Raw genomic sequence first — 127,994 nt, 5'->3', positions numbered from 1 at the left:
GTTTCAATATGTAGTGTAAATCAAAATCTAAATTTTCAAAGTGATAAACAATCATAATCATGAGTAAAAAAGCAAATTTTGTGACTGTTTCAAATTTTCTGAAAACCTGTAAGAGTTATCTCCCTTTATTTACTGGTCAGCAGGGATACATTTTAGGTCCAAGTTCATTTTTGTTGTATTTTTTAAGTTGTAGATCATACTGTTACTAGTGACATAAAACTAATTTAAGGTCATTTTTTGGGAAACTTTTTTCTTCTGTGAAATAAAATTTATTTACCGGTAAAACAATGTAATGTCATCATTCAGGGGAGGTAAGTCGTGTCAAATTAGGCTCTGTGGAGATTGGAGAACTTTATATGACGGCACCCGTATCAGTTAGATCTTGCTCTAATTAGTCGCCACTTTAACGATTAAAAAGCACATTTATTCCAACTAACATGTTACAAATTATAGAATATTTGACAATGTTTTCTCAGATTTCACCTGTTGTAGCATTGAATGAAATGTTAAATGTAAGATAAACATTTCCGAAATATGGTTGTGTATAATTTGTAACATGTTGGAACAAATGTGCTTTATCGCTTAAAGTGAAGTGGAGTGCCGTTCGTTACGTGACCAAATTGCCAACCCTAGTAATATATAGATTATTTTTTAAGATATTACTATATTAAAGTCCTCAACCAGACTCAGACAAATAATTTACAGTATCAAAAAATCTGTCAGATTATTTTTTTAAGTGCCCATACGGGGCAAGCATAGTCCAAATGAGACCGAACTAAGCATTTATATAGCGGAATAAATGATTTGATGTCTAAAAACTGAAAAGTTCTTCTCAAAAGTCCAAACATGGAATTGGCTTTTTTTACTTTCTCTGATATATGGGTGTCGAAGCTTAACGTGGAATCTACAACTACTCCTATATCTTTTTCTTGGTCTATATGTTGCAGTGTTTTTCCATTGAGCTGGTATTGTATAATTTCCTCACGTTGGTTTCTTGTTCTCTGTTTGTGTATCCTCATGTGTTTGCATTTATCTGGGTGCATTTTTAGAAGCCACGTTTCACTCCATTTCGACATTGTATCTAAATCACTTTGCAGATCTAAAGCATCATCTTTGCCACGGATAGCCTTGAATATTTTAGTATCATCCGCAAATAAGTATACGTCTGACTGCACTATATCTGGAAGATCATTAACAAATATCACAAATAATAAGGGTCCAAGAACCGATCCTTGTGGAATTCCTGATGTTACACTTGACCATTCGGAATTTTTGCCATTCACTGTTACCATTTGATGTCTTCCTTTCAAAAAAGATGAAATCCAAGTTTTCATCTGCTGGTTGAAATTATATGAGTTTAATTTATTCAGTAAACGGTTGTGCGGAACTGTATCAAAAGCTTTCTGATAATCCATGTATATACAATCGACTACGTCACCTTTATCTAAAGCAGTTGTCCATTTATCCAAAACTTCTAAAAGTTGTAATGTTGTTGATCTACCTGATAAGAAACCGTATTGTTTGTTGGAGAAGTACTTGTTTTTCCTCATAAATGTTACTATATGATCCCTTATTAGAGTTTCTAGTGTTTTACAAACAACTGACGTGAGACTTACAGGCCTATAGTTTCCCGGTTCACACTTATCTCCTTTTTTGAAAATGGCACACACTCGAGCCCTTTTCCAATCATCCGGGAGAGTTCCTGTTGAAATTAAGTCTGCAAATGTCCTTGATTTAACCAGATCTACATAGCCCTTGCATGATATCGTTGATATTTATTCCAAAATGGTTACAAATATATTTTCTTTTTTTTTTGTTTGGATGTGTCTGTGTTGTGGTGGGGTACATTAAGCAGGTAAGCGATACAGGCCCACTAGATCACAGGGACTTGTAACAAGACTTGGGGTGTGTGTCTGCTGTAGGTACATAGTACTTACAGCAGACACCCCCATCTCATTTTACAAGCCCCCGTGCACTAGATCTGCATGGGCTTCTAGTTTCTCTATATGAAGATGATCCAGTTTATTTGTTTCAAAATCCAATTGAGAAAACCAATGTACAGTCAGATCTGTAATGATTACATGTACAAATGAGGTGAGTTTGTACTATGATTTTTGAAGTATTGCAAAATCTATTATATTGCCAAAAGCTTTTACAATAATCCATATATAAGTGAAGTTGATCTTCAATTCAGTCTTTTTTGTCATCTTAGCATATAACAGAGTTATCTGCCCTAGTGCGTTAAAAATGTGGCATCATTTTTAACTCATCAAAAGTTAGTCAGAGAAGATCTTTCAACCACAATGTAATTACATATGATAGGAGAACTTGCCACCAACTTATAATCAATGTAATTAGCCAGAGAAGATCTTTCAACCACAATGTAATTACATATGATAGGAGAACTTACCACCACATAATAACCAATGTATTTAGTCAGAGAAGATCAACCACAATGTAATTACATATGATAGGAGAACTTACCACCACATTATAATCAATGTAATTAACCAGAGAAGATCAACCACAATGTAATTACATATGATAGGAGAACATACCACCACATTATAATTAATGTATTTAGTCAGAGAAGATCAACCTCAATGTAATTACATACGATAGGAGAACTTACCACCACATTATAATCAATGTAATTAACCAGAGAAGATCAACCACAATGTAATTACATACGATAGGAGAACTTACCACCACATTATAATTAATGTATTTAGTCAGAGAAGATCAACCTCAATGTAATTACATACGATAGGAGAACTTACCACCACATTATAATTAATGTATTTAGTCAGAGAAGATCAACCACAATGTAATTACATATGATAGGAGAACTTACCACCACATTATAATTAATGTATTTAGTCAGAGAAGATCAACCTCAATGTAATTACATACGATAGGAGAACATACCACCACATTATAATTAATGTATTTAGTCAGAGAAGATCAACCTCAATGTAATTACATATGATAGGAGAACTTACCACCACATTATAATTAATGTATTTAGTCAGAGAAGATCAACCTCAATGTAATTACATACGATAGGAGAACTTACCACCACATTATAATTAATGTATTTAGTCAGAGAAGATCAACCTCAATGTCATTACATATGATAGGAGAACTTACCACCACATTATCATCAATGTAAGTATGATTTTCAAAAGTATAGTGGTTAATGCAAGAGCTAAGAATGATCCTACTGGCTCTTATAGACTAAAACATCACATTAACAAACGTATATAAAAACAAATCTTTGAACTAAAATAATGATATCGCCAAAAGCTGTACCACTGGGCTTAGCACAAATAAGAATTTAAAGTTATATTTCATGTAATTTTCACTCTACCCATCGTCAGTTACCTACGTTACAATCAGCCTATGAACGGATCGTAGTGAAGTTTCTGGGTTTCCGAGGGTGCACTCTACCAGACCGTTGTAGATACAGTGAACGTACTTCTTTAGCTGAACTTTTATTTAGCTATTTTCGTGCTGTTTTTGAAGAGCTAATTCATGTACAGCACTACATGTAAAATGTATTTCCGGTATTACATCACAAAAAAGTTTTAATTTATATTTATGCTAATACATTGTACAACATAGTTTGCAGTTTTTCGCATTTACGCTAAAGTTTAACGTCCTGCCAGGTTTGTTGGTGCAGGAAAGCCGGAGTACCCAGAGAAAAACCACCGACCAGCGGTCAGTACCTGGCAACTGCCCCACATGGGATTCGAACTCGCGACTCAGAGGTGGAGGGCATGTGGTAATATGTCGGTACATCTTAACCACTCGGCCACCGCGGCCCCTACACAGTCATGGGACATACGTAACTTGCCGTCGTTTATTTCATGAGGTATTCAATGTTACATTTTCATAAATTCAGAAGAATTATTATGTACAAATAAGAACAAAGAAAACTTGACATCGAAACCCCACATTTACAAACAAGGATCTTTTCTCTGCTTTTCAAACATCAACTATCAAAATCCAAGATGGCGGCCTGTCAGCCATCTTGTTGACTGATCGGTCCCAAAATGCAATATGCATAGGCCTAGCTAGCCGATTTGAATAGCCCACATCTGACGATGCGTGCGTCGTGTGTCCGTAAACAATTTACATTTTCGACTTCTTCTCCAAAACTACTTTTAAAAGCAAATTCAATGAAATTTTTAAGGCATAAGGCCAATCAAAATTGTGAATTATATGGTCCCCATTTTTGTTAACGCAAAGCTTTATTCAGAACGTGTGTCGATGGGTACCAGAACAGAAGAAACGACCTGTTAAGAGCAACGAGGTATGTACTTTCTATCTATGAAGAGTATTTGATTCTACCACATCTGTGAGTGGAGAAGAAGATTTTGAAATTTTAGTCAATTTTACCCCTTTTGGCCCATCTCACACACTGGGACCTGGCACGAAAAATTTGAACCAATAGTATACATATATATATTATAGTATCATTGATACTGTAATATATATATATGTATACTGTTAGTTTAAAAAAAAATCGTGCCAGGTCCCTGTGATCCCACAGCTTCTCATCATTCAGTCCTTCCTTAATAATACAAAATAATATTATATACAAACATCACATGATGACGAAAAATACGGGAAAAAAGAAATGTATAATGAAGTATTTTTAGGATAGAGAGTGAGAAAGAGAGAGGGAGGGAGAGAGATAGAGCGCTGTGAAAAGAGATGTATAGAGAAAGAATGTGAGATTATAATTTTTAGCACGAATTATGTCTAGTTTAGTTTACATAAAATCAAAATATATCACTAGACCTTATAAATCTATGTACATAGTTGAAAATAATTATATTTTGGTCTACAGAAAATTTAGGACTTCCAAATAAGAGTACTTGTAAACTATGAAATAAAACAAGACTTTGAGTTTCAAATTATTTACACTCAAAGATGATTGTCCTCTGTATCATCTTCATTATGGTTTCACCTCCGTGCATGCCCCCGTGCACTTAACTTGTACATTGTATATTGCGAGAACTTTCGTTGTCATGTCGGCGACTCTTGTTTGTTCTTATGCAGCTATGGTTTAAGGGACATACTCGAGATGTCTATGTCTAATAGATCTTTGATGTAAAGGTGTTCTACAACAATTGTACTGTTGTAGTATATGTGACCTAATTGAATATAATTTTAAAGTAAAGAAAAATGCATTTGCAGGAACACATGTATGTCATAAGTTTTTGAAATATGGAATCTATATGGGGTATAAGAGTAATAAAGTTTGGATGGGAAAATAGACTTGTTTTGATAATTATACCTGCGACCTTGAATGATAAGTCAATGTCGATGAAAAGCATAACTTTGGTAGACATATCTCTCCATGCTATGTCTATGTAGCCTATGAAACCTTGTACATTTTTGGCGGGAAAACGACAAAATCGCCATTTTCAAACAGCCGTATCTCTGCCATTTTGGATCAGATGACTTTTCATTATATAAGGGGTTTAGTGGCCAAAGCTGACTGGGCGTAATGCGCTACTACTGAGTTACCTGAATCCAATACTTCAGTGGTGACTATCACTGACGTTATACTGCCCCTTATAATTGTAAGAAATCTTTGTATTATTATGTAATACACGTATTCTTATTCGTCATATCATTGTTACATAATAGCCCTCCCAATTTTTGGTTTTTATTTTTGATATTGTAGAAGTTGTATCAATTTGTTTCATGTCTTGGCACAAAAGGAAAGCAGAAACAAAAAAAAACAAAAACAAAAAAAACAATAAACAAATACTGATTTACTACTTTCACTTTTACAAGCATTATATGCGAAGACTATATTTATTTGCATGGTAAAGATGTGCGAAAATTATTGATAACAAACCAAGGACGTATATGAGACTTCTCACTTATAAATCCTTGTAACAAACATATCAAGGTAATATTGATTTAAAAAACTTTGATATGGAGCTAGGCCACCCTGCTTAAGGACTGCAGCACTTACAGTACTTTGATTTCTTTCAAATATGCATTTTTAGAACATTTCAGTCGGCAAAAATGGCTGGGCAAAAAAAAACCATGTTTGCCCCTGGAGATACTCGTTATAACGAGATAACAATATAATCTAATTAAAATTAGACTTGTAATTCCGCTCCCACTACGAAACTCTACGTTAAGCTTACAAGTATTGAAGCGTAACTTAGAGTATCGTAGTGGGAGCGGAATTATAAGTCTAATTTTAATCAGATTGAACGAGATAACTAAGTCGTTATAACGAGATACTAAGTCGTTATATCGAAATAAGTAAGTCGTTCAAACGAGATACTAAGTCGTTATAACGAGATAGTTAAGTCGTTATAAGGAGATAACTAAGTCGTTATAATGAGATAATAAGTTCTCAATCAGCCACCATATATAAGAGGTTAAATGAAATAAATGTTAAATGAAACAGAATCTCAATACACTTATAAACATTTGTCTTGAAATAAAGGCGGGAAATCACCTTCCACGTGGGTTTGTTATTGTTCTTAAAATAGCACGAAAAAAATCAATGTGTTACGCGCCATACGTCACTTCCTTATAAAACATGGCGACTTGAGGATCACAGACCTGCTTCCGTGTTGTGACTTTTACACGTTTGGTGTTGCAGTCCTCCCCAGATTCGTCTGGCTCGGGGATTATTTTTGTTGTTGATAGACACTGCGTGAATTTGTCGAAATGGCAGCAGTCAACAATGTGCCGCGTGACATTCAAGGTAAGGATGACACGCCTACTTTCAGTGAGGGGATCCCCATCGGACCCACTTCCGTACTGTTTACATAGGCCTACCGCCATCGTCCTATACCGGGCAAAAACATAGCTCTTTTAAATATAAGATGGTTTCATATCTATCTGATTGGGTTTATATCTTCAAACATTCTTTACTGGTGTGATTTTAAGAATACTTTCAGTTCATGATGTGAGTGGAGTGTTAAACACTGATACATTGTATTCACTCAAGCATGGATGACATATTGTCATTAATATCTCATTGTTATTAGAACCGTATGTATACACTCATGTAGCATTACACAAATCAAATATGAAATGAAGTGCATTAGCTGGGCAGATCTAGCTATAAAGTACTACTGTAATATGAATCATGCACGGTATGGGAAGAGCAAAGCTTACTTGTTTATTTTATTTTCTATTTCATGTAGAAGACATAATTTAGAAATAAAAGGACGTACTTTAAACAATAGAAGTATATGATATAATTATTGCCTAGCATAATTTCAAAGAAATGAACTCAAAGATTCTGATTCCTCTGTGTCAATGCAAGGCCTGGAACCTGCGTATGCGAATCCTATGATTTTGCGCCATTTGTTGATGTGATGTGATTAATTCCTTTTGCTCATCTTCGCATGGATTTCTCTCGTTATATATTTGCATTAGTTAAAAATATATTTACTGGGGAGAGCAGTACTGGAGCAATGCACAACCGGAACAAGTTTAACCGGAAGTTCGAAAAAATTTTAGCCATCCATGCATAGAGGTCATTGATCTCAAAAATGTTCTTTAGCTTATGTACATATTACTGGAACAGAGCTTCGATTTTCGACTCTTTTAAAACAAATACCGCCAATGATGTGGGTTTTTTTTTTTGTTTTTTTACTGTTTTTTTTATTTAATTTATCACAAATAAATTTTCAATTTCAGACAGCATACGTTGAGATTCTTGGAAAGAGGGTCAAACTATTTATTAAACGTATGGTCAAACAAGAGGTGAAATCAGAAAAATGGGAACAAAGAGTATTGGTAAGTATATATATATCTGTGCTGTATAAAATTCCATGTGAAGAACCTTGTACACTATTTAAACATATTTATTACTACATATTACACCATCCTCGGAGACCAACAGTTGTTGATTGCATGTACACAATGCTGCACTTGTGATATTCTATGTTTGCATAATGCAGAGTTATCTGCCCTTGCGGATAGGTGTTGATTGTGACGTCATGTGTGTTAGCGAGCGTACAAAATAATGACATCACAATGGATATCTACATGCCAGGGAGATGACTCTGTAATATTCAAAGACAGAATTTTACATCTCCGTATAGTGCCATCAAGTGTGGGTCTCCTACAGCGATATTCTGAGAAATTTTCTAATTTATCTTTATTTAAAAATGGCCATGAAAGCTTAATAACCGCTACCTCGCCCTCCATCAGTTTATCTATAAATTGAAAGTTGGTCAATTGTTTTCCTTCAAGAACTCTGGATTTCAACCATCACAAGCCTAACACAATCTTAGCTAACATACTGGTATCTGTTGATAAGGGTTTCTCATCATTTACTTATATTAATTATAGTGTTAATGAGGTTCAAACGTACCAAGTAGTATTTGATTGGTATCAAGAAGATAGAGATGTTCAAGGTAATGTAATTTGATAACATTTGTTATCAGGAAATTTTTTAGTAGAATGTGATATAGTCCAACATTACCAGGAAGCTCCTACTTATTGGCTAATTGATAAAAGATGTATATCAGATAATCAAATCATTGTGACATCTTTTTATATTTATCTAGAATAGATAAATTTACTTTCATATCATTCCATAGGGCCACAGTGGCTGAGTGGTTAAGATATGTCATATGTCGTTTGACATATTACCACAAGTCCTCTATCTCTTGGTCGCGAGTTTGAATTCTATATGGGGCAGTTACCAGGTATACTGACCGCTGGTCAGGGGTTTTTCTTGGGATACTGTGGCTTTCATCTACCTACAAACTTGGCATATCCTTTCATGACCCCTACTGTTTATAGGAGTTGTTAAACTAAGAAAAATCAACAACAAAAAAATCATATTATCCCATCATTAATAGTTTAAATGATTCAATATAATGACATTTTCATAACTTAAATATACGTTATTTTATCGGAAAAGTATGACATTACATGACATTACATGACAAGCAGTACATATGACAGATAACTCTGTGGAATGCAAATAAAGACTACACATTTATTTTAATCTTGTGGGGTCATATAGTGGCCAAGTGGTTAAAATGTCCTGACCACAAACTCTCCACATCTGGTTCCCAAGTTCAAATTCCATGTGGGGCAGTTGCTTGCAGGTACTTTCATGTACTTTCTTCAAATATATTTTACGAAACATGCCTATACAAATCTGACGAATATTTGTTATCTCCCCAAGCATGGAACTTATTCATATTAAGTCAGTTTGAAAATGGTTTGAACTGATTTTGAGCATTTAGCCTTTAATCATACTAAAAATTCTGTGCTATACTATAAAGCGTTATATACTTACCAATGTAGTAATTACACAATTATCATAATCAAAGTGTTGAAATAGATATAATTAGCCTTAAGAACTTAATTCCAGTCCTGCCTACTTAACTCCATCAATATGATAGTAAATAGAATATGTATTCACTTAGGTCATTTTTTTATGTGAAGAGATCTTTCAATGAAACCAGAAAAATGTTTTAGATGATGCACTTCTCAAACAATTTGCTGATTCATGATGGTGAAGCAGAGAGTATATATAGATTTACTCTTGATGACATATGTGTACCTGGTATTTATCAGTAGAAGGCAGTGACGTACCGTAGTTATAGCGTGACACTAACAAATTACAGATAATGGACTATTTTAATGACATGGTTTACAAATGGAGAGAACAGAACATACAATATATAGTAACAGGAAGTAAGGGTTAAGTTTACTTGAGATTTGTAAAGATTAAAATGCACGGTGTACACACAGATAAAATGAATGACCTTGTTTCTTCTTGTAATAGATTTATTTCTAGATAGATACGTGTGGTCACTGAGTATATATAAATACATAAAGTCACCAGGGGATAGTCTGTCATGGTTATACTATCCTGATAAAACCCAATTATTTTTTTTAGCATTTCAAAGATTATATCATGATCTTTGTTCCTGTGATTATTGATTTAAATCAAAAGCTAATTATATGATAGAGATTTGTGAAAGGTAGAAGAGATGGATCGTTCTTTTGTACATGTATTCTACATGTACAAGGGATACTGTCTTAATAAGCACTCCACCTCTTATATTTAATTGCAATTTAATTCATTGAACCATGGAAATTCATAATGAACCCTCCTAGCCTGTGAATTAGAAGAGTTTCGAATGTGTCTTTGATGGGGGTGAATGAGTTAAAATTCACGTAAGTGATCAGTTTGACAGGAACATCTAGATGATATCTTTGTATAACGAACAAAACCAAATAGACTTAACCTGTCTGTCTTTTAAGGTCACCTGAGACGAAGTCTCAAGTGACCTATTCTAATCCCCTTTTGTCCGTCGCCGTGCGTCGCTGTTGTGTGTTTGTAAACAATTTACATTTTCGACTTCTCAAAAACCGCTGAAGCGATTTCAATGAAATTTTGCACAAACCTTCTAAGGCATAAGGTCAATAAAAATTGTGAATTATATGACCCCCACCCCAAGGGGGCTGTGGGAGGGGCAAAAAGGGGTAAAATTGATTAAAATTTCAAAAATCTTCTTCTCCACTCACAGATGTGGTAGAATCAAATACTCTTCATAGATAGAAAATACATACCTCGGTGCTCTCAAGGCCCTCTACAGAAATTGTGAATTATATGACCCTAGGGTCTCAGGTTTCCCCCTGAGGAGGGGGTTAAGTTTACTTTAGTTTCTATAGTGAAAACACATTTTTGAGCATTATTTGGTCATTTATAATAAAAAAATAGTCAAATGTTGTCTGAACTATCCCTATGAGATGGCCATTGAATCCTATTAACAAATTTTCCATGACTGACCCCCAGGGGCCTTAGGGGTGGGGTCAAAAGGGGTCTATGCTAAAATTTCAAAAATCTTCTTCTGAAATTCTGGAACTGGTAGAATCAAATACTCTTCATAGATGGAAAGGTCTTAAGGTCCTTTACAAAAATTGTGAATTATATGACCCTGGGATCTCAGATTTTTCCCTGGGGAGAGGTTTAAATTTACTATAGTTTCTATACGAAAACAAATTTATGAACATTATTTGCTTAGTTTTCATAGGAAATTAGTCAAACTGGGTTAGAATTGGTAGCCTGAGAAAGCATTTTAACATCATATCCATATTGGTCCTGACCGACCCTTAGGGACATAAGGGGCAGGGCCAAAATGGGTCAAAATGGCTAAAATTTCAAAAATCTTCTTCTGAATTCACAGGTTTGATGGAATCAAATAATCTTCATAGATTAAAAAGTGAAATTTATAAAATTACTGACAATGACTGACTTCTAGTTTGGTTTTGCTGTTTAACATTGGCAAAGCAAATTGGAATTTTAAAGTGAACAGTCGGGCAAGGATGGCTAAAGTTGGTAAAAATGGCGTGAATGTACCCAGTATAATTTCTTATGAAATGGAAAAATAAAATCTCTCGTCAAAATCTGTCTGCGTGCCAAGAAATTAATTTAAAGTATGGGAATTCTAAAACATCCTCCCGGCTCACTATGTCCGTGGTTACATTTCCACACAGCCTCGCTTTCAACGCTTTCAACTTTTCTTTACTTTAATGGTCAGAACTGGGAAACTAAGCAGAACTTGACTGTCGTATTAATATTTGAGAACTTTTGGAAGGCCAATGAACGCATTTAGACTGGTTTTCTTTGCCCGACTATTCACTTTAAGCATAAGGTTTGGTAACATAATACAATACCTATCAAAATGAAAAACAAAAAATAAAAATTCTAATACATTGTACGAAGGTTCAACTTTAAAGTTTATTTTAATTCGTAAACACTTTTTACAGATTTGAACCAACTTTGCAATGCTCTTTCTGTATCAGCACTCAGGTGACCGTCAAGGCCTCTTGGGCCTCTTGTTGTGTCATAAAGATAATGTAGTTTTAAAATACTTCTAGCAAACTGATCAGCCTTTTAGAAGACTGTTTAATTTGACCAGTGCATTGCACATTGTTTATATATACCAACGCAGCTTAAATACTATTTATCTCTTCTCTAGCAGATCTAGACTAAACATCAATTTAATTCGGTTAATTGATAGACATTCGCCCTAGTCTGTACTGGCTTTAAAACATTACATTTTATATATATAAGCAGCTGTTTTAAAAGTATTTTTATGCTCCACCATGAAAGATATTTCTCGGGATCACACATTTTATAAAAACCTTAGGCTAATGAATAATTACTACACATTTTGTGACTCTGGTAGAATATTTTCATCCTTCCTCTCTATGCTACATAAGAATGAGTCTGACTGCAATATACAAGGGGATATATAGTGCCAGTATCCATCCTGTCCCATTATGGAAACAGAGAATTGCACCTTTAAACTTTGTATGGTTTGTGCCATTTTTTGCCCTCAAATCCATCAGATTTTCAAATTTGTTTTCTAGTGATTAAAGTGGTGAATTTCAAATATCAAGTATATCTTTGATACAAGTGGTATGATGGTTGTGTATCATTGCAACTGCAGTTGCTGTGGTAACCATGCTAAACATGCATAAATTATGAATTTTTTTTAGAAGTTTTGTCCTTTTTCATTTTAGCCCTGTAGGTAGGGCATTAGAATTGTACCTGCTGCCCCTATTACATGATCGTAAAAGGCGACTAAATTTAGGATATTATATTTTCTCATCTTCCTAACTGACTTTATCCTTCCTAATGCCTATCTTGGCACCACCTTACTTTTGGCCTTGAGTTGAGCGTTCGCACCTGTGAGGATCATTTAAGAACAGGCTGTCCTTACATGAGCCTAGCTGTTAATAAGACGTTAAAATAATCAGTCAAACAAACAAATTTTTCTCATTTGTGCGTAGTTTTTCATATAGAAATCTTGAACAAACTTGATATCTATCCTTATTATAAAAATGTATTTGAAGTGCCTACAAATCCTCAGTTAGTTTGTTTAAGATTGTGTTCTATTGATATTGAGACAAAAAAAAAAAAAAAAATAGAAAAAACGACAAATATTACATATTCACTTAATTTACACATATTTCAGATGGTTAGCATGGCAACTAAAGCTGCAAAATTAGAAATCTTCCATTACAGTTCAATAAGGGATGTTCTAAATATTTGAAATGCAATGCAATAACTTCAAAATTTTGTTCACATGATTTAAAAAAAATTGATGGACTTAGAGGCAAAAAATGGAACAAACCTGATACCTAGTCCTTAGCTTTCTAGTTTTGTACATAAAGGAAGGCTGCTAAGTAAAGTTTAAATCATAAACAATGTTTTATTTACATGTCATATACATTGATATTAAAGTTTATATCAATATTCTGAGGCTTTCTATTAACCCGGTGATATATAAAAATGTATTAGAGACTTGTTGAGATAACTGACTGTTTGAAATAGGATTTCAGTTCTTGGTGTTTGAGATAGGTTTTCAGTTCTTGTCACTTGTACTGAAAGGAAAATCTAGGCTCAAAAACTTCCTGAATAGCATAGTACAACTTCCTCATTTAAAAGCATGCCATGTTGATATTTACTTTTTCGCTAAATAAAAAATTCAAATTCCTTTCGATATAAAAATTGTTTCTGAATTTTGAATATGGCATCGCAGAATTCTTTTATCAAAACAGAAACTGTGAGTGTTCATTGACCTAGAATCTATAATTCACTAAAAGCAATCACTCAAAACATACTGTATTATAATAACACTCAATAATAAAATAATCAACATGTAATTCATAGTAAAAAAATGGCCTAGAAAACATTTCATTGCTTTAGGAAATTCTACCGTGATATTGACATTAGGCCTAGGGCACTGATAAATTAGGCCTGTAGCATGCTGGGATGAAGGGAAGTTTTGTTCAAATGAATGACTGTGACCTTCATTCAAGGTCAGAGGGGTCAAAAAAGGCCAAAATTTGTAAATGTCATCTTGTAAATAAGTAAGAGCCCTCTAGAGACCAGATAGATATTGGGGCTGCAGCATGCTGGGATGAAAACCAGCTACAAATTTGTTCATATGATTGGCCTTGACCTTCATTCAAGGTCACAGATATCAAACAGGTTACAATATTTTAAGACTTACTGCATACTTAATCTTTAGTACATGTTGTATTAATAGTCAGGTCACCGTTCAGGTCCATTAGGCCTTTTGTTTTTCTTTTATACGGTGGATGAAAGTGGACTACTAGCTAGCTGCTCTCAAATTTGGTAAGATGGTTTATAGATATATGTAGTGTAACTTTTGGGGCTAACCGAATTCAAAACGGTTGCTTACGCAGTGGCCATCTTTGATTTTAACAATGCCAAAAAATGAAAGTTTTGTACATAACTGATACATTTTCCATATTGATGCCATGATGGGAAGTTTCTTGCAGTAGAACTTAATTGATACTCTGATGGGTCAGTCATTTAAAGTGGGCCGAGTTTCCTGACTTGTTATTTTGTAACTGTGTGCTGGTTAATTTATATATTATATGAAAAAGATCAGTTTTAATTTATTCTTTACTTTTTTGTGTTACTTAATTTTGAATTTATTAGGGGATATATAACATATAAACTTTCTTCCCTGTTAGCTTTTAATCCTATGTAGTCACAATTAGGACTTTACTTGTATACTTCATATGTCAGCTGGCTAAGTAAATAGGTATATTTTATTTACATGAACAGGAAGGGAATACTTATGTTACAACTAAGGACTGATTTCCTTAAATTCCAACACTTGCATAGGTTTGTAGTGAATATGACACTTTTTTTATTTCCTTATTGTGTGGAAATACCAACAATTGATATGATTTAGCAGAAAGATATAACTTCAAAGACATAAACTAAGATAATAAAAGTGAAGTCAAATGTAACCTGCAGAATATAGTTTTATGATAAATATAGATTAAGCATTATACATTCAATTGTAAAAAGTTGTATATGGCCATGACCGTAGTTACGACAGTTATGACTGCCTTCTTTTACTAAAACATTGTTTTCTGCTGTTTTATTTAAATAACTGCAATAACTTCAAACAGATTTCTTCAAACATTCCAACAAAGCTTATTGACTTAAGAAATATTTCAAAGTTTATCTAACTTTTGTTGGGCTTTTTATTATGGAGTTACGGTTCTTTATATTTACCAGTTTGTCAAACTAAAATGAATGATCAGTCATGTATGTGATTACCTCAAAATGTATGTGATAACTTGGAAAATATTTTGTTTATGGGAACCTAAAAAATGTCAGGCAAAACATGCATTTGCTTGATGCTGTTTGATGGTGATAGGATAAATATGTAAAACAAATCTTAGAAATATAAACTGTATCGTTTTTCTTTAGATTTGTATTAATCATCTTACATATTGATATTTCTGAATCGAACATTAGTTATTTACTGTGATTAATTGTTGTGATACCTAAAGGCTTGAGTTTCAAGTGTCATTTCCTATTAACAGCTTATGGTAATTTACTCATTCACCCCTGAAATTTTCTAATGAACTGGTCTAGTCTTTAATTTAGTAGAGTCTAAATGTGTCTTATGGTTGCATGAGTTAAAAGCTTGTGAAGTTTTTATGTTGTTGAGAAATCTGGAATTCCTAGAATACTATATACATGTACAATAGTTAGATTCTTAGCAGGCTGTATGCAAATATGTTGGCTTTTATTATCCCCCGCCCAACGAAGTTGGCGGGGGATATACAAATGGGTTCCGTCCGTCCGTCTGTCCATCCGTACGAATGGTTTCAGGAGCATAACTCTAAATTCAGTAGAGATATTTCCACAAAACGTCATACGCACATTGGTCTTATGGTCCAGTAGTGCCTTTTGCTATTTTTAGGTTTTCAATTTTTGTGCTTTTTTCTGTAACCATAGAAACATTGCTGAAAATATCATATTTTTGTAGCAGGTTCATTTCCGGAGCATAACTCTAAAACTAGCAGAGATGTTTCCATGAAACTTAATAGACACATTGTTCTTATGGTCTAGTAGTGCCTTTTGCTATTTTAGACACATTGTTCTTAGGTTATTGCGTTCTTATGTAGTAGTGCCTTTTGCTATTTTTAGGTTTTTTAATTTTTTGCACTTTTTCGTAACCATGGAAACATTGCTGAAAATATCATATTTTTGTACCAGGTTCGTTTCCGCAGCATAACTGGAAAACTAGTTGAGATATATGCACGGAACTCCATAGGCACATTAGTCTTATGGTCTAGTAGTGCCTTTTGCTATTTTAAGGTTTTCACTTTTTGTACTTTTTTCTGTAACCATGGAAAACATTGCTGAAAATGGCAGATTTTTGTAGCAGGTTCATTTCCAGAGTATAACTCTAAAACCAGCAGAGATATTTCCACGAAACTTCATAGACACATTGTTCTTATGGTCTAGTAGTGCCTTTTGCTATTTTTATGTTTTCACTTTTTGTGCTTTTTTCTGTAACCATAGAAACATTGCTGAAAATATCATATTTTTGTAGCAGGTTCATTTCCGGAGTATAACTCTAAAACCAGCAGAGATATTTCCACGAAACTTCATAGACACATTCTTTTTATGGTCTAGTAGTACCTTTTGCTATTTTTAGGTTTTCATTTTTTGCACTTTTTCCGTTACCATGGAAACATTGCTGAAAATATCATGGTAAATGGTAAATGTTACTTTGCAAAACTGCCGACAATATCATGGTAAATGGTAAATGTTACTTTGCAAAACTCCACCCATCTTTGTGTATATAGTCTAATATAAATGTCAAGGCTGTTTACCTGATTCAACAATTGCAGCCCCGCTCTACTTGAATTATACTCCATCTTTCTTTAGCTCAACTTCCTTTTTCTGGTTTTTTTCATACACATAAGTCTCCACAATAAAAATTACTTCAGCTTTGATATCTCCATTGGCGGGGATCTGAATGACTATGTCCTTGTCAGTAACTTAATTGTGAGTCAGCTAGAGTGAGTATCAAGGGTTAAGTCAAATAATGTCCAACACTGATAGGGTTTACGCTGGGTGTTCTTTTAATGCATATAGGTCCTAATTTCAGATATAATGGGATCCCTCTGTATAATCTAAATGCATTATCAAAAATTGGATGCTTTTCATTTTCTGTGCAAAACCATGTGCTCTAGATCAGGTCCATATCAGAAAATGATTATATAATCTGGCAGATCACGTTTAGTTCCTTTATGTATTTGTTGTTCTTTATGACTGTTTCCTCCTTGATTTTGTTATATAGATAAAGGGGCCGCGGTGGCCGAGTGGTTAAGATGTACCGACATATAACCACATGCCCTCCACCTCTGGGTCGCGAGTTCGAATCCTATGTGGGGCAGTTGTCAGGTAATGACCGCTGGTCGGTGGTTTTTCTCCGGGTACTCCGGCTTTCCTCCACCAACAAACCTGACACGTCCTTAAATGACCCTGGCTGTTAATAGGACGTTAAACTAATCAAACCAAAATATATAAATAAACAGTCATGAATGATATGGCAATTTAGGCCTATTTGACAAATGAATAGTGGTAGTTTTAAAATTGTAGATTGTAAAAAAGTATTCCCAGTTTTTCACTTTCTTCCTTATTGAAAGAATTAAGTTTTATTAAATTTTACAGTCAATATGCAGTTTGTTTACAAAACAACCACAAAAAAACGATTGCATTAACTTCATGTTAATGTGTAAGAAAATGTATGTCCCAAGGATAGCACCCTGAGGGATCCCTTGTTTAGGTAATATGATGTCACGATCAATATGTAGTACATGTTATTGTGTATTGATTTGTTTCTGAGAGTGAAAACATTAGGTCAATATTCAAAAGATTAAAAAAATTGAATCCAAAGGAAGTAAATGGACTGTATTAAACCATTTTCGCGTATACAATATTTTACATCTTCGTCAAAATTTGTGACCAATGGTTCTTCAATCTTTTAACAATTTTGCATTCAAATAACAACATTTTAAACAATTTTGTGTGAAACATTTTCATTTGCATTCACGCTTTTTATTGAAATTACGTGGAAATATGTATACATGAAAAGAAAGTGGTTTTAAGTAGTGAACACTTATAGATTTTAGCTGTAGCCAATGAAGTTTAAAGGACCATATAAACGACTAATATGGATAGTAGAATCTGCAGTGAGTGGATATATATACTGTCTGATGTTGATGGCAGTATAATTGACCCCATATTAACCTTTACGTTGACCTTTACATACAAATACTAGTCTACATACACTATTTCACTCTATTCATTGTGATAGATACATATGTAGTATATATTGTCTTCTGACATCAGAGGTACTGTTTTAGCCTCGGGCCAGGTGTACAGATGAATCAGAACGACTGGACCCATGGACCCATTGGTAGTAATTACCTGTTGTTTATGAGCGTGGTCAGATTAAACTCTGCATGTTCGGTTATATTTAGAGTGAAGACCGAAAACTCGTCTGGAAGATTATATTCAGCGTGTTAGATTAAACTCAGCATGTTCGGTTATATTCAGAGTGAAGACCGAAAACTCAGCATGCCCGATTATATTCAGCGTGTCAGATTAAACTCAGCATGTTCGGTTATATTTAGAGTGAAGACCGAAAACTCGGTCTGGAAGATTATATTCAGCGTGTTAGATTAAACTCAGCATGTTCGGTTATATTCAGAGTGAAGACCGAAAACTCAGCATGTCCGATTATATTCAGCGTGTCAGATTAAACTCAGCATGTTCGGATATATTCAGAGTGAAAACCGAAAACTCAACGTGTCCGATTATATTCAGCGTGTCAGAGTAAACTCAGCATGTTCGGTTATATTCAGAGTGAAGACACGAAAACTCAGCATGTCCGATTAAATTCAGCGTGTCATATTAAACTCACCTTGTTCGGTTATATTCAGAGTGAAGACCGAAAACTCAGCATGTCCGATTAAATTCAGCGTGTCATATTAAACTCAGCATGTTCGGTTATATTCAGAGTGAAGACCGAAAACTCAGCGTGTCCGATTATATTCAGCGTGCTCTTTTAAATTCAGAGTTTAGTGTCAATCAAACTTGCGCAGAGCGGGGACCCCGGGTCAGTCCTACCTAGCCACGGGGGGCATCACACCTCGTGTGCTACTGCGTAGTTGAGCTGTCAATCACCGGCCCGGTACGTTATACAGGCACTGTTCCTCAGTAAAGATAGCGTGAGGTCGAAGAATGTTTAACAACCGGGTCCTCAAATGTATACGTACGAGATATAGCCGCTAAACAATTGATGATTCTTTAATTTAATTTTATACTGAATGTATAATTTTCAGCAACGGGATCTAATAGTCAGTCTAATATTATAGAGACGGCCAAATGAAGAGACCGAGTCCGAGTCAAATATTGAAGGACCACGTGTAGATTCTATTACTAGATCTCGACGAGACGAACATGACAAATAATTCAATGGACTCATAATTCCCTTATCCCGCGCCTTAACGTTTCACTATTAATTTGAATTTTTACACCATTTTCGAAAAACATCACGAATTATCCACGTTCAGTCTTAAATATATTTGACCGTCCGAATTATGACGACCTTATCTAAACTTACCTGTCTAAAACTAAAAGCCAGGTCTAAATAAAAATGTCCGTGGTCAATAACTAATTTGTTATGACTTACGTATACAAAACCGGTCTTGTGTACGTACATGTATAGTGTATCGTCTCTAATTTAGCTTACGACCGCTACATAGCTATACCAATATTTTACCAGGAATTCATGTTTGAAAAAGTAACTTTATCGGCTTCTCAATATGAGTTTCATACCCATTGTCTAATGAAGATTGCCTTTATACGCAAGCCTCATCCACAGACGACACTCTGGTCATCGGAAGCAAGGACGAATAAATCCTTGTCAGAAGATACTTCTGTGGACAGTTATATAGAATATTGTCCAGAAGCCGTCAGCAGGATTTGTATTTGACGTTCTTCATATACGGAATTTTGTTTTCATTGCTTCACATTGTCATAGAGCAATCTGTGTCATAGAGCCGGCTGTCCCAGATCATAGCCACGGGCGTTTACCTGTAGACTTTTGTCAAAAGATATGTGTGCAGTCAGTTTTAGTACATTGGTTTTCGATAGGAGATCAAACTTTAGAACGGTTATTGTAATACGCATTATCCAGATTATCGAGGCTGTAATATTTTGTAGAATTGTTTCGATTTCTTTTATTTCTGGTATGGACTATAATGAAAAAGGTGCATATATTTATTGGTGCATTTGTGTGTGTTTTTATGTGATTATCTTTACTTATTTAAATTATCTTGTTTAAATTGTTATACATTATCATGATAATAAGAAATCAAACATTTTAGTGATCAACAACAATATTTATCGTAAAGATATTTTTAATCATCCATCATGTCATGCTTAATATTCCAGGTTAAATAATTTCACTTCTTATTTGAACGACGATCAATCAATCACGGTAGGTATTTCCCGGCGCTAACGAGAGGTATGACCCCATTGTCTTGGTCACACGGCGATCTACCATGTACTGGGATTTGTTCACAGGTTGTAATTTTCACAATTTATATTTTCGTAAGTTACACAACTAACTACGGAAAATGGAGTATGCAGATTCATTTCATTATATGTATCGTCCTGTATTGAAATATTTTAAAAGGAAACGTATGAACATATCAATTATGTTTAAAGGATTTGTGCAGGCAAAAATGATAATTTTATTTTTTGAAAATGGCTTTGTGGGCACGTGTAGAAACCACTCCGTGCCGCGCGCGACCGGAATAACCTGTAAGCCGTCGATATCGAGGTCCAAAATTCTGACCGACCGATTATGCATATTTTCTAGCTCTAAACCGTGTGACGTCATAATAGTCCGTGGTATATAAAAATTATACAAAAAACCGTAGAGTTTTAATTTACGCATTTACATCGACGAGTAAAGAATCATCTATTACAAAGAATGAACATCTCTAGTCTACAAAGCTCGGATACGGTAATAAATATTCGTTTCGCCTTAACGTGATTTATTTATTTTAAGCAAAGATGTAATGTACAAGCCGGTATAAACTGAAAACTTATCAATCCTTGCTGTAAACCAAGACATGTGTACAATATGAATTGAAATTACAAGATGGTCGATTGCTCACTCCCGTGGATATTTTTACTGTCTTATGTAATTTGGTTACACACTGTGGACCCCCTCATGAGCCGGGGTTGACCGCCGCAGGCAGAGATTACAACGCAGCATGACATCGGCTTCTAAGTTGATTCTACATCTTTAGTCTCTTTAGACACTAATTAATGAACAACTTCGGCAAAATATGAACAAGTCATGTACTGTGTGAAAGATGAATTATATACGTATCTGACTTGCAAAAACGCACAAACAGATAGATCATATTAGTTAACAAATTCCAAAAATCGCTACACTGACTTAGGCAAGCCAAGGAGAGTCAACCACATTGTCCTTATGACGTCACAGGTCAGGATCACCGAATCAGGTGAATGCCTTTGGAGGTCAGACGTATTTTCGAGAAAGCATCGCTATGAAATAAGGACTTTCAAAATTTTATCAAATGATGCATGTATATCAAACCAATTAGCAAAGGCGAAATATGTATAGTACATAACCTCTGGATATTTCTGAAAAAGAAAACAAATAAATGTTTATCCTTTTTACTAAAACACGTAACATGTATCGGAAGATTTCAAACATATCTGCAGATTTACAAAAATTATATAATAATACATAATTTATTACCAAACATACAATTAATATCATGTATCCTTATTTGTGTATGCATAAATGTATATAGATTCACATCTCATTTTTTTCTTTGTATCTCAAATTTGCGGAATAAAAGAGCATAAATTCTTGATAATGTTATTTAATTCTATTGGTGTCAAAAGTGTATCCTCTTCAATAGTTATGCATTATGATGTTATCTTGATATTTTCTTCGATCTTCTTTGGTCATACGATATCTGAAACGCGAACTTTACGTAACTTAAGTAACACACATCAAAAACGTAATACAGTTTAAGGATAACTGCCCACAGAAGCATGTACATTTTGGCAAGTTCTACAGGTGGATATGATCTGGGCAGCTGTCGCTATGACAACACACTGTGTCAAGCGGTTCCAGATTTCAAGATTTTAATATTCACTCATGACAATTATGTACATATGTGACAAGAGGTCAAAAGAAACAAAAATAATAAATAACAATATTAAAAAAATAAAGCGGTACTCTATTCAATTATGTAACAAAAAACGAGCTTATTTCACTGGTTATTATAATAACACAGACTATCGGTAACAATATTTGATGTCCATCTATTCTACTATTTTGTATCTTATCTGTAAAAATACATATATACTGTAACTGTATATAGAGATGCGTGCGCAAAAGAAATCACTACGTATTGACTTCATTGTAAAATTGATATGTATAATTCATTGCACTGTAAACTTCAGTCAATGAGAATAAAAATGTAATTGTCATTGGGTATATTGTAAACATCACAGAAGTATCAATTGGATTTTTTCGGCACGTCCATGGCGACATAATCGTCCGGAATATTGCGTTAATTTTATTCATAGAAGAACATTCCGTCCCTCAAAATGGAGTTCCGGATGAGGAATATAAAACAACTTACACGCCAGACATCGTAGTCCATACCAGAATAACATATCGAATCATTTCTACAAGATATTTAACAAAATTGCATCGGCAAACATATGTGCGAAAATTCATTCTATAATATGAACATGTACCTATTATGTACGGTGTTCTATTATTACTTACCAAAAAACAACGTCTTACCGATATAACACTCATCATCAAAATTTTAATTGTATTGCTAAATGAACCAAAACCTGTATCTAAATTGAAAGCATAAATGTTTATCTGTACAGTCGTACAACCTCGATAATCTGGATAATGCGTATTACAATAACCGTTCTAAAGTTTGATCCTATCGAAAACCAATGTACTAAAACTGACTGCACATGTACATTTTGACAAAAGTCTACAGGTAAACGCCCTCGGCTAAGATCTGGGACAGCCGTCGCTATGAAAATGTGAAGCAGTAGAGGGTATATTTGCACGTGGCGAAATAAAATCCGTCCGTACTGTTGCATAATTTTTATTAATGAAAACAAAATTCCGTATATGAAGAACGCCAGATACAGATCCTGCTGACGGCTTCTGGACAATATTCTATATAACTGTCCACAGAACTATCTTCCGACAAGGATTTATTCGTCCTTGCGATTCCGATGACCAGTTAGCCGACCGGACACAGGTAAATCTGTCTATCACAGCGGGAGGCTGAAGAGTGTCGTCTGTGGATGAGGCTTGCATACATTTAGCTTTAAAATAAAGGCCATCTTTATTAGACAATGAGTATGAAACTCATATTGAGAAACCGATAAAGTTCCTTTTTCAAACATGAATTCCTGGTAAAATATTGGTATAGCTATATAGCTGTCCTTAGCTAAATTAGAGACCAAACACTATACGCACTCAAGACCGGGTTTATGAATACGTAAGTCATAACAAATTAGTTATTGACCACGGACAATTTTATTTAGACCTGGCTTTAGTTGTAGACAGGTAAGTTTAGATAAGGTCGTCATTATTCGGACGGTCAAATATATTTTAAGATTGAACATGGATAATCAGTGATGTTTTTTCGAAAATGGTGTCAAAATTCAAATTAGTAGAGAAACTTTAAGGCGCGGGATAAAGGAATTATGAGTCCATTGAATTATTTGTCATACACATAGTTGTTCGTCTCGTCGAGATCTAGTAATAGAGTCTACACGTGGTCCTTCAATATTTGACTCGGACTCGGTCTCTTCATTTGGCCGTCTCTATAATATTAGACTGATTACTAGATCCCGTTGCTGAAAATTATACATTCACTATAAAATTAAATTAAAGAATCATCAATTGTTTAGCGGCTATATCTAGTACGTATACATTTGAGGAACCGGTTGTAAACATTCTTTGACCTCACGCTATCTTTTCTGAGGAACAGTGCCTGTACCGGGCCGGTGATTGACAGCTCAACTACGCAGTAGCACACGAGGTGTGATGCCCCCCGTGGCTAGGTAGGACTGACCCGGGGTCCCCGCTATGCGCAAGTTTGATTGACACTAAACTCTGAATTTAAAAGAACACGCTGAATATAATCGGACACGCTGAGTTTTCGGTCTTCACTCTGAATATAACCGAACATGCTGAGTTTAATATGACACGCTGAATTTAATCGGACATGCTGAGTTTTCGGTCTTCACTCTGAATATAACCGAACATGCTGAGTTTAATATGACACGCTGAATTTAATCGGACATGCTGAGTTTTCGGTCTTCACTCTGAATATAACCGAACATGCTGAGTTTACTCTGACACGCTGAATATAATCGGACACGCTGAGTTTTCGGTCTTCACTCTGAATATAACCGAACATGCTGAGTTTAATCTGACACGCTGAATATAATCGGACATTCTGAGTTTTCGGTCTTCACTCTGAATATAACCGAACATGCTGAGTTTAATATGACACGCTGAATTAAATCGGACATGCTGAGTTTTCGGTCTTCACTCTGAATATAACCGAACATGCTGAGTTTAATCTGACACGCTGAATATAATCGGACATGCTGAGTTTTCGGTCTTCACTCTGAATATAACCGAACATGCAGAGTTTAATATGACACGCTGAGTTTAATAGTACACTCTTGAGTTTTCGGTCTTCACTCTGAATATAATGTAACACGCTGAGTTTTCGGTTACAATTCTGAATATAACCTGACCACACTGAATATAATCGTGACACGCTGAAAAACTCAGAGTTGTTGCTTAAAACTACCCAAAAACGAGGAAATTCAGAGTTTTATATTCACCAGTGGAGGTCACCATGATCATCGGACAATAACCTGATCTATATTACACAAATTTTTCATGTGTTTATCACCGTTGTGTTAATACCTGCACCTTTCGATTCTCACCTGTGTTACCTGTCCTCATTAGGTTACCTGTATTTATATTCTAATAAACCTGCTTTTATTTTTGTTTTGTTTGGTTTATTACACTGTGAATGGTTTATTGCACTGTAAACAGTTGTGTGATGATTTTGAGGGGTTGGAAGGATTAAGGTGTCCCAATGCAATATATTACCAGATTTGCATGACCTCCACACCTTTGGGTTTTGAGTTTAAATCTCACGTTGGCAGTGCTAATATTTAGTCGTCATTGTTTTCTGGATATTCAACTCTCCCCCGTCCCTTCCCCTTATCTCTTCTAAACCTGGCACATCCTTATATCCTCACTATTGATAAGATGTAAGACAATACACAAACAAACAAACAACATTATTGTAGACGATGCAAAGTGCCACAGGTAGATCATAGCCTTGTTTTCACCTCTACTTCAAATGACACATGCTAAGTTTTATTCCTCATTTACAAATTAAAGAGTTATCTGCCCTTGAGGTTAGGTATTGATTGTAATGTCATGTTTACGAGCACAATGTCATATGTTTTAAGAAAATGAGAGTTTTACTCATGAGATAATTACATCACAATTGATACCTACCTGCAAGAGCAGATAACTCTGTAATATGCAAATGCAGAATAGTCCTTTTAACATAGTATGTGTCATTTTATATAATGTCAATCTAGATCTTTTGGCCTTTATTCAAAGCCTTATTACTTGTGTTTACTTATGTATACATCAATTAAACGAAAAGTTTTTTCCTGAGTTTCACTGTATTCTTTAGACTTTTCTTGAAATATGTTCCGATATACATGTATAAACTATACTTCAGGCTATTCTTGAAATGTGTTCCGATATACATGCATAAACTATACTTTAGACTGTTCATGAAATATGTTCCTATACATGCATAAACTATACTTAATACTATTTTAGAAATATGTTCAGATATACATGCATAAACATTTTTTGAATATCCCATGAAGGTGAGCCAGTTTTTCCTGTATCAAAAGTAGGTCATTAACCTACATATGAACCATGGTGTTTATGATAAAGGAACAAGTTTGTACATTCATGGTTGATTGCTTAAAAGGATTGTTTTTAGTCAATATATTATATTTATAAGATTGAAAAGTTATATAAAGTAAACAATTCACAAAAATAGAATCTATTAAAGAAGCAATCTAGGATTGATAAATGTTGACAGACAACATTGACATATGAATTAAGCTGCAATTTGACTTGTAATGGGATGGAGGTGCTTACTACTGGGTTGAATATGGTAATTAAATAACCCAGCAGACAGGTTGTGTATAAGGGAAGGAACACGAATTAGGATATGGTATATATTAATTATATATTAGTTTACCAAAGCATTTGGAAGAAAATGTAATTGTTAGGAAAGATTGATAATTACAGTTTATTAGTGGATGTACTATCATTTTCAAGGTGCTGAAATATGGCTTTACTCACAAAACATGTAGGATTACTACATGTACTCACAAAACAAGTAGAATTACTACATGTACATGTATACATATGTACAGCCTATAGTTATACTCACAAAACATAGGTTTTCTACATGTATACATATGTACAGCCTATAGTTATACTCACAAAACATAGGTTTTCTACATGTATATACATATGTACAGCCTATAGTTATACTCACAAAACATAGGTTTTCTACATGTTATACATATGTACAGCCTATAGTTTATACTCACAAAACATAGGTTTTCTACATGTATACATATGTACAGCCTATAGTTATACTCACAAAACATAGGTTTTCTACATGTATACATATGTACAGCCTATAGTTATACTCACAAAACATAGGTTTTCTACATGTATACATAAACAGCCTATAGTTATACTCACAAAACATATGTTTTCTACATGTATACATATGTACAGCCTATAGTTATACTCACAAAACATAGGTTTTCTACATGTATACATATGTACAGCCTATAGTTATACTCACAAAACATAGGTTTTCTACATGTATATACATATGTACAGCCTATAGTTATACTCACAAAACATAGGTTTTCTACATGTATACATATGTACAGCCTATAGTTATACTCACAAAACATAGGTTTTCTACATGTATACATATGTACAGCCTATAGTTATACTCACAAAACATAGGTTTTCTACATGTATACATATGTACAGCCTATAGTTATACTCACAAAACATAGGTTTTTCTACATGTATACATATGTACAGCCTATAGTTATACTCACAAAACATAGGTTTTCTACATGTATACATATGTACAGCCTATAGTTATACTCACAAAACATAGGTTTTCTACATGTATACATATGTACAGCCTATAGTTATACTCACAAAACATAGGTTTTCTACATGTATACATATGTACAGCCTATAGTTATACTCACAAAACATAGGTTTTCTACATGTATACATATGTACAGCCTATAGTTATACTCACAAAACATAGGTTTTCTACATGTATACATATGTACAGCCTATAGTTATACTCACAAAACATAGGTTTTTCTACATGTATACATATGTACAGCCTATAGTTATACTCACAAAACATAGGTTTTCTACATGTATACATATGTACAGCCTATAGTTATACTCACAAAACATAGGTTTTCTACATGTATACATATGTACAGCCTATAGTTATACTCACAAAACATAGGTTTTCTACATGTATACATATGGTGTTTTGGAAAGTGCTTTCCCCTTCCTGAGTAATTTCCTAGTAACAACTTCTGTACCAGCTAGGGTAATTATCCAGAAAGGCATTACTAGTAATTATACACGTACAGATGTATGGGCTTTGCAATGTCATCTACACTAGTATAATTATAAACCTAATGTACTTGGTCATTTCATCAACTGCATGTGTTCTTTAATTCTGCAAGGGCAATGTTCAAAAAATAGAACCTTAAAATTAGTTACTATATAGGTAAAATATCCATGGTAACAGTATACAAGAAAATCAATTCTCTTTCTTTTGTAGGTTTTCTCAGGATGTCGACTGTTTGTGTTCATTCCAAAAGTTCCAGCTAGGGTAAGTATCAACTTCATTGGAAATAAATTTGATTAAATTCTATGTTTCAAGAGGAAAATGTCATTAAACTTTTATGAAAATGAATTTATCCATCACCTGTTTAGATAAAATTAAAATAAAAAAAAGTTCAACTGTTTTCATTCAAAAGTTTATTGTAATTAATTAATGGTGCTGTATTTGTTTTTTTTTTATGATGAAAATATCAGTACTGTATGTCAATGATCTTCTAACTCTCATGTAGGAAGCAGAACCATTTTATACATCAATTTTTAGCTCACCTGGCCCAAAGGGCCGGTGAGCTTATGTCATGGCGCGGCGTCCGTCCGTCGTCCGTCGTCCGTCGTCCGTCGTCCGTCGTCCGTCTGTCCGTCTGTCCGTCAACATTTCATTTAAATCGCTACTAGTCATAGAGTTCTGCATGGATTTTAACCAAATTTGGCCAGAAACATCCTTGGTGGGAGGGGAACAGAACTTGTATAAATTTTTGCTCTGACCCCCCGGGGACAGGAGGGGCGGGGCCCAATAGGGGAAATTGAGGTAAATCCTATAAATCGCTACTTGTCCTAGAGATCTGCATGGATTAAAACAAATTTGGCCAGAAACATCCTTGGGGGAAGGGGAATAGAACTTGTATAAATATTGGCTCTGACCCCCCGGGGGCAGGAGGGGCGGGGCCCAATAGGTGAAATTGAGGTAAATCCTATAAATTGCTACCTGTCCTAGTGTTCTGCATGGATTGTAACCAAATTTGGCCAGAAACATCCTTGGGGGAAAGGGAACAGAACTTGTATAAATTTTGGCTCTGACCCCCCGGGGACAGGAGGGGCGGGGCCCAATAAGGGAAATTTAGGTAAATCCTATAAATCGCTACTTGTCCTAGAGTTCTGCATGGATTGTAACCAAATTTGGCCAGAAACATCCTTGGGGGAAGGGGATCAGAACTTGTTTAAATTTTTGCTCTGACCCCCCGAGGACAGGAGGGGCGGGGCCCAATAGGGGAAATTAAGGTAAATCCTACAAATCGCTACTTGTCCTAGAGTTCTGCATGGATTGTAACCAAATTTGGCCAGAAACATCCTTGGGGGAAGGGGAATAGAACTTGTATAAATTTTGGCTCTGACCCCCCCGGGGACAGGAGGGGCGGGGCCCAATAGGAGAAATTGAGGTAAATCCTATAAATCGCTACTTGTCCTAGAGTTCTGCATGGATTGTAACCAAATTTGGCCAGAAACATCCTTGGGGGAAGGAGAACAGAACTTGTATAAATTTTGGCTCTGACCCCCCGGGGACAGGAGGGGCGGGGCCCAATAGGGGAAATTTAGGTAAATCCTATAAATTGCTACTTGTTCTAGAGTTCTGCATGGATTGTAACCAAATTTGGCCAGAAACATCCTAGGGGGAAGGGGAACAGAACTTGTATAAATTTTTGCTCTGACCCTCTGGGGACAGGAGGGGCGGGGCCCATTAGGGGAAATAGAGGTAAATCCTATAAATCGCTACTTGTCCTAGAGTTCTGCATGGATTGTAACCAAATTTGGCCAGAAACATTCTTAGGGGAAGGGGAACAGAACTTATATAAATTTTGGCTCTGACCCCCCGGGGGCAGGAGGGGCGGGCCCAATAGGGGAAATAGAGGTAAATCCTATAAATCGCTACTTGTCCTAGAGTTCTGCATGGATTGAAACCAAATTTGACCAGAAACATCCTTGGGGGAAGGAGAATAGAACTTGTATAAATTTTTGCTCTGACCCCCTGGGGGCAGGAGGGGCGGGGCCCAATAGGGAAATTTAGGTAAATCCTATAAATCGCTACTAGTCTTAGAGTTCTGCTTGGAGTTTAACCAAATTTGGCCCAGAAACATCCTTGGGGTTAACAGAATTCCTATAATTTTTGTATTGACCCCCTTGAGCAGAAAGAGTGGGGCCCAATAGGGGAATTAGAGGTAAATATTCAAATTCCTTCAGAAAAGAAACAATGAACCTTACTAGGCATTACAAACCAGGTGAGCGATACAGGCCCTCTGGGCCTCTTGTTTTATTAATCCCTTTCCAGTGAAACCAGAGGAGACTATAGTGTTTTTTCCCATCCGTCTGTCTTTATATCTGTCTGTCGGATTTGGATTCCAGAAAATAACTTGACAACAAATTGATGAATTTTGATGAAACTTCATACAATAATAGCATGGGTGACAAGGCTTTTGATTGAATTTGGGGTCAAAAGGTCAACTACAAAGGTCACAGTTACTAAAAATAGATTGTTTTACAAATTTTAGTTTCTGGATCATAACCACAGAATTTGTTCAAACTTCATACAATGATAGCGTAAATGTAATTGACGGCAGGGGGCAAACTTCATACAATGATAGCGTAAATGTAATTGACGGCAGGGGGCATGTGTTGCTTGCAACACTTACTGTAAGCTTGTTTGTTGAATGGTTGCACTGCATGCACCATTTTGTACACAATTTACATCTAAATTTTTTTTCTTCTCATTTTAGGTCTACGGTATAATATATGTAATGATAGAGAATATTTTTGATTTAAACAGTAATGACCTTGACATTCATCCATAGTTCCCCAGAAGTGAAATGTAATAACCATCAAAAGCAGTCTCAATGAAATGTGAATTTAAGGCCTTCTAAGCCAGTTTTGTTCAAATAAGTGACCTTGACCTTCATTCAAGGTCATATGGGTCAAATGTAAATTTTAACACCTCATCAATAACCAAATGGCCCAGATATCTGATACATAATTTGCACACTATATAGCTGAATATATATCACTGGCTAGCTTAAAGGGATGATATACAATACATTTAGCAAAAAGGGACCCATTTACATATACATTTATTTTAAACTGGTGTAGCTATAGCCATTAAGACTCCTAGGACTGTTGTATCAAGACCATTTTCACATAATAAAAAACCTTCATTTCCAGGCTGGCCCACAAACTATACCACAGATTCAACACTTTATCTGTTTATTTGTTACAATGGTTGGATTGTAGATCCTTAGAGAGATAACAGTGATAGGCCCCAGACAAAGACTATAAACTGTGGGTTGTAAACACTACTGCTAATGAGGATCTCCTTATGGTGTGCAGGGAAGTTATGGTGAAGGGGTCACACATGTGGGGAGTCAGGGTTGTGTAATATTCTGTAAGGAGATCTGGATTGAGCTTCCTTTTTAATAGACAACATGTACTAAAACTTTTTATAATAGGACATGTATGATCTTACACTGGGATGTCTAAAGTTTTATGGTAATTATAACAGGTAATTAGAATACAATGTTAATTGTAGCACAGGTGTGCATAAAACATTCAATGGTATTTTACCTGCATGATTATAATGACATTAGCCTTCATGTTTACATGCAATAGTACATACACATGTGTATGTGTACATTGACAGCCTTATACACCTCTACAATAATGTGTCGATCATTGTGTATTTACTTTATGATTAACATTATCTGTTAATGATAATGAAATTCAATCACTACTATATATCACTGGGCACTTCAGTTATTACCGGGTAATGTAACATAATATCAACTTTGTAACTTGGTACTTCAGTCTTGTATCACCTGAACTCACCTAATTAACTAGAGGAATTCTGCAAGGTGGCCCAAATGGCAAAACAATGCTCGTTTACTCTGTTTTCGGTCTTTGAGATTTTAAACTTTAATGGGTACATAATAATACATGCATCACAATCATCAATAATTACATTGCCTTTCCTTTATTGCAGTTGGAGAATAACTTTAACTATCTGGACATACAAGCCATAGAAAGTAAAAAACCAAACCAGGTAAGCTATAATTTTATACATTATGATTATAACGTAATAATTTTCATTCCCTGTCAATGTCAGTATAATATATCTTTATGTGTATAATGTACTATATGCTTATAAAAAAGTGATTTTCATGGTCCCCAGAAGTTTCTGTTATAACTGTGTTTGTATAGACATATAGTGTTAGATACTAGCGTCCTGTCCTGTTCCATTCCATCTGGTCCAGGTTTGATTCATCATATTGTGCCCATTCCTTTAAGAGCTCCTCTCCCTTTTGGAAGCCTCAGTTTCTCTTACCTTGAATTAAATGCAGACTGATGATATCAATACCAATGGTTTCTTTGATTTCTTTTCCAAATTTATATGACTTACATTATGCAATAGTTTTATAAATGGCAAGTCCCAATGTGGTCCTATTAATGCCCTCTCAATCATTTAATTGGGTCAAATATGGTACTGATACAGCAGCAGGTGTATGGTTCCAGCCCTACAATAAGAAAAGTCCAAATGTGTCTTCAGGGGCTAATGAGTTGATTGGTTGTGATTGGTTGACTTCAGTTTATAGACATATCTGTTTGTTTACAGTTATCGGTGACGGTGGATGGAAAGACGTACAATTTTGTGACCCTGGAGGTCGAGACGGAGGAGGTGAATCACATGATCACACACCTGGCTGTATCCCTACGCCACATCTTCCCAGACTTCACTATAGAGTATGTCGTAACACTGGCATTCAAAACGTTCAGTCAAACCTACATGATTTAAACTCTGATAAACCTTTCTTGCTGTATTGAACTTTTTGCTTGGTCCCAAATTTCTTCACTGTATAACATTACTAACAAACCATGTATGAATCAAAGTTTTATAAATCAACATATAACATGGTAAAATAAACATAGGTCAAATTCCAACCATGAATGATTCGAAGTCTTGATCTTCTGAAGTTTTTCTGTCAGTCCCTTGAACTTTGATACATTGAGGTTTGATTGTATATCAGAGTTCCTAGTCTCATAACTTTCAATGTGACTGAATCGATGACGGAGGAAAATTACTATGGTCTTTTCTATGAGAACCACTGTTGAAAATATTACTAAATACATGTATTTTCTTTGTACATGTTAATGACTTATTAATTTTGTTAAACTTGTTAAACCATACCAACTTATTTTTGAATGTGATTAAATTTTGCATATTTTAAGAAGTCTAGATAGTGAAATCAAATCTGTGTGACAGCATCCTTAGACAATAATATTGTAAAATTAGATAATTCACAAATTTTGATTTTATCTGGGTCTAAAGATAATGCTTTATGAAATTCAAAACATAATTCATTTGATTCTTCGACATAACTGCTATCATGAACAATTGAGCAAGAATTTTATATCTAAAACAGGAGGTTAATAAAGAAAATTGATGTGAGCCCACCAGAACGGACGAAGATGATGACAGACATGACGAAAAACATCTCCAAGGAGACAGGTCCCTGTGGGGGTTACACAATGATGTATGCCTGTATGTGTGACTACCACAGCCTACCCTTCAGGGCAGAGGTCGAATGGGTATGTATCTATATATATACTGTGTGTGACTTTTAGGACAGAGGTCAAAGGGCAGAATGGGTTCCTTACTTTATGTAACTGTTTGTGACTTTAAGGACAGAGGTCAAATGGGTTCATCAAAGGCAGAGGTCAAATGTGTATGTTACTATGTATAATTATATGTGACCTCTCAGGGTAGAGATCAAATGGGATTGTTACTTTATACAACTGTCATATGCATATAATCTTCAGGTCAGAGGTTAAATGGGCATGTAACTATTTTTAACTATATGTTACTCTTCAATGCAGATGTTGAATGGGTACATTACAATAGCTATAATTTTGTGCAACCCTTCAGGACAGAGGTAATGTTTTGAATGTGTACTAGATATTTTTGTCTGCTCACACTGTAGAAGTTTATTGTGCTTAAAAAGTTTTTGTTTTCTGTATCACTAGGATATCGATACAATCTACCTATCACAAGACTCCAGAGAACTCTGCCTCCGCGATTTTGACCACTTAGAACCTCGGTAAGTTACTCATGTCTAAGTTCATAGCTTACCAATGTAGATTATTTCATTCAGCTGCAACAATATTGATAGGAATTTAATTATTTCGGTTTCTATTGATGATGCATGTCTTTAATCAGAATAATGATGTTTCGTTAATCATTTTCCAGAGACACTGTTTTTCCTTCAGTACTTCAGTACTTTGATGTTGCTATGTGTTTTTAGGATGTATAGTCATCAAGCTTTGTCCATCGTTGTGCACCGTTCTTAAACTTTTCATTCAAATGACTTTTTTTTCAATAACCAAAACCTAGGGTACAGATATTTGGTCTGTAGCATGCTAGGATGAAGGGCTTCCAAGTTTGTGCAAATGAATGACCTTGACTGTCATTCAAAGTCACACGAGTCAAATAGGCTAAAGTCCTTAAACAACTTCTTGTGAATAACTAAGAGGCCTAGAGACCTGATATTAGGCCCGTGACATGCTGTGATGAAGAACTACCAAGTTTGTGCAAATGAATGACCTTGACCTTCATTCAAGGTCACAGGAGTCAAATAAGCTAAAGTCTTCAAGCAACTTCTTGTGAATAACTAAGAAACCTTAAGACATGATATTGGGCCTGTGACATGCTGTGATGAAGATCTACCAAGTTTGTTCAAATGAATAACCTTAACTGCCATTCAAGGTCACAGGGGTCAAATATGCTACAATCTTTAAACATACAACTGTCTGTTTATTTCATTTCCATTATATATTGTATTAACAGTCAGATGACCATTAAGGCCAATTGGGCTTCTTGTTAAATACAGACACTATTTCTTTTAGTACTTCAGTACTTTGATGTTGCTGTGTGTTTTGTATTTCCTTCAGTACTTCAGTACTTGTAGTATTTGTGTTGCTGTGTGTTTTGTATTTCCTTCCAGTTTGACTGTGTGTGTTTTGTATTTCCTTCAGTACTTCAGTACTTTGTTGTTGCTGTGTGTTTTTTCCTTCAGTACTTCAGTACTTTGTTGTTGTGTGTTTTGTATTTCCTTCAGTACTTCAGTACTTTGATGTTGCTGTGTGTTTTGTATTTCCTTCAGTACTTTGTTGTTGCTGCTGTGTGTTTTGTATTTCCTTCAGTACTTCAGTACTTTGTATTTCCTTCAGTACTTCAGTTGTTGCTGCTGTGTGTTTTGTATTTCCTTCAGTACTTCAGTACTTTGATGTTGCTGTGTGTTTTGTATTTCCTTCAGTACTTCAGTTCTGTGTGTTTTGTATTTCTTCAGTACTTCATACTTGTTTTGATGTTTACTAGCTGTGTGTTTTGTATTTCCTTCAGTACTTTGTTGTTGCTGCTGTGTGTTTTGTATTTCCTTCAGTACTCAGAACTTTGATGTTGCTGTGTGTTTTGTATTTCCTTCAGTACTGTTGTTGTGCTGTGTGTTTTGTATTTCCTCATATTTACTTGTTGTTGCTGTGTGTTTGTATTTCCTTCAGTACTTCAGTACTTTGATGTTGCTGTGTGTTTTGTATTTCCTTCAGTACTTCAGTACTTTGATGTTGCTGTGTGTTTTGTATTTCCTTCAGTACTTCAGTACTTTGATGTTGCTGTGTGTTTTGTATTTCCTTCAGTACTTCAGTACTTTGATGTTGCTGTGTGTTTTGTTATTTTCCAGAGATCTTGTGCCTATTATAGGAGCATTAGAACACAATACATGGTTTACTAAGTTAGATGCAAATGATGTCAAATTGGTAAGTTAGTAGCCTAATTCATATACCTCTAAGTGGTACAACTTATGTTTTACAGGTTACCCTATGTATTGTAAATCGTTTTATTTTTGCAAGGACAAATTTTCACATAATTCCATGAGAGAGCTTGATGGTGAATTTAAATGCTAAGAGAATTATTGTTTGATCACGATATTTATGTATTTGTGAATATGTTTAATATTGTCTAATGCTGGTTTGTGAAAATAAAGTAGTTCTTGGTAATTTGAATTAGCATATTTGATAGAATAGTATTTATTTTTACATTGTATTCTAACTTTAATGTTTCATGCTGTTTATTTTATTATGAGTTTCTCAGGAATTGAGTATTGAGAGAATGATACAAGACTATCATTTCTTCTTATTACAGACATTGGATGCTCAATTAGAAGTTTTCAAGGTGATGAGAAGAAATGCTGTGATAAAGGAATTGTGTTTAAGTAACTCTGGGATTAACTCGTAAGTTTATGTTCTGGTGCCTCATAAGTTATAAGTGTGATAACTCAGTAATTGACTCAATTCATTTACTGCATATTGACTCATATGACTTAAAAATACACCCCCATTATGACTCATCTGGGGGATCAAATGTAGTCTCGTGACCCAGGAATTGACTTGGTTTGTAATAAAAAAAAATACCTGTATGATGACTTTTATAACTTTAGGATAAACCCCAGTGACTCAAGGATCAAAAGACTTGACTGTGTAATAAACTCATATACGTCTCACTCACAACATCAAACCATGGAGACTCTTAGGTTAAATCTGATTCTTTAGAAATAAAACTATTCACTTGTGACTTAACTTGGACTTGTGACTCAGAACTCAAGGTATAACTTGGACTTGTGACTCAGAACTCAAGGTATAACTTGGACTGGTGACTCAGAACTCAAGGTATAACTTGGACTGGTGACTCAGAACTCACGGTATAACTTGGATTGGTGACTCAGAACTCAGGGTATAACTTTGACTGGTGACCCAGAACTCAGGGTATAAATTGGACTGGTGACTCAGAACTCAGGGTATAACTTGGACTGGTGACTCATCAGAACTCAATGTATAAATTAGAGCGGTGACTCAGAACTCACTGTATAAATTAGACTTGTGACTCTGAAATGAACCTTTCAATATATTGCTCAGGGAATACTGTAATGCTTATAAAGACTTATTACAAATCTATTAAATTTGGGGGCGATAAGAATTCATGAAAATAAAGTCAACTCAACTACAAGTCTTTGATTAAAGTTAGAGCAATATACCTTTTCATCTGTTAAGCTTGAGATTTAAATGCAAATGAGTAACAGTTACTGTAGTTACTTAAGTTTATAGTCTAGTGATTTAAGTCTTGTTTCTAAAATTATGTTGAATACACTTCCAGACTCGGTTTCTTGTTAAAAATTGTTGAATAAGGGATAAGAACACTATTTATATATATAATAAAAGCTGAAATGTGTAACCAAATTATTAATGATGGAGTGAAGAACTATCTGTTGTATGAAGTGTTTTTTTTATTTACAGAGATTTTGTTCAGAAGCTATCAACAGCTTTATTGTCCAATAGTGCTACATGTCTACATAGTCTAGATCTGTCAAAGAATACCATAGATGACAAAGGTATGTACAGGCGTCTGTCTGAATTGTCAGAATAGATAACAATAACTCTATGACAACAGGCGTCTGTCTGAATTGTCAGAATAGATAACAATAACTCTATGACAACAGGCGTCTGTCTGAATTGTCAGAATAGATAACAATAACTCTATGACAACAGGCGTCTGTCTGAATTGTCAGAATAGATAAACAATAACTCTATGACAACTTAATAACTATATGGTAAGGTGAGCTTATGCAATACTGCAGCGTCTGGCATCTGACATCCAGCTCCTCGTCCGTCCGTCCTTCAAAAATAGACTTCTTCTTCATAACCTCTGGCCAGAATTTCACAAAGTTTGACTGGGACCATCATTATGGACTACTGACTGAAAATTGTACAAGGGTCCTGTCTCCAGGGGCCTGTTGGGCACTTGGCAATTTTCATATAAACAACTTCTTCTCTGAAACTAAGCATGGGATATCACTCATAATGCAATGGTCACTAAGCATCCTTATAGGATGGGGTTTCGAAATTGTACAAATGATGGAGTTAACCCCTGAGGGGCAGGGCCAAAAGGGATCAATATGGCAACTTTCATATAAACAACTTCTTCTCTGACTCTAAGCATTGGCTAACACTCGTAGTCATAGGATATTGATACCAGCATTATATGGTTGGGATTCAAAATGAAAGAAAGCGTCGGGTCAATTTCGGTATTTCTGATTGTAAGAGTTTTTGTAATAATTAGTTAAGAAAAACATGTGAGTGATACAGGCCCTCTAGGCCTCTTGTTGTCTTTTCAAGTTCTGTTTGGTGAAATTCTGTATTTGTATATTACAGAGTTAACTGCCCTTGCGGGTATTTGATAGTTTTTTGTGTCGCTTGCAACGCAAGGGCGACACTTAGGTATCACTATGTCGGTGTCGGTGTCAGCGTCTGTGTCGGCGTCAGGGAAATAATCTCTGTGCGATAACTTAATTATTTATTGTCCAATTTCAATTAAATTTGGTATACTGCAATTAAATTTGGTATACTGCTTTATATCAATAAGATCTCGGATGAGTTCGATAATGGTCATAATCCGTCAATATTTTTAAGAGTTATGGGACTTTAAAATTGTCAAAACAGATAAATCCATGGTTTCAGCTTGATAACTTTATTATTTATTGTCCGATTTCAACCAAATTTGGTATACTGCTTTATATCAATGAGATCTCGCAAAAGTTTGATAATGGTCAAATTCTGTTAATATTTGCAAGAGTTACTGGACTTTAAAATCGTCAAAACATGGTTTCTGCTATATAGCTTCAGTATTTATTGTCCGATTTCAACCAAATTTGGTGTATTGCTATATATCAATGAGATCTTTGATGAGTTTGATACTGGTCAAAATCTGTCAATATTTGCAAGAGTTACTGGACTTTAAAATCGTCAAAACATGGTTTCTGCTATATAGCTTCAGTATTTATTGTCCGATTTCAACCAAATTTGGTGTATTGCTATATATCAATGAGATCTTTGATGAGTTTGATACTGGTCAAAATCTGTCAATATTTGCAAGAGTTACTGGACTTTAAAATCGTCAAAACATGGTTTCCGCTATATAGCTTCAGTATTTATTGTCCGATTTCAACCAAATTTGGTGTATTGCTATATATCAATGAGATCTTTGATGAGTTTGATACTGGTCAAAATCTGTCAATATTTGCAAGAGTTACTGGACTTTAAAATCGTCAAAACATGGTTTCCGCTATATAGCTTCAGTATTTATTGTCCGATTTCAACCAAATTTGGTGTATTGCTTTATATCAATGAGATTTAAAATGGGTTCAATACTGGCCAAAATCCATCAATATTTGCAAGAGTTACGGGTATTGATAACTTATTAACTAATTATCAGTGTTCAATCTACGGTTATTTTTCGTGGGTCCTTTTCAGTGGTTTTTGTGAAAACAATGGGTCCCACAGTGTTATAGATACCCATTCCCAGAAATTTCATAGGTCCTTTTAAAATTCTGTGAGTCCAGGACTCGGGATGCGCACGTAGATTTATCACTGAATTATTAACAATATTTTCAACTGTAAATAACTATTTTTTGTGATGCTGTTCAGGCGACACATCCACTTCTGTGGAATTCTTGTTTAAGTGTAACATAATATTTTTCTGAGAAAATATTTTCTCATAAGAAATGACGTCACAATTGATACCAATCCGCAAGGGTGATAACCCTGTACAACGCAAAGACAGATTATTTGATACTGCATCTAGTAAAACTTTGCTCTATTGTCCTATAGACGACTTAATCATTAACAACACACTTCCTCGTATGTGGTGTATTTATGTATGGTGATCGTAGACATGTTTACGTATGGGGATAACAATTTATCTGTGTAATGTCTCCTTGTGATAGTGAGATTACAATTCATTTATGTAATGTCTCCTTGTGATAGTGAGATTACAATACATTTATCTCTGTAATGTCTCCTTTTGATTGTGAGATAACAATTTATCGCTGTAATGTCTCCTTGTGATAGTGAGATTACAATATACAATATAACTGTGTTATGTCTCCTTGTGATAGTGAGATTACAATAAATCTGTGTAAATTCTCCTTGTGATTGTGAAATTACAATATAACTATGTTATGTCTCCTTGTGATAGTGAGATTACAATACATCTGTGTAATGTCTCCTTGTGATAGTGAGATTACAATTTATCTGTGTAATGTCTCCTTGTGATAGTGAGATTACAATACATCTGTGTAATGTCTCCTTGTGATAGTGGGATTACAATTCATTTGTTTTATGTCTCCTTGTGATAGTGAGATTACAATACATCTGTGTTATGTCTCCTTGTGATAGTGAGATTACAATATAACTGTGTTGTGTCTCCTTGTGATAGTGAGATTACAATACATCTGTGTAATGTCTCCTTGTGATAGTGAGATTACAATACATTTGTTTAATGTCTCCTAGTGATAGTGAGATTACAACACATTTGTGTAATGTCTCCTTGTGATAGTGAGATTACAATATAACTGTGTTATGTCTCCATGTGATAGTGAGATTACAATACATTTGTATAATATCTCCTTGTTATAGTTAGATTACAATATATCTGTGTAATGTCTCCTTGTGATAGGGAGATTACAAAATATCTGTGTAATGTCTCCTTGTGATAGTAAGATTACAATATATCTGTGTAATGTCTCCTTGGGATAGTGAGATTACAATACATCTGTGTTATGTCTCCTTGTGATAGTGAGATTACAATATAACTGTGTTGTGTCACCTTGTGATAGTGAGATTACAAAACATTTGTGTAATGTCTCCTTGTGATAGTGAGATTGCAATACATCTGTGTAATGTCTCCTTGTGATAGTGAGATTACAATTTATCCATGTAATGTCTCCTTGTGATAGTGAGATTACAATACATCTGTGTAATGTCTCCTTGTGATAGTGAGATTACAATATAACTGTGTTATGTCTCCATGTGATAGTGAGATTACAATACATGTGTGTAATGTCTCCTTGTTATAGTGAGATTACAATTTATCTCTGTAATGTCTCCATGTGATAGTGAGATTACAATATATCTGTGTAATGTCTCCTTGTGATAGTGAGATTACAATAAATTTGTGTAATGTCTCCTTGTGCAATACATCTGTGTAATGTCTCCTTGTGATACTGAGATTACAATTTAACTGTGTTATGTCTTTTTGTGATAGTGAGATTACAAAACATCATTGTAGTGTCTCCTTGTGATAGTGAGATTACAACACATTTGTGTAATGTCTCCTTTGATAGTGAGATTACAATTTATCTCTGTAATGTCTCCTTGTGATGGTGAGATTACAAAACATTTGTGTAATGTCTCCTTGTGCTAGTTAGATTACAATACATTTGTGTCATGTCTCCTTGTGATAGTGAGATTACAATTTATCTCTGTAATGTCTCCTTGTAATAGTGAGATTACAATACATTTGTGTAATGTCTCCTTGTGATAGTGAGATTACAAAACATATGTGTAATGTATCCTTGTGATAGTGAGATTACAATATATCTGTGTAATGCCTCCTTGTGATAGTGAGATTACAATAAATCTGAGTAATGTCTCCTTGTGATTGTGAGATTACAATATAGCTGTGTAATTTCTCCTTGTGATAGTGAGATTACAATATAACTGTGTTATGTCTCCTTGTGATAGTAAGATTACAATATATCTATGTAATGTCTCGTTGTGATAGTGAGATTGCAATTTAATTGTGTTATGTCTCCTTGTGATAGTTAGATTACAAAATATCTATGTAATGTCTCCTTGTGATAGTGAGATTACAACACATTTGTGTAATGTCTCCTTGTGATAGTGAGATTACAATTTATCTCTGTAATGTTTCCTTGTGAAAGTGAGATTACAAAACATTTGTGTAATGTCTCCTTGTGATAGTGAGATTACAATTCATCTATGTAACGTCTCGTTGTGATAGAGAGATTACAATATATCTGTATAATGTCTCCTTGTGATAGTGAGATTACAATTTATCTATGTAATGTCTCGTTGTGATAGAGAGATTACAATATATCTGTATAATGTCTCCTTGTTATAGTTAGATTACAATATATCTGTGTAATGTCTCCTTGTGATAGGGAGATTACAAAATATCTTTGTAATGTCTCCTTGTGATAGTAAGATTACAATATATCTGTGTAATGTCTCCTTGGGATAGGGAGATTACAATACATCTGTGTAATGTCTCCTTGTTATAGGGAGATTACAATATAACTGTGTAATGTCTCCTTGTGATAGGGAGATTACAATATATCTGTGTAATGTCTCCTTGTGATAGTGAGATTACAATATATCTGTGTAATGTCTCCTTGTGATAGTGAGATTACAATGTATCTGTGAAATTCTCCTTGTGATAATGAGATTACAATATATCTGTGTAATGTCTCCTTGTGATAGTGAGATTACAATATATCTGTGTAATGTCTCCTTGTGATAGTGAGATTACAATATCTCATTGTAATGTCTCCTTGTGATAATGAGATTACAATATATCTCTGTAATGTCTCCTTGTGATAACGATATTACAATATATATATGTAATGTCTCCTTGTGATAGTTAGATCATTGCTAAGTTTATAGTGGTACCTAACTGAAGCATACAGCCAATGATACATTTCAGGACATCCCAACTGTACACATGGCAGAGACAGTAAGTGAACTAGGCGTCTCTTGCTTAAAACAAGAAAAGTTTTATTGAGATTTCATAAACTAAAATGTATCGGAAAGGGACTGAAATGTATCGGAAAAGGACTGAAATGTATTGGAAAGGGACTGAAATGTATTGTGAAGGGACTGAAATGTATTGGGAAGGGACTGAAATGTATTGGGAAGGGACTGAAATGTATCGGAAAAGGACTGAAATGTATTGGGAAGGGACTGAAATGTATTGGAAAGGGACTGAAATGTATTGGAAAGGGACTGAAATGTATCGGAAAGGGAATGAAATGTATCGGAAAGGGACTGAAATGTATCGGAAAGGGACTGAAATGTATCGGAAAGGGACTGAAATGTATCGGAAAGGGACTGAAATGTATTGGAAAGGGACTGAAATGTATTGGGAAGGGACTGATATGTATTGAAGCAATGTAAAGAAATGCATTGGTGTAAATTTGGTTTCTGATCATGATTTTTTGTATGTTTAAACAACTACATTTTAATTCTCCTTTTGATTTTGTGTTATAGCCATTATACATCTGATTGGGTCCTTGGGCAGTTTGTGTCGAGGTTTGGTCCAGCTTGACATTAGCCATATAAAACTTACAGGGAAGAGTCTAAACAGAGTAGCGGAAACCTTAACACATAACGCTGTCGTAGGGAGCAAACTCCTAACCCTGAACCTGTCTGATAATCCGGCAAAGGGTGAAGATCTCCAGGTAAGTCTTGTAGTCCTGAACCTGTCTGATAATCTGACAGATTGTACTGTTACCCTGATCCTGTTAACACAAAATGTCTGACACAAAATCTTCTAATACAAAACTACAGATTAAATATGTATGCTATTTAATCTCTTTGTGGAGAGTTATCTCCTCTTGATTTAAAAAAAATATCATGTCATTGTTTAATGTTAGAATTCTGTTGAATGTTCACAAAATCATGTGATTATTACATTATATTGCAAAAAAGACAGATTTAATTAGACTTCTTGTGAATAACTAAGAGGCTTAGAGCCCTAATATTTAGCCGGAAACATGCTGGGATAAAGGGCTACCAAGTTTGTGAAAATGAATTACCTTGACCTTCAAATTATTTTAAAGCCTTAACGATTGACACTTTTGACACAGACCTGGACCTTATGTTTTCTGTTATGATTGCAGAAGTTGTACCACTTCCTGGCTAGTCCCAACACACTCACCCACTTGGACCTCTCCGGAATTGACTGTGCTCTTGAAAATGTAAGTGTTTGTGATGTAAGATTCATTTAAAGATTTCAATACCAGATTTTAGTGGACAAATATGTTGTTCAGAACTATCTTTTACTTAATGCAGGTTTTGTATTCCATGGACTTCTCTTCAGTCAAGATAGATGAATATGATATGTAGTTTTTCACTGCCAGCTAGACTAATAAAGTAAAATTTCATTTAGTTTTTAGAAAAAAGGCGGATTTACAGAAATGCTCGACTGTTCTTAGCTTTTGTTATTGACAATGCATCTTTCTAGTTATACACAAATCAAGAATGAAAGTCCAGCCAAAAAGTACCTGCGGTAATATTTCATTTCCTTATTAGACCTATCAATAAATATTTTGATGTATTTCTGTTTACAGCTGTGTGGACCATTAGTACGAGGCTGCTCTGCTACTCTTACACATCTAAACCTTGCCAGGAACACATTCTCTTACAAGAAAGTAAAAGAAGTAACGGCGCCACCGTCGTGGAAACAGTTTTTTTCTAGTGTGTATGATCTACAGCATTTGGACCTATCAGGCTGTAAACTTCCTCCGGAGCCACTCAGGTAAAATGGGTAAATCAAGAATTTTAGAAGACAAAAATCTGAGGATGAGTAATATATATAGCCAGTAATATTGTCTCTTGTGTTACTGTTACAGAGAGTTACTCTAAAGTGTAGTCAGTAATTGTTGTCCCTCATGTTCTGTAGTTGGTAATTATTGTTCCTCATGTTACTGTAGCCAGTAATATTGTCCCTCATGTTACTTTATCCAGTATTTTTGTCCCTCGTGTTACTGTTACAGGGAGCTACTGTTAGGTATAGCCAGTGATATTATCCTTCATGTTACTGTTACAGAGAGTAACTGTCAGTAATATTGTCCCTCATGTTACAGTAGCCAGTGATATTATCCTTCATGTTACTGTTACAGAGAGTTACTGTTAGGTATAGCCAGTGATATTATCCTTCATGTTACTGTTACAGAGAGTTACTGTTAGGTATATCCAGTAATATTATCCTTCATGTTACTGTTACAGAAAGCTACTGTTAGGTATAGCCAGTGATATTATCCTTCATGTTACTGTTACAGAGAGTTACTGTTAGGTATATCCAGTAATATTATCCTTCATGTTACTGTTACAGAGAGCTACTGTTAGGTATAGCCAGTGATATTATCCTTCATGTTACTGTTACAGAGAGTTACTGTCAGTAATATTGTCCCTCATGTTACTGTAGCCAGTAATATTATCCTTCATGTTACTGTTACAGAGAGCTACTGTTAGGTATATCCAGTAATATTATCCTTCATGTTACTGTTACAGAGAGCTACTGTTAGGTATAGCCAGTGATATTATCCTTCATGTTACTGTTACAGAGAGTTACTGTTAGGTATAGCCAGTGATATTATCCTTCATGTTACTGTTACAGGGAGTTACTGTTAGGTATAGCCAGTAATATTATCCCTCATGTTACTATTACAGGGAGCTACTGTTAGGTATATCCAGTGATATTATCCTTCATGTTACTGTTACAGAGAGTTACTGTCAGTAATATTGTCCCTCATGTTACTGTAGCCAGTAATATTATCCTTCATGTTACTGTTACAGAGAGCTACTGTTAGGTATATCCAGTGATATTATCCTTCATGTTACTGTTACAGAAAGCTACTGTTAGGTATAGCCAGTAATATTATCCTTCATGTTACTGTTACAGAGAGCTACTGTTAGGTATAGCCAGCAATATACACCTGAGCGGTTTACACCTGGATCTCAGTGGTAACGACCTGATGTCACAGGGGAGCACTGTTTTGGAAAGTTGTGTCAGCAATGTAGCCTGTCTCAGAAGCCTCGACCTCAGTAACAATGGTATTTATAAAAATAAAATAGTTCATTTGGATATTGTGGTGCTGGAACTAAGGTGTCTGACATTCTACCACTGGCTCTCTACCTTTTGGTCTCTAGTTTAAAGTTTGAACATAATTAATTCCACCTAGAAGAGGGTTGAGAGGAAGAGTATGAGCTTAATAGAGGATTTGATTTGATTAATGGTAAACGAACTTAAACATGTTGTGGTTTAATGTGATTTCCATTTTCTGTCAGTCCGTCGTTACATGTTACCATTTAACTTCTGAAAAACCAAGAAGCCTAAAAACATATATTCCACCTGTAGCTTGCTTTGTGTGTTTACAGGTATTGATCAAAATCTCATCAGCCTGCTCAACTGGATCAGAAACAACAAAGGGATCAAACACCTGGCTATCGGCCGTAACTTTGACCACATGAAACCCAGGTAATTTGTCAATGAATCAAACACTTGGCCATCGTCCATAACTTTGAACACATGAAACCCAGGTAAGTTGTCAATGAATCAAACACCTGGCTATCGGCTGTAACTTTGACCACATAAAAGCCAGGTAAGTTGTCAACGAATCAAACACTTGACTATCGTCCATAACTTTGAACACATAAAACCCAGGTAAGTTGTCATTGAATCAAACACCTGGCTATCGGCTGTAACTTTGACCACATAAAAGCCAGGTAAGTTGTCAACGAATCAAACACTTGACTATCGTCCATAACTTTGACCACATAAAAGCCAGGTAAGTTGTCAACGAATCAAACACTTGACTATCGTCCATAACTTTGAACACATAAAACCCAGGTAAGTTGTCATTGAATCAAACACCTGGCTATCAGCTGTAACTTTGACCACATAAAACCCAGGTAAGTTGTCATTGAATCAAACACCTGGCTATCAGCTGTAACTTTGACCACATAAAACCCAGGTAAATTGTCAACGAATCAAACACCTGGCTATCGGTCAAAGTCTTAATTGTGGATTTCTATTATACAAGAAAATAAACTGTTATATGTTTGGATTAATTTGTCATCAATAATTTGGCAGTGGTCACCAAAATGAGATTCTCTTATAAAAGGTTATGAACTAATCAACAGTCTGTTTCTATCTTAACCTTAGTATTTGATTTTACCATGTGTCATTTCAGAAATCTACCAGGAGTCCTTGATGCCATTGTCCAACTAATTCAGGATGAAGATTTTGTAAGTTTCCACATCACAATACAAAGGACAAGTATTGTATTTAATTAAAAGAAATGGATTTCTTTAAACCACATTGCTAAAGAAATAAGTATACAAATTCATAGCTGCAATGAGAGTTTTCTGTAACAACTTTGTAATATATTTTATATTTGTGATATATTCGACACACAAACTTTTCACTTCATTCTTTGCAATATTGGCATTTATTGTTTTAAAGTTAATTGATTGAAACATGTTTGTGGTTCTTCATGAGCTATTAAAATTTTGAATTCTATTGTTTTTGTTTTTGATAGCATCTTGAGTCTCTGTCATTAGCTGATTCCAAACTAAGGGGTAATATATCAACAATCCTCAACTCTCTCGGCAGTAACTTGACGCTCATAGAAATTGACATCAGGTAATGGTTTATCATGTCATTTTATCCTTGTTCACAAACATAAGACAAGACAACAGTCACTACCTACCCACAAGGGCAGATAACTCTGTAATGTGCAAATATAGATTAGCAAAGAGAAAATCAATAGCTGGAAATTCTTAAGATTTCACATGCCATACCACTTAGTTTAAAACCGTTGGAAAATTGTCAGTGTTGTATAGATGTTAATTCCATTTTAGATCCTTTAGATTTTTGTACCTACCTGGGAAAGGTAAACAGCAAGATGGTCCTTTTAAGATGCTCTATTTGGGTTACAGAGATTACCATTAATTTTGGACCCCACACTGTCCTGTTTTGTTTCTATGGTTACAGTACTTTGTTTTTGTTTTACAGTGGAAACAGCATGGGAGACTTTGGAGCCAGGATGTTGTCCAAGGCCCTTCAGATTAACACCAAACTGCGGACTATCCTGTGGGATAAAAACGCTACCTCTGTTCAGGGCTTTGAGGATATCGCAGGAGCTCTGGAGAAGTAAGGAAAATTATTTTTTGTTTTCTTTTTAGTCCACCATCATCAAATGCTTATTCAAATTGTTTTTCTTCCATGGTCCATAGTGCATCCTTCCGTCTGTCCGTCAGGCAGCTGTCTTGTATTTTAATAGTTAAAGTTTGTTATCACCATTTCTCAGAAAGCACTGAAGGGACCATTCTCAGTATTTCATATGTAGGTTCCCCTAGTGCCCTAGTTGTGCATATTGCATTTTGGGACCAATCAGTCAACAAGATGGCCACCAAGCAGCCTTTATGGATTTTGATATCTAAAGTTTGTAATCACATTTTCTCAGACAGTACTGAAAGGATCGTTCTCTCCAATTTCTCACATGTAGGTTCCCCTAGGCCCCTAGTTGTGCATTTTGCATTTTGGTACCAATCAGTCAGAAAGATGGCCGCCAGGCCGCCATCTTGTATTTTGGTATCATTGTTACCACTACACGTATTTCTCAAAAGGTACTGAAAGGACCATTCGCATATTACATATGGAGGTTCCCCTTGGGCCCTAGATGTGCATATTTTTTTACTGATCGATCAACGATATGGTCGACGGCCGCCATATTGAATTTTAGTATTTGAAGTTTGTTACTGCTATTTCTGGGAAAAAAATTCTGAAGGAATCTGTTTCAAATTTCATATGTAGGTTCCCCTTGGGCTCTTCTTGTGCATATTGTATTTTGGGAGACATCTGTCTTCAAAATGGCCGACTGGCTGCCATCTTGGATTTTGATAGTAAAGTTTGAAAAGCAGAGAAAGGATCCGTCTTTCAATTGTCAGACATAGATCATTCTTTTGTGAACGCCAAGATCCCTCTGGGATCTCTTGTCTGATGAGCAAATTTGAAGATGGTTTCTTTATCATTTTAGCCATATATAGATCTAAATAACTTTGTTCACTTACCTTATTGATTTTTCAACCATCAGAAACTACACCCTGAAGAAGATGCCAAATCCAATCAACGATGCTGGTCCGGCCCTGAAACAGCATCCAGAGAGAACAGAAGCTGCTCTACAGAAGGTACCATATTGTCTTTGATTTAGAAGAGCTTAAATATGTATACATTGGCATTTGTAGACCAGTATGTGAAGGCCAACATGTGAAAGTCAAATTGTGAAGGTAGACCTGTAAAAGTCAATATTTTTTTTATGTGAAGGCCAACTAATGAAAATCAATATGTGAAGGCCGATGTCATGGTGACATGTCAAGGTCAACATGTGAAAGTCAAATTGTGAAGGCCATCATGGCCAACATGTGAAGTCTGATATGTGAAGACCAACATATGTAGTCCAATATATGACGACTGACATGCCATAATGGGATGACTTAGGTTTAGCAAAATCAAACGTTTTGGATTGACAACATGTTCATTGAACATTCAAAAGCTTTTTCAAATATATTCCTGTTATTAGAATTTTTTGTAAAATATTTTTGTTTTGTATCAATACAGATCGAGATGTTACTACAAAGAAACCACAGTCCCCAGAAGTATTCCTCTGACCAAGGCTTTAGGATGCAGCAGGGCTTTCTTGTCAGCTCCACACAACAGGTAAATAGTCCTCACATATACATAGGCCTGTGATCGTACAGGAATTATTTTTTATGCAACTGCATTGAATGGCCCTACTTCTGTCTAGAGTCATTTCCACCGAAGTGCAATAAGCATGACACATTCATATATGTTCAAAATAGCTTATTGTGAATACCTGTATTTCAATGGCCATCCTGAAAACTTGTCTGAAATACTGAATATAGTATTGAATAAATCATGATTTAGATGTAAAGAATATTGAACTAGCAACTACGGTTGTGAATCACAATTTTAATATGAATGTATTCTATATAATCGACCTTGACCTTTATAGATGATGGACCGACTGGTGGTACAGAATCAGGACACCGTCAATGCCCTTAGCCTGGGCAACACGGACGACTTTCAGTCTGATATGGACTTGGCCAGTAGTCTCATCAAAGATGCAGGGAACTCCAAACAGGTATCAATACTTTATAGAGTTCATTGGTTCTCATTATTACTCAAAATAAAGCATCAAAATATTTAAAATACATTTTACTGTATACCAACTTTTTTTGGGCTACTTAATTTCAAGTTTCCATGCATAACGACTTTTTCACAATGTAATCTCATGATTTACAGTTTAATTGATTACAGGCAATTTATTTTCACAATTTACAACATCCGCTTACCATACAATTGCACATGACAATAAGTTGGATTACAGTAAAAAAAGAATGGTTTTAACAGTTAATAATCACAAGTTCAAAAAATAATAACAATCCTGATAAATATTTTTGCTTCAGTTGTTACCACAGCTACAAGTGATAGCCAATAAGTCAATATCTCCAGGAAACCCAGTGGAGGACTGTCTTAAGGAAATGTCGGATACGCTGAGACAGATGTTGGAAAAACATATGAAGGTATATACATTTCTGTCTCTCACAAGGTAGACTTTATATGTGAAAATACCTCTGAAAGCTTGTAGAGAAAAATCCCTGTAGAATGATATATTTAAGCACCTGCCATGGAATTTGGTTGACAAATATTGTTACCCTTGTCCATCCTGTTGTGTCTGGTCTTCGATCTGTTTCATTATCCCTTCTTCCCATGGTAACATGAATGAGAACTAGCTCTAGGCTAGGTTGCTGTCATGGTTATTATCTCATAATCACTATGAAGTAAGGGAGGTAATTCAGACAAATCATGTGTATAAGATTAATGGGACAATTCAGTCTAAGAGAACATTAAAATTTGTACATATATCGGAAAAAACCCAGTTCTAATGGAAATTAGATCAGTCGGTTTTACTGTGATATGCCAGAAAAGCCCATGGTGGTGAAATGCGTGTGAAATGTTCAAACTCGCTTGCTGTCCTCCATTACACATTGTGGTCGAACTTCTTGTATGCCGAACCCTGTCCCTTAATTGCTCGTAGAGTAATGCTACTTATGTCTAGAACTGCTCAAATCGCTCTGACAGTAGCGTGTTTACCTCATTATGTGAATTGTCTTGCCTAAAAATAATTTTATTACCTCCTCAGTGGTTATGTAGTTAACGTGCGTGACTTTGACTCTGGTATGGGTACAGCGTACATATTGTTCATACTTAATCGTCAATATTGATCAACGACTTAAAATACTAATCAATGACGTGGAATTTGTCAATATTTCTTGTTGTATGTTTCATGAGGAATAAAGAACATTACATTTATGTCATATTTTACTTCTTGGATATGTAAAAGAATTAGCCTGAGTGAATTGTCCCTTTAAGGATATGGTGACATATTACACGTATTAATAACACATCCCTAAATAAATCTGTTTGAAATATTGATTTTTCAGGAGTTGAATTCATACTGAGAATATGTGTCTTGATAAGAATTTGTTTTTATGTTGGAACAGAAAACTGTTGAAGACATGTTGGAATGCACAGGGAACCAATGCGCCTCAGTCATGGCCAGCAAGGTAATTCATAATCATATAAAATATGTTGTAATTTCAATTATCAAGTAATATAAGTGTCATCATTTCAAAATGGGATAAAATTACTGTTTAACTCTTTGAAATGAAATCAATGACAACAATTGATCCTATACCTGATGAAGAATTAATTTTGTAGTTGCTAGGGAAAAATCTGTCTACTACTGGGGTAGGCAAAAGACAACTCATATATGTTATACAATTACATGACTTCATCAAGATATTGTCAATGATGTCATCAATGATGTCATCAATAGTGAGGCATAATGACATTCCTTTGGTGACACATCAATGAAAATACTTCAACACAACTAAAATGTCATTATTTTCATTTAGGTATAGGAGTAAAATAATCATCCATGGGTCTGTCAAATGTACAGATATCTAAGTCCTTATTGAAGATTCGGCTGGTTAGCACTCAGCAAGCCTTATGTTGATCAGCCATTGGCTGGTTAGCACTCAGCAAGCCTTATGTTGATCAGATAAAATCTTACACTCAGGTTGAGATATCCCTATCTCAACCATACAAGATTCTATTATTATATCACTATCAAACTCTACATCTTTATCATGAATTGAACATTTACGGTTTTTGTGTCACCTACAATGCAAGTGCGACATATAGGTATCACTGTGCTGGTGTCAGCGGCGTCCGGAAAACTGTTTCCATGCAACAACTTTAGTATTTATTGTCCGATTTCAACCAAACTTGGTATATTGCTTTATACCATTGAGATCTCGGATGAGTTCGATATTGGTAAAAATTTGTCAATATTTGCAAGAGAAACAGGAATTTAAAATCATCAAAACAGATATTTTCTTGGTGTCTGCTCAATAACTGTTGTATTTATTATCCGATTTCAACCAAATTATGTATATTGCTTTATATCAATGAGATGTCATAGGGGTTTAATTCTGGTCAAAATCCGTAAATATTTGCAAGAGTTACAGCTAGCACTTGATAACTTCACTTAATCAGTTATTAACAATATTTTCAACGGTAAATAACTATTTTATGTGATGTTTTAAACTGCTGTGCAGGCGACACATCCACTTCCGTGGAATTCTTATACATTATAATTCACACGCATAATACTTACTGTTTTAAAAGGAGGTGAAATCGGACTTGGAGACAGACTGTGGCGAAAAGAGTTCACTTCCTAAAGATTTCACCAAACATATACTGGACAGTGTGGAGACAGAAATATTTAACAAACTCAGGTAAGTTTGATTGGTTGGATTTTAATGTCCTATTAACAGCCAAGGTCATTTGAGGACATACCATATTAAAGAGTTGGCTGAAAGCCATATTTCCCTCAGAAAAATCATCAGGCAAAGTTCAAATCTACACCAGAAATAGAGGGTTTGTGGTAATATTTCTTTAGAGCCATATATACATCTATAATTAATTATTATAATTAAATGTAGTATGTCCTTGTGATGGATCAAGATATGAAAAAAACAAATATTGAAACAAATCTGTTTCCCAAGGGCTTTCGTAGCTACCGTTGCTCTTCAGGGGATGTTGTTAAGATTTGTTTCAATATCTAATTTTTCATAATTAATATATATACATATCAAACAAAAGAAAGTCATGAAAGTCGTCATTTTATCGTCATTAGTTGTAAAAGTATATACATTTTCAATCAAAGGTAAAGTAAATCATATCAACAGGAATACTGAATACTTCTTAACATGTTTTAAAAAACTAAATCAATGATTGCTGCCAATTACTGTCAAAATATACATTGTTTAAGGTTGCTTTTGGTTCATTGATTACAGAATTAAATGCATTTGTTCTTTGCAACTTCTATGACCATATTGATATTGTTTCAGTGAACTAAATTTAGTGGTAGCTACCCACATCTCTGACCGAGTGATGGATGAAGTCATAGACACGCTGTCATCAAGTCACAAAACACTGGTATGTAAAACAAACAAATAACTTGTGAAGAAAGTATTACACAAGTTAATGGAAAAAATTGAAGTAGTCTATAATTAATAAACAGATGGTGTTTATACAGAGATGGTCTCTAAGGTAGGTTTCTCAAGATGTCAGGGTAACTTTCAGTACTATAATTTGTGCGCGTTTTCTTCAGACAAATCACCTGAATGTGATGAAGAGCAGTAAATCTGTGAAAAGTCAACGAGAGTCAAAGAAGGAAGAGAGCAAGGAGACAGAGGAAAAATCAGATGAGGGAAAGGAAAAACAAGAAAGCCAGGAAAAGAACCTACTTAATGTCGATTCCTCACCTATGGTATATATACTAAATCTTTTTATCTTTATATCATGACACATTTCATTTCCATAGGAATTAATTCTTTGATCGAGAGGCTTTCTACCAGATTGTGAAATTTTCTGGTTTGGAATAAATCGGAAAAGATGACAATGATTATTTATAACAGTTGGAAAGCTTCAGTGTTATTGTCATTGCTAACAGCAATGAAATAAAATTAACTTCATTTTTTTATGTATTTCAGAAGACTTGTTAAAACTCTCCTTATTTAGATACAGATGGAACAGTTTTTTTGTACAAAACGGGGGATGTCTCCATGTTAAATAGATATACTCCTAACAAGCACTTTAATGTCAGTAGCAAACTCATTTTGTAAAACTACGATGTTAGAATCTGTAATTTGAAAATCAATATTTTTATTCCAAACATATTTATGAAAAGGAATCTTTATGAAATACTAGAATTTGTAATAAAAAAATGATATGCCCAAATATCTGTATGAAAAAGACTGTTTGCTTTTCCATTTTTAATGTTAACTAAATTACTGGTTTATATTATGATACTGTAGCTAAGACTCTGGGGTGAAGGACCTGGTTTCAACTTGGTATATATTACCTAGTATTTCTCTCCTCTTATCAAAATAATCTGGTAATGGAAATCTCTAATGCTAACTAGCTAACAGCCATAAGATCTAGTAGACGAAGCTCTCTAATAGATTTCAGTATGATGTAAACTAAACTCTGCCGCTCATCAGCTAGTCTTTGACAGTCCTACTGTGCTTTGTCATCTACCAATGGATCTCTTCCGTCCATCACTGCAAGTTATGAAAGATTGATCAAAATATTTACCTGATATTCAAAATTTGTATACTTTTAATTTGAAATGCCAAGTATGTTCTCAGATTGATGGAATCATAATTAGTATGATTTTATCAGTCTTAGATTGTGCATTTTCACATGTGAAATATGTCTTTTTATGTCTCCCCATAGAATTATATAGAGTAGGAAATATCTTAGATTTCTGGTAGAAACACCCCGTGATAAAGTTCATAAATTTATATGTAAAACAATACCTTTTCAAGAAGAAAAGTTCGCCAATATTAAAACTAATGTGTATCATTGCCAATATTTATATATATCTATCTATATATATATATATATATATATATGTTTGATAAACATTGCATTAAAAGTATTAGCCAGAATTGCAGTCTAAAGCATATGATGCATGGGTGACAACAAAGGCATATAATTTCTTTTACTAAAACATCTTCAAAGTGTCAGTTAAAGATGTCTCCTAAATATAATTCTTACCTGAAGATTAAAAAAAGATAATACTGTTATAAGATTAAAATATTTTTCCTTCAAAGTAAAATATATTATAAATGCTTTTGGTTGTTATCATGATGAAATATTTGATTGTTTTTGATATGTGTTATATATATATCTGTAAATGTTTTATATCTACGTATCGTTACTATAGATATGATAATTGTATATTATATATTGATATCTATAGAATAATTATTAGATGTTATACATATAGCATGGGATTGGTGCTCTGCTAAAAAGATGACTTCATAGTTTTTTTTTTTTTTTTTTATTATTCCTTTTTTTACTGAACACGTTATTCAGTCTTTATAGAAATTTAAGTTGGCATCATCATCAAACAAGCGGACATTACACCCCATTGGTGTATGACAGGAGAATCTCTTGGTTAAGATTTGGAGTGATATACCAAAATCATAGATATTCCTGTCCAGATATGAGAATTTAATGTCCCCATCCATTTGACTCCATTTTGTCTTTCCAAATACAGTTGACCTTTGTTTTCAAATGAAATTTTCTTCAAGCTTCAGCAAATGCAGATCTTTCAAAAAGTGAAATGCTTTCTCTGTAAATAATGACTAAACAAGGGCAGACATTCATTGTTTTAATACTTGTCAAATTACTTTTAGCCTGTATCACAAAGACTTGAAGTTGTTACCAAGGTAACTAGCATACACTTCACTGGCATGTCCTCTGCTGCGACCTTTGACCCTAGCCTGGTCTGACCTTTGCTGCCTGTTGACCTTGGTTTATATATAATTTATATATTAAATATATGCTTATGGCAATTTGGATATGGGAATGCTGCATTTTTATATGGGAAGCAGACTTCTACTATTGGCGAAAGGTTATTAAAACATGCACAAGCCTGTTTCCAGGTGTTTAATAGTATATTTCTCATATAGTTAATATGACATGTGAGGGTTTATGTGAGTGTTAATCTCGCACTCAAACTGGTTATATAAATGATGAAGGTTTTGCACATGTTTATATGCATATTACAGAGTTACCTGCCCTTGGTAGGTATTGTGTATGACAGCATGTATTTGCAAGCGTAAAGTCATACTTTTCAGGAAAACAACACAAGTTTTGCGCACAAAATAATTTCACAATTGATACCTACCATAAGGAAGATAACTCTGTAATATACAACAATTAAGTATACAGTATATATATATATATGAGACCTGTTTTCTACACTTCCTCTGCGTTAATGTGCTTCATTGTCCCATTTAACCTACCATTATATTACAAACATATCTTAACACTGCATTAAACTGCATCATACTCCCACATATATACCCAGTATTTACTCTAATATTAAACAAGTTTATAATGGAAAGTTATGAAGAACAAATTCATAACAGCTATAATATTATATATTGCAGATCTATATACTTGTTTTGGCCCTGTGATTTTCATTATAAATAAATATATGTTTATACCACTGTATTCAACCCAATAAGTACACTGGGCATTAAACAAATCTAAATATAAGGGGTACTTTATAGAACCAAATTTAGACTAGCCTTTTACAAAGTAAGTCATATATCAATTTGCAAAAAGATATCAAATAGGGATACTAAAGTTTTCATATTTTCAGTCTGCATTCAATTCAAGGTCAATGATAGAAATTGAGGCTTGAATAAGGGTGAAAGGCACTTATAGGGATGGGGGGGGGGGGGCTTATGGGGTTGAATACAGTATGTATTTTAGGAACACATACACTACACTGGTGGTAGTGGAAGGATTGTATAACATTCACCTTCAAAATATCCCGACCTTATACATCTGATGTAGATGTACATATCATTTAATCCCCAGAACATTTTGCATGGGATATTAGAGTATTTTAAATAGATAGTATTTTTTAAATTGCCTAGTTATAATGACAATGCACCAATTAGACCAAATTATCTTGATAAAAAATATTGTGTTTTTGAAAAAGTAACATTTCACACTTTTGAAACATTTGGACCTTATATTTGAATTAAACTGTATGGTGGTTTTTAAACCCAATCATGAAATGAAAGGAGCATGCACCACTATAATACCCCCGGTATCACATCCCATTGTATCTCATCCAATTTCATACTATGATCAAGAATTTAAATCACTAAGTACTTGTAAGAATGTTCCTCAATGTATGTTTTTACCTATGACTTGTACTTCATGTTTGAATATATCTACAGAAGAGACAAATTCATAAAAACAGAAAGCTTTATAGGAATTTTAAAAGCAAAAGACTACAAAATTATTTCTTTATTACAATCATTCATTACCATGGCAATGAGGCAGGTCGAACAAGGCCTGTAATACCAGATCTGATTGGCTATTAATATTTACCGAATGAAAAACAAGATCATATGAATATATATATGCAGGTGTTGGGGTTTCAAATTAAAAACTAAGGCTTTGGACATGGGTTATATTTTCCTGTTTTCAAAGTTAACGTTATTACTTATGCTGGTTCTGTAGAGAAATAGAATAGCACTTGTATGTTATATATTAGATTCTTTTATGTCGGTTGTGAATTTAGACTTATTTTCTTAATGACCAGTTGATACCGCGATGGGTCTCACTCTTTACAGACGAGTCCGTAAGTGTTGTTCTCAATCTGAAAAATTGTCTGTTTTAATTATGCTTATCAAGCTCTGGCCATACCCTGAACACAGCTTAGTACCTTGTACCCACCAAATATAAACATTATCATAGTGTTTCATTGTATTCTAATAAGATGTATACTTGATGATTATACATGCATATTTTATATTGATTATAGAAAACTTTTCAAGATTTTTTTTTACTTATCTTTATAGATAAGTTTGTCTATGTATCTTTAAGATTAACTGTAGAACTGATATGCACATACATGTATACAGTCAGCTTTGTTCAATATATATACAATATATAACCCAAAAAATTTGACAAAGATGTATATTCATTTCTTTTTTTATAAATGCTTTGCATTATAGTATAGTAATATAATTGCCATGTCTATTCCTCCGTAGGGCATTATGTATTCTGGAAATGTTCCAGAACCCTAAATTGTCAGGATTTCTACATGGTTATATGTACTCCAATGTATTTCAACACAATTAAATATTCTGTATAGTAGAGTAGAGTTGCTATAAAATATCAGTTTTCACACAAAGATTGTTAAGAAAATAGATGTGATTTCGCCGATATACCGTATCTAAGTATTGCCCTGGTGCATGTTATGTTCCATAACAAATAAGAATGGTTTTTGGTGTGTTTGTTGTGGTTTGTTATTGCATAAAACTATGAACGAATTTTGATACATTTGTATGGGTTTTTATTTGATAGCCTCCCCTTACCTACAGTAACAGGTGTATGAAAATTGACTTTCCCCTTTTATTTTCTGACGGACAAGTTCTAAAGGACTTTTTTTACATTTTAATATTGGTAGAAGTGGTTATCTTCCTTTTATTTATGTTACAGAAGATTACCTCCTCTAACGTCTGATGCAAGAAAAGTTATTATATATGTAACATAAATTAGTTTTTAGATATGGTTATCTCCCCTTTTTAATGGTCGAGTTTATCTCCCCTTATCTGATAGAAGATAGATTTATCTCTCCTTCTATTTCTTTTTAACACAATGTTTCCTCTAGTTATTTTCATTATAAGATAAAGTTAACTCACTGTTTATGAAACAGGTTTGCGGGGGATATTTTTTTGGGCTCTGTCCTTCTGTTCGTCCGAGATTATTTTCCTGACTATAACTCCAAATCCGTTCAATGCAGTTCAAAAAATTTATATCAGAAAAGTGCCCTAGTTGTGCCTTTCGCTATTGTGGACCTTCTATTTTGGGAAATTTTTCCGTTACTATTGAAACTTAGTCAAATATACCAAATTACTGTTTCCTTTTATTTCTGGACTGTAACTCCATAATCGTTCAACGCAGCTCCAGGAAATTTTCAGAATATATTAGACAAGGGCCCTAGTTGTGCCTATTGCTATTGAAGACCTTCCATGTTAGGTGTTTCTTCTGTTACCATGGAAACTTTGTAAAAAAAATACTGAATTACTGTTTCTTTTTGTTTGCGGGCTATAACTCCAAAATAATTCAACACAGCTCCATAAAACTTTTTGTATATATCAGACAAGTGCCCTATTTGGACCTTTTGCTGTTTCGGACATTCAGTTTTTTAAATTTTTTCTGTTACCATGGGAAATACCAAATTACTGTTTCTTTTTGTTACCTGCTATTAATTTTTTTGAGTATTACAATACACGCATTTAAAGTTATACTTGAATAATTGTTACTTGACCTTGATGTATTTGGGTTTTTATACAAACTGCTGGGCGTAGGGGATAATGCCCTCTTGCGGTTCTTGGTTTGTTTTAGAATGTTTTCTTTCTGTTAGTTTGGTGAAAAATGAACCTATTCCCTCTCTTTCACTGTATAGCTAGCCCCTTTTTTCCCAGAAGTGTGATAAACTGACCACATTTGATAGTATATTATTTATTAGCGACTGGCATAACTATACCCGGTAGCTCTTTTTCATTTTGTGTACATGTTAACAATATACTCCAAAACCGCATTGCCTTGCATTCGATGGGAGTTTAGAGTTATCTTCCATAAATATTATAGGTTGATGCAAGCGAGTTCTCAGCCTTACTTCCCCAAATCATCTAACCACCATACCCTCAAACCCCAAATTACGAACGTTACCAACGGTATATACATGTGCCAAATAAGTTACCGTATGCATTATTATATTGTATCTAGATAGATGTTTTGAATACTAAAACATTGTGTGTAAATATTTGTGCTAGATGTGTTAAATTTATTTGATTTATCATTTTTAAAGGCTGCTTGTTTTATCCACAGAATATTTCATATTTTTTCCTTGTTAGCGATCTATGAATAGTTGATCTTGTTCACAATTTGAAGTAAAAAGATACCCACAAAGCCAGACATAATTTATTAAAGATAATTCATATTAATTTCGAGTTGAATGCTGCATGCTGATATTAAATTATCTATATATAATAATTTTTGTATCCAGAATAAAAGACAAACAAAAATTTTACATGTATTCTGTAGGTAATTTTCATTTTAATCCTCTTGGGTATTATATCGATAAAGGGTTTAAGTCAATCTGAAGTGTAATTTGTAAGTTATATTTGTTTTATTTATTGATTTTTGGATGCTTTAAAAGAAAACCACAGGTATGAATTATATATAACTTAGTAGTGTTGTGTTAGAAGCTACCAAATTAACAAATAGCATTGGTACATAACCTTTGCACAATTATGATAAAGATACATGTACTCATTATAATTAACACAAAACAGAATTAAAATTGACATGGATTAATTATATACATGTACTTCCTGCCTAGGTGTATTATGAAATATCTATACATTTAATAGAACGATACAGTCCAGGAAATGATGACAGTCCATGGTATTGTGATATATGGCTTGGTATAGATTTTACATCAATGTGTTAGTGCACTTTTTAAAAGTGTTAAGATATAAACCAGTGAGCTGTTCACATGGTATAGATATGAGTGTGGTTTATCTTGATATTTTAGGATTCACCGTTGATGAACAGAAGGAAGAGTAAAATAACTAGGATGGTTAGACCCCCTACTGTCATAGGTAAGTCACATGGTACAAGGGCCTCTCAATTACTTCAAGGGTAAGTACATTTGTAGGTCGTCATGGAAACAAACAGGTTGGTTAAATACTGTGGTCATTCTGACCTTTAACATAACCAGCCCTCATAAAACAAGTCCTAATTGTAGTATATTAATAATTAATCAGTTACCATGGCAATGTTAGCTCAAAATAGAGGTAACAGGTAAAATGGTAAAATGACATTAACTCTATGGCAGGTAAGGATTTACTTCAGATTAATTGTATTAACTCATGAACACTACTGGTATAGAGACTGTAGCTCCCCATATTGGGGGGAAGGGGGCGGGGGAGTCTGTAAAACCCTGTGATCGGTGATAGTGTATGTCCTCAGAAACAAGACAAAGGATCCTGTGAGGATTCGTTTTCCCTACCGTCACATCCTGGTTTATAGCTATAGATAATAACTGCTCCCTACTGCCACGTCCTGGTTTAAAGTGTTAGATAATAACTGCTCCCTACCATCATGTCCTGGTTTATAGTGATAGATAATAACTGCTCCCTACTGTCACGTCCTGGTTTATAGCAATCGATAATAACTGCTCCCTTCTGTCACGTCCTGGTTTATAGTGATAGATAATAAGTGCTCCCTACCGTCACGTCCTAGTTTATAGTGAAAGATAATAACTGCTCCCTACCGTCACGTTCTGGTTTATAGTGATAGATAATAACTGCTCCCTACCGTCACGTTCTGGTTTATAGTGATAGATAATAACTGCTCCCTACCGTCACATTCTGGTTTATAGTGAAAGATAATAACTGCTCCCTACCGTCACGTTCTGGTTTATAGTGATAGATAATAACTGCTCCCTACCGTCACGTTCTGGTTTATAGTGATAGATAATAACTGCTCCCTACCGTCACGTTCTGGTTTATAACGTTAGATAATAACTGCACTGGTCTGGTATTTAGACATAGCTAGGAAGCTAGCACTAATATACTACTACTAATGGTGGTTGTTTTATTTATCTAGATTCAAGATAGCATTGGGATCTCAAAAATATGACAGCTCAGGAAAACACCATTTCAGATGGCATTAATAGTTTCCGCTGAAATCACTATGGTTGATTAATGTTTTATTAAAAAGAATATTTTGATTTGTGTGAGTGAAGTTATTCTCTGTATATTGTCGTACTGTTAATTTCAATAATGAAAAAATATACAAAAATTGAGATCTCAGTCTGTCACATTAGTGGTTTTTCAAATCTACTAAAAATCAGCATTCAGTCACCACATCATATTTCATGTTGTTTTCTACTTCATATACATAATATATACTACACCATTGAATCCAATTCATATTCACTGAAAAGACCTTTACAAAGAAAGCTTTCCTCTACAAATCAAGTAACATCAGCATTACATTGATACACAGAAATTCAACGTTAATTAAATGTGCACTATGAAACTTTTAACAGGGAAAAAATTGTCAGAAAAAAGAGGTAAACTTCAATCTGTCTGAATGCTAATATTTACACACATAATCTGAATAAAAAATATTTTCTTTCTTAAATTTTAATTGTATACTGAAGATCTACTTTTGTATTATTTTAACTTATAGTACAGGCAATACATGTATATCTTTTCAACCTGAATGTTTAAGGGGAGTAAATGGCAGATTTTTTCCTTTATAGTATAAAACATATATTTTATTACATGTACCATATAGAAATTAAAAACGGCAGTATTAAGATTCTGATTGAGAAATTCAATATAAAATTCCATTGTACAAGTAGCTGCTAATTCAATGATTCACATAAGAAATGTAAGAACAATGTAACAATTTCATTTTTTTTTTTATTTGCATGATTATTTAAGGTAATTTAAAGATAAATCATTAGTTTCTTAATTCTAACTATTTGGTACATATTAACAAGGTATTGGTAACCATGGTAACAGGTTCATAGAAAATTGTGTATTGATGAAATAGCCATATAGTATGGAGGCCCAGTATTTAACTGAATCTATGTAAAATTAAGTGTCAATTTCTGCCATGCACAGTATCCAGGTCATTTTAATAATTATAAACAATTACATATTCTATTGTATAGGCTTTCTCAAGGTTTTCAGATACTTACCAATATGTATGAGTCGTATACCATTATTCGTTATACTACAATGTACATGCAGTTCATGTATCATTATTATCTAAATAACAGCATATCATAGATTTTATTCAGAAGCCTTTAAGCAGCAGAACCTGATCTACATATGGACTAATCAAAAGTGTATAGTTTCATAAATTTAGAAACAAATTTGTAGGCAGACATTGATAGGTCAGCCTTAAACCACCATCACAACCACCTCTCATCTCTAACCATGCAGGTATATACATTGGTGGATTTGAACATATAAATTTAAGAAAATTCCAAAAGTTATTAATCTTAACAAAATTGATTGTAGATGTGTATGTCAGGTTTCTGGCGGGGCTCTATCATTACTTTGATGCACAATTCATGCTGTACTTATATATTATATCTTATCATGTATACAAATCTGTACCTGTGTGACTGTAAACACTACACATAAGCATCATTAATAGATAGAAAGCAGTGTGTGTTGCCTTAGTAACCAAAATATAATTGCTTTCTTTTTTTAAATCAATTTAACGGGGGGAAAAAACCAAACTTATGTTTGGAAGCTTCTTTACAGTCTAGTATCAATGATTGTTCGAGGATGACAATACTTTTCCACTGGTAGCATCAACGTTTGCGTTAAAAGTCCTGTTTTAAAATTCTAATTGAACTAAAACTTTGTCATGTTGCTTTTAACATCAGTCAAAACTTACCGTATAAGGACAAAAATTGAAGAAATAAATCTCAACTAATTTTGTTATTTTGGGTTAAAAACCCAGAATTTGCGACTTTGTGTTAAAGTCCTGTTTTGACAAAGTTAATTACATCTTATGATATTCCACTTTTGGCACAGTTAATCATACTTGGTCAATTTGCTCTTAAATGCATCAGTCATTGACATTTTTTTTAGATTAAAAAAACCTAAACCAATTCTGGTATTTTTGGGTTTAAACCCTAAAGTTTGGAGAATTCTTGCACTGCACTTCCATCTTCTGGTGGACTACCATACATTGATCACTAGTGTGTAAAAACGGTTTATAAGGCATCACACTCCACCCTATAGTGGTAATCCTTGTCGTCTGTCATTGGTGATTGTAAGGATCTATTATGAATGTTTCTTTGACAGTCAAAAATTACTGGTTATTGATGATGGCAGGCTTACCACTAAGAGTGATAGATCATTCATATTCACTATATTTATTGGTCTGTAAACCCAAACATCAAAAAGGGGGAAAAAAATGTTTCAAATTTTACGAAAGGTAATATGATATTGAATTACCATTGAAATAAAGCAAAATCAGAAAAATACATGTATATTAAATGTTGAAAATTTAACATGGTCCATTCAGAATTTGTTTTGGGTTTACAGATTCCTACCTCTATAACTGCGTGCTTTGTAGTGTTGAATAGCTAACCATGCTTGCTTCCTTACCAGATGCCGAGCAGGTACAAAAAGCTTTACAAATGCACAACCGAAAATTGGAAGCTACTGCTGAAATTCCTACTCCCAAAGGTGACAATGTTGATCCCATACAAACTACCCCAAAGGTCACGCCAGTCACAACCCCTCAGACCACGCCCACATTGACTGGCCCCTCCCCTGACTCCACCCCTACCTCACAAGATCCTGTTCCTAAGCCTCGGATCAAGAGAAGGTCTGTGCTGTTATCATCATCGTCACTCTCAGGAAAGTCTACTGAGAGTCAAGGTCAAAGTGTTGCCAAGCAACCGAGCGAAGGTCAGGGGGTTACCAAGCAATTGACCAGTCCCACTATATCAGGTAAAGAAGGTATTGTGATGTGAGGTACCCAAATATTGTGTGCATCCTATTGTTGTTTTGAGTCTATTACCTTTTGTTCTGAGGCTATTACAATTATCAGTATTGTTTTATTTCAATATATATATACGAATGATATTTATTGTTTATTTAATGATCCACCACCTACTTGACTCTTGCAGTTTTAACTGATTATATTTAGTGTTCTGCTGTTGCTATGGTAATGGATAATTGCTTTAAGAATTTAGTTACATCATGATAAGTAAGGTTGTGTATATATTTTCAAAACACTGGCAGAAATTGGAGATATATTTATTCACAGCAGATATCTTTGTTTATTTAACTCAGAAGCAAGGAGATCTCATTCCATATTTGTGAAGTTTAGCATACAATAGCTGTTTGTGATTGCATTCCATTTGTATATGATTCTAGTTGTCATAATGAGCTATACTATATAATTATATGGGAACTTATTATTATTTGATTTGGATCACAAAAGCGTGCCTTAGAAACTGTAGCAAAGAGCTAATCTAAAAATAAGCAGAAAGAAAGAAAAAAAATCATCTCTGAAATGTGTATATTAACATATCTAATTGTATAAGTCAATGTAAGTACCACATGTTCTTATTAAGGATGCCTCCTCAAATTAGGAAACCCCAACATTTTTACCAATTTGATACAAAATTGGCGATAGCCTGGGCATTCTTTTGCGCTAACCCTCGGCTTGTGAGGGTATCACATAGCTCAGAAACCATTAGCCTCGGGCTATTAGCTGTCAGAATGCCCCTCCTCCATCATATCCTATGGGATACTTGGGAGGAGGGGGCCATTTTCTGCCATTGCAGGCACCAAAGCAAAAACTGTTTGATGCTTAAGATTTGTTTAATGAAAGTGTATAATTATAGGGAAAATACAGTATTAGCTTGTATTGTTAAAAGTGCAAGTGATTGTGTGTCATACTGTTAGAGGTTCTGATTGATTTTATACAGTGGGATCAACAGAGGACTTAGCCAACAACACTCAGCTCAACAAGACTGATGCTATTCCTGAGGAGCCACCTAGCTCCATGACATCGTCTGTCACATCGGGTACTTCAGGTACTACCATAAACACTACATTGTATACATGATGACATTTGCAACTATAGCTATCTACAAAGATAATTTGTTTTCAGATACTCCACTATTGGATAGTTTTATAGACGTCATTATTACTTTCAGAACAAGTGTACCTCTTTAAGAAGTATTTTCAAGTGGGATTGAACTTTGAGGGCAATATGAAATTGCAACAAAAAGTCAAATTTTGTCTGATAATTTGGATAAAAAAAAATGAAAATAATAATGGGCATTCATTTTCAATCATAATTAATTCTTCTAAATTGATTTTAAAGAAACTTTGAATCAAAATATAAGCGGGCGAGTTAAGCATTTGTAAGATTATAAGTATGATAAGAATCTACACTGTATGTACATTTTTAAAAACTGGTTGATATTTCAGACATCATTGACCTTGAACTTGGGGAAGCTGCTGCTCCAAAACTCTTTAATCCCAACAAAGGTCGTGCCAAGAGACCGAAGAATTATCAGTCAAGGCGACCAGGTCCCACTGCCAAACTAGCAACGAATGAACCCCTTCAGGCTGACGAGGGGCTGGACACATTCTTCAACCGACAGACTGTGAAGGAACATTCAGTGACAGTTAGCTCTCCTGTGGCAGAGGTGAAACGCACTCCGTCAAGGTAAGTGGTCATTTTTTTGCGGTCAGTGGTCTGTAGCCTATGGTCAACTTCAGTATCTAATTATTTCTAATTTTAACAGTTTATTCAAATTCATCCTCCAGGGGTTACTATCACTGTGGTTATATCCACACCTGGTCTATGTCCTAGTAAAACTGAAGGCTCTGTGTGTGACAACTTGTGTATATATCTGGTGAAACAGAGTATTATGGTCCTTTTATGTACATTTAAAAAAAAATTCAGTTGATCGAATAACGGTCCACTGCATTGTCTTTGGGCATCACTTCTGTTGCAATCTTCAGAAGCAGTCTCTGTATGCCATCGTCAGAAACCACACGAGTCACAAGTCACGAACAATAAAACAGTGACTTGTGGATTTCTGGTGATGCTGAAGGACTGTTTTTGGCCAAAGTTGTATTATCCAAAAATGCCTTCAGTTTTACTGTAACATAGTACATCCAGGGAGAGATATGAAGAGAGATAGAAGAATGTACAAGTTGGACACATTTAGTACTAGAATATGTGATAGTGTAATTGCATGATTTATGTACCATTTAAGTTTTGGATTTTCTTTTTTGTCACTCTTTTTGTCATATTGCCTTTCCTTGTAAATTCATTTTCTGTACCTGGCTTTTAAATGAATAAAAAAATCACCTTGACGAGTAAACATTTTGTATAATCCTCTTGATCTACAATGAAAATCAATCACCTTGACGATAAAACATTTTGTATAATCCACTTGATCTACAATGAAAATAATCCTGGCTTGATAAATGAATGAAAATCAATCACCTTGACGAGTAAACATTTTGTATAATCCTCTTGATCTACAATGAAAATCAATCACCTTTACGAGTAAACATTTTGTATAATCCACTTGATCTACAATGAAAATCAATCACCTTTACGAGTAAACATTTTGTATAATCCACTTGATCTACAATGAAAATCAATCACCTTGACGAGTAAACATTTTGTATAATCCTCTTGATCTACAATGAAAATCAATCACCTTGACGAGTAAACATTTTGTATAATCCACTTGATCTACAATGAAAATCAATCACCTTGACGAGTAAAACATTTTGTATAATCCACTTGATCTACAATGAAAATCAATCACCTTGACGAGTAAACATTTGTATAATCCACTTGATCTACAATGAAAATCAATCACCTTGACGAGTAAACATTTTGTATAATCCTCTTGATCTACAATGAAAATCAATCACCTTGACGAGTAAACATTTTGTATAATCCACTTGATCTACAATGAAAATCAATCACCTTGACGAGTAGACATTTTGTATAATCCACTTGATCTACAATGAAAATCAATCATACTCGTAAATCCACTTGATCTACAATGAAATCAATACCTGAGAGTAAACATTTTGTATAATCCACTTGATCTACAATGAAAATCAATCACCTTGACGAGTAAACATTTTGTATAATCCACTTGATCTACAATGAAAATCATCACCTTGACGAGTAAACATTTTATAATCCTTGATCTACAAGAAAATCACCTTGACGAGTAAACATTTTGTATAATCCCTTGATCTACAATGAAATCAATCACCTTGACAGTAAACATTGTATAAATCCAATCTACAATGAAAATGACGAAGTAAACATTTTGTATAATCCTCTTGATCTACAATGAAAATCAATCACCTTGACGAGTAAACATTTTGTATAATCCACTTGATCTACAATGAAAATCAATCACCTTTACGAGTAAACATTAAGTATAATCCACTTGATCTACAATGAAAATCAATCACCTTGACGAGTAAACATTTTGTATAATCCTCTTGATCTACAATGAAAATCAATCACCTTTACGAGTAAACATTTTGTATAATCCACTTGATCTACAATGAAAATCAATCACCTTGACGAGTAAACATTTTGTATAATCCTCTTGATCTACAATGAAAATCAAACTGGTAACTTTGAAGTAATTCAGCCATGATGACATTTTATAATACTTTATACCTGGCATGTTCATCCTTAACTCACTTACCCCTGAAGACACATTTAGGCTATTCTTAATCAAAAACTAAACCAGTCCATTGTGAGGTTTCAGGGATGAATTGAGTTAAACAATACAACTCTTGCAATCAGTAAGATAAAGTTTCATGTGAACCCACAGCAAGTAAAATACATATTTGATTGATGTTTGTAGTAAATCTGAGCCAGAAGTCAAAATAAAGAAAGAGAAAAGTCAAAAGGATAAAGAAAAGGAGCCATCAAAGAAAGGGTGAGTTTTTCTTTCTGTCTGCTTCTCTTGTGTCAATCTAATTAAAATACAGATCCTTTATTACGTTTGATAAGAGGATCTGACAACATCCCATTAGGGGTCAAATCCAGATGAAATGACCAATCAAATTGCTGCTGCCAAAATCTTGACCGGGGATGAAACTGTTTGAAAATTCTGTCAAAACAATTTTTGTTTACCTAGTTATCTCGTCCAAAGAACACAACAAACTGTAAGTATATGTATAAGGGATGAAATGACGTTTACAGCTGATGCAGCAAGGTGTAGACAATGTATTGTATCTGAAGTACAGGTGGTATAAGAATGTGATGTTGTTAGATTCTCTATTGAACAAATCTGTATTTTAATTACATTGCTCTTGTGTTTCCTGGTGGATGTTCAATGTGCTTTGTAATGAAATCTCCGATGATGTCTACTCTTTTAAAATTATGCGTTAAACTCTGTTAATTATAACTTGTTTTTATAGATGTATAAGGTTCTACTTCATCTGTGTTTGAAACACTTATGTATCAATATATTTTAGCAATTTGATATCATCTGTGACATATGTGACTTTACATAAAAATAAGTTTATTTACAGTATTGTGAAAAAAATAAAACACTTCACATTATGACTCCATCACTGAAAGATAATAAAAATTCTATGTAATTATGTATATCTTTCCAACAGGTTTTCAGGACTTGGTATATTTAGCAGAAAGAAGAAAGCTTCTGTAGATGAGTCGTCTAAACCCGATAAGTCTCCAGATCGCAGTAAAACCAAGACATCAACACCAGAGCAATCAAATTCATCAAGTAAAGGCGGGAGTATATTTGAACGGAATTCCAAAGTTAGGCTGTCTCCCTTTAAGACCAAGAAAAAGCCGGAAAAGTCTCCGGATAGGAATGGGAAGGCTACGGAGGAGAGCAAGGGGGAGAAACCTAAAGGTAAGGCTCTCTAGTGGTCCTGTAGTGACCCACTGCTCTGTGTGGGGCCTAATGGTTAAAGTGTCATTCTACCACTACACTTTCATGTTAAGGTCGCAGTGGCTAAATGGTTAAGGTGTATAATACTTAACTGCTAATCTTAACTTCTGGTGCCAAGTGGTTAAGACAATCTACCACTAGGCTTCCTTTTCTCGGTCATCGTGGCTAAGTGGTTAAGCTGTCCGACATTCTTCCATTATGCCTTCCATCTTTAGAGCTGGAGGGGTCAAATTGGCTGACATTCTACCACATGGCCTCCAACTCTGGAGCTGTGGTACCAAAGTAGTTTAAAGTCTGACAGTGTATGTTACCACTAGCCTTTCCTTTCTGGGTAACAGTGGCTAAGTGGTTAAGGTGTCCATCATTCTACCATTAGGCTTCGATCTGTAGAGTTATAGTTGCTGATTGTAGTTATATGGACTTCCATTGTGTAGACTTGTTGTGGCTGATTGTTGTTATATGAACTTCCATTGTTTAGACTTGTAGTGGCTGCTTGTTGTGATATGAACTTCCATTGTGTAGACTTGTAGTGGCTGATTGTTGCTATATGAACTTCCTTTGTGTAGACTTGTAGTGGCTGATTGTAGTTATATGAACTTCCATTGTGTTGACTTGTAGTGGCTGATTGTTGCTATATGAACTTCCATTGTGTAGACTTGTAGTGGCTGATTGTTGTTATATGGACTTCCATTGTGTAGACTTGTAGTGGCTGATTGTTGTTATATGGACTTCCATTGTGTAGACTTGTAGTGGCTGATTGTTGTTATATGGACTTCCATTGTGTAGACTTGTAGTGGCTGATTGTTGTTATATGTATGGACTTCCATTGTGTAGACTTGTAGTGGCTGATTGTTGTTATATGAACTTCCATTGTGTAGACTTGTAGTGGCTGATTGTTGTTATATGAACTTCCATTGTGTAGACTTGTAGTGGCTGATTGTTGTTATATGAACTTCCATTGTGTAGACTGATTGTTGTTATATGGACTTCCATTGTGTAAACTTGTAGTGGCTGATTGTTGCTAAATGAACTTCCATTGTGTAGACTTGCAGTGGCTGATTGTTGTTATATGGACTTCCATTGTGTAGACTTGTAGTGGCTGATTGTTGTTATATGGACTTCCATTGTGTAGACTTGTAGTGGCTGATTGTTGTTATATGAACTTCCATTGTGTAGACTTGTAGTGGCTGATTGTTGTTATATGAACTTCCATTGTGTAGACTTGTAGTGGCTGATTGTTGTTATATGAACTTCCATTGTGTAGACTTGTAGTGGCTGATTGTTGTTATATGAACTTCCATTGTGTAGACTTGTAGTGGCTGATTGTTGTTATATGAACTTCCATTGTGTAGACTTGTAGTGGCTGATTGTTGTTATATGAACTTCCATTGTGTAGACTTGTAGTGGCTGATTGTTGTTATATGAACTTCCATTGTGTAGACTTGTAGTGGCTGATTGTTGTTATATGAACTTCCATTGTGTAGACTTGTAGTGGCTGATTGTTGCTATATGGACTTCCATTGTGTAGACTTGTAGTGGCTGATTGTTGCTATATGAACTTCCATTGTGTAGACTTGTAGTGGCTGATTTGTTGTTATATGAACTTCCATTGTGTAGACTTGTAGTGGCTGATTGTTGTTGTTATATGGAACTTCCATTGTGTAGACTTGTAGTGGCTGATTGTTGTTATATGGAACTTCCATTGTGTAGACTTGTAGTGCTGATTGTTGTTATATGAACTTCCATTGTGTAGACTTGTAGTGGCTGATTGTTGTTATATGAACTTCCATTGTGTAGACTTGTAGTGGCTGATTGTTGTATATGAACTTCCATTGTGTAGACTTGTAGTGGCTGATTGTTGTTATATGACTTCCATTGTGTAGACTTGTAGTGGCTGATTGTTGTTATGATTGGTACTTCCATTTGTGTAAACTTCTTGTGTAGACTTGTAGCTGATTGTTGTTATATGAACTTCCATTGTGTAGACTTGTAGTGGCTGATTGTTGTTATATGAACTTCCATTGTGTAGACTTGTAGTGGCTGATTGTTGTTATATGGACTTCCATTGTGTAGACTTGTAGTGGCTGATTGTTGCTATATGAACTTCCATTGTGTAGACTTGTAGTGGCTGATTGTTGTTATATGAACTTCCATTGTGTAGACTTGTAGTGGCTGATTGTTGTTATATGGACTTCCATTGTGTAGACTTGTAGTGGCTGATTGTTGCTATATGAACTTCCATTGTGTAGACTTGTAGTGGCTGATTGTTGTTATATGGACTTCCATTGTGTAGACTTGTAGTGGCTGATTGTTGCTATATGAACTTCCATTGTGTAGACTTGTAGTGGCTGATTGTTGCTATATGAACTTCCATTGTGTAGACTTGTAGTGGCTGATTGTTGTTATATGAACTTCCATTGTGTAGACTTGTAGTGGCTGATTGTTGTTATATGAACTTCCATTGTGTAGACTTGTAGTGGCTGATTGTTGTTATATGAACTTCCATTGTGTAGACTTGTTGTGGCTGATTGTTGTTATATGAACTTCCATTGTGTAGACTTGCAGTGGCTGATTGTTGTTATATGGACTTCCATTGTGTAGACTTGTAGTGGCTGATTGTTGTTATATGAACTTCCATTGTGTAGACTTGTAGTGGCTGATTGTTGTTTTATGGACTGTTGTAGAGACAGAGAAGAAACCTGAAAAGGAGGTATCTAGAGAACCTACCCCCGAGCCACAGGTCACACCTGAACCTTCTGAACCTTTGCCTGAACCCAAGGTGGAGGCTAAACCTGAACCAAAACCTGAACCCGAACCTGAAGAACTGAAGCCAGTCAAACAAGCCATGAAGCCCAAGTTTGGTCTGGGTGGAGTTAAACCAATGGGCTTCAGTGGGGACATGATGGAACAGATACGGCAGAACAAGAGATTCTCTAGGGTAGGGGTTCGAATCTCAATGGTTTTGTCCTTGTTTGATAATGATTGTTAGACCATTATTTTGTAGCATAAGCTGTGATGTGCCTACAAATCAAGGAGATAAGAATCACTTACTTTTCTCAAGAGTTATAAGGTCTGTATAACAATAGGACCACATCAATGGTAATCATTTTCAATACACTTTGCTTTTCATGGCTGGGGTTTAATTCCCCTTTTGTCAATGTAAAGGTATGTATAGCTCACCTGTCTGATATTTCTCATTCTCTTACAAGACCTCTCATATGTTTCCATCTCCACCAACAAGACTGATTTGCTTGAGTTGGTATAACTTGTTTTGTAAATGATGTGTGAAATAATTTCTGTTTTTAAAATTAAAACAAGCATCACAGATTGTAGATTGTGTAACTTATCTCATTCACTCCTGAAAATGCATTTAGAACATTTTAAATCAAAGACTAGACCAGTCCATTATGAAACTCAAGGGGTCAATGGGTTAAATACATTATTAATGAGTGAGATTTTCTTTTATAATTATAATTACTTTCTACATTGTTTAGGAGAATTTATTAAATGATGATGAATCGCCAACATCACCAGGAGGAGCATCAACAGCGAGTTCTCCCTCACCACAAACCAACAGCTCTCCTAAGGCCCCAGCAATAGCATCAAAACCCAGACCAGCCCCTCGTAACCGTAACTCTGAAGTAGACAGTACATTAGGAGCTGGAGATAGGAAGTCACTGGGTATAATTCCTGTTATAGATACAATGTTATGTTAGTGCTGCAGGACCCCATTTCACAAACATTCCATAAGGAAATCCCTTAACTGAAATTTACCATAGGAAACTTGTGTTACAGTAATGCTTTCTGAAAATCTTAGTTTAAGCGTGAAACTGAAGCCAAATAACAGTCTGTAACAGATTTTCAGGAAATAATTTTAGGAGCAATCAAAAAGCGTTAATTTTCATTGTTCTATTTACAGATGCTCCATCGCCAATAGAGCATAAACGATAATCAGCATTTGAACAATTGATGTTTTATCGTGAACATGTATGTCAAATTAACACACACGCAAAAAATAAAAAATAAAATATTTTGCTTTTGGTGCATGCCTTTTTAGAAAAAAAGGCCATTTGTCAGTGGTGAAGTATGTATGTATGTATATATTATCATTAAATTCTAAACTTGTGTGCTTGATTTAACAGACAAAATTAACATGGATGTTTAACAAAGAAGAATGACATGAATTTCCACATAAAAGAACTGACAAGGAACTAAGATGAAAACTGTTTCTGTTACATTTTATTTTGTATCTATTAGATGGAAAGAAGCCTCCCCCACTGTTAAAGCCACGCCCTCCTAAGCCGCCCAATAAACCAAGCAGCTCACCGCGAACCAGTTCTAATCAGAGCTCCATCGATGGTAAGATTGAAATAAATTACATGTACCGTAAAAACTTGTGTAATATGCGCACTTTTTCTGTGCAAAAATAAAATTTGAAGTTGGGGGTGCGCAAATTACATTGATGAGTAGTTTTAAAAAATTTACAGGGAAAAAATCTGTCCGTTCTGAGGGGCTGACGATCTATGAATGTTGAGTACCGCTCTGTGTATGGTAGCCATTTTATATGATAAAAGGTATTAAAGATTGTAAAAACAATGCCTCACCTATTATAGTGGATTATCTATGGCTAATTAAAGTGTTAAGTTATGACTACGATGTCTTGTTTCAATTTGCCCCGCTAATTTCAATGGCGACTGACTGAGAGCATGGCTTCTACTGACAGCAAGAGATGTATACCCTATACACCTCATAGTATAATGGGACAGCCACAATCAGTGACTTTGGCCGGTCAATCTAGTTTACCTGTATTTTTTTAGGGGAGAGAGGCTGTAGAGAGAGTCTGTAGAGAGTGTGTGTGTATACACAAACATACGTATACCCCGGCTGCAGGCCGTGTGCAAAAAGTCAAAACACACGTGGGATTTATAAGATGCCTAAACTGACCTATATTTATGACTTTCAATAAGTGGTTTGCAATTGTATTACTGCAGAATTAACAAGCTACAAGGTTAGTGACATTTTCAACCGTATTGTTGTATATAATTAGCCTTTAGCTTTGGACATGAAACTCCGAAAGCAAATCTAGCAATGCTCCTTACGTAGGGTCCGGCTGCAGGTCGTGTGCTAAAAGTCAAAACACACGTGGGATTTATAAGATGCCTAAACTGACCTACATGTATATTTAGGACTTTCAACAAGTGGTTTGCAATACTGCAGGATATTCAACCGTATTGATAAATATAATTATCAATCAGCTTGGATCTGGTACCGTACATGTAGTGAGTGTGAGTTTACTCACAATGTGATTGTTGCAAGCAAACATATGTAGCCTCTAGCCGATTGCTTTTGATTGTTATGATCCCAAACACACTAATTACTTATTGTGACAATTTTAAACAAATATATTGTAATCTTTTTGAATATTCCTGATTATTATTCATGTATAATATCTCAAAACATTGACATGTGCACGGAGTACGGCGGACCGGACCGCCGATATTTTGGACATCTGCAAGATATTTTAGTTTCAGGTTACGGTGGCCAATAAAAGAAAACAAACACAACGTGGTTTTAATATGTTATTTCTTCTTAATACAACAATTCTTTGTGCAAGTTGTCAAGCATTTCTGGGGAATATTTTGCATTGAAATTGTCACCTTCATACATCGATTTTGGGACTCCCTGGACATCGTTTTTTCCCAAATTTTTTGATGCGCTGCGCAAAATATACTGATAGTAGATTTTTTCCAGCATTTTCAGCCCTAAAAAGTACCTGCGCAAATTACACTGGTGCGCAAATTATACCAGTTTTTACGGTATATAGAAGTAAGGTCTTTCTTATTTCAGTCAAAAATGAATTGGAAAAGAAGGCTTTTTTTTTTTTTTACTAAATGTTCATTTTGTTTAAAATTTTGGAATTAAGATATATCTATGTATATATATACATCTCTAAGTTTGTGAGTCAATTGATACAGTGTGACCTGGCTCCAAATGGGGATTTTTGGCTTCAGAATTCTGGTTCTTCTAATCTCATGAATGGATTCCAACAAAATAAGTCAATTGAAAATTGGCAAGTATATATACCCCAGGTTGAAAAGAAATAATATTTGTTTTTAAATTAATGGGATTTGGAAAGTTGGAAAGTTGTCTTATGTATTTCATTGATAAAATGACCATTAAGGCCTATGGGCCTCTTCTTGTCTTTCTATTTGTTCTCTCAAATCTGTTTTATTAACTTATCAGCCCCATTCTTCAACATACATGTAGTTCAAATGCCGGAGAAGTCCAGGGCTTAGTTAAAGTTAATTTGATGTGATAATTGATCGTATGAATTTTCTGCGCAGATACAGTGGATGGTGAGAAGTCTGGCGGAGGTGACAAGGTGGAGGAAGGTGTTGTGGTGGACTCTGGGACACTGAGACTGTCTGTGGAGGACAAGATAAAGAAAATGGGTCTCAACACTGGTGCCCCACCCTTAGAGTTCAAGAAAAAGAGCAATTCTTTACCCCGGGACCAATCCTTACCTAATATCAATAAAGGTTTGTGTCTGTTATCTCATTTACCCCTGTAATGTCATAATGGACTGGTCTTGTCTTTGATTCAGAAGAGCCTAAATGTGTATTCAGGGGTAAACCAGTTAAAGAGGATTATCAGTGCTTGACAACTATTATGTTTCCCCCATGCTCTTAACCCCAAGGAGACATTCAATTTTGAGAAAAATAAACATTCTGTATTTGACCCAATAAGTGCCCGGATTTCTTAAAAATAATAAAAAAAATAAATAAAGGGGAACTTAATAAGACCAGCGCTGGGCTAACATTTCACAAAATTACTGCACAGAGTAGGCCATTAATTGATCAATTGGCAAAAGAAATAAAATGGAGAAACCTACTCAGTTTTCATAGTTTTAGTCTGCCTCAAATTAAATGATTTGAGGTAAATAAAATTGAGGCCTAAAAAATTGGGGAGAGATGCTTACAGGGACAAGGGCATTCATTGGTTCAAATACGGTACTTTAACTTATATTCCAAAAAAGGCACATATTCATGTATTTGATTATCTTTGTCATCACCCCTATATCATCATTAAAGATTTAGTGCGAGTGTACTCGCTCTATTATTTTCCTTGTCGGATGTAGAGTCTGTGTACATCCGCTATATGCGCAGATTCCAACTGCGCATGCGATACCAGAAGTCGGTGTCTCATACCATTCAATAGATTTCGCTGTGATTTTAGTGAATTCAACCTTTCAAAAACATATACTAAGACATACTTGTCAGTGAACAAACTCTTGCACGATATTCTAAGCATCGATCTGATTGACTTCGGAAACAATGCAAATCAGGTTTAAATAGTCAATAAAAGAAAGTGACGAAACGGATAACTTTTAGTACAGGCCACATATTTAATTCATTTCATATCATCCTACATATAGGTCCTAGGTGTACGTTCCACTATCTCTTACTAAATCCTGTGACCACAGCCTGCATTTACTACAGTTCTAAGAAATATTTCTAAAATCACACATCCTTGAGAGAAACAAAAAAGGCAATGTAAAATATCAGCCTGGGTGTCTGAGCTCTACATCTAATGTACCTCAGAAAGGCGTTCAAGCGTGGCACAGGTAAGTCACCATGTGCACAAACTGGACAGTGTTCTAGCGGACAACTATTTTGAACAGTGAAACAAGTCTATCGTATCAATATCTATATAATAATAAACACATTTCTATGTAACAAAGAACACACTTAACAAAGTTATTAAGGTATTTCACATTTAATTACCGGTACAATACACAAGGGTGTAAACCATCTCCTTGCAATAGTCCCAAGGATAATGAGCGAAAGTGCTAAGTACACGGGGACACCTGTTGCCGAGGATGATTTCATACTGGAAATTAAGGTTAGGAAGTCGTTATAGCGAGCACTTAATGTCTAACAGACATATTTCTAGTTTTTTCTATCAAAAACAGGGGCAGACGAATTAGCATTTTTCTTCAGTTACAAAAGTTACTTACTTTACACCATTACCGCCATTGAAAAGTTTGAGCTTCTTATTTTAATTCAAGATAAAAATATTAAAGGTAATAAATTGCATCCTGAAAAAATTCCATAGCACTTTGCCCTATATGGAATTAAGTACTGATTATGCATGCACCAAAAGCAAAATCAATTATTTTATATGCATTTCTGTGTTAATTAAACACGTATAAACACCATTATACATAAGTTATTGTTAATTTATGCTCTGACAGCTGTGGAGCATCTTTAATTAACCATGATGTTTCTACTATTAAACTTTGGACACAGATAAAGGCTTGATACAATATTGATGTTACTTATTTCTTTATTACAGAAAAAGAAAACTCGCTAGAATGGAAACATCGATCAGTTCATGATCCAATGAACGTGTCTATAACTTCAGAGGAATTATCTCCCCTGTCTGGGTCAGAGGACAAAAAGTCTGTGTCCTCGGAGAAACTTTCTGTGAATGGGAACAAAGACATTAAAAAAGACGTAGATAAAGAAGACAACAACGGCAACAAGGAGGAGTTGTCTACCCCTAATACAGACGATAAAAAAGAAAGTGAAGATGATGTAATAATGGTATAATACATAGATTCATCACCAGATTTTCATTATGTTTGTCAGAGCTAGTGTCAATTCTTCTACATGTTATCATCAAAAATGCATAAGATCCAAATAAGGCAAAAATCAACAAAAGATATATAAGATCCACACAAGACCGAAAAAAAAAAAGATTTTGTGTTATGTCTCCATACAACAGATCGTCCAGCTTAATCTTCTGTGATCCATTAAGGAAGTTTCCTCTGGTTCTCAGAGAATGAGAATGATATACAGCGTTGACATTGTTGAAATTTATCGAATCATAAGGATTATTGCTTACCTGGGTATGTTTCGGCTCCTAATGCTGCTGGATTAACGTCTTCCGAGTTTTCTACATGGCCCAAAAAATAGCAACAGAATTACTGGGCTCTTAATTCTAGATGGATTTTTACCTTCTTGTTGTTAAGTTTGATCATTCATCCTTTAAGTATAATTTGAGATATTTTTGTTTTGTTACTGGAGGTATTTAAACTATTTATGAAAAGTGCTTCAATTTATCATTGAACTTTAATAAGCATAATACAAATATACAACTTTAATAGATTATGTACTCTTTTAGGGAAACCATTTATTAGTCATTGCAGAGAAAACCTACCTACTTAAAAAAAAACTTTGAAAAAACTGGAATTTGTTTCTTAGTAATATTTTAACAATAGAAATATGCTGAAGCTATGACAAATGTAGGTATTACTTTGATATCAGCTTTTGTGTCGCCGAAATTTTTAAATTCTAGCTAATCAGGGTTTCGTAATTTGACCTTAGTGACCACCTCTGTATGAAGACCAACTTGTAAAACGACCACTTTGCTAGGGTTCCAAATGACCAATTTCATTACAATTCAACCTGTGAGTAAAGACCACTTGTCTATAAGGACCCTTTTTCAGGAGACATTCAATAGTACGGTATACGCTTGTACTATGATACTAAGATTTACCAGAACCATTGTAACCAAGATACATGTGTATGCAGTATTCCCAATATGAAATTGATCTTGGAATCATGGGACCTTTCAGTATCCCCGAAATGATCTTGGAATCATAGGACCTTTCAGTAATTAAGTGCCTTCTAGGATATGTATCTAACAATTAATTAGCATTAGATTGGTGTACATCTTACGAATTGTGTTTCATGGCTGTAATTAAATTTAGTGTTTTCTCCATTCTTGATCATATTACCAGCACTTTGATTGCGCTATATATGATCATTAATCTAGAATTTTTAGCGTTGGTCATGTACGTGTAAACTCAATGTTCATTGCTCTGTAATTGAAACTATTTTGCCATGATTACCTTCCACTATTATATTTGAATCTCGCATCAATGAAGAAAAAAAAGTAAGTTTGCTTACAGTACTGTTAGTGCAAATTTGAAACTGAAACCATTTTCTATTTTTTTCTTTTTAAACGTTCATCCTTGGAAGCCCATTTTATGCAATATATTATTAACTGATAAAAATAAGTAAGTAAAATAATATAGACCCTGGGTTACAGAGGATGTTGAACTTCTAAAACCAAAGATTTATTTCTCGCGTTTGTGTACGAGAAAATTAGCTACTGACAATGAGTCACACTTTTGTTTTGAATGTGTACATCTTGTCTGAAGACAGAATCAGATTTTGATGATGTTGAAGAGTGCTTATTTAAGCCTTAGCTGTATAATGCTTTAATTATATATGGACTGTGAATATTTTATCGTGCAATTCTTTTACTTTTCTCATTTAAATGGGAAATTAGACATGAAAATATTGACTTCTTACTTTAGCAACAGATAAAATTGTATATAAACCTGAAGTTAACAATTTATATAATATAATTTGGTACTTTCTGTTGGTGGACTTATGAAGTCATGAAAAAAAAACCGAAAACATACATTGTACTGTTTGATAGGAAATGTTTTTGCATATTTTCATTGTTTGAAGTATAAGAATAAATCTGCATTATTTCAAACATGTTGTAGTCAGCCATTACAAAAATATCCAATTAATAAATCTCATTCACCCCTTCACTTTAATAATGAACTGTTCTATACATATAATTGGGAAAGTCCTAATGTGTCTGTAGGGGTAAATGAGATAAAGATATTAAAAGTTTATACACAATAAATCATTGAGATGATTCTGATTTGATCACATTTTTATAAACCTGTTGTATAAGACCATTTCTATACGTAAAATGTACAAACTCCAAATTGTACAATTTCTCACAGATTTTCATACACTATGTATTGATTATGCCATATACTGTAATACTTGTACATAATATAAGCCTCCATTTATACAGAATTCTATACATTTTATACAGTGTGATTAGTACTATGTTACTCTCTACTCTGATTCCATTTAACAAACTTAAGGACTGGACTCGGATTTTGTATGTAAAATTTAGCAGTGTTAACATGTATGTACATGTATATGTTAGGTAATTCTTAACTTAAAATTTATTATTAGCATTATCAATTCATTATTCAGACATTGTTTTATTTTTCTCAACTACTTAAAATTTAAAAGAAACGTAAGGACTTGAAGAATTTTTTTCAATTGAGCAATGATTAGAAGGAATATGGAGTGCAATCATCAAAGATAGACTTATATGATAAACATTGATTTTTTTAACGAAGTACTTAATCATACTGATAATTGGTATTGCAATAATTAATGCATAATTTTATATACCGGTAGTCAGTAACAGGTTAGGGTATAGGTACATTCCGTATTTGCATATTACAGAGTTATCTGCCCTGGTAGGTAGTTATCTATTGCGATGTCATGTGTTTGCGAGCATAATGTCATGCTTTTCAGAGAAAATGATCAGAGTTTTGATCACAAATATAATAACATCACAATAGATACCTACCTGCTGGGGAAGTAACTGTGTAATACGCAAAGAAGGAAAAGGTTACATGGATACAGATGCTGTATATAATAAATTTCATCAATTCTTAACTTATCAGTCATCTCCTGGATTTCAAATCCAGATCAGATCAAAATTTGTTAACATTCCTATCATGCATGACTTGTTCACTTGGTCATGTCTTTAAAATGATTAACTGTTTGTTGTGAATTTTACTTTTCTGTGAATTATTGACTTTTGTAGGCTTGATGCTTAGAAAATTGGTGTTTGAATTTAATTAGTGCTTTGACTTTTTTCATAGTAATTAATTTGAAATTTCAATAATGTGTATTATTTGTATTCTTCATTATCATTTATGAAAGAAATTAAGACAAAAAGGAAAAAGTTTCCAATATGACGAGTTTGTTAAGTGCTTAGATATACAAGCTTAAATACAATTAAACACAATTTGTATGTCAAAAATCAGACAAATTAATACATGTGTAGAACTAAATCAGTCTGGTGTACATTTCGAATTGTTTATTATTACTGATTGACAATGTAGTAACTGCCTGTTTTATCACTTTTAACAAAAAGTTTTTTTTCAGAAAATTGTCTTTACAATTATAAGAAACATAATCTGAACCTAGATTGGGGATGGAACAATTATTAATGTCATTTTCATGGTTTGTAAGATTTCTTGTGTAACAATTACATAGTCATTGCTGTATACCACTTCATTGTATTTTTTCATGTTTAAGAGTAAAGGTGCCAAATACACAGTTGTAAAGAATGGTGTTCAGAAGCTGCAGTGCAGCTTTATTTATATACATCTCTTTTTTTTCAATAGATATTTTTAATCACTGCTTAAGATAATGGCCACAAAACTAATTTTTTTCATTATTCATGCAATATCACATAGTTTATACAAAGTACTTGTAAACAGATGCTGGTGGGTTTGATGTTGTAATCACATAAATAAACCTGTACATAATTATTGTATATTATGTAGATAAATATGTATACCCGGTATAAACTTATTATAATTACCATATTTGTCGTAATTAGCACTCAGGCTGCTAAAGAATTGGCTTTAGATGGGTTTTTACTAGGATTTGTATAACTTACGTGCAAACAAAGGTTTTTGGTTAATGCCTCGATCCTGTATAGAAACGCTAACACCGATATCACTATATTGGGGATGATCGAAGCTTCTGTATAGATATTTCCACATGACAACTCCAGTTCTATTTAAATAATCAAGCTCAAACTTCAGACATGTCTTTCTTATCAATAGTGCTTGCATGTGATTGCTTTTCAGAACTGATAATAAATGGTATGATTAATTTGATTTTGTACCAATAACCACATGTACATTGAGTACTAATAAATAGAGTATGAAAATTTAAATGGAATTCAGTTATAACAATATACTAGCCTATTCAAAGGGAGAAGGGAAAATGTTTGGGGACTGGGTGCCAATTACGGTAAATATGGTTAATTAATTTACATGTCTTTCTATAAAGCATATTCACACTTGTTTCTATATATATATTTGCTTGCGTCATTGATTCCTGTACATAATTATAATTAATCTGCATAATACTCTTTAATTAGTGTGGGAGAATGGTTTTATGTGTGTTATGATTATCAATAAACTATGAATAAGTTTTGAAAGTGCTTTTGTACTATACTGATGAGAAGAGTTGTGGCCCTTGCATGTGACCTTTTATATCAAGGCCTTTTCCATTTGAAAACTCTTTTTTTTTTTTGCTATACAAATGTATATATATAGACTTGTGATTTTGCCTTCCTGAAGTTGTAAGTGAGAGACAATATTTGTGATTTTGATTTCCTTGACTTTTAATTGAGAATTGGAAAAACTTACTATAAAATCATGCATTCCTTTAGAATGTTTTACTAGATAGAGTTATCTGTTCTTTTGGGCAGATACATTGTTGGTTAAGGCGTTGATTTAAGGAAATGACAGCATTAATTGTCCTGTACTGAATTGGTAATAGTACTCCGATTGATTGACATCAAAACTTGATCTAAAGAAATTTGATAACTTTGAAGAAGAAATACTTTATGGTTATTTATGTTTGATATTATAAATTTAGGTGAATACATTTGATTATAATATACTGTTGATACTGATTTCAACGACAACCATGTATATATATTGTAGGTATACACTTTGTTGAATTATGTTCTTTGTTTTGTAGAAATATTTCTTTATAAAATACTATGTTGCCATTAAAGTTAGTGCAGAACTCGTTTTTAGCCCACCATCATCAGATGGTGGGCTATTCAAATAAAAGTACTGAAGGGATCTTTCTCAAATTTCATATGTAGGTTCCCCTAGGACCCTAGTTGTGCATATTGCATTTTGGGACTGATCGGTCAACAAGATGGCCGACCAGGCCGCCATCTTGGATTTTGATAGTTAAAGTTTGTTACCGCTAATTCTCAGAAAGTACTGAAGGGATCTTTCTCAAATTTCATATGTAGGTTCCCCTAGGACCCCAGTTGTGCATATTGCATTTTGAGACTGATCGGTCAACAAGATGGCCGACCGGTGGCCATCTTGGATTTTGATAGTTAAAAGTTTGTTACCGCTATTTCTCAGAAAGTATTGAAGGGATTGTTCTCAAATTTCATATGTAGGTTCCCCTAGGACCCTAGTTCTGCATATTACATTTTGGGACTGTTCGGGTCAACAAGATGGCCGACAAGCAGCCATCTTGGATTTTGATAGTTAAAGTTTGTTACGGCTATTTCTTAGAAAGTATTGAAGGGATTGTTCTCAAATTTCATATGTAGGTTCCCCTAGGACCCTTGTAGTGCATATTGCATTTTGGGACTGATCAGTCAACAAGATGGCCGCCAGGTAGCCATCTTGGATTTTGATAGTTAAAGTTTGTTACCGCTATTTCTCAAAAAGCACTAAAGGGATCTTTCTCAAATTTCATATGTAGGTTCCCCTAGGACCCCAGTTGTGCATATTGCATTTTGGGACTGATCGGTCAACAAGATGTCCGCCAGGTAGCCATCTTGGATTTTGATAGTTAAAGTTTGTTACCGCTATTTCTCAGAAAGCACTGAAGGGATCTTTCTCAAATTTCATATGTAGGTTCCCCTAGGACCCCAGTTGTGCATATTGCATTTTGGGACTGATCGGTCAACAAGATGGCCGACCGGTGGCCATCTTGGATTTTGATAGTTAAAGTTTGTTACCGCTATTTCTCAGAAAGTACTGAAGGGATCTTTCTCAAATTTCATATGTAGGTTCCCCTAGGACCCCAGTTGTGCATATTGCATTTTGGGACTGATCGGTCAACAAGATGGCCGACCGGTGGCCATCTTGGATTTTGATAGTTAAAGTTTGTTACCGCTATTTCTCAGAAAGCACTGAAGGGATCTTTCTCAAATTTCATATGTAGGTTCCCCTAGGACCCCAGTTGTGCATATTGCATTTTGGGACTGATCGGTCAACAAGATGGCCGACCGGTGGCCATCTTGGATTTTGATAGTTAAAGTTTGTTACCGCTATTTCTCAGAAAGTATTGAAGGGATTGTTCTCAAATATCATATGTAGGTTCCTCTAGGACCCTAGTTCTGCTTATTGCATTTTGCGACCACCAACTTGGATTTTGATAGTTTAAAGTTTGAAAAGCAGAAAAAAGAATTGTAAGTTTGAAAAGCAGAGAAAAGATCCCTCTTTCATTTGTCAGACATAGATCAATCTTTGGTGGGCGCCAAGATCCCTCTGGGATCTCTTGTTTATTGGAGGTATGTAACATACAATATGATAATGTAGCATACCGCCTTAATTAATCACTCCTTTATGTCATTCGAATGATGACTGGCACATGTTACTTAACATAGACGGAAAAAATCACAAAACATGGTAGAGATGTTAAAGATTTCGTTCACAAATCAACAGATGGGATACAGGTAAATATTTTGTTTTGATTTAATGTTTTAATATTTTAAATTTTTAAAGAAATATAAATCTGTATTCAAATAAAAGCATTATCTATATAAATGGCATTGTTTGATCAAAGTGCCTTGTTCCTTTGTTTGTCACACCTGTTGTTTTGCTGATCTAATTGTATGTACAGGATTATACTACATTATTTTAGACTGTTGCTATTGGTAGTTTTGTCAACAAACAAATGTATTAATGACTGCTAATGTAGTTTTTATCCAGAAGAAAAAATGATTGCTCAAATCTGATTTTTGTAAATGAAAGTCACATGATTATCACTTGTTCTTGTCACTTAAACAGGTTCTTTCTAGTATAGTCAGGGGAAAACTACCATCTAGAATGTGTCATATCCTAGCTAGTACAGATGACCTTTCCACACTAGCTAGTTCAAAGGTCAGATTAGATAAATCATAGTGAAAGGAACTAAGAATTCATATGACAATTTAATACACAGGTTATTTTGGTTTAATACATATGTACTTACCCAGGTATCAACCAAAATTCTACAAAACTCTGCAGTATGCTTCATTAGCTGTCAGATATATGCTTACGGTGGACTCAGACAAACTAACATTGATAGGTGATCTAATCTGCTGTTGCAATGACTCGAACTTAAATTCCTATACATACGCTATGGATAGTGCTGCGAGACACTTCTAGTCTTTAAGTCCTTCTGTTATGCATAGTTTTCTCCCTTTTAGGCACACATATTACACATAAGAATATTATACTTTACCTGTAGTTACAGTATACTAGTGCACTAGGTGTAAAGGTCTCCACTTACACTTGACTAATTTATTGATATATATATATGACTTACCTCCCTTTAGTCTTATTATCCAATACAGCAGTTATACCGATGTAGATAAACCTGTAGATTTATAGAATTCTCCTCCAACAGCCCCTCTTGGTCTTCATCTATGCAATTCCGTCGTTTAGCTTCCTCCTTTATTAATTTACATGGAATAATGGCTTTAACCTTGACCGTGTGTTAAGTGGTATACTTAGTATGACTGAATTCTGTGTTTGGGGATAAACTCAAATGTTAAAAGATTGTTTTGTTTTTTCTGGTATGAGCTCATTGTTTTGAATATTGCCATGATGATATCTGTTAAATTTTTCTATATATGTAAACACCTTTAAAATATTTCTAGGTCTGGTGACCTTTAAAGTCATGTAGAAAGTCATATTTGGATTTGAGCATGAATCACGAAAATTGGCTACTGTTATATGTACAAACATACAATGTTTGATCCAATATGTGTCCATCACTACATTTCCATTGCATCTGATCCTCACCCCTTCACACAAGTTTATTTCATACTGTATAGCAAATATTTAGCCATTTTGATATAAAAGGGTTACATTAAATTTCAACAAATCAAAAAAGAGAATTTAAATTACCAACTATCACTTATTATTTCATGGATTATTTCTGTGACTGCATCAACATCCTTCAAAATCATTTAGATTATCATTCATGTGAAAATATTTTTTAAACGATACAGTAATTTTCAACAGTACACGCTTACCTCATATCTTTAGTCTGGCAATTCATTACACAAATAGGTATTGCTGTACATATGTAATAAAATTCATTTGATTCTTACATCAATTTGGAGTTTGAATTCATCCAAACCCCTGCATGCTAAAACGCTACATATTGGGTCAAATACAGTATGAAACGTATATAGTTTTGTGTAGCATCTTTACATTATGTGACATTCTTATTAAGCATATTACTTACCTTATAGAAATATTGTACTATTAAAGTATGTTTATGGGAATAAGAAAGAGTGAAAACTTTCTTTTGTATTCATTAAAAATAATAATTTGCAATAAAAAGTCATTTTGATGATGAAAGTTATTTGTGCTTCTTTAAACTACTATAGTTAGTACACAGATATTACAGTAGTGTGTATGTTTTCTGTCTTATTAGGTCATGACCTACAATCTTCGTCCATCACCATGTACTATGTGATGTGCGTAAACTTTTCATTCACACAACATAGTCTCAAAACCCAAAAGTATCCAGGCCCTGATATTGGGCATATAGCATCAGAGGGGAAGGGCTACCAAGATAGTTCAAATAAAGGACCATGACCTTCATTCAAGGTCAGAATGTCAAATAGGCTAAAATCTTAAAATGACGTCTTGCTAATATATAATGGCCTAGATATCTGATATTTGATCTCTAACTTGCTGCTTGAATGAATGAAATTGACCATTCAAGATTTAAAAAACTGTTTGCCAATAGCTAAAGAGGCCTACAGACCTGGTAATTACTTATCATAAACCTGTATCATGCTGAGATTTAGGACTGCCAAGTTTGTTCAAATAAATGACCTAGACCTTCCTTCAAGGTGGTCAAGTATATCTTAAACTTACAACTTCTAATGTCTTAACTGTCAGTTAAAGATGCTCCACCGCCGACAGAGCATAAATGGTATTCATCATTTGAACAATAATTAGTGTTTTATCGTGTATATATACGTATAATTAACACAAAAAATAATATGAAATAATTTACTTTGCCTTTGGTACATGCGCAATCAGTACATCATTCCATATAGGATATAGTGGCACGGAATTTTTTTAGGATGCAATTAGTTATTTTTTTATATTTTTAACTTGAAGTAAAATTAGAATCTCAAACTTTTCAATGGTGGTAATGGTCTAAAGTAAGTAACTTTTGTAACTGAACAAAAACACTAAATCGTCTGCTCCTGTTTTTAATAGTGAAAAAATACCTTTTGTCAGCGGTGGAGCATCTTTAAACAACAGTTGAGCATTTTCAGAACATTTGGTCTTTTCATATTTTATACAAAGATTTTTTTTCGCTACTGTATAATTCTGTTGTGTTGTATTGTATCAATATCCGAAATGACTTTTTATCAAAGGTGACACTTGGAATATTTTAACATTCTTGCCCTATAAAGTAGTGTTTGAGCATTCTGGTGGGCTGAATTGCTAAAGATTTCCTCCAATATACCATCCTCGATACTCCAGGGGTTCCGATCAGTGATCGATACTCCAGGGGTTCCGATCAGTGATCGGAACCCCTGGAGTATCAAGCATGCCAATATACTAGTAAGTACTCCGATTCATGATTTAGTGCAATTTAGACTCCTTAATACTCAAAAGTAACTCACAAAATACATGAAATACATGTTTGGAACCGATTGATTTTAAACTGAATCGTCTGTCTTTAAAAACAAGCCACTTTTACTCAATTAACTAAACGTAAAAGTGGCTCATTTTAAGAGACTGGCGATTTGATCTAGACTGTACATGTTTTGTGAGGATCGACTACTTCATGGTCCACGTACATCATTCAAAGAACCGTTTGATCCAATAAATGAGCTGTAATTTAATGTACATTTACAATGACTCGAGGCGAAATCGGGTCGCAATCATTTGCAAAGTTATATCCCCGCCAAAAGCTGGAGAATAACTGGCAGAACCAGAATTGTAGGTTACTCTGAGTTATATTTCTTATGGTCCCGTACATTTCTTGCGGGGTGTCTTCACCAGAATATTCCTCACAAAATTTTGCATGCGCTCAAAAGCGGCAAAATGATACAGCAGGTATCTTGATAGGATTTAATGAAAAGCTGATGGGTAATACGCGTGTCATTACCATTAACTTACATACTTTTGAAGATGTATACGAGCTGACTTCCCCACAATGACGGAAAAAGAGACGAGAAGAGAGAAAGAGGTCAGCTACTGTGTGATAGGACCATCCAATATAATAAGTTATATTACTTATGACATCCATTGTATACACATAGCTACTGATTGTTGATATTCTTGTGGATATATTTTAGAAATGAAGAATGTGAACACGGTCATTTCAATGGAGGAAGGCATATTATTTGGCAATATACCATGCATGGATACAGGTGGTGAGTAAGAAAAACTTGTAGATTTTCAATGATGTCTAAATACATTTCTATCCCACAAATTAACGAATTCAATCTAGCCTTGTGGAGTCGTCTAACTTGTGGTTATTTTGATTACTACAGATTTTAGATAATTTGTCTTCATAATGAAGGTACTTCGCTTATAAATAGCTGAGTTTTATCCCGTCCTGTCGCCACTGTTTAACATCAATACTAATGTAGATAATTCTAACACGAAACAAATCAAATAGGATGTGTATTGAAAGCAAATCATTATTATAGACTTTAAAATATTGTGCATATATATATATACACTCATCCATTCCATACACATCACACTCACCATCCTAACATACCACATCATCACCCATCCATACACATCCACACTCATCCATTCAACTCCTATTTTCAGGACTTCACTCAATAATATAAACACAAAATGGACGAAAATAGGACATGACTTGGCTGTGTGGCCATTTCCTTGTCCTCTAGTTTATGGTACCTTTAATAGATGGATATTGGCTAGCCGAAGTTGACAGAAAACCGTAATAATTTTCCCATGAGGATCTGATATCTATCTTTTTACTCGATATATGTTATACTGGTCACCATCAAGTTCCATATTACGTTAATGTGGGGACATTCCGTGTGCTATCACTAACAAACAGTCTCCACAAGAATATGTCTCCATAAATCTCTTATTCTTATAGGCAGAATATATACTTAAGACGTGTGACCTGGTGAAACATAAATATAACGTACCACAGTAATTAGTTGTACGATGTTAGAATATAATTTTCCAATCACAAGAGAAATAATTAACAGCAATTGTCCAGTCTTACACATGGAAACATACCTTTTAAATTTCATTTAAAATAAGTTAATGAGAGTTCGTCAAATATGGTAGGTATATTTTATGTAAATGGATCTTTTCTAATGAACAATATTACATGGGTTACTTTTAATAAATCAAATCGTCCTCTTTATGTTAAAATTACCTTTAAATGCAGGGCACACAACCATTAAAAAAGACGTAGATGAAACATGGATTTTTTAAAACAATTGTTTTATAACAAAATATATGCAATTCCCAATATCAATATGCAACCTTTCGAAATCATCGAGATTTGAAATACATCTGAATGCAAACCTTTCGATTACAGTTGAGAAAAATCTCAATTTTTTTCTTCTCAACCGCTTACATTCCTACATGTAGTACATCAGAAATATACTGTACATACAGTAGTATATGTTTCTATCTACTGCAGTACACAAAATAACACACGTTACAGATCTACTGAACTGTATACTGTCCGACAAATAATCTGTCAAGAGTAAGCCAAATTCTCCATGTTTCTCGTGACCTCTAATGAAATATTTTTAAGGCATGTTTTTACACATATTATATTGATACGATATACTAGTCAGCTACATGCATAGCTTCGTCGATTTTTTATTGATTTTTTTTTTATTTGATTTTTTTTTTAATATTGTCAGGGTGAAATGCGTAATCCATTTGAAGCTGGATCCAAAAGACTGATTTTTCGCACCATATGAAATCCTTCTCACATTGAAGCTCTTGTTTCGTCGTTTAAAATATGCGTTGATATGACTCAGATGAAGGGGCTTCCTCATTTCTATAAATAAACCGCCAGCTATTGGCCAAAGCAGGAATCACCTTTTGTTTGCGGTTCTTTAAAGCATGTGTGCGAAGCTTGGTAAAGGCTTTGTCAGCACTCTTCTGGCAAATGTACAGCGTGTATTTCCACAAACAAGATCATTAGTTATACTATCCATGGGGAAGGCGAAGTGTAAAACTCCGAAAATGTCTCCGACATTGTACGGTAAGATAATTTGAGGTAAACCTCGTGGTTTTTGCTTACGCAATATTTTCGAATGGTGATTATAAGTGATTGTTTACATCTAAGGTCTACTGTATTTGTTTACATTTTTTTCACATTAACTTTCAAGATTTTTCCTCTAACACTTTTAAGCCTAAGACTAATGTTGTCGCGGGGTATTAGATATTATATACTCAGTCCAGTATGTAGAATAAGATAAAAAAAAAACAAAACAACGGAAGCACGGTTACATATACATACTGTACAACTAATAACAGTAGCTCTGTAGAACTATTCTTACGTTAAACAAATGTGTAAGATGACAAAGTAAAATCATATATACGTCTATACGTATTCCACAGGCGTCTGCATCTGGTTTTGGAAAAATAAAAGTTCCTCCCCCTCTAATGGCCTCTATCCCCCTCTAATGGCCTCTATCAAACCAGAAGCAGACGCCTGTGCATATTCCCAGCCTGCAGTCCTCGATAGATGCCTTCTAGGGTAGCGTCAGGCACCTGTCACAGTACCCGAGTTTTATTAAAGTAAAGTGAGTCATCAAGTAAACACATTTCAACGCCGTTAAAGTTCCATGTGTATTCAGCAACAATAGCATTTACAGGATACAGTTCACAATATAACCATTCCGCTTTCTCTAGCATAGAAACGTGCACTTTAACAATAATCCAAACCAGCAAACACCTGAACTCCCCATCCATCAGTTTTGTGCCCCTTTTGTTTCATTCCAAAGCAGGAGCCCTGCAGGAACACCCGCACCTTTGCAGGAACGGTGGGCTTTTGTTACCAAAATTGACAATAACACAAGGGAGCCCCCCAGACAATCAGTGTCACGGCTATAGATAATTCATTACTTCACTGATTAAGGGCCCAGCGTGTCCCCTATCCAGCTGTCAAGAGATAGATGCGCTATAGAAAAACACTAAATAATGATGTATAGACAAGTACTACAGAATATAGAAAAATACCATAAAGATTAGAATATAGAAAAATAGTACAGAAACAAATATCAGTAAGGTTAAATATCACTGCATATGCAGATACTATGGTTTTTTTTAAAATTTGTTATCAGTTTTGCTTGTTTATTTTTTCAGGCCATCACACGACAGCCACAATTTCCACACGACATGAAAAACCATTAACAGTATGTACCATTTGAAAAAATAACAATGCATTGTGTACTGGCTTTACACAAGAGGGATTATTATTTAGATGTCATCTGTTCAATTTAATTTGATTGGAACATAGATATTATATTATATTATAGATAATATAGATATTATATTATACACAGATTTTGAAAAAAACGTTTGATCCAACAGAGATGATCTTGAATTGGTTTATGGTAACAATCTTGGTAAGGAGTATCAAGTTTCATATTTACATGTATATGTATCAAAGTTATAATGAGGATTTTATTTTTATTTAGGTTTGTGTCGAAGGAAACATTGCTAGCGGAAAGACAACATTTTTAGAACATTTTAAGAAATATACAGATGTACAGGTAATCTTTTCACCATCATAAACTTTATCTATCTTATTGCAAAAACAGGATAATTTAATTGAGTTATTGCATTTATACAATATATATTTATGTATAAATTAGAAATCTTTGTTATTATTTACTACTCTTATACGCACATCAGTTATGGGTGACGTAAAAAAGTGCTTAGCAAAACTTTTAATTAAGAAGTACCATATAGAGGATCATACATGAGTAACTATGTGATATATCAAAATTTATCAAGTGAGTTCAATAATTTGATATGCTACAAGCCTTTAAATTATTTGATGAGTTTGATAAATTTCATATCGCATAGTCATCAGTGTAAGATTCTATTTATCGCATAACCTTTTTTTAGCCCACCATCATCAGATGGTGGGCTATTCAAATCGCCTTTCGTCCGTGGTCCGCCGTCCGTCCGTCCTTCCGTCCGTCCGTCCTTCCGTCCGTCCGTCCGTCCGTCCGTTAACAATTCTTGTTACCGCTATTTCTCAGAAAGTACTAAAGGGATCTTTTTCAAATTTCATATGTAGGTTCCCCTATGGCCCTAGTTGTGCATATTGCATTTTGGGACCGATCGGTCAACAAGATGGCCGACAGGCGGCCATCTTGGATTTTGGTAGTTAAAGTTTGTTACCGCTATTTCTCAAAAAGTACAAAAGGGATCTTTCTTAAATTTCATATGCAGGTTCTCCTAGGACCCTAGTTGTGCATATTGCATTTTGGGACCGATCGGTGAACAAGATGGCCGACAGGCGGCCATCTTGGATTTTGATAGTTAAAGTTTGTTACCGCTATTTCTCAGAAAGTACTGAAGGGATCTTTCTCAAATTTCATATGTAGGTTCCCCTAGGGCCCTAGTTGTGCATATTGCATTTTGGGACCGATCGGTGAACAAGATGGCTGCCAGGCGGCCATCTTGTATTTTGATAGTTAAAGTTTGTTACCGCAATTTCTGAGAAAGTACAAAAGGGATCTTTCTCAAATTTCATATGTAGGTTCCCCTAGGGACCTAGTTGTGCATATTGTGTTTTGATACTGATTTGTCAACAAGACAGACGGCCATCTTGGATTTTGGTAGTGGAAGTTTGTTACCACTATTTCTCAGAAAGTATTGAAGGGATCTCAAGCAAATTCCATACATAGGTTCCCCTAGGGCCCTAGTTATGCATATTGCGTTTTGGGACCAATCAGTCAACAAGATGGCCGTCTGGCAGCAATCTTGGATTTTGATAGTTAAAGTTTGTTATTGCTATTTCTAAAAAAAGTACTGAAAGGATGTCTCTCAAATTTTATATGTAGGTTCCCTTAGGGCCTTAGTTGTGCATATTGCATTTTGTAACTGATAGGTCAACAAGATGGCTGCACGGCCGCCATCTTGGATTTCATTGTTAAAGTTTGTTACCACTATTTCTTAGAAAGTACTGCAGCGATCTGTCTCAAATATGTGTAGTCGTGTTTGAAAAAGTTTGAAAAGCAGGGAAAAGATCCCTCTTTCCATTGTCAGACATAGATCATTCTTTGGTGGGCGCCAAGATCCCTCTGGGATCTCTTGTAATAGAAATATAATCAATACTTTAAATTTTGTCTCTATATAAATTAGTAGAAATCCGGCTTGGGTGTGACATTCTAGTCTACAGAGTCAATCATCTTATATAGATTATGATGTCAAAACTACATGTGATAGTGACAGGTGTCTTACAACATTGTAAGACATGTCATATGACATGGCTGGACAGGCCAGTTATGTGATAAATACACAATATGTTAAGACAACAAAATATGAAAAATTTAGGCAGCTTCATCGGAGGATTTCCAAGGGAATATTTCAAATTACAAAATATGGATGTCCGTATCATCTATTAAATTAATGACTTTTGTATATATTTCAGGTGTATGAGGAACCTGTTAAGAAGTGGAGAAATGTTAATGGACACAATATTTTGGTAATTAAGCTTAATTGTAGCTTTAAACAAATGTAGACTGATGGTAGCATATGTATAATTATTTTTTTATGTAAATTTGTTAATTGCAAATAATAAATTAAGTACCAGTAAATGTATCAATCACATCAGATTTAGGGGATGATTTTTATAATGTATCAGAGTGTTATCAACTGTTTTTTTTGTGAATGGAATTTGTCAGAATGGATCATCATAGTTAACAATACTTTTGTGTTTTCAAAAGTCTATGAAATAAAAAAAAAAACGTTTGTGTATTGCTTATGATCTTCTTCAGGTTAGAGACGGAATACTCAAAGATTTTGATGTACAATGTATCTAAATTTGTTATCTTATAGGCAAAAATGTATGAAGATCCCACTCGCTGGTCACTGACGTTACAGACATATGTCCAGTTAACGATGCTTGACCAGCACATACAAGTACCAGTAAGTACAGAAAAACATTAGACTAATGCCATTTATTTCAGGTGAAATATCCAGCTTAGTATAAAAAATCAGTATAAAACAATTAAGATGGACGGAATTCAAAATTGAAAAAGATAAACAGGGTGTACTCTATATTAACATGATAAACAGTAGAGTTATTGAGATGTTAACTCAATCACCCCTGCAGACACAATTAGAATCTTCTTATTCAAAGGCAGGAACAGTTTATTATAAAGTTTCAGGGGTGAATGAGTTAAATCATTTCAGCTTAAAGATGCTCCACCGCTGACAAATGGCATTATTTCGCTATCAAAAACTGGAGCAGACGATTAAGTATTTTTCTTCAGTTACAAAAGTTAATTACTTTCCACACTTAAAAAGTTTGAGCTTCAAATTTTAATTCAAGACAAAAAAATTGAAAATAGTTAATTCAATGCATCCCGAAAAAATTCTGTGGCACTATTTCCTATATGGAATGAAGTATTGATTGCCCATGCACCAAAAGCAAAATGAATTATTTCATGTTATTTTTTGTGTTAATTAGACATATATATATACACAATTAAACACCAATTATTGTTAAATTGATGAATATCGTGTATGCTCTGTCGGCGTTGGAGCATCTTTAAAGATTGAGATGTAAATTCATTCATCCCTGATGACACAGTTTTAACTCTCCCGATTCAAAGACTGGATCAGTTCATTATTAAGTTTCAGGGGTGAATGAGTTCAAATATTTCGGCTTCTATTGATAAAGATAAATCCGACTGTTTCTTCTTTATAAATTGTATATAATGTATGGCTTTAATAACCAAGAAATATATTACTTTAAGATATTTTGCTAAGTTACCTCCCTTACATCATAGACGTTGCAATTGTTTCATAGCTTTACATTTTTTTATGAAATAAAGAAAAGACTTCATGATATACGGTAACCATTATAATGCTTACTTATATTTCTACTTCATCTTTTGGAAACTAGAAGTCAGAATATATCAGTATCCACTTCAGATTTTGTCATTGATGCATTGATCAACCATGTAAAAACAGGACATTGGACATTTTGTCTATGATTTTCTTTTCCTCGGTGTAAAATGAGGTAAACAATATGTACATGTATTTTGTACAGAAAATATAAAAAATCTCTTAATTACTTCATTTTTTTCATTTTCAGCAACGCCAAGTGAAATTGATGGAAAGATCCATATTTAGTGCCAAATATTGTTTTGTCGAAAATCTGTACAAAAGGTAAAATCTCATTTTTGACTGCAGTCTGTTTTAAGAAATTTTTTGCTGCACACTCTTATCTGTAGATTATTGATGGGAAATAAAACAATCATGTACCCAAGCATATAGGTTAATATTCATGAGGATAATTTGTTTTAAGTCCTGTCTGGCATAAAGGGTTGTACCAGAGTAAGTTCAGAATTATTTTTGACAAATTATTTTGTAAAATAGTCAATATGAACTTTTAACAATTAGTCTAACAATGCATTAAAATGCCATTTTTTTTTTTTTTTTTTTCAACATTTTGAAACTCATTTATTCTTTCTTTCTATTAACAGTGGTAAGATGGAAGAAATTGATTATGTCGTTTTGTCAGAGTGGTTTGATTGGATAAAACAGAACCATGATCTGAGTGTCGACTTAATAGGTAGGTTTTAATAACAATACATACTCTTTTGATTTCATTCTCCTTTGTGTTAATGATAAGTTGGTAAGCATTTTGAAATTTTCCACAACAGTTGCAGTCCAAATGCGTGTATCATATAAGAATATACTGCGAGCATTTTTGTCTGTCAGACATTTTCTTCTACTGTACTGTAATTTACTTATTTACCCCCTAAACATTCGTATTAAATGAACTGTTTCAGTCTTTTAATTAGAAGAGTTCCGATGTGTTTTCAGGGGTGATGAGTTAACACCTCTAGGTTACATTTTCAGGGGTGATGAGTTAACACCTCTAGGTTACATTTTCAGGGGTGATGAGTTAACACCTCTAGGTTACATTATGATGATACTAGATAATAGATAAAATGAAATTAACTTAATTATTTTCTGTCCTTTCAGTTTATCTACAAACAAAACCAGAAACAGTATATGACAGAATACAGAAAAGATGCCGTGAAGAAGAGACTACCATTCCAATTGTAAGTATCCGCAATACGTATGTAGATTTTATCATTTCAAAATAACTACAGCAGTTAACAACAGTTAAAAACACTGGCACTGATGTGGTCCTAAAAAATCATGAATTGACTGTTATGTAAAAAAGATAAAGATAATTATTATTTATCAACATCAGTCTTCCCTGGGTACTTGTTTTGTCTGATCTTCGGTCTAAATATAGGCATCAATACTCCTGCATTGGTTGTGCTATTTGCTGAATAATAAAGCAATGATCATTTTATGATTTTGTTCACAGGAATACCTTCGTACATTACATGAACTTCATGAAGACTGGCTCGTGAGAAAATCAAAGTTCCAGACAGACTGCCCTATTCTAGTATGTTAAACATGTTTTTATTCTATCACTTTATAAAGCTGAGTTATCTACCCTGTTAGTGATTATATGGGTTGTTTTAGTTGTTGAAAGTTTTATCATACATTAATATGATTTTCTCATGAAAGAACAATCAATTCAGACTGAAGAGCAGACATTTCTTTGATCACTCAGATGTAGAGGAAATAAATGATTGTCTACTTTTTACAGTCGAAAATGATAAATTCAAGCTTTGAATTTCAAATCTTGGTGTTTAAATCTCATAATTATAAACTTCCAACAGGTCCTGGATGCTAACCAACAGACAGAAGAGATGATCAAAATCTATCAAGAAAAAAGCCAAGAAATTTTATTCCCCCAGCAGCCTGAATCTATACAACTAGACACTGCCTTAGGAGTCTGATCCTCTGTAGGAAACCGAAGGGCAGTATTAATTTCTTCTCTTGTGGATACTAGGTGTTGTGTCTGACCTATGTACGAAACATTTCAGCATAAATGAGATGGTTCTGTGATAGTATATATTGCTGTCCACTTAGAAACCATTTTTTTGCAAATGTAGATCCATTGTCTACAGGCAGACAAACAACCTTAGGTGAAGCAATAAGAATGGTGTACAGTCAAACCTCGATATATATGTAATCGAAGTTCAAGGGACCGTCAGAAAAACTTCGAAACATCGAGACTTCAATTATTCGTGGTTGAAATTTGATTCGATGGTTGAAATTAGACCGATTTTTTTACCATGACCAACTGTGTTAGTTGTATACATGTCGTCTCCGTTCCGTAAACTTTATAATCATTGTATTTACCCACAAGAAAAACAAAATAAAAACGAAGTATGCAATTAATCACATGTATTGCTATCGTTAGCAATACATATGTATATTATAAACAAGACTTACGTGTACTAGGCCTAACCCATGTACAAGTGTTCGTTTGGTGACTATTTAAGCGATGGTTAATATTACGGAATGAATATAAAAACGAAAACACGTAAAAACGTAAACTAAAAAGGAGGAACCGGAAGCGCTACAACACCTACAAAATACTTTGATTTAGAATGATCCATTTGCTCCAGTATTTATGCCAAAGTTTTGCATTACGACAGTTTTTAGCATGAGTTACTAATAATGTGGCTCGCTATTTACCGTTCTGTAAATTCTACAAACCGCTACCAATGGCGGCGGCGAACATCAAAAACGACTAACTGTATCTTTGCTGTACTAATGATTTAATAACGCAGCTTGTAAAAACAAAGCACCGGGTATCGGCCTGATCAGTGAAATTTATTATCTTGCTGATATTAAGCATGAAACACAAAGTGTCATAATGCTTATTGTCCGGCGAAGGGCCGTCGCGAGCCAGCTAACGTTAGGTGTGACAGCATGCCGTGGGGTATCGGTGAACACCTGATCTGTACAGGTATATTTTTATTCGAATCATCAAGTGTCAGTTACCTATGATTCTATAACAAATGGTCCATGAAAAAAGATCGATACATCGAGAACTTCGATTCATAAATCTTCATACATGGGTTAGTTAGCAATGTTATATAGTGAAGAAATTCAGGACCAGACAAAAAGTTTGATACAGAGAGACATTTGATTCATCGGAGTTCGAATCATCGAGGTTTGACTGTAGTTTGACTGGTTTCCTTGGAAACGTCGGGTATCTGTGATAATCATTCTTGCTGTATTGATATGTAAGTTTTACATGTTTGGGTGTGATACTTTTGGTGTTGAATATCCTTACATGAACTAAACATTACTAGTATTTGAATCAAGCCTTCATTCCATGCCTGCAGAGGGATCATGTGATACTGGTACACGTACTCATTTGTACTTCAGTTCTTCACATCTACACTGCCATCTATCACAAATTAACTATATCAGGGAACAATAGAAACTGTTATTTGCATGTGTTCAGTTTTATACCAGGATGCTGCCGTTTTGTTCAGTTGCATAAAGATATTGGGATTTCTCGTTATAGACTCTCATTTTGATCAATAACTGATACAAGTTTATACAAGAGCTTGGAAGCATATCCTTCTGATGTTCAAAGCTCATGCTAGATTTTCTAAATGAATTTTTTTTTTTTTTATTAGAACATATATCTTTATATTGCCATTGATTTGTAAGCAGAGAATATTTTATTACATGATATAATACATTTTATTGAAAGCTGAAAAAAAAATATTGCATACTTGCATTGTAAAATTATTTTATTGTGAATTTTAAAGAGAAGACCATAGAGGAAAATGCTACATGTTTTTGGATATGAAGTCCTATATGATAGTAAATTTGAAAGAAGTGTTTTTTCTTACATTTATTACAAATGTTCTGCTGTCAATGCTGTAGAACAGTTTAAGAGGGCATTCATATCTTATTTTACTTTTTAAGAAGATATCAGATTTAAAAGCATCAATATTAAATGTGCCACCTTTTGTGTTCTTGTAAACAATGGAGTGAGTTTACTGTAGATTTAAAAAGTACTTCCATGTTTCTGTGCATGGAAAGTTTTATACAAACATTTCATATGGACCGATATGGGACCATTGTGTTTATATTTTATTGTCATTAGTAAAAAAAAAGAATTATTTTTTTACTATAATTATGAACTTTTATTGTCTGTATTAGCAAAGCAGGATTAGCGAATTATACGTCTGATTGACATATGTGTATTGTAGATGTTAACATTCTCTTTTACTTTCTGGCAGTAGAGATTGGTGTATTGTTTTATTGGTTTCATTACGATTTAATATTACAGTACTCAGATTTAATTGAATGTATTTTCGAAATCCCTAGATATTATACAATATGGTCTTATCTACATGTTTGTTTCATAAAGGTATGACTCGAGACACGCCTTTAATGTTGTTAGTGTGTTCGTTAATGTATACGGCTTTAGATTTAAAGTTATTTCAGGTATAAAATAATTCCAGTTTAAGTGTTTGGTACCACATCGGTAATGTAGAAATGAAAACAGCTTTTCTGGTAGCAGTAATTCTCATATTTATACTGCTTTATGAATAATTTGATTGTTTTGTATTTTAATATTGTTGTTGTAGTTTTTATGTTCTTAGACTATTTGTTGAGTAATATTTATAGTTTATCATGTATACAGTTTAAAATAAAGTACCATTCAGATAAAACTGGTGATAGAACTTATGAAAATTATGAGTACATTGTTGAATCAAATGGCATTGAATTTATTGGTATAAACTTTCTTTAGGACCAACAAAATGCATTCAAATTATACACCTGGTTTTCAAGTTAAACAAATTTAGATTTTTTATGGACATATTTCTGGTTCCTGTGATAATATACCAGTTTTTGTGTTCCAATCGCAGGCACTTGTCTAATTTGTCAATACGCCTACCTGTGGTATATAATTCTGTATTGGCATATTAAAACATTATCTGCTCTTGTTGGAAGGTAGATATTGTTATGTCTTTGCGAGTGTTACGTCATATATTTTTTTAGCGAAACCAATGTAATTTTAATCCATAAAGTAATTCTGTAAAAATCTATTCCTATCTGTAAGAGAGACAACACTGTAGTAATGTGCAAAGACAGAATAACACAGCAATATTATTGATATGCAAGGTATTAAGTGTATTGACCAATATGGCAAACTCCTGTGTTCCAATAGTGTGTCATACCAGCACTTGCTTCAGGGTTAAAATAATTTTTTGTATGGTCTATATCGAAGTGTCACCATACTACACAGACCGTACTATTGTTATTTAAGCAGTTTCAAAGTAAACTTGAAAATAAAACTTTCATGTCTTTTGTTATTATTTAGTCAGATGACATTGTGATGCCTCTGTCTTGTGGATCAAACAACCCCTGTGGATGCTTGTAATCAGAATTGATATATAAGCACAGTTGATTTTTTAACCTTGTAAGTATGATAGTCATGATTTTAACAAGCATGGCAGCCCTTCCTCTTGGAATGCTACTTATTATTATTCTTTAACTGTATGACCTTGTTAGAAGGTCAGTGTCATTAAAGTTCTTGACAAAATGACATGATTTCATGGAAATTTTTACCGATGACCTACAGAAAGTCATTATTTATAGCACTCACCAGTTAAGTACAGGCCTTGACCTGACACCAATATCTTCAATTACATGTACATTATGTACTGTACATGTACTTTGATCCTCCGTCAACTGTTCAGCTAGCTAACAAGTTTAGGTCAAAGATCGGGTACCATAGACTTCAGAGGTACACTAGTACTGCATATTAAGGAAAAGTAACAAAAACAAAGTAGTAATATTTCTGTACATTTTATTTGAACACTTGGAAAGGAAAACCTATTGAGATTTCCTCTGCCCAATAAAACGCAGATACACACAGAAACATAAGCTGTCTGTTGTCCAATAGAAAGCTTCTAACCCTCGTCAGATTCACTACTACATGTATGTTAGAAAGCAAGTACAAAGCATACAGTACTATTTGCCATCCTAAGTGTACGTATTCCAAGTACATGTCAACAGACTTCATTAATAATGTAAATGCAACAAGACAAAAATCTTCAGATTTTCTTATTCCCTTCTTTAATACCATGAGATGATCCCAGCCATTGTGTGGAAGGATCCAGTGTACATTTAAGGGGTGAGGATCATTTTCTCTAGTTAATATGAGTAGTATACAACAATGACAACAATGGGATGACTTCATATGACAGGAGATGGACGAAAATATTCATAATTACCTGGTAATATTAAAGAAAAAGAAAGAGAGAAAGAAGATTATGACAACAAAAAGAAATATTAATAAAAAAAAAAAAAAAAAGGACTCCATGGATATTATTCTTGAATAAAATTTCCATGGACAACGTTTTAACTATCTGCATGCAGAGTTAATTATCAAGTCACTTCCATCAAATGCTAATTGGGTTAAGAAATGTCATATCTTCCCTAAATACTGTGCAAATGATTTAAAAAGGAAAAAAAACTAAATTAAGAATTGATTATTATGTTTTGATCAGATATAAAATTTTGAAAGGAAAGTATTGATAAAATGCTTCGTTTTAAATATGAAGTGCATTTTTGCAGGTTTTTCACATAAATGTTCACCTTATATCCATGGTCAACTTGTCACTAGCAAGAACATGTATCATAATTTCAACATGGTGAAGCAAAGAGTTTACATTAATTTTGTTTAGAAGTATTAAAATATTGGTCTTTTGAAATATCATTTCTTCATGTGAATTAAATTTTTGGTTGATAAGATATGAAATTTAATGTCACTATACAGTGTGTTCCATGACAAACAGCGAAATTTATAAATGAAACTTAGTCAAATAGCACTATATGTATTAAGATTTCCACCTCGGACAACATGCCACCAACTATTCCTTATTTGCGTATTGCAGAGTTAGCTCCCTTGCTAGTAAGTATTCATTGTGACATCATTACTAAATGGACGCAATTCATATTCTTTTCTCCAAAAAGTATGATAATACACTCACAAACACATTTCTTCACAATCAATACCTACCTGCATGGGCAAATAACTCTGTAATATGCAAATACAGAATACCAGATATACCATTTTATTTTGATCTGCCAATTTTCTGTACAATAATACAACAAACTCTCAACAACAAAGAAATGATATACATAGTTGTTTACCAATACTTTATAACAAATCATTTCTACACTTCATTCAAAAATGCTTCATTCAGTTTTAGTCCTAGCTGGTAAAAGACATTCCATTTTAGATATTAGTCTCTAGAGCTTACACCAATACCTCCATTTAAACAGGGTTAGTTTGTGTATAGAATGGTCACTACCACAAACTTGATTAATTCCAGTAAATTCTAAACCTTTCTCTAACCATCACCAAACTCTACTTTCCTATGTAATATTTGGTATAATTGGCACAATGTGGTCAAACTTGAGTTAAGCATACCCAAACCTACCTAACACAAGAACATGAACAATGAAATTGTTTGTCATAAAAAGTACTTAAGAACCCATTAGCTATTCAAATTTGTGCACAAATTTTTTTTCCACTTTATGGCTACTTAACTGAAGACTAAAGCCATATAGAATTACAAAACAAAACAAGAAATGGATGCAGCAACAACAGTATCAAAAAGACATTCAGTATATTCTAGTTTACTTTGTTAAGAAGAGACAACCTCCGAGATATGTGACTAATTTACTACAGAAAATGTGTATTGACTTAAAATTTCAAATTGAAATGTTTCATAATCATAATTTAATCATAGTATGGAAAGTTTGAATTCATAGAAAGCAAGTAAGATGAGCAGATCCAGAGATAAATCAATTAAATGCAATTCGAACTCCGAGAACAAGCCTGTTTATTAGCCATTTACAAGAGGCCCATGGGCCTTAACGGTCATCTGAGCAAGTCTCAGCCAAATCGCACCGGTAGAAACTTGAGAAGAAGTTCAAAATGTGTTTTCAAGATGGCAGCTGTGGCGGCCATCTTGGATTTCGGATCGACCCGAAAAATAACAACACTTTGTCAGGACCATGTCAGGATCATTTCATGCAAGTCTCAGCCAAAACGCACCGGTAGAACTTGAGAAGAAGTTCAAAATGTGATTTCAAGATGGCGGCTGTGGCGGCCATCTTGGATTTCGGATCGACCCGAAAAATAACAACACTTTGTCAGGACCATGTCAGGATCATTTCATGCAAGTTTCAGCCAAATCGCACTGGTAGAACTTCTTTTCATGCAAGTTTCAGCCAAATCGCACTGGTAGAACTTGAGAAGAAGTTCAAAATGTGAAAAGTTTACGGACGGCGGACGGCGCACGGCGGACGGCAGACGGCGCACGACGACGGACAAAGCATGATGACTATAGGTCATCCTGACCCTTCGGGTCAGATGACCTAAAATACAGATTTTTCTTGTTTAGATATTTCAAGAGGGTATTCATCAGATAACGAGATGATTAATTTATTTGAAATAAATGGAAATTAAAATTCAGTAAATATCATGCAGCAATAGTAGAGAATAATAAAGACAGGTACAAAATATACCATGCATGGCCTAATTCTTGGTTAATAATATTTCTAGATAATTTTTAATTAGAAGAATAAATTTTTGACTATGTGAAGAAGAGAAATAAAAGTTTCTACAGAATGCAATAGAAAGGAAAGTGCTCTTTGTTTTAAATCTAAGAGTAAGAAAGATGATAAATAATTTATTCAAGTTGTAATGATAGCACATTTTAGCTCTTTGTATGCTGTAAGTTTTAAATATATGTCCCATGAAAGAAAGAAAATAAAGTGCAATATATCTTCCAATCAATGACAGATTATCTCAAATCCCAGGCACTAGGACATGTGTCCAGCCTGTCAAAAGAAAAAAAAATAATGAAAGACAAGAAACATGAAAAAAATCACACACACCGTTAAACATCCACACATCCCCACAGTCACAACAAATTCACAGCACTGAAATTTTTCTGCTGTTCTGATATTTTTTTTCTCCAACACAGCTAAAATATTTTAGAAATACTTTTAACTGCTTTTAAATATATTTGTTAGACATGTTTTCCTGTATTTTCACTCCTGAATCAATGTACCTTGGCAAAAATATGTATACGTCTTTATATATATATATATATATATATTTATATAATCCAACAAGCAACTGATAAACACAGATCATGTTTGATCAATCATTAACATCGACAGTAGTCACAAATCTCTTACAGAAAAATCTATGTGAATATTATCGCTCACAATGGCAAATATACATACACCATACCATGCATGTACAGTTGTCTAGAGTTTGTACATATGTATAATTATACAACTTTATGTGGAAGGATATTTACAAAAGCAATGAAAATGACAAGTTTGATGAAACCTATACACATATACATATATATATATATCAAAAAGCATTTTAGTCTAGAGTGTCAGTTCAAAAAAACATGAGAGAGATGAAGAATTATTTCAATACTTTCAATACCAGATAAGCACTATTTTTCACAAACTTAAAATCTATATAATACAGACAATATATAATAGTTTTTATCAAATTTTTCACAACATTTTGTTCCTTCTCTTAATTCTAAAATCCTAATATAATATCAGGACCAGGCACCATAAAACTATTCTCAGACAGAATTTTTACTCAAGTATATGATTTTACATAGACTTGAGCAAAAAATCTGTCTGAGAAAGATTTATAGTGTTATAGATGTTATAGAATAAGAAACAAATTTATTTGAATGAATGACCATAGAAGTAATGGTACATGAATTAACCAGAAGACTACATGATAAAACTTTATCACAGAATTGTTTGAAATTAGTCGAGTTGATGAACTAATGAAAACGACGGTATTAACTACAGAACTGGAGTGATGAAATAATTTACAACAGAACGCTGTTGACTCGTGTTACTATGGGACCAGCCCACTACAGAGTATAGCGCACACCCCCTCCCCTACGGCTAATTGTTAACAAAAAGTGTTTGAAATGCATTGATGACTATGATTATTTTAAGTTGTTATGCCTGTATATATGATAAAAAAAACCCATGTATTTATCATTTTTAATATCTGTGAAAGTGCTATAAAGAATGAAAAGTTAAACTTGGTGAAATATCAACAGACAGTTGTTTTTGTAATCTCTCTCCCCTGTGAACCATTGGTAAGATATGAAACTGTATGAAAATTTATAAATATGATCCATCAAATTTTTAACAATTCTAAAAATAAGGTGTATCCGGACAACACTATTGAAACTGAAATGAAGTTATCAAATTGAGACTTAAAAAAATACAAGACTTTAAAAATTTGGCATTTGATGTCAAAATCTGATCTGAATTACAGAACAACTTTCATTTTAAACACATACAGAAACAAGACAAATATTCCAGCTAAACCAGACCATACTGTGTACAGAGACGTTATTTTGTTTACAACATGATTTCACTACTGTAACAGCACACATCATTCCATGATAGACAGACAAATTGTATAATTACCTTGTTGATAGCATATCTCTCTTGATACACACAAAGGTCACAACAGACCCATTTGTAATACGAGGAGTGAGAAAATGAATGTCATTAAAAAAGAATCCTCTAACAAGCTGCCATACTGTGCTACGTGGGCCTAAGCTCAAAATCGTCATTAACTTGAACCATGGGGACATGAAGATCGTCTATCGTAGGAGCACTCTTGTGGTCACATAAACTCATCTCCTTCATCTTCCATTCCCAGTCCATCTTCTGGACAGCAAATAGCGATTCAGCTTCATGATGATGTCGAAGAAGAAGCGACTCCTGAAAATAACAATATTCAAATTTATTCTCCATACAATAATACTCTTGTCAAAACGTATGATTCCAATGCTGTTCAGTCATAATGCATCCAGGCCAACAAGTAATATCTGATGTAGTAAGTTCAGATAACCTTTTTTGATACTCTGAAAACGCTACCGACAAGACAGCTAACAATACAGCGAATCAACAATGACTTCTTATGATTGCTTTCAAAAACAATATTACTCTCCTAATACGTATTTTTCTAAACACAAATATTGGGAAAATATTACAATATAAATGTGAATGGATAATAATCTTTTAGGTTACTGTGGTCAAATTCAGAATCAGGTAGTCTAACCTTGATTTTTTCATATTTATCATCCACATCTTTTAACCAGGACAGGAACTGTCGCCCATTGTATCTTGAACGGACGTTCTTCTCTTTCTCCTCCACCTGTGCAGAGCAAATTAAGTTACAATTTTTTTTCAACAGCAAAATCCTAAACTTCATAAAATCTACTTTTAATCAAAGCCGATTATTACATGTCACTGTTATAAAATGTTTCAATATTTTCAAAAGGCTTCTTTTCTCATCCTGGATATTCCAGGAGTTAATATCTCAGTCGTTATATTCAACCGTGAACTTTGTCATATCAACACTGAAAGCTTTGTGTGTGTGACAACAAATGAGACAGGCAAGTCGGTCCTTTGATGTGTATCAAAAGAATCAAATAAGAGCACACTGTATGGTTTTGAAGTTGGGCATCACTCTCTGTAATCTTCATAGGAAGTCTTTGTACAGGCCTATGTGATTGGCCACATCCCCCCCCCCCCTCCCCCTCCCCTTGAAATGCTTTCAGTTTCACAACGACATATTTTTTGAGGTTTTTTTATGTGCAATTAATTGTATAAATATCAGGAATGTGTTTAGAGAGTCATACCTGTTCTGGATCAATAGTATTGTAGATTTCCTCATCTCGTAGTAATGTACACATACTAAAAGGTAGACTCTGATTGGCCAAAGCTCGGGCAGCACGCCCATGTTCCCTGATAATCTCTTGTTCTACAGACAGTGTCAGCTTTTCCTGTAAGTTAAGGGAATCACAATTTAGGACAAAAGTTTAAATGCATACAATAGTTAAGCATCAGAATAAGAGCTAAAAGGCTCAGTAAAAATTCTCTGTCTACTGTAGATATAACAACTTTAAATTTTACTAGATATAATAATAATACTATGGTTTGGTTTGTTTAGTTTAATTTCCTATCATTTAACAGCCAAGGTCATGTAAGGACTTTAGTAATGCTTTCCTTAAAGTTAAGGAATGATCATGAAACTGGGCCCTCGCAACTGCCCCAGATGGGATTCGAACTCACGACCATGTTGAGTCATGTAACAACTCAGCCATCGCTGCCCCAGAAAATTATAATCCTACTGTGTTCAAAGATTATTTGTTTGATCAATTAACGTCCTTTTAACAGCCAGGGTCATGTAGGGACGGCCTGCCATGTATGCAGATAAAATGTGATAGGACAGATATGGATATAACTAAAACCTCCTCCAAGTGTCATCCAAAGGTGAAACCTCTTTTTTTAATGAAAATAACACTTTATATATCATAATTTACACATTGTAATTGCAGTGAACTTATAACTATAGACAAACTTGTTTTTATATAAATACAGTGGACCCTCGATAATCCGGACACCTTCGTTTCCAGTCTAAACCGTCCGGATTACGAGTTTTCCGGACTGCCGAATTCCGTGCTCTTAGTCAATTAAATTGTCACGTACGAGTTACCTCCCTTGACCTTGTCATCGATAACAGGCTTTTATGTAATATACTTTTATTATAATCAATACTTCGTTTGTTATGTTTTATAGGTATTTATATATTACGTAAAGAATAATATATAAACAATTTTTTTTCAAGATACGAAACCTTAAGCCATAGTTAATTGTATACTATGTATGCATATAGCTTTGTATCCCACTCTTGATCTGTCGTACGGCAAATTGCCTAACCAAGGATTAATATCATCTACGTTCTTGGCATAAAAAAAAACTATGGTAACAAATAGTTTTGAACACTTTAGGAACTCATATAATTGTTATTTTGTATAATGTGTGTTTTTAATGACAATTTCTACAAGTTTTGCTTTCTGACTTATAGACGTGTGTGACAACCACGCGCCCGTTCACGTCTAACTTCGTGCACAATGTCACACACGTTATGGCATGTGTCGTAGCCTTTATATCTTATACCACAGACGATGAATTCAAATAGATTCACATACATTTAAAATTCTTATTGATTTTTAAGTATTATCTCACTTTATTGTATCTGATACTCATATCGATATATTCTGCATGCGAAACAAGTAAGGTATCTATTAAAAGCGTGTGGCTAAAAATATATATTGCGTATCTCAATTACAACACTGAAGTTCGATCTCCTAAAGAAAACCAATGAACTGTTACATGACAGCATGTATTCGTGTGAAAGGTGTTCAGGTAAATGCCCATGGCTATGACCTGGCAGCCGTCGTTATGACAACACACTCAGTGTCAAATGATAGTGTGTATTGTACACATGACTGAGATGGCCTTGGATTTTATCGGCACGTGGCGACAACAAATTGTCCGGATTATTGCGGGAATTTATTAATAAAAATTACATTCCGTTCCCAAAATGGGGTTCCGGATTCCGAATACGAATTTCCAGACTAGTGAGTATATATAACGTTACGAAAATCCATTCCTTGACATTTCCGTCCGGATTGTGAGTTTTCCGGACTATCGGCGTCCGGATTATCGCGGGTCCACTGTAGCTTTAAATATGACTGCTACTAACCCTTTCTATAAGGTGCTGAAGCCGGAGTTTGTATCGTGCCTTCTCCTGCTCCACAAACAAGTCCCGCATTGTTCCTGTCACTGAATTAGGGGGTGACAACTGAAATACAATGAAAAGAGCTTTATATCTTTAACTTTTAACACCATATTCAAAATTTTTGGTATCCCATCAACTTAATTGTTTAATGGATTGGTTATTAATTTTATATCAAAACTATGATCATACATAAAAATCTATCTGTATCAAAATATTTTCTACAATTTTGGGCTTGAAGTTCTAAACACAGTCAGGGTCATTTAAGGACGGCCTCCCCTGTATGTAGTGTGTTGCATGTATGAATGTCTGTATGTCTTGCGAGACTGTGTTATATTTGTATTGTCTCTTTGCAAAAGTGGAAAGCCTTGCCCATTTTATAGGGTTATCTCATTAAAGTATTGAAGTTTCAAGTTTGGGAAGTACTTGTGTAGCACTATTTGGGCCTTACCATTGGAACAGACAGGGTGCTGGCATTGTTGCCTTGTAGGACGTAACTACAGCTGACCATTAAGTAGTCCTTGTATCCTTTAGGAGCATTCGGCTGCACCACAGACCATTGCTTATGTTTTAATGCCACCTGTAAAACAAAACAATACTACATAATAATGCCTTCACACACAATATAAATTCATCACTGCTACACATGCATGACATACAAAGAGTTAATCTAGTGTCCAACATTTTGGGTATGATATTTAATTTCCTAGAGCCAAACTCGATTTGCCCTCTATTTCTTTTAGAAGACAACTTCCGATCACTTGATTTGTAGCTCTTTTGCTGCTGAAAGCTCTTTTATCTTAGCTGGAAAATCTTCTGAGAAATCTTCCCTATTCTTAAAAGTTTCAAGATGAAATCTAATTAGAAGAGCATAAATCGAGTTGGCCTCAAGAGTACTAGCTCTCAAATCTAGATAAGTCCCAGTACTAAGAAATATACTGTGAGTCTCCCTATATTTGAGGAGTCGCATGTGATATGACTTATCTGATTGTTGATTGCTGCTGTGAGTGTCTAGGCAACATTAATCCAAACAAGAATTGAATATCAAATTTCCAGGTTACATTATTCCTGCAAATTTGAAAAGTTGAACTAGATCCTTACGGTTGATTATAGCAACATAGAGTTGTACCTACCTGTTTCCTAATAGAGAGATACAATTCAAAAGGATTAGGTGGTTTTTCATAGGACACTGCTGGTAATTGTACGTGTGGTGGAGGTTCCGGCGGAGCAGGCTGGCTGGCGGTATTCGTGTCTATCTTTGATCGTAACTTCCTCTTTCGTGGGTGTATGTCATAAGATTCCTCCTCCTCTTTGTTATTCTTTGAATTATTTGTTGTTTCCTCTTTTGAGGAATCATTATTTCCTGTAGAGGATATACATGAGGAATCATTATTTCCTGTAGAGGATATACATCATTATTAGGGATATAGAGATCAAATATTGCAAAACAGTACAAATAATGTCAAATATTGCTATTTTAATTTCGCTTTTGGTCAGGCTTAAGCTTTCACTTATTGGATTCATCTACAGTATCCTAAATATTGTAGTTGAAATGTCTTATATTAATATATTTTTTCTCTCACAAAATACATGCATGTATATATACAGGTTAAAATAGATTTTTTACATTTGGATAGGTTTTATTAGTTTAACTTCCTAACAGCCAGGGTCATGTAAGGACATGTCAGGTTTTATTGGTGGAGGTTTGTTGGTGGAGGAAAACCGGAGTACCCGCAGAAAAACCACCAGACCAGCGGTCAGTAATTATATAACTGGCAACTGCCCCACATGGGATTCGAACTTGCGACCCAGAGGTGGAGGGCTTGTGGTAATATGTCGAGATATATCTTAACCACTCGGCCACCAGTGCCCCGATTTTTTAGGTGCAAGACAAGTCAAAATGTGATAAATGCATTAAGAATCTCAGAGTTATGCCCTAAACAAAACTGAAATTGAAGAATTAATGCTGAAAGAGAATATTGATCTTGATCTGTGAATTTGTATATCTCATTAATTATTAATCTTGATCTGTGAATTTGTATATCTCATTAATTATTAAATACAAACAAATTAAATAACTTGTTTAAAAATTATGAAGTGTGCAAAATTATAAACATGTAAATCTTTTTCTAAAACAAAACTTTTGCAACAATATTCAAACTTTGTACCTTGTTTATCTTGCTTATCTCCCTTGTCCGATTTGTCGCCCTTCTGATGTTTCTCATGTGAATGTTTCTGCTGCAAGGCAGCCTGTGTGTGAGATCGTAACGTTCGTGTTGATCGCTGTGTACTTTCCTTTTCCTCCTCAACCTTTTCCTTTTCTTTTTCACTTTCCTTACCACTACCACTTTTGACACTACCGGTATCCTTCTCCTTCTCCTGTTCTTTCTCCTTGTCTGTCGGTAAACAAGGAGGCGGGTTCTCCTCCGCTGAATCTACAGCCATTGCCTGAGACTGTTTACAATTATTATCTAACACAGAGACTTTATCCTCCTTATTTGAATCTTTTTGTGCACTTTGTTTATCACTAACGTCCTTTGCTGTGTTGCTCTCCCGAGAAGCTGGGCGCGAGGAGGCAGGGCTACTTGTAGTAGGTACTGCCTCCTGTGGGAGTGTTGTCATGGGGAGGGGTTGATTCATTTGTGATCTTGCTGCTGCTGCTTCCTGTTCCTGTGTTGGATTTATCACATATGGAAGTGCATGCTTTGAGGAGTGTGATTTCACAAATACAGACTCCAAGCTAGCTGTTGAGGTTGATGCTTTTGGAGGAATAATTATTTTTAATGGTGGTACTTTTGGCGACGTTGGTCTACTATAACTTTCTTTACTATCCTTATCGGACTTTGGAGAACTGTCATCTTGGTCCTTTTCAGATTTTGTTGGACTTTGCCTACCCTCAGATTTTGTGGACGGCAAAAAATTGCCCCACTCATCAATGTTTTTGGGAGAAGAGGAGGATGAAGATGAGGATGAACGTAACTCCCATTTTAGCCCTGAGGAAGCAGCGGCGGGAGGATCACTGTTCCCTGACCCCGCCCCTGTGTTATGCCCTCCTCCTCCCCCTCCTCCACCTCCCCCTCCACTGTCTTTGGAACCATTAATACTACTCACAATCATTCCACTAGATACACTATTCCTCCTTGGAAACGACACAGAACTAGATGTTGTAGTGACAGGAGCTGTCCGTTCTGATCCTAACCTGTCTGATGAGGAACTCACTACAGGAACAACACTCTGAGAATTATTTAACTCACTAATGTTCTTATCGGCCACAGTCGTAAAGTGTGACGACAACGACGCAGACGAGGATGAAATAACCGGGTTTGTGGTGGAGGTGCTGATGACGGAGGTGGTGGTAGTGGTGGTGTTCACCACTGCTTTGTGTCCCACACCATTGCCAGGACCAGGGTCTGACACTGATTCTTTTAACTTCGTGCGATTGTTCGAGTCACTATGCGGAATGTGTGCAGACTGTTCCCCAACACTCCCTCTCCTACCACTCTGTGACAACGAAACCAATGATGAGGATGGCAATGAGGATGAGGTTGATGACATGGATGATATGGAGAGGGGAGGAGGATCTTTCAATTCGTTATCACTCGGTTCATTATCACTAAAATGTGAAGAAAACGGTTGTGTTTCCATCATTTTCAGATGGAACTTTGCTGGAGGGGGAGTTGGGTTAACCACTGACTCAACATTTTGACTATCTGGCTCCAGATTGCTGAGCCTCCCAAACTCCCCCATACCCAACCGTAATCCAAGCTCCACACTAGAGGAAGAAGTCACTTTTGTTTTACTACCTGATATAACACTAGATGTGTGGTCCTCTGCCACACGGTTCCCTGAACCCTGACCTGACACAAGTCCTAGTCCTTCTCGGACATTCAGCGCCCCAAGCCCTGTGAGGCCACTGATACCAATCCCATCACCACTAAGTCCTATGTGTCCACTGAGCCCTGCATGTCCTATTCTATCACTGATTCCACCATGTCTCACTCTATCACTGTCTAAGGGCACACCATGCCCCATTCGTTCACCTATTCTGTCTCTAGCTATTGAACTAGTCCCTAAGCTATCCTCAGAATCCATTAGATTGACTCGCACTTTGTCTAAACCCCTAACATTGTCTAACTGAGGGTCGTACAGGTCACTATCCACACTAGACACAGGGCTGTCAACTGACAAGAAGTCCTTGTGTTCACTTGGCCCCATTGTAACACTGTACGACGTAAAATGAGGTTCCTTTGAAGGTTTGTCGTGAAGTTCATCAGCTTGTTCACGCTGAAACTTCAGAAAAAGTCGACGAGGTGATGACATTTTTTCCGATTTCGACATTAGTGATCTCCTACTGCCAACTGAGGACTGATTTGAGCTTCCGTCCTGTTTCGGCAATCTTGACATATAGTCTGTAACAGAGAAAAACATTTAGATTATTAGTTACAGTGATATATATATTACTGGTAATGCATATGGTATGCAATTGTGAAATACATTGATATATATAGAATTACACTACATGTGAATGATAAACAGGTCGATGACCTTTTTATACCAATGTTTATGCCAAAAAGCATCACAAAATTTTGAATCACACTGTAAACTACTTTGTTTTTGCGAATACAATTTTGTATCTTGGTTATTTTCAACAAATTTGTAAATACATAAATTTTTAATGACAATCGTGCAATCAAATATACATTTTATTTCATTATCTGAGAAACATTTGTATTCGAGCTAAATCACAAAATTATGCGAAAAGTAAGATCTCGTTAAAATAATAAAGTCAGTGGATGTGCGGAAATCATTGAATGAAAAGGTATCATATTTCAACGCTGCTTTTTTAAAACAAATGTTTGGACATATCACAAGGACAATTATTACACAACAATGACCAGGTAGTGACACATCCACATAATGTACGCCTACAGAAACTCTGCTGAAGACAACCGACTGTAATCACAGAAACCCTATCGTAGGCAATATACTGTCTTGTCTTGAATGAACAGGAATACTATAACTTAAATTATTGTGTAATTATAAAACAAGAACTCAAAGTCTGTAGTTTCTAACATTCCATTGACTAACAGGCACTGTACCTTTCTTAAATATAGAAAACTAGATTTAAACTGCTTATAGTGGTAACTACCAGAATTAGTCAACTAAAATAAGTAACTGAAGCAATTGAAATTTTAATCATTTTGACCCTGTTCCCGCCCCTCTGGTCAGCAAGGACCGATATGGATGTTAAACTGCTATATCTCAGGCTAATATCTTTAATCAAGTTTGACTCATTTCCTATGAAAACTGAGCAAATAATGTTCATAAATGTAAATATAATACCAGGGGGTAACGTGAGACCCCAGGGTTATATAATCTATAATTTTTATAAAACACCTTAAGACCTTTCCATCTATAAAGAGTATATGTTTCTACCATTTTCAGAATTTCAGAAGATTTTTGAAATTTTAGCCTATTTGACTCCTTTAAACCCCGCCCCTAAGGTCCCTGGAGGTCAGTCATGGAAAATTTGTTAAAGGGATTCAATGGCCATCTCATACTGATAATTCAGACAACATTTGACTCATTTCCTATTATAAATGACCAAATAATGCTCAAAAATGTGTTTTCCCTATATACATTATAGTAAATTTAACCCTGTCCCCAGGGGGAAACTAGAGACCCGAGGTTCATATAATTCACAAGTTTTGTAAAAGACCTTAATACCTTTCTATCTATGAAGAGTATTTAATTCTACCACATCTGTGAGTAGAGAAGAAGAGTTTTGAAATTTCAGTCAATTTCTCCCCTTTTGGCCCCTCCCACAGCCCCCTTGGGAGTGGGGAACATACAATTCACAATTTTGATTGGCCTTATGTTTTAGGTTTGTGCAAAATTTCATTGAAATTGCTTCAGCAGTTTTAAAGAAAAAGTCGAAAATGTAAATTGTTTATCGTTGCATGACAGATGACGGACAAAAGGTGATTAGAATAGGTCACATGAGACTTTGTCTCAGTTGACCTTAAAATTTATTTATCTGTGACAGTGTCATTGAAGCACTTCATATTTCAATATATCTTTGATAGAAAGCTATACATAAAATGCTATTCCAGAATCATCTTTGGGTAATTCTTAAGAGACATTCTAACAGTAGAGATCTCTGAATAAAAATGTCCCTGATCTAAATCATGATGTCGGAATAGCTATGATATTGTAATACTTTTCTTTGTGGAAGTCAAAGTAATGAGCATGGTTCAGGACGATAAAATAGACAACAAACGCAGTGTATAATTTTCTTAATTAGTCCAAACATTGTCACACAACCCATGATCTGATACCATCGGATCATACTTGGGCCTACTAACCATCTGAGTCAGTGTTTCTATTATCCTCGTCCTTTAACGATGCGTTACTCTCAGGAGAAGTGGGAGAGCGGGCGTCGTCCAGACTGGAGCTATCACTACTAGAAGTGATGATTTCTTTCCTTAACAACTTGACCATATCAGGGGAGGCCGCCACGTCCATTGGCGTTTTACCCTGTAAGTTTGGCTGTAGAGGATTCGCTCCATGTTTCAGAAGTAGCTCTACCAACTGTGGGTTTAAAAACACAAGATGTAAGACATTGGACTTGATATTGTTTTCAAAATTCATATTAATCTACATCAGTTGTATATAGTATACAATTATTTATTATATAAACTAGAAATGGCTGAAAAAAGGATGTAATTTAGAAAGGATGAGTCTCAAATAACACTACATATGCTCTAATGTCATGATAAGGAAAAGTATTTTCATCTTTCTAAATTATGTGTTTTTTCTGCTTCAAACTGAATCTACATTTCCCTTAAAATTAACTATTAAAATATTTCACCCTGGTGGCACGTTTAGTATTTTTCATGTGTACCAACAGACAAGGTCATTTTGAGTATGTTTGTTATAAAAGAGACGTGTATGAATATATCACAAGGACAATTGTTACACAACAAGGACCAGGTAGTGACACATCCACATAATGTACGCCTACAGAAACTCTGCTGAAGACAACCGACTGTAATCGCAGAAACCCTATCATAGGCAAGGAACAGTACATCATGTTGTAATAAAACTAAACTCAGAAACCATGACAATGACAAAATACTATAGAAACCTATTATGCAAAGACAAAATAATATTAATTAAAATGTATCAATCTTTTAACTCCATGTGCCAGAAAATTCAGGACTCCCAACAATAACTTATTTGGTTTCCATTATTTCTGCTTTTCTGAGTAATTTTATGAAATAACTTGACAGTACTTAATATATTGAAATTTTGAAGGAATTTATATATATATATATCAAAGTACCTTTCCGTGGCCATTACCAGCAGCATCATGCAGAGGCGTGTCATTTTCTAGTCCCTGGACATTAACATTTGCCCCAGCCTTCAACAGCTGTTTGGCGATAGGCAGAAATCCTCTGTTACAGGCCTCATGTAGTGCTGTCCATCCTATGTACATGTAAACATGAAAGCAATTAAATAAAATAATATTGCAGTATCTGTCAAGGAATTTTCAAACAAAGGTCAGCCAGGGTGTGAAAATTACATTACCGCAGTGTTCTCCCCAGGCCCTTTCCGCATAACGGTCCCGTTACGTGGAAATTTTGAGCCGTTGCACGGGAATTTCTTCCGTAGCGCACTTTCGGCCTCCCGTTGCACATCAATAAATCAGACCCCCATTTTCTCTAAGTAGGTCTTCTGAATCTAAACCTCATTATAAATCCCTCCTGCTACCTGACAAGTAGTATTCTTATAAATTTACGATGTCTGTCATGCTGCTATGGCATGTGATTCGGTCCATTTTTACGACCGTGACCGTGTTGATTACTTTTGATCCGCAGGGGTGCCCTGCCAGATTGTACTGTTAAATTGCATTGATAAGTAAACAAAAGAGGTGCGACTAGTCCCTAACCAAGACCTCACTTGTTCTATTCAGCAGTCTGGGGATATAGGTCAGCTAGAGAGAGGAGAAATCACTAATCAAATCACTTTCAATCATGTGAGCTACGGCGACGTAACTGAAGTAGAGCACATCGGCAGTTTAGGAAAGAAACTGACACCTTTTCAACAGATGTTTTGATTATAGCTAGTGAGCATCATCCCAATAACAAACACTGCCTGCAATTGTAAATGATGTACTCACGTTTTTTAATGTCATATACTGCTGAAAGATACCACAAACTTTGCACGGCAACCGAAATGGCCGCCATTTTGGTGTTAGGTAATTGTAATAATAGAGCCAGATGGGTATAAGAAATCCGGATTTGAAAAAAATTGTAATTTGTAAATTTTAAGCATAATTGGATGATAATAAACATGTCATACAATTGTACAGATATGTGTTATAAAAGACTTAAATTTTATCAATATTTTTTTTAATCTCTCTCAAAAGTTACATTTACAGTACCATACAGTAACTACAGTCTGTTTTAAATATTTTAAATACACAAATAGTGATGGGTGCATAATCCCACAATAATCTAGAATTGTGAAACACATTAAAATAATTTTAATTTAAAAATTTAAATAATTCTAATAATTTTTAAATGCAATTAATCTGGATTCAGTAAATGTGACAGTGAGATCAAAATGTTATTATTTTTTGTTATTTTTATTTTAATTTATAACACAAGGCCATTATAATTAAATTGTGACACAAAAAAGATTATTCGCGCTGCGCCGCGCAGTTTGCAACGGGAAAAAAATTACCATAGCGCAGTGAAAAAATCCTGGGGAGAACACTGTACCGTATTGTTTCATCGATCTTAATCGTGAGATTAACCTAGAAAATGTGCACCAGAGAACTACTACCACTATTGTGTAATCATTAACACACACACATGGTCCTGAATGTTTCAGTCAGAATCAAGTACTATCTTTCCATAACCTGTCCTGAATTTATTTTCATTAAATAGCATTTCTACCAAAAATTAACTAAATGTTGGATACAAGACAATGATTATCAGTCAAATTGAAAATCAGATAGCAAGTAATCCATTGGTATCTGCCGACCGATACTCTGCAGAAAACAACATACTGTCATTACAGAAACCCTAACGTCGGCAAGAAGAAATTTTGTTTACTTTAAAAATTCATTATCAAGTTGTTTTTTTTATTTTTTTTCATCACAGTTGCCCAACAATTTCACCACTTTGGGCAGTCTTAAATTAGTTAATGAAGTAATTTATCTATCTGTCAAGTAATTTACAAACAAGGTTTCCTTTCAACTCATATACATTGTTTCATCTTAATTGTGAGATTTATCTCAAAAATATGCACCAGAGAACTACTTAAACTACTATCACTACTGCGTAATCCTAAACACACACACATGGTGCAGAGCATTTCAGTCAGAATAAAGTACTATCTTTCCATGACCAGTCCTGAATTTATTTTCTTCAAGTTATTAATATAAATAGCATTTCTACCAAAAGTTAAATAAATGTTGGATACAAGACAATGATTATCAGTCAAATTGAAAATCAGATAGCAAGTAATCCATTGGTATCTGCTGACCGATACTCTGCAGAAAACAACATACTGTCATTACAGAAACCCTAACGGCGGCAAGAAGAAATTTTGTTTACCTTCAAAATTCATTATCAAAGTTTTTTTTCTTAATTTTATTTTATCACGGTTGATCAACAATTTCACCACTTTGGGCAGTCTTAAATTAGTTAATGAAGTAATTTATCTATCTGTCAAGGAATTTACAAATAAAGGTTTCATTTCATTCACATATATTTTGTTTCATCTTAATTGTGAGATTTACCTCGAAAATATGCACCAGAGAACTACTTAAACTACTATAACTACTGCGTAATAACAACACCATGTTGTCATTACAGAAACCCTAACGTTGGCATGAAGAATTTTTTTAACTTTCAAAATTCATTAGCAAATTTTGGTTTATTTTTTTCATAATATTAAATAATCTAAGAGTTGCCCAACAATTTCACCACTTCGGGGTACAATACAGAGGTTTCGAGATCCTAAAATGACTTAAGAAAAGTACAATTTTCCATCGATTTGTCTCACCATCCGCTGATTACGATGTCATCATTTGACGCGATTTTTATAACATCATAATCACCAAGAGGTGTGACTAAACCCCTGAAACCTCTCATATTCATTCATAGTAAATCTAAATGAGTTGAACTTTATTCCTCATATATCTCTTTAATTCCACAATTCCCTTCCCCCTTTAGCCAATAAAAGCAATAAAAAGGAATGAATTTCTAACCAGCAAAGTCGGCCACATTGACGTCAGCTCCAGCCTTAATAAGTTTCTTAGTCTGTTTAATGTCCCCTTTGATTGCTGCTAAATGTAAAGGTGTCTCTCCCCGCTCATTGCGCTTGTGAACTTTCTTATCCCCAGGGGTGCGCTTCGGTCCAATCTGGCCTACTGGCTGAGGTGAGGTGGGTTTAGATGTTGAATCTGTTAATCAAATAATTTGTTTTTCTTTTCATGTTACTATACTTTTCATCTGGCATCTTCTCTTTTCTTAGTTCAATCACAAAATCTGTAAATACGTATCTTTGAAACACATTATTTAGACATGCTATAGATATCTGTCATCATGAATGTATTAAAACAATTAATAATCTCTGGACCTCTCAATTCATATGTTGCTCTAATAATCACTTTTATTTTTGCTTACTTGAAATATTATCAGTAACTGTGTATACCACTAAGCATTAATTATCTTGGACCTTGTAGATGAACAAAACAAAAACATAAATCAAAAGAAAGGTTGTCCATCATGTCGAACATATCAAGTACAGTGTAATTGTCATTACCTTGAGATGTTTCATCTGTTAGTCGCATCAGAAACAACATTTGCTGACGCTCAGACAGCGGGCCAGTTCGGGGAGATGTAATGCCACTAGGATTCTTTTGAGTAGGAGGGACATTAGATGGAGTTGGTGATGGTTCAGAGTTCAATGGCTTCTTCCTCTTAGGTGTTGCTTTCCTCTCTATAATTTAATAGTACTGGATGCTTACCAAGATGTTGTAAGTAATTTTCATGTTATGCTACATATAGTACGTATTAGAGAACATTTGCATCCTTTTACTAGTTTTAGGTTCACTATTATTAAGAGCAAATATTGAAATATAAAGTAATTAGAGAACATTTGCATCCTTTTACTAGTTTTAGGTTCACTATTATTAAGAGCAAATATTGAAATATAAAGTAATTAGAAAACATTTGCATCCTTTTACTAGTTTTAGGTTCACTATTATTATAAAGTTAAGCATTCATTCATATGTACACTGTATATCCATGGTAAGAGTTGCATTCATTCGTATGTACACTGTATATACATGGTAAGTTGCATTCATTCATATGTATATCCACAGTAACTTGCATTCATTCATATGTGCATTGTATATCGGAGGTACATTGGATTCATTATATATGTATAACATCACATGGTAACTAGCGTTCATTTATATAGCATAACCAGCAACATTATGATAAGCCACAGGGTTGACCAATGGTTATATTTCATTATCATTTTTAAAAGCTAGAAATTAAATGTAAAATATTAAATGACACCCGATATGTTGTGCACAATCGGAATTAGTGCATTGCGAAAGAAAGCAGACTCCATGTCGAAAACAAAATAATAAACATTTGTATTGTATAAACCAAACCTAGCAATCAATAACTTGTCAACACACCCACCCTACTGACTTGTGATCAGCTCCCACTGGTACAGACATGTTAATATGTTATATAGACATGAATAATGCCTATCTTCTGGCTGCACAGACTCCCAGTTTGTAAATGTATTTCACAAATATATATAGTTTTTATATTTATTACCTTCGTCTTCACAAGGACTCGATTCAGTTGCTAGCAGTTTTCGTTTCAGTGTTTTACTATCTGACTGGGGTGTCCGTACAAAAAGTGTCTTCTCCTGCAGAGAAAAAATTAAAATCGTAAAAAAAATTTCAATACATTTTTTATTTGGAATAGTTCAATTAGATATATATAAATAGGAGAATCTTTAGTAGAAATTTTAAATAATAACTTATATGCTCAAACATTTTTCTCTTGTGTAATATTATCTCACCATAGTAATTGAATATACATTTAGATTCATGTTACTGTTCAGCTAGAAAGTCTTTTCAATATTTGAAGATGAATTGAATCAAAAGTGTTTAATACATAGGCATCTATTTTTTGTAGGTTTTTATTAATTGAACGTCCTATTAACAGCCAGGAACATGTAAGGACATGCCAAGTTTGTAGGTGGAAGTAAGTCAAAGTATCACAAGAAAAACCACAGACCAGTACCTGGAAACTGCCTCACACGGGATTCAAACTTGCAACCAAGAGGTACAGGGCTTGTGAGAATTATGCGATTGTTGAGACATCTAATTATATATATATAAATTAGAACTACTCAGCCATTGCGGCCCCAACCATAGGCATGTAACCTTGACATACAAAATAATCATGGTTATCATCGTGTGAATGTTTTTATGCTTTAATGTTTTACCTTTCTAGGAGGTGATTTCTTGTCAGACATATCCGGCAATGACAACACTGAGTATTGTAAAGAAGGCATGCAGACTTCTTGACACTTGAACTTGGTTCTATGTGACCAGACATTTGGCTTTCTTTGTTGCAACCGAGCAAATGTGTTTTTTGTCATTTATGCTTGGCATCTGAAATAGAAAAAAAATAGGTATAAGAAGCAGGGGCGTAGCCAGGGTTAAAACAATTTGCAACGTGGATGCAATGACATAGGTTTTTCTCTGCCTAATACGATACGCGGATACGGGCACCCCTCTCAAAGGTACCCATAATGACACCATTAAATGTTTTTCCTATATGTATATATAATAAGTTTCCGTAAATATAGCTGATTACTAATAATACATTTGGATTTCCAACAATAGAATGTCACTATATTAACAGAAACGTTTATATAAAATTGACTGTACATTAATTAATCTGGTTGGCAGTATAGATACTCATGGGAGTTATTTTAAAGATAGTTGCGATACAAGTAAAGACAAAATTTGTTTCTTATTATATAAATTTTGTGTATAAACATTATCAGTATTAATTCTCAAATGAGCATGAAAATGATGTGGATGCATAGGAGTACCAGGGTCTATGGTAGCTAAGCGCCTGAGAAGACATTGAATAGAAATAGACAACATTTCTGGTGGGAATTTATAGAATGAATCAAGAATTTTTAACACAACAAAAAAGCAAATCACTGCTACAATTGTGATCTACAGTTTTAGTTTTGCTATTAATAACCATATTATATTAATCAACAAATTACAACAGGAACCTTTTGGTAAATATTTCCTTTCCTTGCTTTTACTTCAGACATGACAAAATCTAATCGAGCTGATGCCCAAAAACACATCTGTTTTCATTAATTTTAAATCCCGTTCAATTGTTTCAATTTTTTTTTTTTTTTTTGCTATCATTTCTTATCATTTTTTTTTTTTTTTTTTTTTTTTTTTATTGAATGAACTTTTTTCCTTTTTTTTTTTTATTGATTTGCAATCATTTGGCAAAACATATTTATCATAACCCAATTAATTATTAATGATGTCTACTTATATTAATTAAATATCTAAAAGTTGTCCATATGTGAAGTGATCAATTGACATTTTCCTCAGATTTGGTAATCATTTTTTTCATGATTATATGTAAAACATGTAAATGAATTTCTCAGATTTGGTAATCATTTTTTTCATGATTATATGTAAAACATGTAAATGAATTTCTCAGATTTGGTAATCATTTTTTTCATGATTATATGTAAAACATGTAAATGAATTAATAACTAATTATAATCATTTTTTTCATGATTATATGTAAAACATGTAAATGAATTAATAACTAATTAATTATAAAACTGTATTTATCTAAACAATTGTGTGTTTGGAAAGTGAGTGGAAGCTGAACTTCATGATTATCTCATAGTCAAACAGGAAGTAAACATCAGTTACTTCCCTTTGATGTGGAATTTAACATGTCTGACTGAGTGCACTTGACCTTGTTTACAGATAAAAATCCATTCACAGGAAACTCATCATATTGGATATATATCTTTTAAACCCATCAAATAAATCAAATCTTTAATTAAGTTTCATTTTACAATACACGTGTCTTTTTCAACGTTTTCTTTTGTGAAGTTAATTATATGCATGTCAGCTGAATAATGTGATGTAAATATGGCCTTTGTGTGCTAGTTTTCATCAATATGGGCTCAGCACATTGAAGCCAACTATGTACTAGCTTAAACAATATCATCATAGTTGCACTGCAAGCTTGGTGACTAATCAATTTCCTTATCAGTAGCTATCATAGCATGTTCACTAGGAATATTCAATATGTTTGTTATCTGCTAGCCCATCATATCCTTGATAATAATTACGGTAATTACTATCACTGCCGTAACGTACAGTGAATAACAGAGATGGTTTTTAACCTCTGGAATGAAAGCTGCTTTATCATTATATAATTAACATTGATACCATATTCTATACAAATATCTTTTTGTGTGATTGAACCTATATGCATTTTATTTTGTTTAATTTCCTGTTAATCTAACGCTTTGTTATTACAATCACATTATGTATTATGGAAATATTTGCAGCATTTTAAGGACCAGTAAATAATTAAGTACAATATACCTGTATATACAAGAAATATTTGTTTTCTGGTCTGTAATAAATTATAAAATACTCCTATTGTTTTGAAATATATTGACAAACACTTTGAATCCATACTCTTCTGTGGTATTAATTTAGTAACAAATGTTTGTCTTGACAGCATACCAGTTTGTACGGCATTATATTGGTGAATCATTTAGACAATCTTGTTAAACACTTCATGTATTTCAATTTCATTTGAAACAAGAGGCCCATGGGCCTTAACGGTCATCTGACTATTAGTACAATACAACATAGTCGTTTAAAGATTTTAGCCTATTTGACCCGTGACCTTGATTGAAGGTCAAGGTAATTCATTTGAACAAACTTGGTAGCCCTTCATCCCAGCATGCTACATGCCCAATATCAGTACCCTGGGCCTTCTGGTTCTTGAGAAGAAGTCATTTAAAGACTTTAGCCTATTTGACCCTGGTACCTTGAATGAAGATCAAGGTCATTCATTTGAACAAACTTGGTAGCCATTCATCCCAGCATGTCACAGGCCCAATATCAGTACCCTGGGCCTTCTTGTTCTTGAAAAGAAGTCGTTTAAAGATTTTAGCCTATTTGACCCTCGTGACCTTGAATGAAGGTCAAGGTCATCTATTTGAACAAACTTGGTAGCCATTCATTCCAGCATGCCACAGGCCTAATATCAGGTCTCCAGGCCTCTTAGTTATTCACAAGAAGTTTTTTAAAGGATTTTAGCCTATTTGACCCCTGTTACCTTGAATGAAGGTCAAGGTCATTTATTTGAACAAACTTGGTAGCCATTCATCCCAGCATGTCACAGGCCTAATATCAGTACCCTGGGCCTTCTGGTTCTTGAGAAGAAGTTGTTTAAAGATTTTAGCCTATTTGACCCTCGTGACCTTGAATGAAGGTCAAGGTCATCTATTTGAACAAACTTGGTAGCCCTTCATCCCAGCATGTCACAGGCCTAATATCAGGTCTCCAGGCCTCTTAGTTATTCACAAGATGTTTTTTAAAGGATTTTAGCCTATTTGACCCCTGTGACCTTGAATGAAGGTCAAGGTCATTTATTTGAACAAACTTGGTAGCCCTTCATCCCAGCATACTACAGGCCTAATATCAGTACCCGGGGCCTTCTGGTTCTTGAGAAGAAGTCGTTTAAAGATTTTAGCCTTTTTGACCCCTGTGACCTTGAATGAAGGTCAAGGTCATTTATTTGAACAAACTTGGTAGCCCTCCATCCCAGCAACCTACAGGCCAAATATGAGTACCCTGGGCCTTCCAGTTATTGAGAAGAAGTCGTTTGAATGAAAAGTTTACGGACGGCGGACGGCGGACGGCGCACGGCGCACGACGACGGACGGTGCATGATGACAATAGGTCATCCTGACCCTTTGGGTCAGATGACCTAAAAAATATTGACATGCACAATGTGTTTAACATTGATATTTCAAGTAAAATATCAGCTTTAGAAGACTCAGTCAATAATTATAAATTTGACCAGAAAATACATATACCCATAGCTTTATGTCCTCATAATTATAGTATCTAAAATGTTTGAAGAAACATTAACATGGAGTCTTTTCCATCAGGCATTGCACCTATGCCACCCCTTTATCCTAGTAAAGGCCATGTTAATAATTAATAATTGTAACAGTCCAAATATCAAAACATATTTATGAATGTAATACATGGATGTCCGGTGATATTTTTCAAGTAATATACACAATCAAAGCAGAAAAAGTTATTTGAAATGTAAACATAGAAATAAGTATACATGTGCTTGTATGCCCTAGGCCTGCAACAGCTGGACTTGCAAATTGATATATTCTCTGACAAATTACAAATATAGTATTTGACATAACTACAAAGAGCTAAGATCTTCTAGTTCTAAATAAATGGTCTGAGTGGACACATGGTAATATGCTACTGTGGGGCAAATAATATGGGTTTTTTTATGAATCACATCAAAAAGACAATGAATATAATTAATAACAGTATATACATGGAAATGTATATGTAATCCAATATTCTTAAGTTTAATATTTGATCTTCACATATACAATTAATTTGATATGCAAATAATGGAATTTTTCAATATTTAAATAAACTCTGACAAAATACTATCTGAAAGGCAAGTGTACACTAAGCCAATTTCAACATTAAGGTTAATAGAACCAAAAGCTAACATACTGATAGTTACTTTAACTTGTGATCAGATGGGAATTTGTTTAATTTAATTTCAAGAAAAGACAACCGAAAAGTCAAAATTGTTCAAATTCATTAGCAGAATAGATCTGGAAAATGGGGAAATGTATATAAAAATCCATTTTGAACAAATTATCATTCATGTACCGGTAGTTAAAAATTAAGATAGTAAAAAACACAATCCAATAAAAAATATGCATATTTTACAATGTCTTTTTGAACAAAACAAAGCAATGACTACATTTGTAAACAATTTCTTTGCCATTGATAACGTAGACAATCTATACATCTTCTTTCCAATTTCTATGAGTCATTTTCAAGAAACATGTATGTGACATTCCCAGAAAGTTTTTTGGTTGTCTCAGAACTCTTTGCGCTCAACAGACTTTGGGTGTCCATGTAGATTTTATCACTGTTAGTGTATAACATGATAGAAATGGCAATCTAGATGAAGATATTATGACCATAGTAATGTATCATTTGATACGCAATATCACTGTTTACTCAATACTTCTTCTATGAGAAAGGCTAAATGAATGCAAACTAAAAGACGTTCAATGCCTATATTTACATTTGGTTGTGAAATCCCAAAGGATTATGCATCTATAATGAATAAGTCTTTCGCGACTGTGATTCTATATGACTGCAAACTGTGCTTGGTAAGTTAACATAGTGAGACTGCAGTGAAAATGTAAATATTGCCATATGTGCTCAAATATTTGATGATAACTTACATATCAGAATGATTATTGACGTTTATACTGTATCCTTTTAAACATTATATTCATATAAAGATAAACGAATTTGTGGGTATTGTAACAAATTAATTAAAGAATATTAATAGGCCTAGAGTACCGAATGAATGGTTTATGCGTAATAGTAAGGATAAATCATAGACTGTTCAAATTCAATCTGACACCATGACACAAATCTACCAACTAACAAATCTAGAGCATGTCAACTCAAAATGTTTAATGATCTTAAATTTGAATAACTGGCATTTCTTTGATTGCGTTTATTAGCCAAGTCGCACGGCGTTTATAACAAATACGTATATGGGCCATAAATATGACAATGGTTTAAAATAAGAAGACGTTGAATTCCAAACGAGCTGATATTCTGTAATGAAAGTGTATGCATTCTTCTGGCATGTGCTCGAACAAAACGGATGTTTGTCCGGCATTTGCAGTGCATACAACGTATACCACCAGGAATTCATAGAACACATATATTCAATGCATTACTCTACTTCGTACTAAAGTGGGGAATACACAAATATAATAATAATCTTGATTTACTACGAAAACAAAGACAATATTTCAGGATCAATTCTGGAGATAGCGTGGGATACGATATGGGGACAGCTCACTTCAGATGCATTATATACCAGGAAAATCGATGTTTTTGAACAAACTATCGGTGGTTCCTTGTGGAAAAATTATCGTAGAATCCAAAGAGCACCTCAAAATTGTTGTAGCTGTTGTCAATTTCCAATAATATTGTATTTTTTAAGGGTTACTCACCTTCGGAGGTCGTATGGCTTTGATTCTACGCGGGCAAAAGCTTATTTCTGATTGGTTAGATTTAGGGAAATTTCTGCAAAATTTTGTAACGAATGCGTTGATTGGTTGGATGCTAAAATGACGCCCAAAAGATAAATTTCGAGATCACTTTATTACATGTTTATTTTGCTTTATTTTGTATAAAATATTAGTTTTATTAAATCTATTAGAAGAATCTTGAAGTAATTTAAGTCTTAAACTGTTAATTTCCTTGAATTGGTCGACCGTGTCTTAACATTTTATAATATGGCGGCGGACATGTTATTTAGGCCATGGATGAAATGTAAATTTACATCGTTTCTTGGATTTTTTGCGTCTTCGAAATACGCTTTATTGCTTTAAACGAGTGTTAACTGCATATTTGTGTGTTATGAGATCGGATGGAACGCCATATCTTTGCAACGTGTTCGTTTAAATTTGGACATTCGTCATACCCAACAAAATGGGCTTTGTTCCGACTCGGTTCACAAAGCACCACTGTGGGAGTGCATCGAGCACAGGTATACTGTTGACGATTGACAGGAATAAGATGTTGACGTTAGGAATTAAAATGTGCTGGCACATCCTGTTCATGGAAA

The 127,994-nt window shown here is 34.4% G+C and overlaps 3 protein-coding genes across 13 annotated transcripts; 2 read left to right on the top strand and 1 right to left on the bottom strand.

The window, feature by feature from the left end:
* Nucleotides 1-7,654: 7,654 nt before the first annotated feature.
* Nucleotides 7,655-79,555, top strand: LOC138315389 (F-actin-uncapping protein LRRC16A-like). 11 transcript variants are annotated; one of them, XM_069256375.1, is made up of 38 exons: nt 7,655-7,788; nt 27,943-27,993; nt 31,744-31,803; nt 32,374-32,501; nt 33,182-33,347; nt 33,783-33,856; nt 35,495-35,570; nt 35,956-36,044; nt 37,104-37,198; nt 42,933-43,123; nt 43,565-43,642; nt 44,015-44,202; nt 45,349-45,500; nt 45,825-45,924; nt 46,640-46,694; nt 46,988-47,091; nt 47,464-47,601; nt 48,545-48,638; nt 49,069-49,167; nt 49,484-49,612; nt 49,938-50,054; nt 51,036-51,098; nt 52,225-52,334; nt 52,950-53,037; nt 53,213-53,371; nt 53,919-53,954; nt 55,308-55,340; nt 60,245-60,311; nt 63,858-64,202; nt 65,189-65,296; nt 65,697-65,937; nt 68,129-68,203; nt 68,892-69,148; nt 71,872-72,125; nt 72,682-72,868; nt 73,445-73,546; nt 75,532-75,726; nt 77,543-79,555. In XM_069256375.1, the coding sequence occupies exons 1-38, from the start codon at nt 7,741-7,743 to the stop codon at nt 77,797-77,799; spliced, it is 4,809 nt and encodes a 1,602-aa protein (XP_069112476.1). In that variant the 5' UTR covers nt 7,655-7,740; the 3' UTR covers nt 77,800-79,555. The 11 variants fall into 11 exon arrangements, with proteins under 11 accessions (XP_069112476.1, XP_069112477.1, XP_069112479.1 ...); XM_069256376.1 differs by lacking the exons at nt 53,919-53,954; nt 55,308-55,340 and adding an exon at nt 57,239-57,277; XM_069256378.1 differs by lacking the exon at nt 53,919-53,954.
* A 10,260-nt stretch (nt 79,556-89,815) lies between these two features.
* LOC138315388 (thymidine kinase 2, mitochondrial-like) lies at nt 89,816-97,467 on the top strand. Its single transcript, XM_069256374.1, has 10 exons — nt 89,816-90,381; nt 91,488-91,537; nt 91,823-91,897; nt 93,790-93,843; nt 94,197-94,286; nt 95,461-95,534; nt 95,852-95,940; nt 96,357-96,436; nt 96,712-96,792; nt 97,073-97,467. Exons 1-10 carry the CDS (start codon nt 90,240-90,242, stop codon nt 97,190-97,192), a joined length of 855 nt encoding a protein of 284 aa, XP_069112475.1. The 5' UTR covers nt 89,816-90,239; the 3' UTR covers nt 97,193-97,467.
* Nucleotides 97,468-105,110: 7,643 nt separating this feature from the next.
* LOC138315387 (protein phosphatase 1 regulatory subunit 12A-like) lies at nt 105,111-127,431 on the bottom strand. The gene is made up of 14 exons (XM_069256373.1): nt 127,378-127,431; nt 121,492-121,660; nt 120,813-120,906; nt 119,782-119,958; nt 119,225-119,419; nt 116,288-116,430; nt 115,308-115,533; nt 111,111-113,351; nt 110,076-110,305; nt 109,394-109,522; nt 108,910-109,008; nt 107,000-107,143; nt 106,417-106,512; nt 105,111-106,076 (listed from the first exon to the last, which is right to left on the bottom strand). Exons 2-14 carry the CDS (start codon nt 121,645-121,647, stop codon nt 105,897-105,899), a joined length of 4,110 nt encoding a protein of 1,369 aa, XP_069112474.1. The 5' UTR covers nt 121,648-121,660; nt 127,378-127,431; the 3' UTR covers nt 105,111-105,896.
* Nucleotides 127,432-127,994: the final 563 nt, after the last annotated feature.

The sequence above is a fragment of the Argopecten irradians genome, chromosome 2 (genome assembly GCF_041381155.1).
Source record: "Argopecten irradians isolate NY chromosome 2, Ai_NY, whole genome shotgun sequence".
NCBI lineage: Eukaryota > Metazoa > Mollusca > Bivalvia > Pectinida > Pectinidae > Argopecten > Argopecten irradians.
This window is presented reverse-complemented; position numbering and strand designations above follow the sequence as displayed.

Coding starts and splice junctions, on each gene's coding strand:
- LOC138315389 (XM_069256375.1), top strand. CDS start 7,741: ATGGTCAAACAAGAGGTGAAATCAGAAAAATGGGAACAAAGAGTATTG. Junction 55,341..60,244: donor GACTTGAAGTTGTTACCAAG/GTAACTAGCATA, acceptor TTGATATTTTAG/GATTCACCGTTGATGAACAG. Junction 64,203..65,188: donor GACCAGTCCCACTATATCAG/GTAAAGAAGGTA, acceptor GATTTTATACAG/TGGGATCAACAGAGGACTTA.
- LOC138315388 (XM_069256374.1), top strand. CDS start 90,240: ATGTGTGCGAAGCTTGGTAAAGGCTTTGTCAGCACTCTTCTGGCAAAT. Junction 91,898..93,789: donor AGAAATATACAGATGTACAG/GTAATCTTTTCA, acceptor TATATATTTCAG/GTGTATGAGGAACCTGTTAA. Junction 95,535..95,851: donor GTCGAAAATCTGTACAAAAG/GTAAAATCTCAT, acceptor TTCTATTAACAG/TGGTAAGATGGAAGAAATTG.
- LOC138315387 (XM_069256373.1), bottom strand. CDS start 121,647: ATGACAAAAAACACATTTGCTCGGTTGCAACAAAGAAAGCCAAATGTC. Junction 115,534..116,287: donor CTGGTAATGGCCACGGAAAG/GTACTTTGATAT, acceptor TTAAACCCACAG/TTGGTAGAGCTACTTCTGAA. Junction 107,144..108,909: donor TTCAGCACCTTATAGAAAGG/GTTAGTAGCAGT, acceptor CTTAACTTACAG/GAAAAGCTGACACTGTCTGT.